Source organism: Ambystoma mexicanum, chromosome 10 (genome assembly GCF_040938575.1).
Source record: "Ambystoma mexicanum isolate Mex_15411 chromosome 10, UKY_AmexF1_1, whole genome shotgun sequence".
In the NCBI taxonomy this organism is placed as follows: Eukaryota; Metazoa; Chordata; class Amphibia; order Caudata; family Ambystomatidae; genus Ambystoma; species Ambystoma mexicanum.
Genome location: NC_090932.1, coordinates 800,891,077 through 801,035,255, shown reverse-complemented (window position 1 = coordinate 801,035,255; position 144,179 = coordinate 800,891,077). Strand labels below are relative to the sequence as shown.

At 45.8% G+C, this 144,179-nt stretch overlaps 1 protein-coding gene across 1 annotated transcript; it reads left to right on the top strand.

Moving 5' to 3' along the window:
* The first annotated feature begins 51,755 nt into the window (after positions 1-51,755).
* On the top strand, positions 51,756-135,676 carry LOC138492933 (uncharacterized). Its single transcript, XM_069620225.1, has 3 exons — positions 51,756-52,061; positions 52,386-53,177; positions 135,537-135,676. The coding sequence occupies exons 1-3, from the start codon at positions 51,914-51,916 to the stop codon at positions 135,674-135,676; spliced, it is 1,080 nt and encodes a 359-aa protein (XP_069476326.1). The 5' UTR covers positions 51,756-51,913.
* Positions 135,677-144,179: the final 8,503 nt, after the last annotated feature.

The following is a 144,179-nucleotide window of genomic DNA, read 5'->3' as shown; positions in this document are numbered from 1 at the left end:
ACGCAGCCAAGTGGTAACGGGGCCGCATTGCTTGCCGCTTCTGTAGAGCTCGGTCTTGGAAGATGCAGATTTTTGCACCACACAAGGTGTAGTCCTGGAACCCTCTTGCCTTCTTCATGATGTCCTTCTTCATGCGGAAAAAATGAACTCTAGTGAGGACATCTGGTAGAAACCCTTTGCTTTTTTGGTATGGGGAGAACACCCGATTTGTTTGGTCAAGGATCATGCCCGCACTATCCAGAAGGCCTAGAATTTCCCGGGAGAGGTCCTGTACATAAGGCGTATGCTGAGAATCATGAATGGATTGAAGGATCCCCCGCAGCCATACGTTGTTTTGACTCAATCTGTTCCCCCCATCTTCGATCCTCGTTAGCATGAGCGCTTGCTGTTCTTCCAAGGAAACCAGGCATTGCTCCATATCCGATTGATCATTAGATAGCTCAATAACGTAGCTCTCCACATCCGTCAGCCTGCCCTCCATTATTTCAACACTCTTTCTGATTTCAGACATGTCCTGAGTGAAGTCTGCTTTACATGCTTAAATGTCCTGCTTGAGCTCTGTCAGCATCTCAGTTTTCCAATTTTGTAGAAGAATAATGTCCACCTTAGCAACTGGTGTTAGTGTACCCTCCTCGTCCAACATGTCCTGGGACACCCCGGAGGTTACTGCCTGGGCCTGCTTATGATGGCGAGGTAGGGTCAAAACTTCCTTGGTGTCAGATGATTTAGACTTCCTCGACTTGCCTGAGGGGTGGGGAGGTACCACTAACCCCGCAAGCAGTATCACTAGTTAACTGCTGATGCCCCCGAAAAACAGTCACCATGGCACGTGTTACCAGCACCCAGGTAGGCTGACTCCGCACTGAGTAACTGCTAGGGACGCTTGACCACCAAGTAAAAAAAAAAAAAACTTTAAAAAAACATCCCAGCAAAAAATGATAAAAGGGCTAGGCCGGGGGGAGTTCAGGGCCTGCCAAAAGCACTAAGTGTCCTGATTACATTAGGTAGGAGGTGTCACCAGCAGTTTGTAGAGAGCGATGAGTAATCGTTTGATGTGGCAGTGACAGCCACCAGCATCTGCAATGGGCTCCAGTGAAGATCTGGTGTATAAGATCACGCAGCAGCTGCAGGGCAGAACATCACAGGCAGCATAGATGGTATCCCAGCCACTGAAGCCGGACTGTAGAGGTGAAAATGGCTGTACTGGGTCCCACAAGTGGGCGGAGCCGAGCACAGCACTCACCAAAGACTCGGCCGTGAGGTCACCCCTCCTCCACGCTGTCGCTCATGTAGTGCTCAAGTCAGCACCCTAGTAGTGCTCCGTCCAAGCCCCCACTAGCTCCACTCGCGGTATGGACACTGCGCATCAGAGCCTCCCCGCAGCTTCGGTCTTCCTGGGGCAGGCAGGTTGTGGCAAGCTCAGCTGCAGTGCGCCTCGGGTGGCGCCATCTTAGGTTCCTGCAGGCCGTGTCTTTCAGCTGTGGGTGTATCTCGCCAACTGGGACATCTCCAAGCCCCAAAATTCCTCGAAACAGGCACAATGTAGTCCCCCACCTGGCGGCACCACCTCTGCTGCTCTAGCTGGAGTAAAGAGAGTAAACAGCTACTGTTTCCTTCCCCATTCACAGAGGCCTAGTTAGAGAGCGACTACATGGTTCTCCAGCTTGGCCACACCCCTGCTCATTCTCATAGTTAACCACCGGCAACGAAAACATGCAAAGAAAATAAGGGTCATAATGTACATGTTAAATAAGTAACATACATGTATTCACAGAAATACAATTTTCACTGCCTCTACAAATTCAAACCTCTGTGGTCTAGGAGGCGCAGGCCTGGAATTGACACACGCGGACATGGGCCCTTTCTCCTGGGTACAGTGCATCATTGTGCCTCCATTGAGACTGCTGGAGGTGGGCTAGGAGGGAGGAGCCCACGCGGATTAGCTACAGTAAGAAGCACCACAGAAGTCAGAGACGTGAGCTGTTCTACAGAGAGGCGATGCATCTGCCAGAATACTGATCGACTGGCCTAACTGAAGCTGTGAGAACCACAGAAAGGGAGATGGTGGACCTGTGTGATGAGGGCTGCAGAGAAAGGGGTGTTATTGCAGGAAGACCTGTGGGGGTTAGAATCTGTTGAAGGATGTTACCTTGCATGAGTACGTTTGGGGCAAAAGGAGGTCGAAGCACTGGAACCAATAAAGGGTGATAGACCAGATCAATCAGGCACATGAAGGTAACAGCACCAAAGGGACAGAAAACAAGGCAAATGCCCAGGAGGAAGGGGGCAGTTTAGAATCTCTGGACCACGCGGGGCTGACTTTTAGGAACATGGTGGGCTGTACTGGGCACAGTGATGGAGCTGAGAGAGATGGTTTGCACTATCGGGGCCACACTGAATGTTATAGAAAAATGGAATGCAGGCTCACTGATCAGCTGACCTTTCATCATGGCGGCTGTCTTGGCACAACACCTGAAAGGTCTACTGTGGGACTGACTCCATTATCCGGGGAGGTAGGGAACAGAGAGTGAGGGTCCATGTGATTGCTGACCATCGGTTCGCAGGAAGCTGCCTCGGAATGAACCAATATGAAGGGAGAAAGAGAACAGTTGTTACTTAGGAGACTTAGAGTTTCATCAATGGGGATGGTGGTGGACTTAAGCTCTGGAAGTAAGCCTAACAGACAGGATGGATGCCAATAGATGCATGGAACTTAATGATTAGAAGCTACTGGACAGCAGGCAGCATAGGACTATATTCACAATCACTACAGATAGGGAGGAGGGAGGCACTGTTTGGGATAGGTTTGGGATAGGTTTGGGATAGGTTAGAGGCTACTCAGCCTTGCCCTGTCATAGAGGATACCAGTGCATGAGGGAATTGAATTATGTGATATCTCGGAAAACCAAAGTCAGTAGCACCCTCTGTGCCCTTAGCCAGACCAGACTGTAGAATGCAAAGATGACAAGGAATAGCCAAATTAGTCTGGAAACATGATGCCGAGAGTCAGTGGTATTAAAGCAGCAGTGAGAGTTGTGCCATGGAATGTGGATGGACCTAATAATCCAATCAAAAGGAAGAAAATATTGAATTGCCTAAAAAGGCTTGGGAGTGACACCACCTTGATACAAGTTTGATGCAAGTTGATTTAAGTTTATTTGTCAAGCACAGAATGTGGTTGAACGTACCGGACAGAGGATACTACAACTGCTGCAGAAGTTAATACAACTGTGAACAAGAATGTGCTTAAGGCAGAAAGAGGGGTAAAGGGGTTATCTGAACAAGACAGTTTTTAATTCTTTCCAGAATATGATGAGGGATTCCGAATTCCTAAATGATCCAAGTAAAATAGCTGATAGAAGAGGAGTCAGTGGAAGCGCACAGAGGGTGGGTGGTATCTGATTCTTATTTACGCACCGCTTAAAATCCACAGTGGTGGCTATTTACAGAAGGAAAAACCTGCCAGTGAATGTGCTTTCACACAAAGAGGAGTGGATAGTACAAATGCAGTAAAGAATTCAGGACATTATGGTGCTGGTGAGGAGTATATATGCATCAACCTCTTGTTCAATCAGTCTGATGCAGGCCCTTTAAGAAAATCTACAGAATGCTATTCTGCACTGGTGTGATTTCAACGAGATGATGGGCTCAATGCTGGACCACAATAAAAGGGTGGACAGGATTGGCATGGAAACACAAATATCATATGTCCCTCAAGAGGTTAACGGAGGAGTTTGCATTATTATATATTTGGAGGCTGGTGCACCACACAACAAGAGAATACAGTTCCATTCGGGGGTGCAGGACATGCAGGACATGCATTCGCAGACAGGCTTTATCTTAACATACGGATTGGACCAACCAGTATTGTCTGAAAAGAGCGGTAGGCAACTTCCACAATCGTATAACACCCCAATCATGACCTCAACTGCTCCTGACCACATGCAAGAAGTCAACCTCTTGGAAACTAATTGTATCCTTGATGGAGAATGAGGAATTAAGGAGCGTGTTGTGAGGGAAGCAGAGCATTTCAGTGTAAACAGAAATGGGGAAACAGAGGATGCAAACCTTTAAATGTTGCATGGAGGGCCAGCTGATTGATCTATCCAGGAAACAGAAGAGTGCTAAGTGCCAGAAAATCAAGAGACTGCAAGTGGAATTAAAATAATTGGAAACTGCATATGCGTGCTACGCTGACAAGGTCAGAAGGAGGGAGCTTATGAAGAAGGAGTACAACCTAAACAGGATTATGTCTGATAGAGTGGACTATGCATTATTCAGGACCCGGAGCATATACTTTCATGTGGGTAGAAGTGCAGCTGCCTGCCAGTACATCAACTAGAAGTATCAGTGACCAGATTTTCAAAATGATGAACTGGGACAGGACACCAAAACAAAAGTAGGACTACATTTTACCTTGGCTGACAGGACTAATTGCACTTTAGTAGTTGGGTAGTGGGGAAAATGAGGGGGCGAGGCATTCGACCTAGACAAAAACTGCAATCATAAGGATTGTACTCTGCAGGAAACGTTAAATACAGCTTTTTAGGCTTAAAAGAAATGCACACGGTATATTCTACCAGCAACATTATAGGAAATACTCAAAGAAGCTTTTATGATAGTCCAGGCTTGTTGGTAAAGCTTTTCACACAGTTTTTTTGGAGCGATCAGTTAATGCCCTGGCTGATAACTGGAAGGTTGGTGGTTTCAGCCCACCAAGGGTTGGCCCTAAAGTTTCACAGTGAAATCACCAGTTAGAACATTTATTTAGTACTCGCAAAAAGTACCTGTTCTCTGAACAGGTTCTGTGGACAGACATGACAACACTCTCATCAATTGTTAAAAATCATTTATCCTGTAGGCCGCTGTTCCAATTCGCATATCACTTGATGTGATTTGCACTCTGAAGTAAACTGCACTGAGAAAGGGCGTGTGTGGCTGTCTGACATACCCCGGAAGCAGAGGATGGGGGGAGCAGGAGTTGGTGTGCTGCTGCATACTGGGACCTACTGTGCTCTCTCCCCACTAGTTTCCTCACCCTGGTGTGGTGGAGTTCGTTGCGATGCATTGCAGTGCAAATGTCCCGGAAACCATGCATTCTAGGGTTGATGACCGGGGCTTCTACGACCACATTGATGTACTGTGAGTGCGTATGTCTATTAAAACTCTGAATGTTCAGTGTGTGGATTTATGTGCAGTGTGAGGGTGCAGTCTATTTGTATTACGATTTTTGGCAAATGCAAACCTAAGCCTGAAAGGACATTGTAATCAAGACAAGAAAATACAACTTCCAACAGGTATTTTAACAAGTGTGCAGAGAGTAGATTGTTTGTGCGGACTTAACTTGGGGCTTTAATAAGGATTGTTGTTGATAATTATGCTTTCGGTCTTCTCAGACCAATTAAAAATGTTACTGGGTTATAGGTTTGTTTGTTTGTTTGTTTGTTTATTTAATTATTTATATACAGGGAGGAACAATGCTCTATTGATCACAACATGCTTTAGAATAGATAAGAAATCAGATTTGACGGCAAGCAGTGAGCTTCTTACAATGCAGTGAGTTTGAGTGACATTGTGAGTAGGTTGTGGAGGGGAGAAGATCTAGTAGCGCAACGCTTTTCCAATAAACGTTAATTCACTTGTGTTCAGAATCATCCAAAAAGATATTTGTTGCTTCTTGTTTTCCATTTTTATTATATTTTGAACAAAGAACAGTGATCAATTTTGCATTCCGTACTTGATTAGTATCCAATTGTATGACTTTCTGGGCTTTCTTGATTGGTGTTCCAGCTCAAAGTCCTCTGATGCAGGGGGGAATATGGCATCAATAATCAAGTCTGTGATTACTTAGTTGGTATGCCTTTGTAGCTTATTCAGGAGGGAGTATAGTTTTCATAGGTTTTCATATCTCTTTGGGATTCCAAATTCATTGTTAATCTTGGGAATCCTCTTCTTTAGTACTGGGTGTTAATTCCATTATAGACAACAGATAGATCTTGGAAAATGAAGATAGAAAAAGAAACAATCACCACTAAACTGTGGGTTGGGAAATAATGTTTTTTAATCCATGTCAATGGGCCAAAGGGGAGTGGCCCAGTCACAAGGTGGGGGAGATAATTACAAACCGGGGATCTGCAACAGAGAAAGCCTTCTGCAGAGTCTATGTTTTAAAGAATGTAGGAACAGACAGAACTAGCCGACTGTAACTGCAACATATGCAAGATTCACAAAATAGCTGCCACCTGGTGTAGACATAGGGGGGATGTAGACCAAAAATCCTACTTTAGCTAAGATCCAGGACATCATAAAAGAGCAGATAAGGCAGGAGAAATATGATTACATGTCAACGCCTCTGTAATCACTCAGTTCAGTAAAAGGCAGACCTGAGGGGCTGTAAGGCTTCATCCGAGATGCCCACCAGCAGTGCATTTCCCTCGTCAATATGGGACAAGATGAACGACTGAGCTGAAATAAATCCCTATGCGAGAAATGGTTTGCCTTCTGTAGAAGATGCAATTAGAAATGAGCCAGCTGAGCATTTGTAGATCATGCACTTGAAAGTAGGTCTAAGTAACGAGCAGATGCAGCGAGGGAAGATGTTATATCCCGGTTCTGAAAGCTAGGACTATGCCAATGGGCACAATTCTCCAGTGCCAACCCCACACAAATCCAGTCTTAACTGAAGTTTGGCTTTTGCTGTACAAGACTCAGTCATACAAATTAATCTTCCACGTTGGGGGGAATCCTCCACAGACCACACACATAGATATAATTGCTGTCATCAGGGAATTGATGGGCAGAGACCCATTAGTCAGTAATCAGAAACCTCAGTTACTCCACATGCTGATTAATCAGTGTGGATGAACAATAGACCTGTGAGGCACCAGTGCCTTGCAGTAAACTGTGAAGACTTGGAAAGGCCAGACTTGACAGTTTGAAATCTTTGAGATATAAAAGATCAGAAACTAATCCAGGACAAACCTCCCAATACCAATCTGTGATGATAAGATTGAGAAGAGAAACTCATGGTTCAGTGTCAAAACTGCCTAGATATCCAGCAACACCAGCAATCGTGAGTCCCCACTGTCAACCTCTCCAAGAGTATTGCTCACCACCCGGAGAGTCACAGTTTCCATGCAATGGCCAGAGAAAAAGCCTTTTGGTAGGAACGGTAGGAATGGAGAAGCAGAAGGCTGTTCACGTCAAAGTGAGACTGTATTTAAGTGACCACAGATTTTTCTAATAGTTTCTTCAGAAAGGATAAACTAGTAGTGGGGAGGAAGTTATATAACTCTGCAGCGTCAAGACAAGCTTCTTCAAAAGGGGTGTAATACATACATGTTTCAATGGGAAGGTGTGTGTATGCTGTTTGTAGTGTGAACATGTATGTTGATAATCTTCTGAATAGTAATTTTATAATATGTGGGCCCAGTTATACCTGCAGTGTGTTGGTGTATAACAATAGGTGAGTGTATGCACAATGTGTGAGCATATGCACAATGTGAGGCTGTGTTGGAATTATATGTGGGTATGCGGAATGTGAGTGTATAGATGATTGACTGAGTTTCTAACCTGACTAATTTCCCTTTGCACTATTTGGAAATTAAAATTATTGTTTTCTTTTGACCTCAGATACACTAGAATGGATATGTAAGCTTTGTAGGGGTGTGAAAACCATGGAGTTGTTTTAAAGTTAATCACATTTTTGGCATACTGACAACTAAAAAACGAGATTCTTAGTTAAATGGTCCTAACTTGCAACTTAAATTGGTAGTCACAAATAAATCAGGTGTGGTTTACTACTGATTAAGACATTCTAATAACCTGAAACCAATACTGATTATGATGTCTTTGCATGCGTAGGCAGATCTGCTAAGAGTAAAGAAGACAGAAAAATCCTTAAAATAAGCTGTCTACACAATTCAGAAGTTTTGTGCAGACTTTGTGTGCTTTTTGATTGTAATATGTTTGTCCTTTTTTGATAACAAATTTTGTTTTTGCTTAACATTTGTGTATTTGTATTTTGATAACACAGCGTCTTTGTTTTGTTTGGAACAAACTCCTTTTATGCTTTATACACTTTTATGTCTTGCAAATAAATTAAAAAAATAAATTCAAATTTATGTACAAAAATTGATGTTTACATTCAGGCTCACAATGGGATAATTTTGAAGTGATATCTCTTTTGTGGATACCTACACCAGAATAAGAAGGATTAGATTCTAAAATCATATCATAGCAGCTTTTGGAATTACTCGTATTTGATCACAAAAGTTTGTAAGACAACTTTGAACATTTCAGAGAACACGTTCCTTTACTCTTTTGTTTAACTCTACCTATTTGCCATTTACACACAAAGAGCATACATATTCCTGTAACTATGCAAGGTTATGCAATTGTGTATAACCTTAAATCAATTGTATGTTTGTTATATTTTTATTTGGTCTTTTTGGAATTTCAAATGAGTGCTATTGTGAATAGTACAAACATCTACTAACACAAATTACTGATTTTCTTGGAGAAAGTCTCCTTGAAGCTTTGTTAGTCAGCCCCTTCTATATTTCCACCTGTTGAGACAAGTTAACAAGTTATATTAGAATAATCCCTATATTTGTATTTAAAAAAATACATCTCTAGGCCAAGACTCAACCCTCTTTTAAGAACTCATTGCTTCCTTGACAAAGGTAAACGTGGAGACTGGTACTCAAACGCTGAGAGACAAAGTTATCCAAGAAACAGTAAGGTAGTCCTGCAAACAAGAGCAGGTAGACTGTCATTACAGACAAGCAACAACGACAGTGAACGGAAAAGGGCATGTAATAGAACCAGTGCTTTAAGTGGGATTCAACAATGATGCTGGGGTCGCTGGTGGGCAGAGCCAAAAGGAAAGCCAGGTGGCGTAGGCAAGGGCTACCTGCCCCAAACCAACAATACTTCATGAGGCCCTGAACTTGGGCCACCCAACATGTTCTCTGGTGGCCTTGTTTGGATAATGTAAATAACAATAAATTTCTTTCTGAATCGGGATATAAGCAATTCAGTCAGAGAGTAAATCACCTTCGTTACCGTAATTTTGTAAATAAATGACTCGGGCTTGGTGTGCTTAATAGCCCTTCTTAAGCATTTCAACTCCCCTGCTGTCGGACTCTCTTGTAATAGTCTGTAGCTATTAACCCCCTGAAAGGAAGGGCTAACAGTATACACATCCCATAGAGAGACACCATTCTTCGCAAACTTTCAATGTACTTTTACTGACCAAAAACAGACCTCAAGGTGTTAACGCATCCCTCATGTTTTCAGCTGGCCCTGTTTGTTTGGGATGCATGCAGGTTTCTCATCCCCTCATGGCCCACACAGGTGACTGATTTACTAGCATGCGTGGGAAAGGTTTATCCCCCTGATGACTGCAAGCTTCCTCTGTTTTACCAAAATGTGGTGCTTTGTGTCTGTGCACCTTCACTACATACAAATGACAACAACTTGTAGTGGTTTCTCTGTGTCACTGATTAGGTGTTATACAGGGGCCAAGTGGTGTACCTTGCACTTGCCACTTGAGAAGCCATTACTTTACTTACAGTTTTCATCTCTTCATGGGATGTGATGATACATACATTTTTTTACTGATGCAGGAGGTATTTTTTGTGGGATGGGCACTGTAAAACAAATACTTGTGGGGAAGCCATCTTCTTTCTAAAATAGGACAGCCTGCAGCTGACTCCTCAATGATAACTCTCCCGAAAGGTGTATTTATTAGTCATAGTTCGCCATCATTTTACTAGTAGGGTATCCCTATAAATGAGACGGGGAGAAAGGCCAGTGTGCATCATGTGCTCAGAAGAGTTGCAGGCTCGATTCACTGTCATAGATGTGTCATATCTAAAAATGTGGGCTCGTTCTTATGTTCCCAAAAAATGCTCTTCGATTTTATGCAAAACACCAAATAGTTTACTCTCTCCCAAGAAAAGTGGAGATGACAAATAGCACCTGTGTAAACTACTTGCAGCAGGAGCAGCAGGATTGGACTTTTGTGTCTAGGCATGAACAAGGAAAGAACGCTAATGAGACAGTGGCATGTACTGGTCCCGCAGGAACAGAACAGCTACTGCCTCCTAAAGCAGGAAGCAGCACACTTTTAAAAATATGGCACAATAGACAATAGACAAAAGACGCAGCAACAGAAAGGGTTAGCGCTTGCCTGCTGGAAAATCCAGCTGCTAAACTCTGGACAAAGGAATTACATAAACATCAATGAGGACAAGATCAATAACGCAAACCTTCATGTAAATATCCCGGGAAATAACAGGAAGTCTAGGTTAGCAAGATTCAAGACAGAAAGCGAGGAACATAGGCAATAGCAAGAGCACTTCAGGCTAAGCACAAGGTTACTGAGGGTGGAACTCTGGGAGGGAATTAGACTGGAATCAAGGAATTTTGGAAGTGAACTACAGACTGGAAACACGAAAACTACAGACCTTGAAATGACGTTATTATGAATATGTTGAGGTTGTTGGATGCTTCTGTCCCCCCCAACTGAAACCTTCACCATACATCAGAAGCACTTTTTGTTTCATATATAAGTAAACTTTGTTTAATAATCTTCCCCCAAATGTAAACCTTTGAGTGCCCCCCTCCCAAAGGACCCACAATCCCCGACCTAAAAATAGAGTTTTATGATGGGCTCCAAAGAGCTTGCGAAGAGGCACAGGACTTATGCCCCAAAATTACAAAAGCATGTATATGTATTCCGTAATGCCAAAACAAGTACATGTGTCTAGTGAAAGTGAGAGGTCCCCAAATTACACTTAACACTCCCAGCGAGAGTCAAATAGGACACACCCCCGAAGGGAATGAGACCAAGACCACGTGCATGTGATAACAAAAATCTTTTATCTAAAATAGGGTAAGCAAAATCTACTTTGCAAACTCCGAGAGCGCTCTGCTGAAAACATGTTACTGTACAGTTTTAAGACAAACCTTCATCAGGGGAGGCCTATGGGGCACATGGAAAGTGGGGATTGGTGGGGATTGGTTGCTAAGGGTTGGCACTTATGGCCTCTATAGGGTCAGTGCTTGGCGATTGGCGGAGGCTCATGCGATGCTGTGATGATGCTTCTTGGGTCAATCGGTCAGCTGGGCCCATTGGGCTGGCATGCTGTTCCGGACAATTTTCAGAATGATACATGGCGAATTATCTAACAATTGCTAACATTTGCCCTTGTGGCCACACATACTCATTCATCTGACAACTACGAATCATTATGTCCTGCAAATCTACAAAGCCATTAATCTAACATCAGAAGAGAATAGAATGCATAGTTCAGGGTTTTTATTCCAGGTTAGAGGTTAAGGGTTCCTTGACGGGTCTGGTGTTAGATCTATTAGTGATCAGGTCGGCAAGAAGTTATTGCACTCTAAGACATATTTGTTCAAAGGCCATAGGTTAGAATTAAAGGTTCACTTGGAATGTTCATCTGGTACTTCAAATGGGGACACAGGAATGGGGTGTGCATCACAGATAAACGTCAGGTCACAAGCAATATATATCATAGTGGTAGCAGGTTGTACTACGAGGTAAGGGTCAGTTTATCCAAACACCATTGTATAACCCTTTTGGTTCATCTTGGCATGGTGGGCTGAGGGGAGGGGAGTTGGGCTTGTTTAAGATGCAACCCTATGTTTGCACGAAGAGACAGGATTCTTTACATAACTTCTTCACTCGTAGGCCTTGACACACATTCATCACAGTGGAATCATACCGTCCATGGCATGTGAATGAGGTAGCTTGAGCTTACACATGCAGTTTAATATTGGCTTGTACATTCTACTACTATAATCTATTTCTATCACACATATAATATATTACATGGCCACGCTAGTGGCCATGTAGTTATGGTTAAGTTGCTGTTTCCACAGTAAGAGCACTTTTTGGGCGGCTTATACCTTCCCTCTCCCTGGACGAATCCTCACCAAACTTTGCAAAAAAAGTATTTGGGTCACTCTGAATTTTTTTGCAAAGTTAGGTGAGGATTCGTCCAGGGGGGGCAAAGTTATAGGGGGGGTCCCAAAACTTTTTTTTTCCCCATAGACATAATGGGAAAAAACTTTGCTCACGCCTACAGCCCAAACCGCTGGACGGATTTACAAAAAATTAGCGGCAGGAGCGGCGGCTTGGTCCCGAAAGCGTGCTTTGCTTTATTTAGTGTAAATCCGTCCAGTAGTTTTTAAAAAAATGACAAAAATGTAAGTGAAAAAAATTAGTGATATCTGTGTTCGCTTCGCGGACACACTTCACTGTTCGCTCCGCGGACAGGACGGTGATTGGGCAAGCAGCTTGCGTGATGTCCGCGGACATCTGACGTGCTCTCTCCTTGGATGCGTGAAAGCGTGCAGTGCGTCTGGCTTCAGAGACGCCCGCCATCTTTGTTCCTCGCATGAGAGGCTTTGTATCCCGCTTGCACAGTAAGTCCCCCACCCCCGCTCATGCCTGTGTCTGTCTCCTGTTCCTCCCACCCCCCGCTCATGTCCGTGTGTCTTTCTCCCTCCCGCCCACCGCCGGCTCATGTCCGTGTGTCTTTCTCCCTCCCGCCCACCCCCCGCTCATGTCCGTATGTCTCTCACCACCTGCCGCCCACCCCCCGCTCATGTCTGTGTGTCTCTCCCCACCCCCGCTCCGCTCATGTCCGTGTGTCTCTCCCCAACCGCCGCCGACCCCAGCTCATGCCCCGTGTGTCTCTCCCCCTCCCGCCCACCACAGCTCATGTCCGTGTGTCTCTCCCCACCAAGCGCCCACCCCCCACTCATGTCCCGTGTGTCTCTCTTCCTCCCCCCACCCCCCCTCATGCCCCGTGTGTCTCTCCCCCTCCCGCCCACCCCCCGCTCATGCCCCATGTGTCTCTCTCTCCTTCCCCCCACCCCCCACTCATGCCCCGTGTGTCTCTCTCCCTCCCCCCCACCCATGCCCCGTGTGTCTCTCTTCCTACCCCCCACCCATGCCCCGTGTGTCTCTCCCCCTCCCGCCCACCCCCCGCTCATGCCCCGTGTGTCTCTCCCCCTCCCGCCCACCCCCCGCTCATGCCCCGCGTGTCTCTCCCCTTCCCCCACCCCCCGTTCATGCCTCGTGTGTCTGTCTCCCTACCCCTCACCCCCGCTCTTGCCCCGTATGTCTGTCGACCTCCCCCCCACCCCCGCTCTTGCCCCGTGTGTCTGTCTCCCTCCCCCCCACCCTCGCTCTTGCCCCGTGTGTCTTTCCTCCTCCCGCCCACCCCCGCTCTTGCCCCGTGTCTCTTCCCCCTCCCGCCCACCCCCGATCTTGGCCCGTGTCTCTTTCCCCCTCCCGCCCACCCCCGCTTTTGCCCTGTGTCTCTTTCCCCCTCCCGCCCACCTCCACTCTTGCCCTGTGTCTCTTTCCCCCTCCCGCCCACCCCCGCTCTTGCCCTGTGTCTTTCCCCCTCCCGCCCACCCCCGCTCTTGCCCCGTGTCTTTCTCCCTCCTGCCCACCCCCGCTCTTGCCCCATGTCTTTCCCCCTCCCGCCCACCCCCGCTCTTGCCCCGTGTCTTTCCCCCTCCCTCCCACCCCCGCTCTTGCTCTGTGTCTTTCCCCCTGCCGCCCACCCACGCTCTTGCCCTGTGTCTTTCTCCCTCGCGCCCACTCCCGCTCTTGCCCTGTGTCTTTCACCCTCCCGCCCACCCCCACTCTTGCCCCGTGTCTATCACCCTCCTGCCACCCCCGCTCATGCCCCTTGTGTCTCTCCCCCTCCCGCCCACCCCCGATCATGCCCCGTGTGCCTCTCCCCCCCCACCCCCGCTCATGCCGCGTGCGTCTCTCTCTCTCCCCCCCACCCCCGCTCATGCCCTGTGTGTCTCTCTCCCCTTACCCCCACCCCCGCTCATGCCCCGTGTGTCTCTCTCCCTTCCCCACCCCCGCTCATGCCCCCTGTGGCTCTCTCCCTCCCGCCCACCCCCCGCTCATGCCCCGTGTGTCTCTCTCCCTCCCGCCCACCCCCCGAACATGCCCCGTGTGTCTCCCTCCCGCCCAACCCCCTCTCATGCCCCGTGTGTCTCTCTCCCTCCCACCCACCCCCGCTCATGCCCCGTGTGTCTCTCTCCCTCCCCCCACCCCCCGCTCATGCCCCGTGTGTCTCTCTCCCCTTCCCCCACACCCCGCTCATGCCCCATGTCTGTCTTCTGTTCCCCCCGCTCATGCCCCGTGTCTGTCTCCTGTTCTCTCCACACCCCGCTCATGCCCCATGTCTGTGTCCTGTTCCCCCCACCCCCCGTTCATGCCCCGTGTCTATCTCCTGTTGCCCCCACCCCTCCCGCTCATGCCCTGTGTCTGTCTCCTGTTCCCCCACCCGCTCATGCCCCGTGTCTGTCTCCTGTTCCCCCCACATGCTCATGCCCCGTGTCTCTCTCTTGTTGCCCCCCCAACCCCCCGCTCATGCCCCGTGTTTGTCTCCTGTTCTCCCAACCCCCTGCTCATGCCCCGTGTCTTTTTCCTGTTCCTCACACCCCCCGCTCATGCCCCGTGTCTGTCTCCTGTTGCCCCCACCGCCCCGCTCATGCCCCGTGTCTGTTCTCCCCACCCCCCGCTCATGCCCATGTCTGTTGTTCCCCCCACCCCCGCTCATGCCCCGTGTCTGTCTCCTGTTCCTCCCACCCCCGCTCATGTCCTGTGTCTCTCCTGTTGCCCCCCACCCCCGCTCATGCCCCGTGTCTCTCCTGTTGCCCCCCACCCCCCGCTCATGCCCCGTGTCTGCCTCCTGTTGCCCCTCACCCCCCGCTCATGCCCCGTGTCTGTCTCCTGTTGCCCCCCACCCCCTGCTCATGCCCCGTGTCTGTCTCCTGTTGCCCTCCACCCCCTGCTCATGCCCCGTGTCTGTCTCTGTTGTTCCCCCCACCCCCCGCTCATGCCCCGTGTCTGTCTCCTGTTCCCCCCACCCCCCGCTCATGCCCTGTGTCTCTCTCCTGTTGCCCCCACCCCCCACTCATGCCCCATGTCTGTCTCCTGTACCTCCCACCGCCCGCTCATGCCCCATGTCTGTCTCCTGTTGCCCCCCCCGCTCATGCCCCATGTCTGTCTCCAGTTCCAGCACCCGCTCATGTCCCGTGTCTCTCTCCTGTTGCCACCCACCCCCTGCTCATGCCCCGTGTCTGTCTCCTGTTGCCCCCCACCCCTCTCTCATGCCCCGTGTCTGTCTCCTGTTCTCCCCACCCCCGCTCATGCTCCGTGTTTGTCTCCTGTTCCCCCCACCCCCTGCTCATGCCCCGTGTCTGTCTCCTGTTGCACTCACCCCCCGCTCATGCCACGTGCCTGTCTCCTGTTGCCCCCCACCCCCGCTCATGCCCTGTGTCTGTCTCCTGTTCCCCCCACCCCCGTTCATGCCCCGTGTCTCTCTCCTGTTGCCCCCCACCCCCTGCTCATGCCCCATGTCTGTCTCCTGTACCCTCTCACCCCCGCTCATGCTCGTGTCTGTCTCCTGTACCCCCCCACCCCCGCTCATGCCCCATGTCTCTCTCCTGTTGCCCCCCACTACCACGCTCATGCCCCGTGTCTGTCTTCTGTACCCCCCACCCCCCACTCATGCCCCGTGTCTGTCTCCTGTTCCCCCCACCCCCCGCTCATGCCCCATGTCTGTCTCCTCTTGCTCCCACCCATGCCCCGTGTCTGTCTCGTGTACCCCCCACTCCGCGCTCATGCCCGTGTCTCTCTCCTGTTGCCCCCCACACCCCTGCTCATGCCCTGTGTCTGTCTCCTGTTGCCCCCCACCCCCCGCTCATGCCCCGTGTCTGTCTCCTGTTCCTCCCACCCCCGCTCATGCCCTGTGTCTGTCTCCTTTTGCCCCCCAGCCCCCTCTCATGCCCCGTGTCTGTCTCCTGTTCTCCCCACCCCCCCCTCATGCTCCGTGTCTGTCTCCTGTTCACCCCCACCCCCCACTCATGCCCCGTGTCTGTCTCCTGTTGCCCCCCACCCCCTGCTCATGCCCCGTGTCTGTCTCCTGTTGCCCCCCACCCCCTGCTCATGCCCCGTGTCTGTCTCCTGTTGCCCCCCACCCCTGCTCATGCCCTGTGTCTGTCTCCTGTTGCCCCCCACCCCCTGCTCATGCCCCGTGTCTGTCTCTGTTGTTCCCCCACCCCCGCTCATGCCCCGTGTCTGTCTCCTGTTCCCCCCACCCCCCGCTCATGCCCAGTGTCTCTCTCCTGTTGCCCCCCACCCCCCGCTCATGACCAGTGTCTGTCTCCTGTACCCCCCCTCCCCCGCTCATGCCCCGTGCCTGTCTCCTGTACCCCCCCACCCCCCGCTCATGCCCCGTGTCTGTCTCCTGTTGCCCCCCCACTCATGCCCCGTGTCTGTCTCCTGTTCCCCCCACCCACTCATGTCCCGTGTCTCTCTCCTGTTGCCCCCCACCCCCCGCTCATGCCCCGTGTCTGTCTCCTGTACCCCCCACCCCACGCTCATGCCGCATGTCTCTTTCCTGTTGCCCCGACTCCCCCGCTCATGCCCCGTGTCTGTCTTCTTTCCCCCCACCCCCCGCTCATGCCCCGTGTCTGTCTCCTGTTGCCCCCACCCATGCCCCGTGTCTGTCTCCTGCATTCCCCCACTCCACGCTCATGCCCGTGTCTCTCTCCTGTTGCCCCCCACGCCCCCCGCTCATGCCCCGTGTCTGTTTCCTGTTGGCCCCCACCCCCGCTCATTCCCCGTGTCTGTCTCCTGTTCTCCCCACCCCAGCTCATGCCCTGTATCTGTCTCCTGTTCCCCCCATCATCCGCTCATGCCCCGTGTCTGTCTCCTGTTCTCCCCACCCCCCGCTAATGCCCCGTGCTGTCTCCTGTTCTCCCCACCCCCCGCTCATGCCCCGTGTCTCTCTCCTGTTGACCCCACCCCCTGCTCATGCCCCGTGTCTGTCTCCTGTTGCCCCCCACACCCCGCTCATGCCCCGTGTCTCCCTCGTGTTCCCCCCACCCCCCGCTCATGCCCCGTGTTTCCCTCGTGTTACCCCCCGCCCCGCTCATGCTCCGTGTCTCCCTCGTGTTCCCCCCACCCCCCGCTCATGCCCCTTGTCTCTCTCCTTTCCTCCCCACCCCCGCTCATGTCCCGTATGTGCCCTGTACCCCCCCGCTCATGCCCTGTGTCTCCCTCGTGTTCCTCCCCACCCCCTGCTCATACCCCGTTTCTCCCTCATGTTCCTCCCCAGCCGCTGCTCATGCCCCGTGTCTCTCTCGTGTTCCCCCCACCTCCGCTCATGCCCTGTGTTTCCTTCCTTTTCCCCCCACCCCCTGCTCATGCCCCGTTTGTACCCTGTTCCCTCTCACCCCCCGCTCATGCCCATGTGTCTCCCCTGTGCCCCCCCAACCCCGCTCATGCGCCGTTGTGTTCTTTATACATCCCGCCTTCCCTTTCCATCGTGGCGTCCCGGCGTAGGAAGGAAAATCTTTTTGTTTTTTTTTACCACCCGGCATTCCCACTTGGAGGACGTAAGATGTTAGTGGTCTTCATCTATTGAAAAGGATGTTATGGTCACGTTGTACTAATAAAAACCTTTAAAATGTAGTAAAAAAAAAATGTTACAGGGACGTTATGGTTAAGTTGCACTAATAAAAACCTATGAAATTCAATGAAAAAACTTTGTTAAAGGGGCGTTTTGGTTAAGTTGCGCTACTAAAAACCTATGAAATTCAGTGAAAAAACTTTGTTAAAGGGACGTTATGGTAAAGTTGCGCTACTAAAAACCTATGAAATTCAGTGAAAAAACTTTGTCAAAGGAACGTTATGGTTCCAAGTAAAACCGAAAAACCCTTGAAATTCGCCAGTTATGGTAAGCTAAGCAACCATAACTCGCGCCACCACCGTGCACTGCTAAGACTAACACCCAGGACATCAAAGATGACATCACAAATGTCATTGATGGCAAAATCCAAACAAAAAAGGCGCAGCTCACACGAGGAAGGTCATAAGAAAGTTTAAAGTAACAAACACAAAAGTGTTTAAAAACATGGCTGGGAAAGCAGCAGAAACAGAGGCAGGACGTCCGTAGGCACGACCTGCAGACAATGCGTTTCACGCTCAACTGAGCGCTTGGTCACTTAAAGAAAAAAAGGACCAAAGCATAGTTATAAAATCATGTAGTCTTTTCACTGTGTCAATGGAACGAAGGGTGCATGGAGGCATGGATTCAATGGCAGCCATATTGTAATGGGGAGGCGGAAATCTACCCACACTGGAGCCAAAAAAGAAATGCAGGATAAGCCGACAAAAAGTGTCAAAGTAAGCCAATAAATAAAGTGCAAAGTGAACACAATATAAAGGCAGCCCTAAAATAATAAGGGAGGCGACCAAGAGAATAGGCTAAGCCACATGAACCAAACCAAATGCACCCCAAGTTCCATTGTGGATTCCTGGTCAAAGGAGGACAATTACACACAAAATAAGTACATAATGCACAATGGGTCAAATCTATGTCAGGATAAAAACAGCTAGTTCATGTATACAAAAGTTAAAATCCAGGCGGTATGTCATACTGGGACTAGAGATGGAAGGCATAAAGTGCAAGTGCAAGCCAAAATTAGCAGCATGAGCTTGTGCAATTAAGCAGAACCAAAATAGCAGCATAAACATGTGCACAAATTGCAAAATGCATCTCTTAACAATACTGTACATGAAAAAAGCAACATGTGCAAATAAGCAAAGCCAAAATACCAATAGCTACATTTGCAAAATAGGCAAAATACAACTCTACCCTATACAGTACATACATGATAACTGTAGATAACAGCAACGGTCAACCTGACAGAGCAACTGAGAACAGAATGGCAGTCTCAAAGGTACAACCCAAAATTTCAAAAAAATGTGCATGGGCAGTGGTACACTGTCAATGGAATTCGACCAAAGAATCACAGCAAAGGAAATTAAGTAATGAATAAACATTTTAAAAACCAAGGACTACAGGTAATGTTTTAAAATAAAGCTGATTTCCTAAAAGGTCGTCACTGCAGCAGCTGAAGAGTGAGACCAATGCCGGTCTCAAACAAATTGAAATAATAAAGCCACCAGTAAAATAAGGTGGAAAAATAGTAATACTTAATGGCCAAGGATAGAACAGTGAACAAACACTTTAAAAATACAAGGGGAAAAGACAACTCAGAACAAGCAGTGGAAACAGATATGATATATCAAAAAAGGAAGGCAGACCCATGTAAGTACAATAGTGGACCTCAAGTACCCAAAAATGTAAATAGCTCCTCATCAAGGTTGTGACCATTGGGGAACTTGGTATCGAAGTCCAAAATAAATCTTGTCTCCAATTGTCTGAGCTTTAAAACACGATCGCCACCCCTTGGATGGATAGGAACATGTGCCACTGCGAAAATTTTAAGCAAATTCAGGTCATTACCATGTTCCTGCATGAAGTGTTTAGCCATAGGGTATGCGGGATCCGAGTTTTTAATCACCCTAAGGTGCTGCAAGATCCTTAATTTAAGCTTACATGTGGTACTCCCGACATACCACTTCATGCAGGGACATGAGAGAACATAGACTACAAAAACAGTATCACAATTCATAGAATGCTCAATGATCTGATTGCATTTGGTGACTGGATGTATGAAAGATTTGCATACAGTGGCATGAGCACAGGCTTTACATTTAGAACATTTGGTAAAGCCTATGGGGGAGACCGCCAACCAATTGGTGAGAGAAGAACCTTTGTCGATGGGTGACAGAAAGCTAGATACTAGTTTGTCTCTAAGTGAGGGTACTCTTTTGTATGTGATGGTGGGACGTTTAGAAAGTAGAGGGCATAGATCTTTATCTAAAATGAGAACACGCCAATGTCGTTCAATAATTCTACGGACATGGTTAGAGGCATTATCAAATGAGACAATAAGTCTAGGTTCATTATCAGTAGTAGTCCGATGGGACTTATTGCCATACAATAGTTGATCCCTACACAGTCCACGGGCCTTGGTGTAGGCCATTTCTATAGTTCTACGCTCATAGCCTTGTTTCATAAAATTCAGAGCCGCCTGGGCACAGTGATAATCACAAGATGCCAGGTCTGTACAGTTCCTTCTATAGCGAATGAATTCACCATAAGGAATACTGCATTTGCATGACATTGGATGGCAACTAGTGGCATACAGAGATCGACCGGTGTTAGAGGGTTTTTTGTGTAGTGCTGTGTGAAAACCAGATCTTTCAAGGGTCACAACCACATCAAGGTAAACAATTTTGGTGGTAGTATGGCATTTGGTAAAGCATAGATTCACCGTGCTAGTATTTATACATTTCACAAACAATTGCCAGTCAGCTTCAGTACCCTTCCATATAACAAAAACATCGTCAATATATAACCACCAGGTGACAATTTGTGTGGAAAAGCGGGATGCGAGCAAATCACTTAAAAAAGTAGCCTCCCACCACCCTATTGTCAGGTTTGCGTATGATGGGGCGAAGGTACTGCCCATAGCAGTCCCCCTTACCTGCCGGAAAAAGGAACCCTCAAACAGAAAAACATTGTTGGTCAAACAAAAAAACAACATTTCCAAAATCATGGAACTGTGGCCATAGTGATTCAATGAGCGGGTATCTAAAAAGTATTTGCAGGCTCCCATTCCCACTTGATGATCAATCAAGGTCTAAAGGGAAACGACATCGAGGGTTGCCAAAACAAGACCATCCTTCCAAAGTGTATTGGTGATGTGTTGCAAAAAATCCTTAGTGTCCAGCAAATAAGAAGGCAAAACAGAAACAAAAGGAAATAAGGTCTCATCAATGAACTGGGCCAAGTGCTCAAGCAAAGAATCACATAAAGAAACAATAGGTCTACCAGGTGGATGAGTGAGAGATTTGTGGGTTATATATATATATATATATATATATATATATATATATATATATATATATATATATATATATATCATAATAAACTCTATTATATTTCACACTTATACAAATGGATCTTGATGGCATTACTACATTTATACATGTCTCGTGCAACAGGACGATATGCTGTTATTTACTACAATTCTCTTAATACTCCACATGTGGTAAAGCAGTTCATGAACAACCCATTCTTTAATGAGTGGTTTTAAAAGGGAATGTACTTTTACATATTGAGGCGTGAGCAAACATTACACACTCGAGGGTCGCTATCAGTTATTCAGGCATGTTCAAAGAGCATGGGGGTGGTGTTCTTCATGGCCTGGGTCTGCATGTTGGGGGCAGGTTTATAGAGACAAACAACTTTCTCTAGCCAGGCCTTGAGCTGGGCCGCGGCTGGGTCAGTGAGGTAAGATGGAAAACAGAAGATACAGTGTGAAATTTGTTTCATTCGTGCGGCCAGTCTCCCATGAGAACCGGACGGCTGCAGAGATGACAAAGGGGAGGAGGTGGAGGGAGTAGCTTGCTCGCTGTGCGTGTCTCAAGGGGAGAGCCACAGGCCTGCATTCTAGTTTCATGGCTGGGCCTGCCATTGTATGAAAACAAAATGGAGATGTTGAACACACAAGATGGAGTCTTAATAGGATTTAGTCTGGGCTGTCCTCTGGGGCCACGGTTCACTGGGGGCATTCCTGCGTGGGTGCCCTGTGGCCGGGGCCCTGTGCCTAGAGCAGCCACGCCAAAATACAACCAGGAAGTATGCATTGACTCGGAATGGATGGGGGTGGGTTCCGGGACCCCCTCCTCCCACACACTAGTGTATGTATGCATATTTCTGCACTGGCTGCTAGGAAGATTCAATTCTGCCCCTGTGCTTGAGCTGTAAGAGGAGGCTGTCCATGCCACAGGGTTGTCCTAACATCCACCTAACTCTTCTAGTGCTAGAAAAACAGATAGTTTAATTTTGTAGTTCATCACTTTAACAGGAGAGTAAAGAGAAAAATGTAACTAAGGTTGACAAAGTAAGGGTTAAGGTAATGTCCAAAGGGAGGTCTATCCTGATGGAAATAAACTTAACCCAAAGCAATAAATGCATCAGTGAAAATAAAATAGTCAAGCACTTGGAGATATAGGAGAGACGACCACAAGTGGCCAAAACATTTAGAAATTGTTTGCAATCTTAAAGGTCATTGGTGGAAGAACCCCCTCAGGGACGGAGCCTTGGAAGGCAACAGGGATGGTTAGTTCCTCTTAGGCAATCAATGTTTATGGGAGACCTGTACTGTAGATGAGCATCATGAAAAATGTCCTAAGTTTGATTCTCCTTGGATCAACCATTGCTCTTGTACTTGATGTTTGCCTTGGAGATGTAGTCAGCCAAAAGTAGTATTTCACATTGGTCAATTTAGGGCCTGATTCATAGAATGTTTAGGCGGTGGAAAGTGACTTTGTGACACTGCCAAGAAACACCTTGCTTCAGAGTGGTGAAAAGTGTATTTTTGCAGTGCAAATTCAGTTTGCACTGCAAAAGTACTCTGCACTGTGAATTGGGCCCATTTAGCATGGCACAAAGAGTACTTTTGCAGTGCATATTGACTTTGCGCTGCAAAAATACACTTTGCACCGCTCTGTGAATCAGGGTGTTTGTTTGCAGTACAAAGTCACTTTGCACCAGTGCAAAGTCACTTTGCTCCACTCTAAAAATTCCACAAATCAGGCCCTTAGTCTTTATACACAAAATACTTTAACAGCCGACACTGACTTTATTTTAAAATTCTCTCAACTTCTGCAATTTTCTGAATAAACACTCCTTAAATAGTATTAATTCTCGAAAGTTTGACAATCTGTCTACAAAAAAACACTATAGCACACCTGAAGAAATATGGAGCATTTTGCAGTGCCTAGGGTGTTACTAGTTGCTACTCATATTGCCCCTAGCCCTACTGTGATACCTGCATTGCATTCAAAGTGGGGCAAGTGTTGAGCAGCAAACACATTAACCTCAGCAAATATCACTGTTTGTCAGCCATGAAGTCCTCCTTTCATATCATGTGGGTTACGGAACTAACATTGTGGGATATTTTGACCCATGCCGATCTACCATACTGCCTCATTTTACAAATGGGGAAAGAAACAGCCAAAAATGGATGCGCTAACCCCTGTGCGCACAAAAATCTGCAAAACTGTGTGTGGGTCACAATCCCAAAAGGCTGCACACCCGTGCCACACACAGTCAAAGTGGGGGGGAAACAGAATTCTCACTGCAGGAGCATGCCAGTGGGTGCTGTTCCATTCAACATGGAGCAAGGCCACAGAATTGGGCTAAACACTGAAAAATGCCTTTTAAAATGCAGCTTTGCAACCTTCAAAGTGCTGTTTTGGCGCTAGAACAATTCATTTTCCAGTGAATCATTGGAATTAAAAGGGTACTGAAATTACAGATCATCCAGGTGGATCAAAGGAGCCGGGCCTCATTGACTGACACCAGCTAAGAAATGTATTTCATGGAAAACCAACACAGCAACATTTTGTTTTCAGTTCCATGGGAAAATTGAGGCTAAAAATTGCAACATATAAAAATTTCAGCTGTGCAGAGAGAACTCCAAGCAAAGACTGAATACATACATCCAGACTGCAAATAATTCCCAGCACTTATGGAAAGAACTGGTGCTGAATAAAATGTGTGTTCTGCAGAGAAAATCTGATTTTAAAGGACTCCGTTATATGTGCTTTTTCAGGGAGGAAGTGCAAAATTCGCCTGTTTAAAAGCATGTTTTTGTGAAAGGCATAATTCTTTAAATGTCAAAATCCACCTACAAACAGTGTTCATTTATATGTTTTAAGAAAGATGTAGGTAACTTAAAGTCAAAACCCAGTCTTGAGTCAATTAAATATTTAATTCTGAGCTGACAGCTTCAGTCTGGGAAAGGTTGACACTTCAGAGTGACACTCCACTGCTGGCAGGAAGGCTTAACTGCTGTGGGAGGTTTTCACATACTCAGAACAATAAGCTCATTAGACATTCATCTGTAGCTCAGCCAGAGACAATGGCAGGTTTGAACACTCATCCCTACAGGGGAGGGGCAGGAAACTTCCTTCTGGACCCCCAAGCTGATCATAGGAATTTGACAGCTGTTGCCAGTTGAAAGAAAGAAAAAAAACTGCAAAAATACATTTGTTGTTTAAATGCCTATTTGTAATCAAGCTTTAAAAACCTTTAACTTGGCCACATGAAGCAGGACAAATCTAAAAAGTGTTAGTTGTAAATCTAATTTTATTCTCTTTCTTTCAAGACGTGATTGAACCCTGTACTACATAAGGGACAAAAGTTACACAAAAAGAATAATTGTGCCAAGACTATTGATGTTGCAAATATAATATTGTATACCCGTGTTCTAGGGGTGATTGCCCAGATGTGTACTGAATTAGGAATTGTTAGGCCAAGCCTTTATGATTAAAATTGACAAAATTCCACAGAACGACAAAGCCAGCTCTCACTGACATGGGAATTGGATGTAAAGTTACCCACATAATATGTAATGTATGTGTCCGATTTTATTAGCAGGCATAATTATAGAAACATATATTTGTGGGAAAGTTAGATTTTGGTTCAAACAACTGTGGGAGTTCCCAAGTCACATCATAAAATATGACAGCTCTTGCTGGCTTCCAACCAGAAAAAGGCAAGTGCCTCTGACCTATCACAGCCTTGTGGGTGTGGATTGTAATTCTGCCCCTACAATAAACTTAGTGATGTCACTTGGCAGGATAAATAAGGGAACTTCACCACACACAAACACACACTGATTCCTGACTCCAACCTGATTTCCGCGCGACGCTCTGTTCCTGACTTCTTCATCCTATTCCAGAATTCTTCATCTTGTCCTGATCCAGACTACTTGCAAAACCAAGGCCTCAGCATTTGCTGAACTCTTCTTCAGCTACGCCCTTCCTGAACCTTCCCAAACTTCAGGGAAATAATTCTAATCCAGTCTGGCTTGATACCATTCAGGCTTGCCTGCTGATGCTCGCCATACTGCTAATCTAAAGTGTCCAGTAACCAGAAGGGCCAATCCATTCCAATCCAATCCAATCCTGTCATGAACCATCGGATGCATCCCTTCTGGACTTCGTGGTCCTTGACACATAGGGGCTTGCACTCAGCAGTACTCCCAACATGGCCATCAAACACAGAACACTGTTTACCAGATTCCGCGTCGGACGCATCACGTTCTGTAAAGCAGACACGCCCCCGCGGCCCTGCGCGTCTCAACACTACCGCTTGCAGTGGCTAGACTTGTGCTGCCGTAATTCGCTCTTGCTAACTTCTTTGATTCCTGGTCCCCTATTATTTCCTTCTCATTCTTCCTTCCCTTTTTGTCCTCACTTGCATACCAGATCTCTGTGTACTCGCTTCCCGAGTACACATTTTGCTGTTTCCAGGACTTCCCGGACATTCTGAACGATCCAGGAGTCGGGACGCTGAACACACGCTGGAACCCAAGGACATACGCACAGGGTTATACAAGACCCGCACTGTGCACAAGAAGTCTCCGTCGAAGAACTTTAATAAACAACACAGACAGGTGAGAAGGGGGGAAACCGGTGACAGATTGAGACGCCAACAAACTGAAACTGATACGGACATGGAGGCGGCAGTCCAAGACCTCATGCGCGGCATGCAGGAGTTAACAACAGAAGTTCAGAATCTCAAAGCCGAGAATGCCACATTAAAACAATTAGTCCTGTCACGTGATTCCGCGAACAAGGAAAGCGTATTGCTGGGCGGAGCAGTGGATAAATATGATGGTTCATCAAAAAACCTTTGCGCATTCCTTGATTCATGTTTAGTCCACTTTACCTTTAAGCCCTACTACTTCTCTACCCCCAGGGCAAAGGTGGGCTTTCTGATCTTGAATCTTTCAGGGAATGCATTAACTTGGGCTACGCCCTTGGTTAATTCTGGGGATGCCCTCCTGGATGACTATGATGGGTTCGTACAGGCTCTAAGACCATGTTTGACCACCCAGAACAGGTCTACAGTGCCCAGGAATGCCTACTGGATTTCCAACAAGGTTCCCAGGATATGCTTACCTATGTGACATGCTTTAAGCAACTGGCCAAGGAAGCAGATTGGTCCTCAGAGGCCTGCTTTACCCTTTTTCGAAGAGGACTGAATGAAGAAATAAAAGATGAGCTAGCTCGGGTAGCTCGCCCAGGTTCCTTCCAGGCTCTTATGGACCTCTCTCTACAAATAGACTTCCGTATTCAGGAAAGGAAGGTGGAAAAGAAGAAGACTAAAGTGCCTTACCAAAAGACCTCCATAGAACCTTCCTCTAAACATGAGCCCACTCCTGCCCCCACTACAGACCCAGAACCCATGCAACTGGGGGCCTTCCGCGGACCCATATACCAGCAAGAAAGAATGCGACGGATTCACACTGGGCTGTGTATGTATTGTGCCTCAGATAAACATCTTGTAAGAGAATGTCCCTTAGCTCCTCCACGTTGTTCGGGAAACACCAGTTCCCGATCCTAGACCGACCACAGCTTCTGGAGAGAGCTGTTTGCTCCACATCTATTCCATCCTTGAACTCTCCTGGACAAAACAATCTTGTGATCTTGCAGGCCTTTCTATCGCCATCCAAGAAAGAAACTTACCCCATTTTGGCATTGGTGGATTGTGGGGCCATGGGGATATTTATAGATCAAGATAGGGTCACTACCCACCACATTCCATATGAAACTCGAGGGATCATGCAACCTGTAGAGGCTATCGATGGAAGACCTCTCTCTTCAGGACCCATAACCCTACAAATCAAAGAGATCCAACTCTCGATAAACCATCATGGAGAGGTGATCAAATTTTACATCATAAAGTCTGCCCATTATTAAATGGTACTGGGTATGCCTTGGTTACAGAAGAACAACTGAGCAGCAGGATCCTTGTTTCTTGGTTCCAAGCACTGTATGTCTCACTGTCTATCCCTGGATTCCTCGTCAACATCCTCTGAAGGTATGCTGACAGCGAAGCAGGGCCCATTCACAGTCTCAAATATTATCCAGGTCCCTAGGGCCTATCAGGAATACACTGATGTATTTTCAACTGCCATAGTTCAGGCCCTACCTCCTCACAGACCTGAAGATTGCGCTATTGATACTGAACCCTCAGCGGTGATTCCTTTTGGAAGGATGTTCATTCTATCCGAACCTGAGAAAAGGGCCCTCCGAGAATACTTGGATACCAACCTTGAAAATAGCACCATACGACCATCCAAATCTCCGGCTGGAGCTTCGTTGTTCTTTGTTCCAAAGAAAGATACTAATGAGCTTAGGCCTTGTCTTGATTATCGTGGTCTAAATCAATGCAACCTCAAGGACAGCTACCCATTGCCCCTAATCTCGGATATCCTGGAAGCAGTGAGAGGAGCTGTAATCTTCACGAAGTTGGATCGCAGAGGTGCCTACCATCTGATCCGTATAAAGGAGGGTGACGAATGGAAAACAGCCTTTAGAACACCCTTTGGTCACTTTGAATACCTGGTCATTCCCTTCGGACTCGCCAATGCCCCAGCGGTCTTCCAACATTTCATGGACTGGGTGTTCTGCGATAAGCTGTTCCTCTTCGTCATAGTTTACCTGGACGATATTCTGATATATTCCAAGGACCATCTTAAGCATGAAGAGCATGTTAAGGCAGTCTTACAGTGGCTACGTGAACATAAGCTCCTGGCTAAACCCAAGAAATGCCTTTTCCATGTCTCTACTGTTCACTATCTAGGATTTGTTCTTAGTCCAGAAGGAATTGGAATGGACCACTCAAAAGTAAAAGCCATACTATCCTGTCCTGTTCCAACTACCGCGAAACAGATTCAATCCTTCCTAGGGCTTGCCAACTTTTACCACAAATTCATACCTTCCTTTTCTGAGATAGTTCAACCGATAATTACATTGTTGAAAAAGGATACTCCCTTTCTCTGGACAGCAGCCCAAGATGAAACGTTCGAACAATTGAAGGCAGAGTTTACACAAGCCCCCATCCTGGCTCAACCTGACATCGATCGACCTTCCCTAGTGGAGAATGATGCCTCCAACTACGCCATCGTAGCAGTTCTAAAGCAGGAATTCGAGGACAACGTAGAACACCCCATCGCTTATCTCTCGCGAACCCTATCTCCCAGCGAGACTCATTATTCTGTCTTGGAAAAGGAACTGTTAGCCATCACAGAGTGGCGTCAACTACTCCTGGGAGCAAAACATCCTGTTGAGGTCCGTATGGACCATCTGATTCTTCAAGTTTGACAATTTCTGGAAAGTAGGAATAGTCGTCAAGCCTGTTGGGCCTTCTTCTTCGCCCAGTACCAGTTCCAGATCCATCATGTCCCTGGAACACACAACATAATTGCTGATGCCTTATCCCAACATCCCAACTACGAAACTCTTGAAGATCGGTCTTTCCCAAAGATGTTTCCCCACACAATTTTTGTAGACCAAGGAATCAGCCTCCTGAAAGACATTCGGATTCAAACCCAGTCCTCTGAGATCTGGGCGGAATTTACAGGGAAGAATCGATGGAATTTTCGAACAAAGGACGGGTATTTGTTCAAGGATAATGGCCTTGTCATCCCCACACAGAGACTGCGACAAAGGATTATAAACCGCTGTCACGATACCCTTCACTCAGGGCATTGTGGCATCACCAACACTCTCCGTTTAATGCAAAGACAATTTTGGTGGCCAAAAATGAATGTTGACGTCCAACTGTATATCCTAGCCTGTGCAGTCTGCAATCAAAACAAGCATGATAACAAGAGACCAGCGGGTCTCCTACTTCAACCAACACTACCAACAAGGCCCTGGGAATACATTGCTACGGCTTTTATTGTGGAATTTCCACCCTCCAGGGGATACACGACTATCATGGTCACCATTGATTTATTCACTCACATGGCTCATTTTACACCATTGTATAAACTGCCATCTTCCTCAAAACTCGCTGGAATCTTCCTGGAACACATATTCTGACTTCATGGACTCCCTTCCAAGATCATATCAGACAGAGGACCTCAATGCATATCTCAATTTTGGAACCACTTATTCCGTATACTAGGAATCCAACGTGCCCTCTCCTCAGGTTATCATCCACAGACTAATGGAGCTACAGAACGTGTGAACCAAACTCTAGAGCAATATCTTTGTTGTTTGACCACCAAGGTCCAGGATGATTGGTCACTCTTAATACCTGTGCCTGAATTCACCTACAACAATTCGGATCACTCGCCGTCAAGACCAGCCCTTTTTTTTGCAGCCAAGGATTCCACCCTTCGGTTCTACCATCCATTCTCCCACATCCTACACCAGTACCTACAGTTGACTCCTGGACAGAAACCCTCATCAACGTACACAAGGAAGCCAAAGCACACCTAGAAAGGGCCCAAACTAACACCAAGCATTAGTCAGACTCCAAAAGAAGACCAGGGCCTTCCTATGCAGTAGGTGATAAGGTCTGGCTATCCTCAAAACTACTGCCTCGACACTTACGACCGAATAAGCTGGCTCCCCGGTAGTATGGCCCCTTTTCCATAAAGGAAATTACTAACCCAGTGGCCTTCCCACTCAAACTACCAGACTCCTGGAAGAGGATCCACCCAGTGTTTCACATGTCTCAAATGAAACCCTACGTCCAGTCCTCCCGGACTGCTCCAAGGTCTACCCCTGTAATTGTCAATGACCAGCTAGAATACGAAGTGTCCAGAATATGTGACTCCAGGTACAGACGTGGTCAGCTACAGTATCTGGTTGAGTGGAAAGGGTACCCTCCCAGTGAACGCACCTGGGAACCAATCTCAAACCTAAATGCCCCCAGATTACTCAAAAGGTATCATCTTATACACCCAGGCAAACCCGGAGGAACAGGCCTTCGGAGGAGGCATGCTGTCATGAACCGTTGGACGCATCCCTTCTGGACTTCCTGGTCCCTGACAGATAGGGGCTTGCACTCAGCAGTACTCCCAACATGGCCGTCAAACACGGAACGCTGTTTACCAGATTCCGCGTCAGACGCATCACGTTCTATAAAGCAGACACGCCCCGCGGCCCTGCGCGTCTCAACGCTACTGCTTGCAGTGGCTAGACGTGTGCTGCCGTAGTTCGCTCTTGCTAACTTCTTTGGTTCCTGGTCCTCTATTATTTCCTCCTCATTCATTCCTTCCCTTTTTGTCCTCACTTGCATCCCGGATCTCCATGTACTCGCTTCCTGAGTACACGCTTTGCTGTTTCCAGGACTTCCCGGACATTCTGAATGATCCAGGAGTCGGGACGCTGAACGCACGCTGGAACCCGAGGACATACGCACATGGTTATACAAGACCCGCACTGTGCGCAAGAAGACTCCGTCGAAGAACTTTAATGAACAACACAGACAGGTGAGAAGGGGGGAAACCTGTGACAAATCCAGTCTGAGGTGCAGTCCAATTAACCAGAACCGCCCAGCTGATCATCCCGCCAGAATTGCCCTGCTGCCTGTAGACCCAATCCGTGATGACCAGAACCTGATGGTCCAATCTTAATTACAGTGGACTGTAAGTATAAATAGGAATCATAATAAAACATAGGGCCTCATTCCGACTTTGGAGGTAACCACGCCGCTATTTGCGTCATGGCTGCCTCCAAAATCGATCCGACTCCGCCCTGGTGAATGGAGTAATTACTGGTCCATTCCAAGGTTGGAGGGACCGCTAATTCCCCATTCACCAGGGCCCTTCCCCATTCCCATTTGAGCCACCATAGGGCTCAATGGGAATGGGGAAGGCGCTAATATAGGTACCGTAAATAACGGTACCGTAAATTACGGTACCGTTATTAGCACTAAAGTCCCTTTGCGGGTCCCGTCCTTAAAGCCTGCTAAAAGCAGGCGTTAAGGAAGGACCCGCAAAGGGAACTCGTAGTAGGGCGGTAAGGGTTTAAGGGCACCGGTCTCGTTACCGGTGACCGTTAACCCTTACCACCCTACTCGGAATGAGGCCCATAGTCTATTTGCTTTACTTGTCCTATCCCAATCTCAACTCATCCTCTCTTTAATTTAGGAACTTGTAATAGTGTCACACCAGTCTTGAAACCTTGCTTTGATTTCTTGTGCTAGTAATAATTTCTTTAAAATCCTTTTGTCTTGTGAAATCCCAAACCCTTAAAATGATCCCATGGGTAATCCGACTGAGTCCTCCAAGGCGGACACGGAGGTGCTAGGGTTGGTTTCCACAGACCACTCTGGGGCTTACTGTGTTTCAAACTGGTAACCAGCCTGAATACCCTAGTTTAGAGCATAATTGTCTTTGTAAAAACTAATTTCTGTTTTCATTTCGCGCCTTTATTTTCAAAAACGCCTGTCCTTCAAACTTGTATAACTTCTTCAATTTTATAGATAGAGACTTAATTTCAACTCTGAGTCAAAATGAAGACCCTTAGCTACATCCACAACCAAAACAATGTATTTGACCCGTTTTCATTAAAAATCGCATAGTGAAATTTAGGCGGAAATTCACAATTTTGCAAAAGTTCTACACGTGTGATTTCCCATTCAAGTGTTTCTTAGCTCTCATTCTGATTCGAATTGTGTATTTTTGCTCATATTGTAGCTTATGTTGGTTAGGAACTGTTTAGTGTTGCTCTCATTCGAATTTATTTCAATTTAAGGATTGTTGCCCACTTTTCATTGTTTCACAAAGCCATTTTCAACTGTCATTTTTAAAAGTGTAAATTTTCCCAAAACGTTTTCTATCTTGTTTGGGGAGGGAATCTTATATTCAAACACTGTACTCTGTCATACATTCCTGACTACTTGCTGCTACTTACATCTGTGTAGAATTGTTCATTTGTGAATTAAGAACTTTGCAAGGGGGAAATCTTGACCTAAGTGCTATCTTTTCACAAGCCAAAACTGTCCTTTTTCCTGTGTTTTTTCTATTCTGTATTGCTATAAGTGAATTCAATTGCCTTACTTACTTTCTGAATTGTTTTGTCACCACGCTGGTGATTGCTGCCCCATCTATTCATTTGTGTTTGATTTGAATTTTAAATAAATAAATAATACCTTTACCAACCAGCCTGATTCCTGGTCCACTGTGACCTGGGGGGTATTTTGAGATGGGTATGATATGAGTGGTATATCACTCAGAATATTGAACCTATAGACACAATAAATAAGTATTTCTTTTCCACACTACATACTAGGCTGAGACCAGGGTGTATTGCCTGACTGAAATCCTTAACACCATGACCCTAACAGGCAGTGCCGGATTAAACTCTGTTGAGGCACCTAGGCAGTCGAAATGTCAGGGACCCCCCTCGCAAATGATATAATATGACAGGTTATTTATAACACGCTTAATACCCAGAAGTTTCTAAGCGCAGATCCGGGGATCGTACCTGTGTTGCTTCGTGTCATCTTGATTCTAAGGCAAGCATGTTGCCACTGAGCTATCCTGCTTGGTCAAATGATCCCCCAATAGGTTTTTAATTGTCTGCCCTGCTTTATTTTGATATATACAAAAAAATGGACACGAAGCAAGAGGATGGAGAGAAACCGTTTGATCCTTTTCACAAAAATATAAATACATAACAAATATTTAGTAGTATTAAACCAACATAGGCATTAAAAGCCAAATTGAACAAATTTGCATAATAACTCATACTCCATTCACTCTACTCCAACAGACATACTCATTCATACATACATATATCATACTTCTCCACTGTACGTTGTATGTATCAGCCTTGCTACATCCATGACCTTCGCACAGTTATTCAAACATTTCCCTACACCGCATGTGTATATTGGTGTGTCTGTCTCCAACAGATGTTGTCAAATGTTGTCAACACATGTTTCAGTCAGAATTAGCGGGCCTTGGGGGGCGCTGTTGAGCAGCCTGCAAGATGGCTGCCTAGTGTGAGAGCTCCATGCCCAGCCGCCTCTTATCCGTTGACATCTGCGGTTCTGCCTTCGATCCTGTGTACCTGCTACGATCCCTGCACTGTGACCATTGAGCTCTATCCGCATGTTTAGTTCTGGGAGAAATCGGACTCTCAGAACTAGAGATGCTTGTCCCGCCGTGCCTCGCCGCCATTGGGCCTACACTGGGCCCTGCTCTCATCGCGATCTGACCGGGTGTCCCCCATTGGACTCGCTGCTGGCTGCTCTGCCTCTGGCACCTGGGGCACACACTACAATTGTGGACCGGCTCGCTCCTGCCCGGGTCCCGCCGGATGGTCCTGTCCGCTAGGGGCCTAGGCTGCTGACGACCGAGGCACGCCAGTGCCCCATTCGCGACCGCGGGGGGCCTGGGCTGGGCTGCCTCGCGTGAGCCGGCGGCGACTGCTATCGTGCCCTCACGGGATCTCTTCCATACCCGACTCACTGGCTTCATAGACCGAGCTTTGTCGTGCCCTCTGGTTCCGGCCATGTCGAGTCGCTCCAAAGGTGCTGTTAAAGGTGGTGCTTTGGACAAATTCACTAAAACGGTCCCTCGACCGGAGGTGGGCCACATGTCACCTCCGCAGGAAGAACTTGACAACGACCCTAATCCGGGGTGGTGGCGCCAGACCTCACTGCCATGATGGAATCGATGGTTAAGAACTTTGCCTCCTTTCATGAGAAGCTTGACGATATCAACGTGAATGTCGCCTCGCTCAAGACCCGGGTAGACCAGGCTGGATCGAGAATCACTGAGGCCGAGAGCCGGATCTCCACTAATGAAGATGCAATACACGTACTTCAGGACACAGTAGCCACCTTATCGTGCGACATGAAGAGTGTTAAAGCAAAATGCGATGACTTGGAGTCCCGCTCCTGCAGAAACAATCTTCGCATCATTGGGGTCCCTGAAACTGCCCTGAAGGGGCGCATGGAAGATGCAGTCGAACAACTACTCAAGGATTTGCTGGGGGATGCAGACCTTTCCCCTTACTTCACGGTGGAGCGGGCTCACCGGGCCCTTACCCCGCGACCCCGACCTGGCGACATTCCCAGACCCATTGTAGCCAAGATTCTTAATTATCGTGACAGGGACCTCATTCTTCGCCTGTCGCGGGAGAAAGGAGAGCTGCGACAGGAGTCTCATGTCATCAGGATCTTCCCAGACTTTTCTGTGGAGGTGCAGCAGGAGAGACGCCAATTTCTTGGCGTCAAGAAAATGCTCAGGGAACGCAATGTACCGTACGCCATCTTATTCCCGGCTCGTCTCAAGCTCACTCATAATGGCAAATTGTACTTTTTACAGTCCCAGACGAGGCGGTGAAATTCATCGAGATGCAAATACCGCTTCAGGGCTCTGAAGAAGGCTGAGTGGATGCTACTTAACTGTGATTGGCATGGACTGTGGACACTTATTGGACTTGTTTACTCAATCTGCACTGTTGTACTGGTAAGGCTGCTCTGTTTTACTGTGACGCTCTGCCCCTGCAGTCCTTGCGGGCTGCAGCGTTTGTGCACACATCCTTACAACGCACTCCACAGAGCTGGTCTCACAGTGTTCTGTTGTCCTACCTCAATTTCTGTTCTCATATCGGTCAGGTCCTTAATCTCTCAGTTATATACCCCGTTTGAGATGCGGGGATGTACGATTTTTGACTGTCAAAACTGTTTTGGTCTATTTCGGAACCGCGGGGGCTCGTGTGCGGTCCCCGAATACCCGCTCAGCGGGCGGGGTCTGCGCAGCAAGTCCGCCACCACTGTTCGTTTTGCAACTGAGCCATTTGGCTCCAAGCGTGCTGGTGCACGACAACGGCGCACCCCATTGCGATTGCACTGTTTTTTCTAATTTTTGTTGGTGTGTGTTGGCCCCAGTTGGGCCTCGGGGGAAATTGGGCCAGGTTGGGGACGGCCCAACTGTGCGTTGTTAGAGGTGGGCGATCTTTATACTGCTGATCCCTGGTTAGTGGTGAGGGTGGGGGGTGGGAAAGGGGTTGTTTTACAAAAAGGCACACAAGGTTTCGCTGTGCGCATGCTGAAGGGCCCCATGCCCACTTACTGTTCCAACTCTGGGAGCTCATACCATCACGGAAGCTGGGATGTTCACTGATTTATGGGTACTGTGGCTGTAGATACCTACCTCTGACATGGCTACAGTCATAATGTCCTGGAACATTCGGGGGCTGAGCAACCACACTAAGGCCCGCAAGATTGTTGCATATGCTAACAGACACAACTGCAAGATATTGCTTTTACAAGAGACACACTCCGATGGCCTCATTCCGAGAGCTGTTGCTCCATCATGGGGTTCTGCCAGGTTCTTTACTTCTTACTCCACACAATCTAGGGGCGTTCTCACAATGATCCACAAATCAATTAAGTTTGTGCTGCATAAAAGCTATGTTGATCCTGAGGGTCGTTATGTTATAATACACTGCACACTGGTCAATAAAGAGTACTTGTTGGTTAACACTTACTGTCCCAATGTAGACTCTACGGAATTCTTTGACACTGTAATTACCATACTGCTGGGCTTCGTGGGGATGCAGATCATATGGGGGGGACCTGAACCTTATACTGGACACTGCCCTGGACAGAACTGCCACTACACCCAGAGCCCTGTCTGGCGCGGCGTGCAGGCTGCATGGCCACATGCAGTCGCTCAATATTGCGACGCCTGGAGAACACTTCACCCCCGGCAGCGGGACTACACTTATTACTCTTCTGTACATGATAGTTCATCCAGGATAGATCTGTTTTTGGTCTCAAGAGAGGCTATGGGTAGGGTGGAGGATACACGCTTTTTGCCCCGCACATTCTCGGATCATTCTCTGATCATACTGTCCTTAGGGCTGGGAATTCCCATCCCAACACTCTGCAACTGGCGCTTTAAGTCCGAAGCTCTAAAAGACATTGTGTTTAAATCTGAGATTTTAGCGGACATTAAGTCCTTCTTTGAGCTTAACTCTCTTCAAGACACGACTGCCGCGGTCAGATGGGAGGCATTTAAGGCTTACATTAGGGGCATGTCTATTTCCCGAGAGGCAGGGGTGTTGAAAACTATTAGGGCCGGCCTTGGACGATCTGAGGCCACACTGAAAAGGTTAGAGCAATGTTGCTCCTCCGGGTCTGACCCCACTACTCTGGCCCAAATCTCTGACGAACTCCAGGTGTTCAACACTTTAGCGACCAGCGAAGTTCATTATTTCAGCCGCCCGCAGGCTGCTAGGAAATATGGAGAGGGGGACAGACCTGGCAAGACACTTGCAACACTTGTGAGGGGGGAACTGGGCCGCACGGAGATCACTTCCATAAAAGATCAAACCGGTGACGCTCAATGGGCGGACAATCGAATACTTGATATATTCACCGAGTTCTATAGATCCCTTTATTCCCAGCCCGTAGAGCACACTGAACAACATATACAAGAACTCCTTGACCAGATCCCCACAACGGAAATTTCCCCACAGACCCGAGACCAGCTGGATACACCGTTCACGCTAGACCAGATAGTATTGGCTATCTCAGACTTGCCCATAGGCAAGGCGCCGGGACCTGATGGCCTCACGGCAGACTTCTATCGAGAGCACGTGGCTATCCTGGCCCCCCGGCTGTTGGAGGTTTGGAATGAGGCACTCCGAGCCACTATCCTTCCCCCTTCCATGCGGGAAGCTGCCATTACGGTACTGCTCAAACCAGGTAAACCTGAGGACGAGTGCGGGTCCTATAGACCTCTCTCCCTCATGAACCTAGATACAAAGATCTTTGCTAAGATCATTGCTAACCGCTTTCTGCCCATCATGACGCACTTGGTACAAGAGGACCAAGCAGGCTTTGTCCCTGGTAGGTCCACCACCCATAACATCAGGAGACTATTTAATGTCATGTCCCGTATAGAGCAAGACGTCCAGGCCGTAGCGGTTACGCTGGGCGCTCAGGAGGCCTTCGACATGGTCTCCTGGAAATATATGTGGCTGGTCCTCGAAACAATGGGCGTCGGCCCTAACATGATAGGGTTCATTAAACTCTTGTACACTTCCCCCGTTGCGCGGGTACGAGTCAACTCACTAACATCCGAGATGTTCACTCTATTCAGAGGCACCAGACAGGGCTGCCCCTTCTCCCCGATCCTTTTCGCATTGGTGATAGAATCGATGGCAGACTTTATCCAAGCACGGCACGTGCGTAAAGGAGTACGATTGGTTGACGATCCTGAAATAATATCCCTATATGCTGACGATGTCCTATTATACGTCAGAGATCCCACAACCCATCTGGATCCCATACTGAGAGACATCACCCGGATTGGCACCCACTCCGGATTTACGATTAATTATTCCAAATCAGAGATTTTCCCTCTCACTAAAGCTAACCTGCAGCCCACCACCGAGTATCCCCTCCACTGGGCCCCTGAGGGTGTGAGATACCTTGGGGTGCAGATGTCCCTCACTAAGCCCACCCTGCTTGCCGATAACTACTCAGCTGTAGCACGAACAGTTGAGACCAAAATTTCACGTTGGCGCACCCTCCCGTTGTCCGTCGCTGGTCGTCTATCCCTCATTAAAATGATCTTGCTCCCCAAGCTCTTATACACCTTTTGCAACATTCCTATATGGCCCGGGAGGGCTTACTTCACTAAATTGCATAAGCTCTGCGCGCAATTTCTATGGCACTCCGGTGCGCAAGAAGTGGACTGACATGGCACTTTCATACAAACGGGGTGGTATTGCTGCTCCGGACCTGGAACTATACTGGATCGCAACCCAGGCCCAGCATGCTACTCATTGGTACCCGGGTTCCCCAGTGCGCCCACATGTCAAACTGGAACGGCTTGCCTCCGCTGGTATCAACTTAATGTCCCTGATATTACATCGAAGCTACACATCTGATTCCCCCGTTGACCCCATTGCTGCGACCCTGTATGCCTGGTCACGTCTGCTACACTCCACAAGTGGGCCCTCCCCATATTACAAATGGCTTCCTGTGTGGGCCTTTCCGGGCCTGGAGCACACGCTTGATACCGCTTTGGCGCGACACTGGGGGGCGCTGGGGTATCGGGCCCTGTCCAACTTCTATCCCGAGGGCAAATTCATAGGCCCCCAGACCTGGAGACCGGGGCACACCAGATCTCCCCTAGAGACTCTCCAATACTACAGGCTTTGCGCCGCGTTCCGCACCATGTGAACCTCCTTTCCGGATGAGCCCCCAGACAACCCGGCGATAGCCTACATCGCCAACTCGGGCGGTGCACGCGGCGTCGTCTCTTCACTGTATCATGTCCTACTAGATATCATCCCCATTCCTACTCTTAGGGCGCGCGACGGATGGTCGGCTGAACTGGGTCTAGAAATTTCTGATGTATTGTGGGAGGATATGTGCTGCCACACACAAAAAGTGTCTCTCAATTTCCGTTTTCATGCCATGCAATACAAGCTCCTCAATAGGCTTTAGTATACACCACGCAGGACATCGGGGTTTGCTCGCTCCGAGGTGCACATCTGCCCGCGCTGTAGGGCGCTGGATGCTGATCACTTGCATATGTTCTGGACCTGTAACAAATTGTCCGGTTTCTGGGACAGTGTTCTCCATACACTGATTGCGGTAACTGAAACTGTAATTGATCCCGATCCTTTGGCGGTTCTGTTTGAGGTCTGGGGGTCTGACGAAACTAAGCGTTTGAAAAAGTTTTTGAATATAAGCTGCATGATTGCCAAAAAATGTATACTTCAGAACTGGAAGCGCTCCTCCCCACCGGCCTCTCAGAAATGGCTGGGTATGCTCACATGGTCGCGGAACTGTGAGGAGGAATATCTGACAATGCTGCCCGCCCAATCTCGCTCCAGGAACATCTGGAGCGAATTTAATACATATCTCAACAATCAAAGTGAGAACACGCCCGGTTCCGGCTTATCTCTGGTCTCTACCCATGCACCGTGATTTTTGCTGTGTACTTCTGTTTTGCTGATGCTCTATATCCACTGTTGGAACTGTATTCTGTAACCATTACGATGTTTTATGCTATGCTTGATTTAATTATTTGTTGCCTTGACGTATGTGCCTTGTGAACCTCTGCCGACAAAAATAAAAATTAAAAAAAAAAAAAAAGAATTAGCAGGCCTTCACACTATGGCACTCAATTTTCTCCAACCTTCTTCAGGACAGAAGTGGAAGAAATGTTGTTCCCCACTTTCATGTATATGGAGTTGGAAACATCATCTAGAAAATAAAAATTTAAAACCTATTACCACCAATATTCCCACCATTCTCGTTTATTCTAACTAGAGCCACAGAACCTTGTGCATGTAACCCGCAGTTGTTAGTCGAATTGCACTTACCTCCAGAAGATTCATGGAGGAATTTGCTTTATTTTGATCCATTGTCGCGGGCCCCTAAAAGGAGTGGGGCCCATAGGCCAGTGCCTACTTGGCCTAATGGGTAATCCAGCACTGCTAACGGGAATGAGTGTTAGATGTCTTGGGCAGAAAGCGCTAAGGTATACATCATTGTAAAAGGGTTCGCAGATCAGAGGTCAGAACCCTTTCCTGTGGAGCAGAGTCTGTGAGTTTATGTTGCCCTCTCTAATGACCTCAGATTGGTATTCCCCGCCCCCCCCCCCCGCAGCACAGTACTTAAGCACATGCAAGGTGTCATCACCAACCTGATTACTTTTATTATTAGCCTCTTCTTAATTTCTAATGAAGTCTGATAATGGATGAGTGGAATCGGATGGGGATGGTGTATGTCCTAACAAATAAGACAAAAGCAAAACCTACAGGCTTTTCACGTGGTTGACAATATGTGGTTAAGATGTAAAATGTTATTTTGTACAACTGAGCCAAAGAAAACCGACCATTTTTTAAGCCTTTTATTTGAACAATTTGAAACATTATTCAGACCTGTGGAGTGTTTGATATTGTTTAAATTGTCTTAGCCAGCCTAACTGACTGACCTGCCTGGCAGGAAGTGTTCTTCATAGGATGTCTGAAGTCAAACTGTCTGTGCCCTGGCTCCCCAGAAGATGGACAGGCGGCAGAGACATTGGCTGGGGAAAAGGCCTGAATATTTAAACTTGTATCCACCTTGACTTATTCTGCCCTCTACTCGTGCAGCAATGTTTGGAATAGTGTTCCATTAGCCAGGTGGTATTAGTACCCTGTTAAAAGTGTCTCCACTTACCCCCTGCACCACATATGCCACAACATATTGTGGTAGTTGTTTCACTATTTCATGCAATTGGTTGCATTATTGAATGCACCTTTTATTTTCCAGCAGTATTTTTTTGCACTGTAATGTAATTGTTTTGACTTGACCCATTAGGAAATATGGTAACATGATGACACGTTTAAGTGGTTTCTATGGGTTTCAAATTCCAAATAATCGAATCTGGCCTTAAACGTCCATTACACTTGGAGCACCTGCACTATTCGCCTCTACATAACTTCATCAAATAACCTCAGCATTCACGTGCTTCTTATGTTGACCCCCTGATTTTCCAATTCACCTGCTGTTGACTCTCTTGTAAGGTCCTCATTCAAAGAATGGCCCTAAAGTACCTACCTGGTAAAATGGTATGCAAATAATACTCTTACCACATTCAGTGGTAAGTGGCACGCAATACATTTCCGCCCTTAATGCCATTCCAACAGTGATAATAAATAGCGCATGCAATAAACAAAACACACTGCATGCATACTGGCTGGGAAAGCATCGCTGAATGTGCAGACAGCGTCCCTGGAGGCGGGAACACTGCCATTGCTCTAAACAGAATCATGGGTGCCGTCCATTACTGGCAAACCGATCCACTGTGAATCTCAGCGGTGAAGAGCACCACACAGAATCAAAGGCACACTGCAGAAACCCAAGATCACCGAGCAGGAGCCCAGAGTGGGAGCCAAGGAGCCATCAGCCCCACGCACGGTTGCAAAAACGGCCACCAGTAAACGTGCCCAACTCTGGGATTGGGCCAGGGGCAGTATCAGCCTACCCCAGGACATCCAAAGTATGCCAGACGAGACAGAACGACCCAAAGCCACACGTGGGCACCATACTTGCAGGACATCACAAAGAGTGCAGAGGAACCGGGGTAGAATCCATACCTGAGCCCTTCATGCCCCCCTGGCAGTGAAAGGCAGCAGCCGCGGAGGGAGGACACAACTTGAGTGGCTGGGTCTGGGGATGCTGCATTGCGAATAAAGAACACCTATGGGAGACACATATGGTTATCGTGACATAATGAAAACATTTATTTTGTGTACATTAAACCAATGAGCACATAAATGTTCTTGCAGGGAGAATATGTTTTGAATGGAATGTGACTGAGCTAGAAAGGTCATGATAGATGTTTGGTTGGAGTCACGATGAACACATGCGTCTCCCACAGGTGTTCCTCCTTCTAGATTTGCATCCCGGTAGAGGGAGACACTAGTCCAGGCCCCACCTTTTTTAGTTTGCTGCATTGGGGTCTGGAACGCACATAGCGGCTGGTAAGTACACATACATTTGGCTAGTATACAAAATGATGCATGACAATCACAGTCATATGAATTGTGGACCAGGCAAAACAAACATGCTACATCAACCTAGCATACTAATGTCTGGAGCACAGTAACGCAATCACACGAATGAAATCAAATACCTGCCACTGGCTCACCCACATGGAACACATGCTTTGCTATTGCCCTCTCAACTCCTGTTGGAAAGGTGCCCCCGTATATATGCATGCATGAGATCACCCCCAAATGGACTTTAGCCTACAGCTTTCAGTGGCACACACGCATACTCCATATGCCACCCCACCTTCCTCCCAGGTGCAAGGGACTCTGCAGCTCTGATGCTTAAGGCAAGAGACATGCTCCTGCCCCCATCAGACATTAAATGGAAGTGTGGGAATGAACTATACCTGCAATCACACTCATTTCCCTGGCCCATTCTCCTCACCTCTTCACCCACAGAGGAGACCTACAGTGGTGATCCCGAGGGCTCTCCAGCTCTCAAACACCCACAACCTCTGATGCGAGTGCCCCCAGCACCACCACTCCCACGGCCAACATGGCGAAAGCGAGAAAGTCTGGGGAGTCTCCCCGTTCGGTTAAAGGTGGTATGGGAAAGCGATTGGGCAGTGCAACTGTGGCACCAGGTGTGACCCCAAACATGGCACATTGTCAAGCTTATGTAGTTGTGCCTGAGACAATCCTGAGAAGCATACCTCCGGAGCAAATCATCTCAGTTACTGTTGTGACAGTGGGGACAAAGGATGACACAACCATCCAGACCTTACCGGGCCAAATGACCTCCTGGATAATGATGGCATGAACACCAATACTGTGCCAAACAAATTGACCAGAGACACTGACACAGGCGATTATCCAACACTCCCAGTGATGTCAGAATGGGCAGCCGATACATTGTCACTCCCCACCACCTCTGAGGTCGGGCATGAAGTCTGGCGTGGCTACTTGCAGATGTCTACAGGACAGAAAAGGCATTGGAGGATCACCAGGAGGCGCTGTTCACAAGGAGGCCCACAGCCCTGCAAGAAATCCACAGAGACATAACAAACATCAAGACAGAAATGTGGCAGTACAAAGCCTGGTGTGCTGCTAATGCAGACCTGTGGTGAGTCAGAGAACGAGGGAGGCCACAGTAACAACATCACAGGGATTCAGTCTCGTGTCTGGAATCCTAGAGAGAGTCGAGGGATCACGTGTACAAATAAGGAGGGCCCCTTCTCAATTACCGACCCTATCAACTTCAACAGCAAAAGAGGAGCCTGTGCAGGACACCCCCCACCACCCCGCCTAGCAGCTCTACTGTCACAGCCCCCTCCGAGTGGTTGTAGCGGGGATAGAAATGAAGCAGAGATTGTAGTAGGTGGTCTTAGCACAGTGCTGTGATAGTGGTTTGGTGGCAGTGGAAGTGGTAGGGTGTGTCTAGAGATAGTGTGGGGTGGGTGACAGGGTGAATGCAGCCATATTCGGGTTGTGGGGGTGGCATTGTGTGTGCATTGATAGAAGAGGTGGTTGACTTTTGTTTTGTCACCATAGGATTTGGAAAGGATATGCGTGTAGGTGAGTATTGTCAACAACCTTTATAGACAAAAAATGGTCGTGTGCTGCAATCACATCTCAGAGACATTTATTTTAACTACCATCATGTGAATCATGACTGTAGTAGCCAATGTATGTGAGCTCTAAATTACTCCATGCACTCAAGAGAGCCTTAGATCTGTTCGCTTACACATGCACAGCAACTGTCTTGCCTATATGCCATCATTTTCATGCTTGCTGCTGCGCCTCTTCATGTGGGAGTGCGAGGGACAGCAATGTTACAAAATCAATGCAGTGACACAGTGGGACCAGAGTCTATGCAGACGATGTGCTTTCATCCTGTGTAGTACGACGCCGCAGACTATGAGATGAACGAGAAGCACAACCCTCCACTCGGGAGTCCCTGCCCATGTGCAGAAACAGACAACGAAACACTGAATTTCAAATAGCGGACAATTAACTATATCCAGGACGGACCACAGCTCATAGAGACGGGGTGTAGAAAGCCACACAGACATGCATACACCCTATACTGACGTTGGTGCCAGAACTTGATTTTCTTGGCACAGGCACCTTCCAAAACTTTTATTTTTTCATTTTATATTGAGGTGTCTGGTTAAAAAGAAAACCTTTAACACCATATAAAACAGCCACGTTATACAAGAACACATATTAAATAACACAAATATCACAGTACATCGAATTACTTCTTTAATCAGTTCAAATAGTCAATCATATATAATCTAGTTAAAATATCTATTTTCCAATTCTGTCCCAATATAAAATCAAAGAAGCATTTGCAGACTATAAAAAGGCTCAAAATCGATCTGTTTGAATATTATTAAGATTACTTACAAACTTTCCATATCCTTAGCTATACATAGTTAATAATGTAGAACAATATTTATTTATATATGTATTGAGCATTTGTTAGGCGCCAGTATAACAGAATGGTGTTTCAAGACGCCACAAAACAAAATGGGAAGGGAACAAGGGGAGTAAATAACAGGGGCAAAGTCAGTAAATATACAATTGTGGTCCTACTAGGCCTTGTGACATTCAGATGTGAAAGTGCAGTGAAGAAAAGTGCAGGAGAAAGGGAAGGAAGGGGGTAGCAAGGTATTGACAAGTGCTGGTGGGAGCTGAGAGGAAAGTGCCAAGGGGAGCTAGGGAGGAGGCCACTGGCTAAGTGCTGGGGCACAGGAATCCCAAGGGTGGGATGCACAGCTGTCAGGCAGGGGGCCCGCAAAGGCAGTGCTGAGGGGGGAGGGTGCTGGTGTCGACTGGATAAAGAGCATGGTAACCTGTGAGATTCATGAAGGACCAGGCCGCCAGTCTCCGCGGCAGTGGGGTTATTAGCAGGGAAGGGAAAGAGGGAAAGAGGTAGAGAAAAGCAGAGTTTTGTGAACAATAAATGAATAAATAAATAAACTTAAGGTGGTCCGTCTCAAATCTGAGACTGGCAGGGAGGCTGTTCCAAAGAGAGGCACCAGCCAAAGAGAGAGACCTGCCCCCCACTCTCTGCTTGGAGTAGCGTTTGATAAGCAGAGTGTTAGGGTTAGAGGAGTGGAGGTCTCTAGTAGGGAAGTATTTAGGGAGGGAAAGTTGGAGGTAGCCTAGTCCCAGGCCCCAGAAGGCCTTGCCGGCGATGCAGAGGGTCTTGAATTTGATCCTCATGGCCACCGAGTGCCAGTGGAGAGATTGTAGGGCTGGAGAGATACGGTCCCTGGGCTTGAGGCCAAGGATATGGCTTACAGCCCTATTCTGGATTAGCTGAAGGGGGCGTGGGAAGGAAAGGGGGAGATTGTGGAAGAGGCTGTTGCAGTAGTTCAGCCTAGAGAGGACCAGAGCTCTGGAGACGTTGAGCCTCTGGGGAAAGGTGAGGAAAGGGAGACTGCCTCTAAGGAGGTGAAGTTTGAAATGGGCTTTCTTGGTAAGATCCAAGATGTGAGGGCTGAAGGAGAGAGTGGAGTCGAAGATGCCCCCAAGGTTTTTGACCTCACAGGATGGTGAGGATAGAGTCACAAGGAGGGCAGCCAGAGGATTGGAAGGAAACATGGCACAGGTGTCCCAATGAGAAGGATCTCTGTCTTATTGACATTAAGACAGAGATCATTAGCCGCATACCATGCCTGAACAGTGGTCCGGCAATCAGGGATGAGAGCAGCAGAAGAGAAGGTAGTAGAGGAAAGTTTGAAGGAAAACTGCATCATCAGTATAACACTGGAAATGAGGAGAGAAGGAGTAGATCAGTTGAGCAAGAGGTGCGAGATAGATATTGAAGAGTCACAGTGATAGGATAGAGCCCTGGGGGACGGTACAGGGAGTGAGTGTGGTGATGGAGGGTAAAGGGCCCAGTTGCTGCTGGGAAGGGCAATATGGGCAGGAGGGAGAAGATTGTTGGTGGAGGAGGGCGGGGAGCGAGGGGAGGCAGGGGAGCAGGAGCGGGAGTATAGATGGGGTGGTGGAGAGTTAGGAAAGGAGGTCCTGAGTTTTAGATGTGAACTGGGAGGCTAAAGGGGTGCAGAGAGCCTGGGAAGGAAGGAGAGAGCTGGAGTCTGCAGTCGGATTGGCAAGTTCCTTGTAGATTTTGAAAGGTTCAGCCATGTTGTTAGTGGCTCCAGAGATGCGGGCTTGGATGTGGGCACTCTTCTTGGAGCAGATAGAAAAATTATATTGCCTTCGAAGCAGGCGACAGGCCAGCATGTCAGAGGATGAACCCTGAGGTCTGCCACTTCCGTTCAGCAACTCAGCAATTACGATTCAGAGAAGCTAGACCAGAGTCATACCATCCATTGCACTTGGAGGCAGGCTTCAGGCAGATCCTCAGGTCAGGGGCTAGGATGTCAAGGGTATTAGAGATGGAGAGGTGAAGGTTAGCGAGGACACAGTCAGAGGTAGAGTCAGAAGTAGGAGTGGGAAGGGGGATGAAAGTGGAGGCAAAAGGAGCAGCTGACACTTGCTTCATCGATCAAATGACGGCAAATGAGGCTGGCAGTAGGAGAAGGCTTGGGCAGAGGGCTGAGGGGCCCCAAGTGGAAGGAGAGGAGAGAGTGGTCAGACTAGGGGATGGGGGGCGTGACAGGGTTAAAGAAAGGGATGTCATCAGAGATGAAGGCAGCCAGAGTGTGCCTGGCGGAGTGGGTCAGACCAGAAAGAAGAATAGTAAGAGAGAGGGAGTCAGAGAGGTCACGGAACCATGAAGTGGCTGATTCAGGAGAGTCAAGGTGGATAATGAAGTCACAGGGGAGGATTAGTTTGGAAGTAGAGGTCAAGAGGGAGGAGGTGAGGGAGGCCCATTCAGAAAGGAAGAGAGGCATAGGGTCAGGGAGCCTGTAGATGGTATGGAGGGTGAGTGAGAGAGTAGGTGAGACCCTGAGCCTACAGATGAGGCATTCAAAAGAGGTGTAGGATTGAGTTGGTATGATAGAAGCTGGGACCCACTCAGGGAAAATCAGGGCCACTGCACCTTTCAGGGCCGGTTGGGCCTGAGTTTGGAAAGAAGTTTGTAGCCCTTCGGAAGGAGAGTGTCAAGAGCAGTGACAGAGCTGGAATTGAACCATGTCTCGCTAAGGGCGAGAACGTCGAGGATAAAAGCCTTCAAGAAAGAGACATATGTCGGAGGAGTGTTTGACAGCAGATGGAGCATTCAAAGTAGCTAAGTGAAGGTGATTACCACCTTTGAAAGTTTTCCGAGGATGGGTACAAGAGCATAGTACTCCCATTGATAGTGGTGGAGAGGTTAGAGAGGAGGAAGGAGAAGCAGCAGGAAAAGGGAGTACGTTAATGAGAGAGGGCAGGCACCGGTCAAGAAGGAGAAGAGTGGGTTGAGAACCTTGGGCCATGATAGTGCCATTGTGATAGACATTAATGATGCACCTAGAGGATGAGTAGTATGCCAAGGGTATTTCCCATCTAGTGCTAACATTAATGGGTGAAGAGAAGAAAGGGGGGAGAGAGTGAAGACCAAGTGGGGAGTCTATATTTCAGGCGAGGGGACATAAAAGAGGATGTCTGTCATAGTCTGCCTGGAAGTAGCATTGACGTGGGCATCAGCAATAGGTAGGCCTGGTTTACAGGTCTGGAGAGCTTTAATTTATTTCTTCCAGACTTTGTGAGAGAGATAGGATAGGTGATAGAATAGCAGTTAGAATACATAGGGGAGATAGAGCGTGCCATGTGAGTGCTGCGGGGAGGGAGAGGGACAGACAGGGGAGATTCACAGTGCACAAATAAACTCACCAAGTGGCCTAGCAGCCAAACAGGCACAGATAAAGTGGGTGCTTTGAAGAGGATATGCACAAGGTAGCAGAATTGTAAGTTCCCAGGCTGGGTAAGTGCTAAAATGAAGCAGAAAACAATCAATGCCCAGGATTAAAGGCACATCTAAATTCAACTTTCCAACAAAGCACTAAAAAGCAGCAGAAAACAATCAATGCACAGGTTTAAAGGCACATCTAAATTCAACTTTCCAACAAAGCACTAAAATGCAGCAGAAAACAATCGATGCCCAGGTTTAAAAACACAACATGATTCAAGTTTCAGGCGGTGCAGAGCTACAGAAGTGAAAAAAGGGCTACATGAATCAAATCAAACAGCGCATACAGGGCATTGAATTTTGGCATTTAAGATAAAGGAGGAAGAGAGGCATAGAGTTAATCTTGGGAGTGGTGTGTCCAAGGTTTGCACAAGGGTAGCCGAGTTGTTACTACCAAGTGATGTGGTCTAGGCTTACATGTGAATTGCTGGCAGTAAATACAGGGCCCCTGTTGCAAGGGGAAGACAGGATCACACAGGAGAGGGCAGCACACTAGAAATGCAGCAGAAAGCAATTAGAAGAGCACAATAGATTATATCTAGATGTGATTTCCCTACAGCATACGAGCAATTCAAGGCCATGAATGTAGTTAGGAGGCAAGGTAAGCTTACATCTAGTTTCATTATTCTCACTGTACACCAGCAAGCCACAGTATGTGGTTAGAAGAGCAGGGTAAATTACATTTAGAATTGTTTTGATCACAAATCACTAGAATGCAAGGCTCAAATTGCGGTTAAATGACAGGGTGAAATTAAATCCAGATTCGATTTTCCACACTAGAGTTACAGGGCTTAGATTGCAGTGAACAGGCAGAATAAAAAAGTATATCAAGGTTTAGGCTGAGGGGGCACAGGACATCAAGGATGGTAGGTAGTGAGAGAGGCCACCAATCCAGGGCTTGTATGTTTGGAGGCAGGGTTCACCAAACAAGGCAGACGCGCTTCGGGTGGTAGGGCTAGTCTAGTAATAGATAATAGGGATTAGAGAGATAATGTGCATGTGTAGTTCACACAATAGTTGAGATGGAATGTGCACTACATGATTATGCGGCGAGAGGACGATACTCAGAAAAGTGCTGTGCCTCAGGTTAGATAGTGGGAGGAGGGTGACAGTGTGTGAGCAGTGGCAGAGGGTGGGTTTGACCTGACCCAGGCCAAAGTTTAGAGCAGGTGTGCAGGCTAGGAAAAGGCCTGTGAGTTAAGCACACAATGACACTATTAGCTTGTGGAGCAGCAGAATGAAATTTGCAAACCATCGGAGCATGTAGGCGACACAGATCGGCCAGTTGGCCATGGCCGGACAGGGCCTTAGTGAGAGGCTTTGCAGGGGGGCGGGCCATGCCTGCCAGCTCCCTGATTGGCTCTAAGTAGAAGCTGTGGGCCAATTATCGCAGCCAATGGGCAGGCTATGCAGGTGCTTCCAATCAAGTCACAGCAGTGGCCATGGTTGGATCTGAAAAGCCCCAGGTATTTGCAGCCCCACTGGGCTATGTAGGTGCTTAAATTAAGATTGTAGCTTTGATTTTAATGGGCAGAGCAGGATTGATGGTGGAGCAGCACCGCTGCAAAGCTCTGGAGTCAAAAGAGCGATCGTGCTCTTGATAAAATAAAAGTAGCAAATATGGCATCAAGCATGTGCAGCCCAAGTGGGTTGTACCTTGTGATTGTTTGAATCGCATTGATCGAAAGCCTTCTGGTCCTGTAGTGAAAGCCTGCGACCACCAGCAGGCAAAGGTACAAAGTGGTTTTAACAAGAGTTTAAAAGATGGCATATGGTTTCCAATTCTAATCCACATATCCAACAAATTTGTAGTTGATGTGGGATATTCGACCATGTAGCCACATGTGAGTTAGTCAGTAGTTGATCAAAGCCAAGTCTCATGATAAATCATCTAATTCTCCAGCTCCCAGTACTTGCGGCATAGTTAAAAGGACTTCCTTTAGGAAATCCTTGAAAGATATATTCCTGGTAAATTGTTTTATTGGATAGGTCATAGATATTATTATTTCTATCGCAGTCAATGGCCTTTTGCTTTATCTCTTGACATAGAAAGGCCCAGGTTTAAAGGGGCACTTACTTCAAATTCAATCTCTGCATGGAAAGAACTAACATCTGATAGCCATTCTTCAAGAATACCAACCGCGGAATCACAACCCTATATTTCTGAAAAATTACAATAGAGGGAATCTTGATTATTCCTTTCTCCTAGCATTTATGAATAAAGTGAGCTACTAGCAATTTTCCAGTGAGTGGATAAGGTAGTCAAGCCCAATTAATTGCAAATTGCTTCAATAGGAATAGATCTTAATAAACCTAATGCTGAGCACCATAGCTTGCCTTCCAGGACATTCAGCCATCAAACTTACTTTCACAGGATGTCCTCTAAACCCTATAACACACTGGGGACTATACTGGATTTGCATATCCTTAACAGACCCTCTACTGACTATCCTCCACTGTTTGAAAAAAAGCTTTGACTGCTCTAAATTGTTTTTGAATTTTTATGCTATCATCATCAGCAAGCAAGGTGGAGCTCAAAGAGCCATGCATCGGGACTACTAAATAAATGTAATTTCTTACAATCTGCAATGGGGTATCATTGATTTTCCAAACAAAACCAGAATTCTTTTTCCTACCAGCCCTGATTACCATAATCTTAGTCATTTTAAAATTGATTAAGTTATTATTTATAGAATATTGTTGCAGAGTATGTGAGTTGCGATGCAACCCAATGGGAGTGTGATTTAAGATTATGATGTCGTCCATATAGGAGAGCCATGTGATTGATTGTTGGGCAATACAGGGTGGAAAATGATGGCATTGTTGTAATGTAGCGTCCAAATCAGACACATGCAAATTGTATAGAACCAGAGCCAAAGGGCACTCCTGTTTTAGTCCATAGTTCGTAGGAATTGGAGAAGTTAGTATTCCCTCTTTGATTTAATCTTAACAAAGAGGAGGTTTCTGAGTAGAGCACTTAATCAAGTGTAAGACAGACAAATCCAGTCCCCATTGCTCAAGTTTGCGCTATAATTTTAGCTGATTCACTGTATTGAATGCTCCCGCATAATCAACAAAAGAAATATATAAAGACCTATTGTTGGAGCACAACTTTGATTGAATTAAATAAAGCAAACACCAAAGATAAGTCATAGTATGGACTCCTTTCTGAAAGCCTGTTTTCTGATTTTTAGTTATTATTTGTTAACTAATCCAAGCATTCACCCTCTTTAATAAGAGATATGAGAAATGTTTTAGAAAGGTGGTCAACCATGGCCAAGAGGCTGATATTTGGAGGGACTCTCCTAAGGTCCCTTCTTAAAGATAAGGATGAGGATAGATTTTTCCAACCCTCTGGAACAATGCCACCAGGCACAATCTGAATAAAAATATGATAAATAATATCCACCCATAAAGTGGGGGCTTCCTTGATAATTACATTAGCAATCCCACTGGGACCTGGTGCCCGAGAGGGTTTCAATTTGTTAATAATAATGAAAATGTCCTCAATCGTAAAAGGAAGGCAATTTTTATTGTATAGCATTTTTAAACTAGGCATCTCTTCAATGGAAGCACACTATCTAAAGGATAAATCATGACATATTTATGCCAATTAGTCTCAGGGATAGGGTTAAACTCACATTTGTCGGTATAGACATGTGACGATTATAAATGTCCCAAAATGTAAAAGAGTCCAGAGAATGAAAAGCACAAAATATGATCTGCCATTGTGCAGTAACAATGGAGGCTTTATGGATCCCAAACCAATTTGTACATCTCATTTTTAATTTGGCAACTGCACAGTGTGTTTCCACGTGAGTCAATGCCTGTTTCTTAATCTACCTTACTTTTGCATCAAGTTCTATTTTTTTGCAGCAATTAACATGTTGTACATTTTGCCTGTTTTTTGTTTTATACAACAGTTTTTGTTTTAACTTTGTGACAGCTTCAAATATCTCACTGATCTTGTCATAGTACTCATTCAGATAAAGAGGGCATTTATTATTCAATGGGCCTCATTACGACCCTGGCGGTAATCCGCCGTCATTACCGCCATGGCGTAATGAACGTTAACGCCGTGGGATGATGGCGTAAAGTGCGCCATATTAGGACCCATCGCGCACGAGCATTACGCCATGGCGGTAATGTAAACAGCGCCATGGCGGTAATGCCCCCAAAACGGCACCTACCGGCATCGTATGCGGCGCAAGGTGCACCACCGCCACCGCCGTACATAGCGGTGACCGTAGTTAGCGGTCACCGCAATTAGCGGTGACCGTAGATAAGCGGAACCGGAAGTAGCGTCACCGCGGCGGAACGGGAAAGAGCACGGCGGCCATCTTTAAAAACACAATCCATTGCCATCCTCCGAAACCACTGGACATCCGAGCCTGAGACCCCGCCAATACCGGCTTCAACCTTCTACCTGCAGGAAGATGCCTAAAGTTTTGAAAAAAGCCTGTGACCGCCAGCGGCAAGACCGCTTCTCCAGAGAGGAGCTTACCATTCTAGCGGAGACCCTCCAGGAGAACGCTGCAGTGGTATTCTCCAACCAACTGACAAGACCGGCCATATCCAAGAAGAAGGCCATATGGGCACTGGTAGCTCAGCGGGTCAGTGCCGTGGGAACAACACCCCGCAATGTCAAACAGTGCCGCAAGCGGTGGGACGATCTCCGGCTCAGAGTCAGGAGCATACTATCAGCCAACATGAACCTGGCAATGGCAACTGGGGGAGGATCGGAGTCCCCTATAAAATTGCAGCCATGGGAGGAAATCTGTGCCTCCACAATCGGAATGCAGAGCATTGAAGGAGTAGGAGGAATGGAGAGAGGAGCCCCGACATCGGGCGATGCAGGTAGGTGGCTCAAATCAAGGCATGCAAATCTCACCTAAGTCCATTCATGTGAAGTACAATGTTGGCCCATAGTGTGAATGCAACACATCAGCAGGAGACTGCCCACAGATACATCCGATCTGCACCCTGTACACATGCAGCACGCACACCCTAACTGCAGGCACCCACATACCTCCATGCTACTTCCACACAAAAGGGAGACAACTTTTTTCCCCTGCATGAAATGTGCCACATGTACTAACTGATGAGATGCCAGTCGCCACAATGCCCGGCCAATGTCCGCAGACCCATCAATAACACTCTCCCTCCTCTGTCCCACCACAGGCTCAAATTCCGACCTTGAGGAAGAGGACACCACAGCCTCCACACCCACCAAGAGGGCCAGGCCAACTGTGCCAACGCCACAACCCTCCACCTCTGTCGTCCCGAGGAAAACACCACAGCAGGCAAAATCCATGCAAGGGAAACAGGACAGGGCACAGACAGCCACCCCAGCAGGCAGTACAGCAGCAGCAGCAGCAGCAGACATCACACCAATCATGCCCACAGAAGCCACAGCCTCTGCTGCAAGCAGCACAATTGGGGAGACTGCTGCCATTGCTGCCTCCTCCGATAGCGAAGCAGGGATCTTTGAGGAGAGTGATGTCAGAAGCCCCACAGGCCACCCTCATTCCCCCTACCTGTCCCTAAGCAGCCCGCATGCGGATGCCACACAGGGTCAGCCAGAGGATGACGATTGGCCAGCCACTCCATCCCCGCTGCAGGGGCAGATCAGCCCAATGGGAATACCACTGCCATTAGCCATGGGCCAGAATTCCAACCATTCTCTGGAGGCGATTGCCACCCGGCAGCAGCAACTTTCCTCGCTGCTCGAAGAACATGTTGCTGAATGTGGGGGGTCAAGTGCAGCAATGGAGAAATGTGCTGAGACTGTGAAGGCAGCTATAGAGTCGTCCACAAAGGACATCTGCGCGGAACTAGCTGCTGTGCGGCACGCCATCACTGACCTTGTGCAGACAATACGGGCCATGCGTCCAAATGAGCAGGCAGGATCCTCCTCGGTTGCCAGCTCGACACCGAGCAGCCCCATCCGCCGATCGGGGAGGAACCTCCGCAGCACAGGCAGGGGTGCCCCGGGGGCCAGTGGAGGGGGCTGCCAATAGTGGCCGGACAGTGTAGGAATCCTACTACTGACACTGCTGCACAGACCAACTCACACCTTTGTTGGGATTCCAGGGGGGGGGGGAGGGTGGAGGGGGGAGTGGGTGTGTTGGGGTGTGCAGGGGGGTGGCGGGGTGGTGTGTTGGGGAGTTAAGGGGGGAGTTTGGGGGGGTGTGTGTGCAGGGGGGAGGTGGGAGGTGGGAGGGGGTGTGTTGGGGTGTGCAGGGGGGAGGTGGGAGGTGGGAGGGGGTGTGACACGACAGTTCATAGTTCAAATACACTTTTTTCGTTTCAAAAAAGGAAATGTGTGGACATTTTCATTGCGTATGTGTGCTTTATTGGTGTCCAGTCCTCAGTGTGCATGCCCCAGAGTCACACAGTGCCCCAAGTGCAGTCTCCATGCGATGAACACCAGCCGTGTGTGCTAGAAGCAGTGGTTGATGATACTTTGGCGCATGGCACGCCCCTCCTGTGCATCGCCTCCTCCATGTGGTGGCGCCCCTTCTGCACCCTCCTCATCCTCATCCTCATCGTCAGGTGGTTGCAGTTCTGCGTCAGGGGGCAGGGGCACATTCCGTCTGACGCACATATTGTGCAGCATGACACATGCCATGACGATCTTTGCCACCTTCTCATGGCCATACAGGAGTGCCCCACCAGACCTGCTGAGGCTTCGGAACCGTGCCTTCAGGAGGCCGAATGTCTGCTCTATGACCACACGAGTACGTGTATGTGCACGGTTGTAGTCCTCCTCGTGCTGGTTCTGCGGGTTCCGGACTGGCGTGAGGAGCCACCTCTTCAGGGGGTAGGCTGCATCACCTGTATGTAGGCGAGAATGTATGTGTCAGTCATGTTGTCTGATCAGGAACATGATGTCCCACCATGGCTGGCATGGAACTGTTACCTTGGCTCACTTCTACATGCACTAATTGATTCACACTATGCAACCAGTATATGCTCATTGCTGCCATGGCCTGTTTTGCATGCCATCACCCTATGTATGCAGAGGGGTTTTGTGCATTGTGAGTGGCCTTCCTCTGTATCCGTTCTCTGTGTTACTCACAGCCAGGTGGAGTATGCATCATCCCCCCCCCCCTTTCAGCCAGGTGGAGTATGCATCATCCCCCCCCCTTTCAGCCAGGTGGAGTATGCACTGGTACGTCATTCCCATGCCCACTTCCATGACATCGCACTCACCGAGTAGCCAGGATCTTGGTCCTGCATGTCGCTCCATGTAGCGTGGTATTGTGGAGTTCCTCAGGACCATGGAATCATGGGTTGATCCGGGGAATCGGGCACAACAATGTGTGATGATCTTGTTGGAGTCACAGACCATTTGCACGTTGACAGAGTGGAACTGTTTCCGGTTGCGGTACGGTACCTCCATGGCACGTGGAACCACCAATTCCACATGGGTGCAGTCGATGGCACCAATGCAACCGGGTATGCTGGCTAGTGCATGGAAACCCACTTTGGTGTTTGCAATCTCCTGGGCAGTCCGTGGTAATGAGATGTGGTCGTCTGTGTGCTTGAGGAGGGCATCGAGCACTTGGATGAGTGTTCGTGAGAATAATGGTTGTGAAATGCCATGCAGGTGCCCCACTGTGTGCTGGTAGGTGCCTGTGGCCAGGAAGTGGAGTACAGCCACTACCTTCAGTAGGGGGGGGATGGCGGTTGGACTTTCTATCATGCTGACGATGTCGTTGTGTGTCATGTCTACGATGGCGGTGATGGTGTCCCTGTCCAAACGGTACAGGGTGTGGATCTGCTCAGCAGTGAGGTTGTTTGGATTGGCTCTGATGCGTGGGATTGGGGGCTGCCTGCGTGGTGGCACTGGCTGTGCTGGTGGGGCTTGCTGGGCCTGCCTTGCCCTCCTTCTCCTCCTGCGTCTCCTCTGTGCTGCCTGTTGTTGTTGTTGTTGCTGTTGCTGTTGTAGTAGCACATGCATTGCTATCAGGTCCTCCAGCCCCAACATTGCTAGTCGTATTGGCATCATTGTGGAGTGTGACTGGGTGTGGGTAGGGGTGGGGTGTGCTCTTTTTATACTCCCCTGAGTCTGTATTGCCTTCACCTGTGCTGTTTCTGTGCACCTGTGGCAGCTGCATTCACTTGAATTGGCCCTTTACGGTTGGTTCGCGATGGCGTTATTTGCACCATGGCGGTAAGGTACTTAGCGGCCTCATTGATGGCGTTAGGTGCATGTCCGCTTGGGTCGGCATTTGCGTGCCTTTCCGCCATGGCGCTAAGTACGGTGTGGGCGGTCGCGTGCCCGCACCCTTAGCGCAGTTTGCGGCAGCGTTAACTACGATGCCGCTATTGGCATCGTAGTTAACGGTCACGGGTCATGATCGGACCTGGCGGAAAACGATGGCGGTAAGCATTTACCGCCATCGTTTTTCGCTTAGCGCCAGGGTCGTAATGAGGCCCAATATGTTTCTCTGTCCAGGTGAGTCTATTATTACACAGGTTAGTATTATATGAACATTTCAATTATTTAGCAGAATCAGAGCGCTGCAGCTGAAACATACATTTCACAACTGCATGATCACTAAGATTATTTGGGATTCATTTAATATCGATCAGATATTTAGATAGCGTATTTGTCACACAAAGAAACCAATCCACAATGAGAATTGACCATTGGACTAAGCATAATGATTACCAGTCAAAAGGATCATCTCCTAAGTATTATTGAAGTAAACCGAAGTTCTCCAAAAGGGAACTCCAACCTCTGGGTGAAGCAAGACTGGGAATTTCAAAGGAATCACCATCTAGAGCAACTACTCTGTTAACATTTTTTGTCATTACAGAGCCATTTTAAAGATTACTTTATGGCTCATAATCCGTAAGAATTCGGTGTTGAAAGTTAAAATCACCAGCTATGATATAATGGGCACGTGGGTGAGTATATGACTTTTCAACTAAAATCTGTTCTACATAATTTAAAATATGAAATCTTTCAGATCTTGAAGGAGGGTCGTAAACATTAATGATTAATATAGACTGAAATGGAAAATCATAAAACGTAGTTAAGACTGCTGGCAAAGCATAATTATGTGTGTTAGGAAGTAGAAACTCCTTTATTCATAAATTACTCTTAGCTCCAAAAATGAGTCCTCCAAAGGGCCTCCAATGAGGCTTTTGCTTGGCCAATTTCTGAACTATTCAGAATCTATCTAACTGGTAAGGTTGAGTAAGCCACGTTTCCTGCAAAAATTAGGTTATATTCTAATAGTAGCAATTGGCCTTGCAGTTTGGAAATAAAGGAGTTGAAGCCTCTAGTATTCCATGCAATTGTCACATAAGACTTGCACAAAGTAGATTTGATTGTCAAAATCTCCCTCTATGTGACATGAAGAGTTGGAATTAGAACAGGCTCCCTGTGGACCTTTCAAAACAGAGATTATTATCTGGACAATCGTTTCTACTTCCTTGGTGATAAAAATCAAATTCACAGATGCGTTCTGTCCCTTTGTAGGTTCAGTGTTCCGTGGCACATAATTGTCCGGGTATCCTATAGGTTCATAACCCATACGCAAAACGTTTTGAGAAAAGGACAGTAGAAGATCAGCAATAATAGGGGATTGGAAGTGAACTAGCGACCAATTAATATTACACAATGACGTTGGAAGCTCCACAAGCAAGAGATCTCTTCTAGTTATAGAGTGCAATTGTGGAAAACAATGTATCAATCGTCTGACATTCTTGTGATTGAGCAAAGGGCTAACTGAAGATGCAAAGAGTTCAACGATCTTCACCCGATTGCCCTGAGGTTAGCTCATCAATTATATTTTTGATGCTTCTGAATAATTACCCTCCAGGTGAACAGTGAGTGCTTTAGCCAAAGAGTGAATAGGTGAAACTCCCACATCTGCCTCAGCTTCCTTATTTTCAGTCACACCTTGTGGGGCTTGGCTTAAATGATTGCGTGCAGGGTCAGGATATAATATAGGCATAAATGGAGCTTTCTCAGGTTGAACAACCCAGGAATCCAGCGCGCTGGCCTGCTTTGTCCTAGAGGTCAATAACTTGACTCGGTTTGAGGTGGCCACATAAGTAAGGTCAGGAGGGGAAGGAACAGCCAAGGTTTGTTTATGCCCCTTTGCAGCCTTTTGATCTTGCAAAGTAGGAACAAGTAATCCATTTTATTTCTTCTTATTTGGTCTTTTTCATGTTCATTTTCGATTACCTTGCTTAAAATTAACAGAAGCTGCTGTTGAGGAGGCACACTCATGAGGCAGGCTGGCCAGGGCATTTATAGAATTGATTGGCGGGCTCTTATTTAAATCAGTCTCACCCATAGTGTTGAAATCAGAATTTTGCGTGATCAGCTGCAATTCATTAACAGAGGCGGGACATCTAATCTCTGTGTTCCTTTGCTCTTCATATAATCAACCAGTTTCCATGCAATTTGCAATGGTCACATCCACCAGTCTGAGAAGGACATGATTTAATGCATCGTTGCTCTTTGTACATATTATTGCAGAGTGAAAACAAGGCTTTCACAATTATTAGAATTTCAGTCTCCTCATCAGAAGAATCAGTGGATATAGAATTGAAAGAAGCCCCTGGAACATGTGAAGAGACACAAGCACCTTCTGCAATTTGCACTAGGTCAGGCGATTTGCAAAGGCTGAATCCAATTATATTGGCTGATGGGTCAATGATTTGCAATGGGGAGTTTGGGATCAGAAAACCCAAAGACTCCCTTTGAAGGCTAAGGCACATATTAAGGAGAGAGTTATTGTGTATGGGGTGAAGAAAGAAAGATTCAGCTTGATCCTCACTTTCAATAATAAGTTCATGACCTTTATGAGGTGAAAGTCAGCGTTCTTGTGGCTTAAGGAATGCTGTAATCGTTGCTTGCTTATTATCAGCTTTATCGGCACAAGTCTTCATTTTGCCACATTTAGCAGGAACAATTATTTGTGACTTACCGCTAGAGCATTTCTTAGAACCGCCGCTGGTAGCTGGTTTCTGCCGCTGGGAGTACTTTGTAGCTGTTATCTCCTGCAATTTGTGGGCATGTCTAGTACCAAGGTAGAGATCACAGAGACAGACCACGCACTGTAGTCAAACAGCCAAATTGCAAAACTGCACTTGCTGTGCACTTGGATGCGCGTGTGCGATGCACATGATTTCTGTTTTTAAAGTTTTCTGGAAGTAGGAGGAGTCCGCCTCAGCTCAATATCAGAACTGCTTCTGTGTCAGGAGCAAAGAGGAATGCTACCAGATACCTAACAGGACCTGCACTTGCTGTGCACTTGGATGCACGTGACTTCTGTATTTGAAGTTAGCTGGAAGTAGGAGGAGTCCGAAAATGCACTTGCTGTGTACTTGTATGTCCCTTTTCAGAACTCAGTGGGCATGTAGCAAGACATGTTACAACCCATACCCCACCTGATCTCTCCCCGGTATTATGTGGCCTCAGTCTTCAGGCATCTGCATGCAGCACACAATCCACCACCACGAAGCCGTTATTACATTCACATGTGCCAAGGATGACCATATTCACAAGACCAACGGTGATCCTGAGGGTACACATGTCACATGATGGAAACAAGTCATCTTTGGATGGGAAAGGGCTTCTGGTAAACACCCATTTTGTTCAGAGGCACAGTGATTAGTCCCATCTCGCAGGTAATGCGGGATTCTGTTACTACTTCAGAAAGAATGGTGCACCAAGTCCTGTCTTGCTCTACCCCTATCTCGCTAATCTTGTTGGGGTCGTGCAACATGCACCGCATCGTCATCATTGCTGACGGGCTCTGGGCCATGTCTATGGCATGTTGCACAGGCTGTGCAACATGCCATAGACAATTACGGTGTTGCCAAACTTTTCTGTTGCTTACATCAAGGCCCTCCCCATTGTGCATCATGTTCAGATGTGGGCTTTATAATGCAGCCTCTTCTGTGGACTTTGTGGCTTGCACAATGGTGTCAACAACCACCCCAGAAGTGGGTATCCCGCATCACAGTAATAGTGGATGTCTTAGGCGTGCCGAGAGACTTTAGAAAAAGACCTGTTCTCCCCAGACCTTTCCTTGCTTTCCTCTCTTCCTTCTTCAATGGATTCGGCTCCACTTGATGCTAAAAAACTCGATTTCTTCTACCTCCTTATTTCATACTCTCCTCAACCTCTGCGTCTTTTCCATCTCCTGGAGCTGGCGCTTGAGGGCATTTATTACTCGGAGGAGCACTCGTGAAAATGCGGGCTGTGACATGCTATGCAACTTGCTCCCTGAGTTGCACAACGTGCCTGTGTCAATGAAATGTAGGAAAACCACCATCTTCAGTCCAGGTGCCATGGCTGCACTTATTTCTATTTTGCCTTCTGCATCCCCATGTATTTGCTACAGTCCTTCCGGGATGGTGTTCCTGTTTGGCATCTGTTAGTGCCCATGCAGCGGGTCTGACTCTGGGGATGTACCGCCTCTATCTTCTCCTTCTTGCCAGTGTTGTCCTCCGTTGCATGACAGCATCTTGGCCCTCCTTGCAAGTTTGCTGGAATCCTGGTGGTAAATACACCAGGATATCGGCAAACTGTATTACTGTTACTGGCACTTGGTCCAGTGGAATGTCCACTGGATTACGAGTGCCGGTGACGGTGGTAACTCCCCATTCCATAACGAGGCCCTTGTTTTAAGCACAGTTCCCTAATGTGGAGTGTCAAGGATCCAGCTCACTGCATGGTGTGGTGTTCGGGTTGAGCTTTTGTATTATGCCTTTGTGGCTGATTGGGACCACCTGTGCATGATGGATGTGCATTTGGCACCTATTTCCACCTGCTCTTAACAGGAGGTCATTTTGTGAAGCTTTGTGGTGTTTCTGGTGCTAGTTGAGGCAGTAATGGGACTCTGAATTGTAGAGTATTCCCTAGATGCGTTGATTCTGAAGATCGCCTGCAGTGTTTCACGCTTACCACACACGTTATATTTGCATAGTATTTTCTGGCAATACCGCACGAGATGTTGTTGGGCTCTGAATCGTGCGGTGCGGTCAAACATGCAATGTTTGTAGATTCTGCACATTGTACCATTACCGCTGACCTTTGAATGTGGCCCCCTTTCTCTGGCCATTGATTTTGATGTATTTGTATTCCTTTGGTGATTTGTACCTCGCTGCTTTGCATACAGAATGTTTTCGGTTCTTTTCGCCATTTATTTCCTCTATTGGGTAACTAGCGTTTCTAGATTCCATCTCATGATTAATAGCTTGTGGTAACTTTGTAGCCTGCTGTTCATTTCAAGCCTTTTGTAATAAGGAAAATTATAAACACCTGGCAGCATCTAGATTGTAATGAAGTGTCTGTTGGCAGCAGGGATTGCGTTTTTGCTGCTGGTTTATCCACAACTACTCCCCTGTTCAACGCTCACCGGGCATGGCTATTCATGCAATGACAAAGGTTCCTGTCCATTCTATTTCATTCTTGCTTGCATGGGCTGTTGCTCTGATCCTTAATATTCTGACCATTCGATCCAGATATGTGACTATGTAGAAGTCTGCGTGTTAGTCTAGCAGCAGCATTCCAGACACTGTGATTACAAGACAGGCTTTCCCGTTGCTCTCGGTTATGTTGCCTGGAGACAAATATCACCACAGCTTTTGACTTTGACGGGATGCACACATTAATTAATAATAGACCTTTTCTTTTGCTCTGCTATCCTTCACAATTTTAAACGAAGCCATGACTCATCTTATCGCATCTCTATTTAATATAGGCTAATATAGGGTACAGAGATTTGCCATTTGTTTTTAGTAGGATTGCGGACTCAATATGCCTCCCTTTCAAAGAACTGTCAGGCTTTTGAATAGCTCTTTCAACTCCTCAAACTCCAGTTCCTTCCTATCCGGGGTGTGAATGGTTTCTTTTTTTCCCCTGGGAGATTTGCGCTGCTTGCGCAGCCAATCTCCCAAGGGAAAACAAAATAAAAAATGACAAAAAGGTGGGCGCCGCCATAAGGAAAAAGGACTAAGGGCCTGATATCCAGAGCATTTTCCTTTATGGCATTATGCCCAGGAATGTCATTTCACCAAAATGCCAGGGGTAGCGGAAGAGACATCACACGACCCTTGACCTCTGATGACATCACAGGAAGTGATGTCATTTGACCCCATCCCAAAGTGATATCATGGGAAGCGATGGAACACAGCCTTTCACACCTTGACAAAACAGGAAGTGGCATCACATAGCAGTGTTCCTATGTACACTACGCTACGATATCACTATAATGTGATATACTTTTGATACAAGAATGTATCACCATGTGTATATCTTTAACACCATTGTGTATAGGCCCATAATACCAAATTACTGTGAATGTAAGCAGACGTCCAAGGCCAAATGATAATGATGTGTTATTATACAGCACTTACGCTTAAGCGCTATATACAGAACAAATATACCTATAATATCACCCAACCTGTGTTGGTACTCATTTATCAACCTCAGAAGGATAAAATACTGAGTTGGGGTGTTTCAGAACAGACTAAATCAGTGACTCACCCCCTAAAGTGTGCCTGAAAGAAACCTTTAATGAGTCTAGCAATTAATGTATAGAATTCCAGAAAGACAAATATTTTTTATTCCTAATCTTTCTTGTTTAGGGTCACTGCTGAAAGTGTTTCACTTGTGCAACCCCTGTTTTTTTAAGTGGCCTGGGCAAGACAGCCAGCCACTCCATAAACAAAGAGCCACATGACACTGACCACAGCCCAGGAGCTAACATATAAAAAGAAAGACAACGTTTTCTTTCATTTTTTTGTATGGGTAGCAAGGGAGACCACAGGGGTAGCAAGGGAGACCTCAGCGGTCGTAACTGTGACCCCTGGCGGCCCCCAAATGACATCCCTGATTATGCCATCATGAAACGCTTTTGTGAATCAGGCCCTTAGTCCCATTTCCATTTCTATAATGGCATCCGGGATCAGAAGGAGTGCAGGAACCAGAGCACAAACTCCCTGGGAAGTTGGGAGCGACGAGGGGGTAGGGAAGGGTTTGGTTGGTTTAGTGGGTGGGGGTGAGGGGAAGACGCAACAGTGAGAATCTCCATGTTACCTCCACACATAAAAAAAATGGCACCAATGGGGAAGGGCCTCGGGTTGTTGCAGCCAACTGATTGGCTAATGGCCCTTCCCCGGTGCCAATACTGCTTCACATGTTGCCATAAGCTTCTTCCAGTCCTTGTCACTTATTGTTTTCAACTGTTTTAACTGTGATGAAATGATTGCTGGCCAGAAGAAGTACACGGGGCACAAAGGCTTCCATGTGGTATGCCCAAACTTGCACAACAACTTTGTTCACGGTGCAAACATTTGAAAAGCATATTATATAAAACTAGAGAACAAATCACGCTTGTTTTTTCCCAGTACATTTCAACGAATATGTCTTTTCTGATTTAAGTTTGGTGTAGAATGTGGTTTGGTACAAACACAACTACTTCTGCTCATAGAAAACTATGCAGGAATCTTAATAATAATAATAATAATAATAATAATAATAATAATAAAAGTAAAGATAGGATGGCATAACATGTTGACTTCTTAGTAAACTGGAGACTGAAATATGGGTACACATCTCAAATCCTGGGTTTTCCACTTAACCAAATTGTGCAATGCAGGGCAACTCACTTTGCCACTCAGGGTTTTAGTTTCTTCAATTGCGCAAATTGTGGGCACCAAAAAGTGATTCAGTTCACTGTGTCAACCAACAAGCGGAATCATTCAACCCAAATATGTATCATCATGCTCAAAATGCCTCCACCCTAACCCTTCGCCTGCCCCATTTAGGGCCTTCCCTCTCAAGAACTTACAATGATGCACTCAAACAATCAAGGATTGTTGTGTGGGTGGTGGTTCTTCTGCTAAGGGCTACACACTGAGTCTTTGCCTCAGCCTCCCAGACCTTCATCTCCCCCCGGGGCAAGATCAAAGAGGTTTCTGCAAGCTGCCTGTTTAGGAAAGCCCCCGTAGTACAAAGTAACCATAGTGTGAAGTGCCCCCCCATCATATGGTGTACTCCATACTCTAAAGCCACCATCAACAAATCCTATCTTTTCAGTTACAGTGGAGAAGATATCTTGTTTCTTATATCTTGATCTTTTCCCCCAAGTCAGCTTAAAACACTACTTGTCTAGTCGGAATGAGCATCTCTCTGCATAACTGTGGGGGCCAAAGCGCCCTTCACTTTCTCATCACCATATGACACCTTCACTTCTACTCCCTTCACTTCTCCTTGGGTGTCAGATTTGACGAAAATCTTGAATGGCAAAAAGTAAAATGTGTGGGGGCCAGCTTCCTGTCATATGGCCTCCTCTCTCCCTTTGTGGGTGGGCTACTCCTTGATAATGGCCACCCACAATGCCCCTAATTCTAGCTTCAAAGTGGAAGATTGTGGGGGTTTATTAATTGTCTGCTCCACCAGGGGAGATAAAAAGCTCGACTAATAAATCAGGGGTGATTTTATAGCAGTTCTCCCCATGAAAAGGACTATAGTCCACTGAACTGCCCCTCATATTCTCAAGCTGCTGCTGGTGATCGGGGGGCTGGTTCCCTTCTAAATCTGTCCTCCCAGGAAAGGTGAACGTGTGCAAGTCCCAGTAGCAGGGCACACTATATGTGGAGGCCAGCTCTTTAACATAGGGCCCATACCCACTTCATTCTTCCCTGGTAGGTCTAGATGAGGATTCATAGCCTGATATGTTCGCCATTGTAAGAGGATACCCCCACTCTTTCACCAGGAATTGTTCTCTGTTGAGGGGGTTCCCGATGCACCAAAGCTGCCACCAGTCCCTGCGTCAGCACCCCATACCCTTGTCTTTCCTGAGTACAGGTAGATGAGTGATTTGGCCCACCTGATCTGCCCCTGTGAGAGCAGTGAAAGATCCAGTCCGTTTTTTTAAAAAGAAATTGTATACAGCCCCTATGGCGGAAAGTGCCCTGCCAGCTATACATCTACAGACCCCACCAAATCACTCCCATGGGTGGTCATTTTCAGGCTCGGGTTGAGCCACGAATTCTTTGCATCAGGAAAGGGGAAAGCCCTACTGGTGCCAAGGTTTATTTTTGTAAAGAAATATGTTGCTCCAGTCTCCAGCTGCATTTGCTGACACCCACATTTCCACCCGCAAAGCCATAATCTTGAACCTCCTCTCAGTTTCCATGGAAAGTGGTAGATTGGGGAGGGTTATAGCCCAAAGTGATTGATGTGTAAGGTGATCTTTAAGTCCCCTGTAACCCAGCAGGGATTGTTTTTTGAAGAGACAGCCTGTATCAAACCCCAAAGCATTGTGGGCCTTCACCTCTCTTGGGGGATGGTGTATCAGGATGATGTGCCTCCCCCAGTCTGCCTTCAAGAAAAAGTGAAAGCCCACTCATGCCAATTCCATGTATTTGTTTTTACAAATTGTGATCCCACCACAAAAATAAAACACATTTGGGGGCTAGCCACTTGCCTTATGGCTTGAACACCCTAGCCCCACAGTCTTACAACATGCATCTTTCTTGGGACCATATCATGGGGTTATAAATAATCTAATTTGCTCTACGAGTGAGCTGAACATCCCCACAGCCTACCATAGTTTGTCTTATGAGGTAACACTTCCCCCCCATACAGGGCTTGCATCCATGTCCTACAGCATGATTTGCCACTGGAGCACCCAGTCTTGCTCCTCCTGTGACGATAAGAAGTGCCTCATCATATAAAGTATGGTAGGAAGAGAAGGACACACCATCAGACACAGACCGAGATTCATGCCAGTGACACTCCAGGCGATGGAGAGCCCTGCGCATCGAGCGAAGATTCTGAGAAAGCCAAGGCTGAGAAGGCTTACAAGAAGGAGTACATTTTGAAAGAAGATAGAAGGTGTCAAGAGAAGTAGAAAGAGAAGCAGAATAAACAGAGACAGTGCCATCCATCGAGAGAGCTGCAAAAGCCGAGTGAGATGGGAGAGTAGAGATACAAGAAGATACAAAGAGAGGGGTATCGAAGGTACGAAGATCTTGACAAAAAAAAGAATGGGTAAGACCAGGGGTGTTAAATAAGTGTCACAAACTGGGGGATAAATAGAAAGTAAGAGCAAGTGATGATCCGATGAGTAAATAGGGCAGATCGAGACCTCCGAGGTAGACATTGACGAGGTAAAAATAAGATCCAAGGCGGATCCCGAAATATAACAAGGGAGAGTAGGAAGTGGAGAGAGACAATTGGAGTCGATAATGGCCAGAAATGGAGAAGAAGCATGGCTAGAAGAAAGATGCAGATTGAAGTCACCCAATAACAAAAAGAGATTTGAACAAGGTAGAACAACACACAGTAAAGCATCAATGTCGTCACAGAAAGTGGAAAGAGGGCCAGGAGGACGATAGAGCAGAAGAAAGGTCACAAGACAGGACTTAGAGAAAATAGAAAGAGAGTATTCAAAAGAAGTGAAAGGTTGTACCAAGTCGGAATTAGGATGAATCATAGAGGAGAGCCAGTGATGAATCCAAGTACCCTCTCCACGACCCAGGGGTTGTTCTAAGACCATGATTTATTATCTTCTTAGGGGACATAATTATTATTCCTCAGAGTAGTTAATGGTTGTCCAGGCATGCTCTGGATAGCACATCATCCTTTGTGTTTTCGGCTCCCAGACATAACCAGACCACAAAATCCAAATTAGTAATAATCTGAACCGGTTGGGTTTGCTGCTAGTTCATGGCCTTATGTTTTTTTTAGAAACCTTAGGTTCTGGTGTAATCTTTTCTGAGGTAGTAAGCTTTTGGGAGAAGTACATGAGGGGATAATGTTTGCGAACCTCTTGATGTGTCACAAGACTCCAATGTCATAATATGAGGCATCAGCTACAACTGTGAGTGGTAGAGAGGGGTTGTTGTGCAGATACAATACTGGAAAAAGTGGTAAACCGTCTTTTTCGTAATTGTTTAAAAACACATTGATAGGGGAGGTCATCTGATTCTTCTAATGATACAAATCTTCATTTAAATTTTAAAAGAGCCTTTCAATGTAATCCATTAACTAGGTGTTACACTAACAAAACAATGCACTAGAAATTGCAATCTATGTTCAGAATAAATCAAATTTAAAGGCCTGACCGACCATGAAACGAACAGGCAATAGAGGGGAAGACTCACTACAAATAGAAAACAGGAGAATCAGACTTCAAAAACCAAGGCAGCATATGTTAAGGTACGTTATGGTTTTTCAGATAACACCCTGACACCTCCGCAGTAGCCTCTTAGCACCAGATAACCAACAACTGTCCTTCATCACAAAACATCAGAGTTGTTTTAGATAGTACAGATATAGGTCTTAAGTGCTGTTCTGAAATGAAGATCATATTTGGTGGCAGCTCATACTGAAAAGGTACAGTCTTCCGTTGAATTGAGTCTAGCATTAGAGATTTCAAAGAGTGTAGAGTTTGCAGATTTCAAGGAGCAAGGGGGAACGTATTGTTTACATTTCTCCAGATAAAAGAGGGGAGCAATGCTGGTGTGACATGGTAAACTCTGTGCCACCTAAGTAGAAAGCAAGAGGCAGCATTCAGAAGCCCAAGAAACTATTTCCTGAGGGACCTTGGAAATTCCAAGTTGGGCCTATTTGTGTAGTCCAAAATAGATAGGATATGGCCTATAGGTATTTGGACGATACTAGTGAAATTAAGAGAGGGAACAATTGTTCTTAAGTGTCTAAAAGTGTGAAAACATCTTTTAACAACTGTGCGCATCTGAAGTCCAGTGGTGAGTACTGCATCCAGAAGGTTTGCCACCATAGGTGCCCAAATAGGAAAAGGTCACAGTTCAGCAGCCCAGAGGTCGAAAGAAAACAACTCCTCATGGTTACCCAAGACCATGACCACAGCCTTGGCTGGGTTCATCTTCAAGCTGTTCTACATATTTAGCTGCACCAAGTTTAAATGCTAGCTGTGTGTCATCAGCATAATTATATGCTGTGCCAGAAGATCTGCTAATTAGTTTCATTAAGGGACTAATATAGATATTAAATAAATGTGGGGATAAAGAAACCCCTGTCAGATCCAACACTTTAATGGCCAAGCTTTAGAGTTCAACGGGAGCAATGTGGCCACCTGTGGCCGGCTAGTGAAGAAGAATTTTAATCTGTGCCTTTAAAGTCCAGTTTGGTGGGTCTTGAGAGTAATGTTTTGCAAAGCACAATGTCAAAATCAGCGGACAAATCCATTAGGACCAGGGCCCCAGTTCTACTCTGCTCTGCCAGGTCATCTAAGAGCTGATGACTGCCTCAGTTTCCATAGAAGAGCTTAAAATGTGACTGAAGTGGTTCCAGGAAGTAGTTTGTCTCAACAAAAGAATTTCGTTGTTGTCCTACCACTTTCTGTGTTTAGCGCTATAGAAGGTTAGAAATTGGGAAAATGTAAGAGAGGTCAGATGGGTTAACTGAAGGAGGGGCCTGACGGAGTCGGTCGAGGGAGGCAGAAATTGGGGGTGTGTTGGAAAAGGAACGCAGGGGAGCATTAACCTGATGCTCGGCGGCAGGGAAGATGGTGGCCTGTCGCTTCTGATGAGGCTCGGAGCACAGGCTTTACCATGATGTAAAGCCCTGTTCCAAGCTTTCTGATTGGTTCGTAGGCGCCTGACCCCCCGGCCGGGGTGCTAATTAATGTTATACATTGTTGTTAACTTAATGGTTTGAACTTGACAGTACCGCCTTAGGGCTGTTTTGCATCGGAAAAGGCAACACAGTCTTAGTGACTGTGTTAGTACGTTACTAGCAATTTCCAGATGGATTTTCAAATTCACTGAAAAAAATAGTAATGTCGCTACAAAGCAACTCTGATGGAATAATCTCATTCTTTTCAGCAGTGGGGCTGTGCAATACAGTTCTCTGTGTGTTTCCTCTCTAAATCAGTCCATGTTGGTATTATTAATATTGCTCGTTGTATAATCAATTTTTAGAGTGTCTCGTAAAAAGCCTGTGTAGCTTTTTTTGAAAGGTCATAAAATGTTAAATTTTCCTTTTCTCTTTTTTGGCATGATTCAGTTCTAAATTTGGGGGTTATCAAGACTCTTATTTAGCCAGTCCAGAGAGTGGTTATATTTGAGAGTGGCATCAAGCTTAAAATAGTTGTATTGATGACTATATGATATGATAAGTCATTTATAACGCCCCTATACACAAGTGTTTCTAGGCGTGACAAGACAAGGGACGGAAGACAAAGTGAGGCCAAAACAAACGATCTTATTAAGCCTTGTGACATTCAGATTGTACAAGTAAAACAGCGCCAGTGAGGGGGGGAGGCAGAGGAGGAAGTGCCAGGGAGAGGGAGGCAAAATGCGATCAGGGCAGCAATGCTCTGAGTAAGTGCATCCAGGGCAGCGCAGCTCTGGGTAAATGCATGCCGGCAGGGGACTATAGAGGTTACAGTTACAGCCCGAGGTGCATGGTGGCCCATAAGCATTGCAGGGGAGACTGATCATGGAAGAGCCAGGTACCATTATGCTTAGAGGGTAGCCAAGCAACCAGCCGGTGCAGTAGACAGGTAGGTCAACAGTGGAGGGAGAATAGGAAGGTCTAGAGCTTCTTTCCGGAGCTTCAGGTGGTCCTGCTCAAGTTTAAGATGGGCAGGGAGGCCATTCCAGAGTGGAGGACCTGCAGAGGAGAGATATCTACCCCCCAATCTCTGCCTAGCGAAGTGTCTGACCCTCAGAGAGTTGGAGGTGGTTGAGCGATGGGCTCAAAATGGAAGGTATTTTGGAAGAGAGATTTGGATGTAGTGTGGGCCCCGGACCCAGGAAGCCTTTCGGACGATGCAGACGGTCTTGAACCTGATACTTGCAGCCACGGAGAGCCAGTGGCGAGATTTCAGTGCTGGAGACATACAGTCCATGGGCTTGAGGCCAAGGATAATTCTTGCAGTCCTATTCTGGATTAGTTGCAGAGGGCCGAGAGTAGAGGAAGGCAGATTGAGAAAGAGTCTGTTGCAGCAGTCTAGCCTGGAGAGAATCAGGACTCTGGAGACAGTGACCTTCTGGGGGAAAGTGAGAAAAGGAAGAATAACTCTGAGGAAGTGCAGCTAGTATTGGGACTTTAAGTAAAAAAGAAAAGGTCAGGCGCACACTCTAATTCCCAGTCTTTTTAATCCTCAAACTAGTAATAACTGTGTTTGATCCCAGCAATGTTAAAAAATAACAGGGTTAAATCCCAACTGCCACAAAATGTTTAAAAAGAAATATACCCGGGTTAAATCTCAACTGCCAGTTCAAATGCACAATAGTTCTGCTCCTCCAAGTACTTTCGAGTGTCCAGCTCTCTCTGTGTTTATATTCAGCTGTTGCCAATTGCTTGTTTAATTACAGTCTCAAGGAATTCTGGTCTTTGTAGTGATGCCATAATGTTTTGTTCAGGAGACCAGGAACTAACTGCCCTCCAAACACACACATCTTACCCAAAATTGGGGGAGGGGGAAAAACCATGATTATGGCTCTTCAAAGTGAGGGCATGATAAACCCCGGTGCTGCTGCCTCCAGGACCCGGGCTTCCTGCAATATTAAGTAAAAAAAAAAAGGTCAAGCGCGCACTCTAGTTCCCAGTCTTTTTAATCCTCAAACTAGTAATAACTGGGTTTGATCCCAGCAATGTTAAAAAATAACAGGGTTAAATCCCAACTGCCACACAATGTTCAAAAAGAAATATACCAGGTTTAAATCCCAACTGCCAGTTCAAATGCACAATAGTTCTGCTCCTCCAAGTACTTTCGAGTCTCCAACTCTCTTCAGGGAGGCTGTGTTTATATTCAGCTGTTGCCAATTGCTTGTTTAATTACAGTCTCAAGGAATTCTGGTCTTTGTAGTGATGCCACAATGTTTTGTTCAGGAGACCAGGAACTAACTCCCCTCCAAACACACACATCTTACCCAAAATTGGGGGAGGGGGAAAAACTATGATTATGGCTCTTCAAAGTGAGGGCATGATAACACCCGGTGCTGCTGCCTCCAAGACCCGGGCTTCCTGCAACATTAAGTAAAAAAGAAAAGGTCAGGCGCGCACTCTAGTTCCCAGTCTTTTTAATCCTCAAACTAGTAATAATAGGGTTTGATCCCAGCCACCTGCAAGAAAAATTAAGTACGAATAATACAAGTACCATAATCCTTAGAGTCAATTAACTTGCCACACCTGAAAAGGAAATGAAGACACGCCTGAAAAAGCGGAGGAGAAGCTAATGCAGGAAAACTTGACTGGTAACAGAGAGCCTGCCTTGTCACCAATTTTTAAACTAGTATTGGGACTTCTTAGCAAGGACCGAGATGTGAGGATAGAAGGAGAGACTGGAGTCGAAGATGACACCAAGTTTTTTTGCCTCACAGGAAGATGAAGGAAGAGGGCTCAAGGAGGACGGCCAGAGTGAGAGGAGGAAAGCTGGAACAGGGGTCCCAGTGAGAAGGATCTCTGTCTTATTGGCATTAAGGCAGAGATAGTTGGAGGCACACCAATCCTGAACCGTGGAAAGACAGCCAGGAATGTGCGTGAGAAAAGAGGAGGCTGAGAGGAGCTTGGTAGAGAGTTGGGTGTCAACGCATAACACTGAAGCTAAAGGATAAAGTAGAGATCAGATGGGCCATAGGGGCCAAGTAGACATTAAAGGGCCAGGGAGAGAGGTTGGAGCCCTGGGGTAGACCACAGGTGGAGAGGGAGGTGGTGGAGAGAAAGGACCCAAGTTGGACCTTGGAGGGCCAGTCCGATAGGAAGGAGCTCAACCACTCCAAGGCCTGGTTCCTGATGCCCAGGTTCTCACGGAGTTGATTGATCAGGATGGAGCGATTGACTGTGTCAAAGTCAGTGGAAAGTACAAGGAGGATGAGGACCGAAGGAAGGCTGGAGTCAAAATTGGAGAGCAGATCTTCATGGGTGTTCAGGAAAGCAGTTTCCATGCTTCTCGCTGCCCTGAAGCCAGACTGATGGTCATGAAGGCAACCAACAGATTCTGTTTGGAGACTAAGCTGGGAAAGATGGCAGATTTTCCTGGAGATTGCCCAGGAAAGGAGTGTTAGGGATCGGGTGATAGTTTGCCAGGCAGTTAGGATCAGCAGAAGGGTTTTTAAGTAGGGGGTGCACAAGGGAGTGCTTGAGGATCAAGAGGAAAGATCCAGTTGCGAAAGAGAAATTGCAGAAATTAGCCAAGGCTGGAGCGAGGCTCTCAATGTGGTCCTTGATGGTTCCAGAGGAGCAGGGCAGCACCTATTTGGATGACACTTTCATAGGTCGGACTTGTCTGCAAACCTTGTCAAGTGTTGTCAGGGAGAAAGAGGAGAAGGAGAGGGACCTAGAAGGGGGCCAGGAGAGGTAGAAGGAGAGGAAGAGGAAAGCAAGGACAGGATGTCCTGAGTTTTAGTGGTGAAGTGAGCAACCAGAGCTGTACAAAAAGCCTGGCAGGGAAGAGGAGAGGTGGAGGCTGCAGCAGGACTGGCCAGCTCCTTGCAGATTTTAAAGCATTTGGCCGTGTTGATAGAGGCAGCAGAGATGCAGGCTTCGATGTGGACTCTCATCTTGGACAGAATCCGTATTGACTTTGGGGCAGGTCAGTAGGCCACATTGTGAGGATGTTCTCTCAGCCCTCACCTTCTTCTCAGCCACTCTGCACTTGTGTTTCAGGGTGGCGAGGTAAGAGTCATACCACAAGTTGCACTTGGAGGTAGGCTTCAGTCGGATTCTCATGACTGGGGCAAGGATGTCCAGAGTGTTGGAGATAGAAAGATGCAGGTTAGAGAGAGCTGTGTCAGAGTGTGTCAGCCACAGAAGCGGGGGGAACAGAGAAAGAAGCAGCAAAGGCATCCACTGATAGTGGCAGTGCTCGGGGGGGGCTTTGTCTGAGAGACAGAGCATTTCAGGTGAGAGGAAAGCAGAAAGCGGTCAGTCCAAGAGAGGGGAGAGGTGAGAGGGTAAGAGAGGGGGATGTCTGAGGAGATGAGAACATCCAAGGTGTGTCTGGCAGAGTGTGTCGGACCAGAGGGTAGAATGGAGAGAGAGTGTCGCAGAGGTTGCAGAAGAGCCAAGAGGAGGGATTAGAAGCATCCAGGTAGATGTTGAGGTCTCAGAGGAGGAGAAGTTGAGAGTTAGAGGCAAGGAGAGAAGAGGAGATGTCAGTCTACTCTGAGAGGAATATGGCAACCTGGCCAGGTGGCCTGTTGATGGTGGCCACAGTTATAGAGAGGCTGGGAGAGATGGAGAGCCTGCAGACCAGGTTTTCAATGGAATAGTAGGTCTGCATAGGAATGACAGAAGCAGGAATCCACTCCATAAAGATCAGAGCTATTCCACCTCCAGGTTGGTTGGTTCTGGTCTTGGAGATGATTGTGTAGCCATCAGGGAGCAGAGTGTAAAAACTCGTGACAGAGCTGGCTGTGAACCATGTCTCAGTGAGAGAGAGGACATCCAGGTCAAGTTCTCCGATGAGGTGGCAGATGTCAGAGGAGTGTTTGACAGCAGAGCAAGAGTTCAGAGTAGCAGCGTAGAGCAGGTTGCCACTTTGAAAGACTTCCGGGGCAGGGTACAGGCATGAGGTACACCCAGCTGAAGTGTTAGAGGGGCCCGTGAGTGGGCAGAGGTGGTAGCAGGAGGAGGCAGAGTAGTCAGAGAGGAGGAAAAAGGTGCCAGAGAGGTGGCGAAGAAGGGGTGGCAGAGCATCCCGACAGGTGCTAGTAGGAGTAGCAGAAGGAAGGAAGTTGATAAGACATGGGAGACGCCTATCGAAAAGGAGGGGATTGGGCTGAGGGCCCTGGACCAAGACGGTGGCATTGAGATAGACATTAATGATGATCTTGGAGTTGGGGAAGGAGGCCAAGAGGACCACCCACCGGTGCCACCATTAATGGGAGAGGAAAAGATAGGAGATAGAGCCGAGACCATGTGAGGGGTCCATAGGTCTGGTGAGGGGACACAAAGATGACGTCAGTGAGAGTCTGTCTGGAGGAAGCACTGGTGTAGGTATCAGCAATAGGGAGGCCTGGGTTGGAGACCAGGATGCCCCTCTTGAACCTCTTCCTCCCAGACTTAGTGAGAGGGGTAGGATAGGAGATAGAGTAGCAGTTAGAGAAGATGGGAGAAAGAGAGAGCACCATAGGGGGTGCGAGGAGGGTAGTGGAGCGAGAGGGAGAAAGGATAGTGCCTCACAGCGCAGGGAGCACAGAGGAGGTGGGGGCTACACAAGGGAGCACACCAGGAGGAGTGGGCAGGTGACACACAGAATACAATGGTACCCCCAGCGGAGTAGGGACCTGGAACATGGGAGAAAACACAATGGACACAGAACACAGTACAGTAACCAAATGGATGGGGACCTAGATTGTGGGAGAAAAACTTGATGGAACACAATACACAGCACAACAGTGACCAAGTGGATGGGGACCTAGAGCATGGGAGAAAAAAACAAATGGAAAACAGAACAATAACGTTTTTTAACAGTTCTCTGTGTCACTCCTTGTTTTTGTTCAGCATCCATGAAACTATGGTGGTGTGGTGGGATGAAATCTCTGTTTATGTCCAACATCCAGTCAGTGGACAGAGTCAGATGTTCGACCAGCTAGTGCTGACTAAGCAGCTAGCCTGCCATGCAAGGAGACACACCACCATCTGTGTTCTTTGCAAGCCCTTGGACAGCTCTGATTCCATGCAACCAGTAGCTATCTCTATTCCTGAATGACATAGAGGTGATGGGAGGTACCGGTTATAGCCTGGGCAGAAAAAGATGATGCTGCTCAAATGGCACTATGGGTGGAAGGTCAGAGGGTATTTGCTGGACTGATAGAAGTACTGCCACCTAACCGAGAAGAACATGTCATGGCATTTACAGAAGACAAGTGGAGGCTGAACCAGCCCTTTGCAGGCAAAGAAAATGTTATACTTAAGCAATATGACCCGAGTGGCAGGGGCATTACCGACTCAGGTAATGCCCTGGGGCCCATAGTTATAGGCCCGATCGAAGCGAGGGCCTTAACGAAGGCCCCGGAGCATTACCTGAGTAAGGTAATATTGCTATTAGTACCCCGGCCCGCATTATGTGCGTGACCGGGGCACTAAAGGCATTTTTTTCTGTCCCAAAAAGCCGTGGCGTTTCGGGACAGAAAAAAATAAAAAATAAAACGACCAAGAAAATGGCCGCCGAGAAAGGAAAAACGGGAGTCTGTTTTCCCTTTCCATGTCGGCCATCGGGAGCGGATGCGCTGGGAACACAACTGTTCCCAGCGCTTCCGCTCCCGAAAAAAAAAAGAAGCAGAAGGTAAGTGGGGTTGGGAGGGCAGAAGGCAGGGGAAGGTTGAAAAAAAAAATGTACCTGCGTCCCTGCTAGGGGACAATGGAAGCCTCCAGCCGTGTCTCTCCACTCTGCTGGAGCCTGCTATCATTCCCTAGCGGGGACGCAGCAGCAAAAAGGTAAGTGGGGCGGGGAGGGCAGGGAGGGAAGAAAATAAAAAAAAAGAAAAAGCTTACCCGAGTCCCCGGCGGGGGTGAAGGCAGCCTCTCAGCCGTGAGGAGGCTCGGAGCGGGGATGGCCCCGCTTCGAGCCTCCTCATTGGCTGAGGGGCTGCCACGCCCCTCGCCGGGGACAAAGGCCGTGGAATCCCAACAGAGGGATTCCCGGCCTGGTAATGATTCGGCGAGGGCCAATCAGAATGGCTCTTGCATTCTGATTGCACCCTCGCCGGGTACTAATAGATAAGATCAATTCTATATCAATACTCAAAGGTGAGCACAAGTCAGTGAACGCTTGTGGTGAATCATACAAGAAACACTGCCAACCATCAAGAAAAGTGCTCATTTGCCAAAGGGTCATCAATAGCAGATTCACTGAACATTGCTTGTGCAATCGAGAATAGAAAAGTGCACAAAAGGAAAACAGCTAGAAAACAAGTACTGTCTCATAAGCTGACTAAATTGATGCCATGATTTGCAACTTAAAGGCGGGCTATGAGGCAAGCGCTGAGAGAAGAAGCAAGACCAAAAAGCCAAGCATGAAGTATGAGGACAGGAGTACCCGCTATTGTTGTGACTGCAAAAACCAGGCTGCCAATGTGTCCTCAGAAAAGCAAAGAGTGTGCCGCCTGTGGCAGAGTTGGCCACTTTGCCTAAGTGTGCTGGCAATGACCAAGTCACAAGCTGCGATCACTAGAGGAAGCTATCACTAGGGCAATGACAGTGAAGACATTGATCAAGAGGTTTTGATCCTGGACGTTGAAGAATGTCGGTGGTCCAAACCCCATTCCATTGTCAGAGTAAACAGGAATGATTCTGAATTTTGACAGATAGCGGCTTGTGCCTGAAAGTAATTCTCTTAAATGTGTTCAAAATCATAGTCATCAGAAAACCCTGCAGATGAAGAATGTCAATTTACCTCCAGGGTATGTGGTGGCTGCAAGCCAACCCGATGGGCTACAGGCTTTACACTCTTGAATGCAGAGGAATCACACAGCGTCAGAGAAAGGCTGCCCTGAACACAGAAGACTCAAGATTCACGTGATTCTCTGGAGTAGAGAACAAGTGATTAGCTTAGAAGGGGAAACCTGGAAAAGACATTATAGAGCAGCACACAGATGTCCTCCAAAATGTGTAGGATGTGTAAAGAGGTTCATACACAATATACAGTTGTTCCCATCAAACACATGGTCAGACTTGTGCCTTTAAATGCCAGGCAAGCTCTCAAGAACTTGATACATGACTTCGAGAGAGAAGGGACCATAGAACCTGATGACGCTACTGATCGGCTGATCTTGCTGGTCCGAATAAAGAAAACCAATCCAGGCAAACTGCAGCTATGTGTGGACCTCTAAATTCATAATGAGGAGGTTAGCATACATAGTTACTCCATGCCCAGCAACTCTGAGTTAGTGCTAATATTAAACACTGCCGCTGTTTTCACCAAGCTGCATGTGTGTAATGTATGTTATTAAATTCAAATGCGGATGAATAAGCAGCCCAAGTTACTCACAGTCTTCATTACCCCCTTGATCACTTTAATCACGTTCTACTTTCCTCCGAGCTCACACTCTCTACCACTCAGGCCAAGCCACCTCCAACACTGCCACCTACCTTCTCGGTTATCCGACCCATGAAGCGTGTGTCAGGAGAGGCTTTTGCCGCCACTTTCTCTCCCCTCTCCCCCTTTGGCTGACACACCCTGACACAGCCCTTTCCATGCTCCACTCTGCTATATATGATATTCTTGATGTTCTTGCCTCTGTCATGAAGATCCGCCTGAAGCCCAAAGCCAAGTATGACTCAGACCTCGTCACCCTTAAACGCAAGTGCAGGGTGGCTGAGAGGAAATAGCTTGCTTCCAGTACATCCTCTGACAAACTGGCTTGCCGCCTGCTCCAGAGGCAATACCGTCTCTCTGTCCGCACCAAGAAAAGAGCCCACATCCAAGACCGTGTCTCTGCGGCATCTACCAACTCGGCCGAACTCTATAAAATCTAAAAGGAGCGGGCCAATCCTGTTGCAGTCTCTACCTCTCATGACCCTCCCAGGCCAATTGCACAGTTTTGGCTTCTCATTTCATCTCTAAAACTCAGGTCATCCTGGCCTCTCTCTCTTGCTCTACCCCTCCTCCCTCTACTCCCTGCTCTTCCTCTGGCCCTTCTTCGGTCACCTCTTCTCTCTCCTTCTCTGCCTTTCCCCTGTTCTCCCCAGATGAGGTTTCTAGACAAGTCCGATCTATGAAAGTCTTGTCAAAACATGGTCACCCCTGTTCCTCCAAAACCATCAAGGACCACATTGACACCCTGGCTCCTGCTCTGGCTAACTTCTGCAACCATTCCTAAACCACTGGAGTCTTCCCTTCCCCCCTGAAACACCCCCTTGTGCACCCTCCTCTTAAGAAACCCTCTGCTGACCCGTCCTGCCTGGCTAACTATTGCCCAATCTCCATCACTCCTTTCCTGGGCAAACTCCTGGAATAGCTGGCCATCTCCCAGCTTAATCTTCACACTGAATCTGTTGGTTGTCTCCATGACCATCAGTCTGGCTTCAGAGCTGCCAGAAGCATGGAAACTTCTCTTCTGAACATCTGTGAAGACCTGCTCTCCAACCTCGATTCCAACACCCACTGAGCCCCCATCTTACTTGATCTCTCGTCTGCCTTTGACATGGTCAACCATACCATCCTGCTCAACCATCTCCGTGATAACCTGGGTATCACACATCAGGCCCTGGCTTGGCTGACTTCTTTCCTCTCCGATTGACCCTCCCAGGTCCAACTTGGGTCCTTCCTCTGCTATATCTCTGTCTCTGTGGTGTTCCCCAGGGGTCTAACCTCTCTTCCTGGTTGTTCAACCAATACCTTGCACTTCTTGCCCACCGCATTTCCACTCTCTGCTCCAACTTTCAGTGCTATGCGGATGACAGCTCATTTTCAGGCTCCCTACAACCACCTTCTCTCAACTCTGACTGTCTGTCTGCTATCCAGGAGTGGTGTACCGCTAATGATCTCTGCCTTAATGCCAGTAAGATTAAGATTCTCCTCATTGCACACTTGCTCCCCCCTTTCCTGTCACTCTCTGGCCAGCCTCTCTTGGCCCTCTTCCTGCTCCTACCTGTGAGGCTAAAAACCTTGGTGTCATCTTCGACTCCACACTCTCCTTATCTCCTCACATCTTTGACGTCTCTAAGAAATCAGATTTCTTTCTACGGCTGGGGGCTCCCTCTGGAACAGCCTCTCTGCCTCTCTTAAACTTGAGGAGAACCATCTCCAGTTCTGGAATCACCTCAAGACCTTTCTCTTTGCTTCTGCTTTCTCTCCTCCTCTCCCATGAAGAACTCGTGGCCGAAACTGTAACTGCACTGGTCACCTGGTTACCCTCTGTTCTTGTCCCAGGCCCCCCTGCCAGCTGCACACTGGCACTGCCCCCCTGACAACCCTTGCACTTGGGGGCCCTGTTTCTGTATCCCTACAGCCCCTTACCAGTACTTGACACCTGACGTCTGCACTTACCTTTGCACTTGCCACCAGCTGGCCGCACTTCTTATTTATTGTTTTTATTTTACTGTTTATCCTATGTACTGCACTGCCCCTCCCCCTTTCCCCTCACACTTTTCCCCTTCCCCCGACCCCACACTTGCACAATCTCAATGTCACCTGGCCTAGTAAGATAGTTGTCTTTTTCTTCCCTCTGTCCCCCCTCCCTTGCCTCGTCGCGCCTTGAAACGCTAGTGTATATGCGGGTTATAAATGTCATATCATATCATATCATATCATATCTTTGGAGTGTACAGATATATCCACATGCCATTTGGCCTCTCCAGTGCTGCTTCTGTTTTATAGAGGATGATGGAACATTTTCTATACAATGTAAGAACATTTTTGAATTTTCAAGATAAGAACAATTAGCGAACTGAGAACGAGAATAAGAGAACACCTAGCGAATATTGGTAAGCAAGATCCTACATTTCCAGTGGCCCAACATTGGCAAGACACACATCAAATGAACAATAAACAATACATTAGATTCATTGGATTAAGGAAAATACAATTAGGTAAAAGAGAGTAAGACAAGATATTCTGCCTAGGGCAAATGGAAGCCAGAATAATTTGTCAAATGCAGGCCACTGAATTTGGCTTGAACTTAGATAAGGAAATGGGGATCTTTCTATAAATAAATAATGTAGAGATGGCCAAGAAGTAAGAGGGGAAAAACTGACATGTTGCATAATTTTACTGAGTTAAGTGAAAGATCACTTTGCAGAATATAAAACATCAGTGTTTAACACAGATTCTAACAATCAACAAAAACTTTATACATGATTCACTACAATTATCAAGTTCTTGCAGCACTTCTGTTAATAATCGTTTGATATATGTGCAGGCACCCTTTAAGAAGCGTTGGAGTAAATGGGGATATATCCCCTATGCATTACATAGAATGTTGATACATGGTTAGGAATATATACAAACTTTCAATTAGGGTGCACAATTCTAATATGAAAACGTCTCATAAATATTAGGATTATAAATATATAATCATTTATCCATTAGCGTCTTTCTATTTTTCTCAAATATGGTCAATGGTGGAATGAATGATTTCACGTAACTGTCCCTCCAAATTGACTTATCATTAGCGAGGCACTAGTATGTTTGCAAAATAGACCTCACCCAGTCATGTCATAACATCACATGATTTCACCTTATAATAGCCCAATTTATACAAACGCAAGTGTATTTTCAACTTTGATTGTGCTTAAAAAATGAACTGAAATGAATTATCTGGTGGGCTAATTCAAAAGAAGTCCATCTTGTTCAGGAATTTGGAGCAGTGTGAAGGACAATGAGGGTCCCCTCATTCAGACCGCAAGTGCAGTATATAAATAGAATACAAAATGGCAACTGCACTGTGAGAGAGCAGACGCTGGTCACTGTTGCCAGAATGTGGACTCTGCAAGGTAAGATGCGATTCAGTGTAATATTTTGTAATCAAAATTCTATTAGTAGAATCATGGACATACTTTGTCTCACATGATTAGAAGACTAGAGGCTGAGCTATCGGGTAAAGGTACACACCACTGTATGTCATTAATAAGCAAGCCTATAAAGGGAAAATAAAGGGGTTCAACCCCATGTGTTATCAGATGTTCCAGGAAGTATATTAGCTGGAGGAGTGGACCCTCTTTTTTGACTAAGTTGGGTTCAAGTAATGTTAAAATACATTTTTAACACCCAATACAAGGTGTGATGAATTAAATAATATATGGGCAGTATGTAAAAACAGCAACAAAATAACTTTTTTTTACAGTGATTTAAACCCGGGGATTTGAGTGCATTAAAAGAACACTTAGTGATCGATTAAATAATATTGCAGGTACTGTTCAGACCCCTACACAAGTGATGTAAGTAATATTTGGAATTAAATTATGCATGATTGTCAGGAATTACATTTATTGCAACACAGTAATTGAAAACTGGTGCAACCAGTAATTTAGTGGTCTATATATTTATATTTCTTAATGCGATGCAACTGCAACATGTTAAAAAACCAACGTTTTTTTATTTAACTCAGTTAAATATGAGTTGTAACTGATATTGTTTCTTATAAGAAATGACTGGAATAAGTATTAATTGATTATTCTCTGTTACCTCTCCTTCTAATCTTGCATATCACCAACCCCAATTCTCTGTCTTGAATATTATGAATTTGGTGTTATTACTATGATGATTAGTGCTGCTATTTTCCTCATTTATGTTGATTAAACTTTTACTTGGATTTTATATTGATTATGACTTTGATTTCAATGTGCAATGTATAATGATTATTCTATAGCAACTGCAATTATAGCCCAGTTTTGAGAAAGGCCTAATGGCCAAAACATGTGTTAACCAATACGGACATAACCGATCATTAATCAATAAGGGTATAACCAGTCATTATGGGCAGAATCCATACAATTTGGAATATGACCAATTCAACTGTGTTATTACTGATTGGAGCAATCTCAGGATACAACCACATACAATTTTCTAGATGAAGGAAGGGGCACTCCTTCAGTGTATTCCTGAGTGTGACAAACACCACGTTTTGAATAACCAATTCTTGGCGCACAAAGTCAGCCCTAAAACCCCCATTTTGGCTATATAATTTTATGGGGCAAGACATTTTGCTCACAAGGCCACTTTGCACAAAATGGTGGAATATTTACTTCCTAGAGTAGAGGATACGTCTAATCTCTTCTCACCAAGAGGAAACACAAACCATACCTTCAAACCAGCGCGCAATATCTGTGAAGATCTGAGATAAAAATGTATCAAATTAGAAAGGATATCGAAGAAAGAAAGAAAGAAAGAAATATTCGGAAATGGTTTCCCTTAAAAACTATTTTCAGACTAACCAGTTTAGAAGAGTACTACATGTCCTAATCTATCCAGATTGTTCTAATGACGAATATGTGGACTTAGCAGACAAATGGGAAGAAGCTTGAAAGAAAGCTCTCAAGTGATGCGAGAACTCTTAGTTGAGCATGCTACAAGAGAACATGCACGAGCATTAGATCAAATAGAATTGATCAAGAAAGAAATTGTAGAAATTAATTCACAGGAAGCTATGAAAGAAAAGAATTATCAAAAGATGTACGACGTACTTAAAGAATATCAAGACGAAGTTAAATTGCGTAAAATGAGGAAATTCTTCTGTGATGAACGAGACTATAGAGAGGATCGCATATATACGTGTCAGAATAAATATTATCAAATGCGTTCCCATCTTCGAATGTTAGTACGCCAAATACATCATCAGGCAGCTCTGACATTGATTCTGACCAAGAAGGCCCAAGTTTGAATACATATGTGAATCGTTCAACTAAGAAAGGTTACATGAATCAAATCAAAAAGTACAAACGGGGCAATAGGACTACGATGACCAAGCAAGTCCATTTTTAGATACCACTAGTATCAAATGTTGCACGACCGTTACCAGTAGGAGCGGCAGGAGGGGGGGCAGGACACCCATCAAATGAACGGGAAGTGTGAAGTTTCACAATTCGTGACATTGAAAATACATATTTACTTGGTGGAACCTGAAGATTTTGAAATCATCAATCAAATCTTTTACAAGAATTACATATTAAGCCACGAAATTTAGAGATGATTGAGTTGAAACCCAAATCAAGATTTTTACCCCAGATGTCGGCTGACAATGTGAAAAACACTTTTCAAAAAGCTGTGATTAAAGATATCAATCAAGCGACACAAAGACATAACAAATCAAAATTCAAAGGGACTAATAATCTTTCAAGCCAAGAAATAACATCTTTCAAACAACTGGCAAACAATCAATTCATTGTGATAAAGGAAGCAGATAAAGGCGTCAATATCGTAATAAAGGTCAGACCTGATTATATAACTATTGCAAGGCAACATCTAAATACCCCTAATTGCTATAAAGTCTTAAAATGAGATCGTACAAAAGAAGTGAAAGATCGTTTGGAAGAATTAATCACGAAATGGTATCGGCAAGGCTTGATTACAGATGGGGAAAGGAATTTTTCGACTGCCTAGAATCCAAACCTACCTACGATGTACTTTTTGCCTAAAATCCATAAACCTTTCATAAAGATTCCGGAAGCAAGACCAATTCTAAGCAGAATTGGCTGGGCCACAGAACCTCAAATCTCAAAATACTTAGATAACATAATACGGCCATTAGTTATTAAACTACCGGTTTATCTAAAAGATACAACACAGATACTGGTAATCTTAAAAGATGTTATCTGGGACTCCAATGACTTCCTTGTTACACTTCACGTGAAAGCTCTTTGCATGTCAATACAACATGACCGAGCTATGAAAACAATGGAGTATACCTTGAGATAAAGTTTGGCCTCATGTTACCAGTATTTGGGCATGTTAATAGAGATGCTGCAAGCTACTGTACAACATAAATACATGTTCAATGATGTCTCGGGAGGATAGCTCAGGGGCAATGTATTTGCCTTGCAAGCAAGACCCCGGGTTCGCGCTTAGAAACCTCTGGGTATTAACCACATTATAAATAACCTTTCATATCATATTTTACCAGCAAACATTGGGTGTGGCTATGGGTACAAAATATGCACCTCTCTGAGCTAACAATATTTATGGGAATCTTTGAAGACACACTAGTTTACACAGACCAAGAATATACCAAAAATGTCTTATTATGGACGAGATATATAGACGACATCTTCCTAATCTGGACAGGAAGTCAAAAAGACTTAGAAATATTTATATTCAGATTAAATGACAACAGCTGTGGAATATATTTTACTTGCAGATACAATACCAAAGAGATACATTTTCTATATTTGACTGTCGATGCAGCAGCCAATCGGATTCTCAGTCATATGTATAGAAAAGAGATGGAAGTCAACTGAACTTTATACGCTACTAGCTGCCATCACCAATTGGTGATTCACAATATAACAGTAGAAAAAATCATATGAGCACGTCAGAACTGTGAAGACCCTAATATTTTTGAAGACTAATGTAATCTTCTAAGGTGCAGATTTTGAACAAGGGCTTACTCAAGAAAGAGTATCCAGAATGCGTGCAAAAAAGCAATTGAATTACCAAGAACAGAAACACTGAAACAGAAATCTAAGCCTGATGATTCGGAAACGTTCAAGATAAACTTTGTAACAACGTACTGTCAGAACCATTACAGGATCAAGGGCATAATCAAGAAACATTGGCAGCTTCTGCTATTGGACAAAGATCTAAATAAATGCCTATAGCAAATGTACAAAATTGTCTTCAAAAGGGCATAGACACTTAAATCCAAATTAAATCTGTCCTTTCTACCGAGCCTGGACACTGAGCCAATACATACATGGCTTACATACATGGCTACAACCGAACAAAAAGGGTTTCTTCAAATGTGGTATGTGTAAACGGTGTAAATTTGCTCACAAGAATACCGAGACATTTGCAGACTATAGAGGCACTAAAATCCAGATTAATCAATCTATAAATTGTAAATCCAAATTTGTTGTTTATGCAATCATCTGTGTGTGCAATAGAGTTTACATTGGGATTACAATTAGAGAACTGAGAACGAGAATAAGAGAATACCTAGAGAATATTGGTAGTCAAGATCCTAAATTTCCACTGGCCCAACATTGGCAAGACACTCATCAAATGAACAATAAACAAGACATTAGATTCATTGGATTAAGGAAAATACAATTAATTAAAAGAGGTGGAGATAAACAACTCTGCCTAAGGCAAATGCAAACCAGAATAATTTGTCAAAGGCAGGCCACTGAATTTGGCCTGAATTTAGATAACGAAATGGGGACCTTTCTATAAATAATAAATGTAGAGATGGCTAAGAAGTAAGATGGGAAAAGACTCACATGTTTCATAATTTCACTGAGTTAAGTGAGAGATCACTTTCAAGAATATAAAACATCAGTGTTTAACACTGATTCAAACAATCAACAAAAAACGCTCACATGATCCACTACGATTATGAAGTTCTTGCAGCACTTCTGTTAACAGTCGTTTGAAATATGTGCAGGCACCTTTAAGAACTAGAAGGTTTGGAGGACATGGGAATCTATTCACTACGCATTAAATAGCATGTTGGTACATGGTTAGGAATATATAAAAACATTCAATTATGGTGCGCAATTCTAATATGAAAATGTCTCATAAATATTAGGATTATAAATATATATCCATTTATCCATTAGTGTCTTTCTGTTTTTTCAAATATGGTCAATGATGGCATGAATGATTTAACGTAAAAGTAATTCCAAATTGACTTATCATTAGCAAGGTACCAGTCTTTTTACAAAATATGCCTCACCCATTCACATGATAACATCACATGATTTCACCCTATATTAGCCCAATTTATACAAACTTAAGTGTATTTTCGGCTTCGATTGTGCTTAAGAAATTAACTGAAATTAATGATCTGGTGGGCTAATTCAAAAGAAGCCCGTCTTTTTCGGGAATTCGGAGCAGTGTGAAGGACAATGTGGGTCCCGTTATTCAGACCGCAAGTGTAATATATAAATAGAATACAAAATGGCAACCATACTGTGAGAGAGCGAACGTTGGTCGCCGTTGTTAGAATGTGGACTCTGCAAGGTCAGATGCGATTCACTATAATATTGTGAAATCAAGATTCTATTAGTAGAATCATGGACATACTTTGTCTCACACGAAGACTAGAGGCTGAGCGATCGGGTAAAGGTAGACAACGCCCTATGTCATTAATAAGCAAGCCTATAAAGGAAAAATAAAGGGGATCATCCCCATGTGTTATCAAACGTTACAGGCGGTATTTAGCTGGACGAGTAGACCCGCTATTTTGACTAGGTTGGATTCCAGTAATGTTACATTATATTTTTAACACCCAATACAAAGTGTGATGAATTAAATATTATATGGGCAGTATGTACAAACAGCAACAAAATAAAATGTTTGCAGGGATTTAAACCCAGTGATTTGAGAGCATCTGAAGAACACTTACTGATCAATTAAAGAATATTGTGGGTACTGTTCAGACCCCTACACATTTAATGTAAGTACAATTTGGAATTAAATAATGGATGATTGTCAGGAATTAAATTCATTACAACACAGTAATTGAAAACTGGTGCAACCAATAATATAGTGGTCTATATAAGTATATGTTTTAATGAGATCCAATTGGAACATGTTTAAAAACCAAAGACTTTGATTTTAACTCCATAAAATATGAGCTGTAACTGATATTGTTTCTTATAATAAATGACTGAATAAGTATTAATTGATTATTCTGTTTTTCCTCTCCTTCTAATCCTGCATATCACCAACCCCAATTCTCTGTCTTTAATATTATGAATTTGGTGCTATTACCATGATGATTATATCTACTATTTTCCTTATTTATGTTGGTTAAACTTTTACTTTGATTTTCTATTGATTATGAATTTGATTTGAATGTGGAATGTATAATGATTATTCTATAGCAACTGCAATTCTAGCCCGGTTTTGAGAAAGGCCTAATGGCCAAAACATGTGTTCACCGATAAGGGCATAACTAATCATTAATCAATAAGGGCATAACTAATCATTAAGGGCAGAATTAATAAAATGTGGGCTATGACCAATTCAACTGTGTTTTTAATGATTGGCGCAATCTCAGGATACAACCACATACAATGTTCATACAAGATGAGTACATAGCAGCTTCCCTGGAGGATGTTGTCAGTGGAGAAATGGACATCTCTCAGGAAATAGAATGGATTGACATGATGAATTGTGATAACGCCCCACAGAGTGTTCAACACTGTGAGCCTGATTTACAAAAATATCTTCACATTTTTGTAAGTCAGGCCCTATGTGATATAAGGAGGCCTGATGAAAGATTTCTGCCTTTCAGTGACGTGACCAGAGTATCTTGGCAGGTGGCCCACACAATGTGCAGGTGTGCAGAAGGCAGATCTCTCAGAAAGCTAGTGGAGATACATTTATTTTATCACAGCTTTTCCTTTAGTAAGCCTATGTGGACTAGGTCAACATTTTACGTTGTATAGTCTATTGTTTTGCTAACTAATAACTTAAGACATATTTCAGCAAAACACCCCCTTCCATTGATGTGAGACCCAGAAAAATCTCCTCTGAGTTTTGAACACACACAGCAATCATAATAAAATAACCTGTGTTAAGGGCTTGTAGACATTGCTTGACATGGAAATGCAACTGGTTATATGTGAAGTTAGTACTACAAAAAAGCAAACAGTTTTTGACTGTCTCAGAAAGAGACGTTATGGAAATAAACTAAGTAGTTAAAAAAAAGCAAAAGTATCTTGTCATTCAGTTTGTTGTCTTGGAAGATTAGATTCATAGTTGGGTCTATGTGGGGCTTTCAGCCCATATGCAATTATTGAAGTTCAAAAACGAAAACATTCACACTTAATAGGACAACTAATCACTTGAAAATGTTATTTCAATGGGCCACGTTCCACTCATTGCTGTACCGCATGAAGCGGAGGTCCCATACCCTCAGCCTGGAACAGGGGGGTACAGTGAATTGCTAGAGGGAGGGGAAACCTAAGTAAAATGTCTTATTTGTAAATGGGAATCTAGATCTACTGCTGTCTAGAACATAGGCCCTCCTGCTCTTTTCTGGCAAAACCACTACAGCCATAAGGCTACCTAGCCAAAACCATAAACCTCACTGCACCGCAGTGAGTACCATTAGTTAAACAGCAGGCTAATGAAAGTTAATTTTACCCATCTTAATGGTATTTATTTTATTGACTTATTGAATTCAAACATATATTAATTCAGGATGCACAAAGATCCATGGAGATCTATTTATGTATAACCCACATAATTTGTAGACGTAAATGTGTTCTTTTCTTCCACACCACAGTAATCTGCAAGGAAAGTATCTGTTAAACATGAAGCCTCCTAGGTTTGCTACAACTAGGAATGTGAATAGCCACTATCTACCCTTTTCACCTAACAAAACTACTCCATGCACACTTAATAGAAATATGCTAAAACCGATTCCTCAACCCAATGTTCAATGAGTCCTGCGGTTAGTAACAAATGGCTTTTTGCATTTCTGGAGACATTATAAATATAGTCCTACATATATGCAATATAATGTGAGCCAACAAGCCAGGACATCTTTATTACTTAATAGCTGACATGGCACAATGTGACTTCCATGAACTACTACCCTGTGAGTTCTATTACTTTGTGACTTAAACACATCCCAGAACCACCTGAGAAATAGTCATCTGTTTGCAGTTATTGCTGGGCATGACATGCACGTTAGTGCAATGTATAATGTACAAACAATGGGCAAATCACAGATAAATATGTGAAAATCCCTTTCAACATTTTTCAGAGCCTCCTGCATGGAAGATTTCATTATCCCTGGACTTTATTTATTTATGTTTGTTGTTTAGAAGCATGATTTCTCTGCAGGTGTGCCAAATGCTTCCCCTTCTAGCAAAGTGCTCCATGTGTAAAATAGCTCTTAATATAGATGTGTAGCCCGTTGTGCACTTCCACATCATAGAATGAACATCTAACATGCTACAGTCAGCGAGGGGAAGTGATGACACAAAAATATGTGTATTTCTTCCTCTGCACATGCTCAGTTTCCATTGGCGGGAGCTGCAGAAAGAGGTGGCATAATGTATTGGGCCTGATCACGACTTTGGCGATAACCGCCGGCGGTATTAGCCCTACCGCCGAACTCCCCGGGCGCTAATAGCCTGGATCACGAGTTCGGCGGTAATGTAATTCCCCATTCCCCATTAAGCCCATTCGGGAATGGCCCATTCCCCACGGTCCCATTTAAAAATGTATCCAGTTAGTATAAATAGGAAGAACTGTGTCATATAGCATAGGTACTTTGCATAGTCTTGTCCCTAGCTTATACCTATCCTATCTTTCATTTAGAACCAGTATTGTTATAACTATCTTTGCACAGAGTCTTCTCTCACATGTGTTCCTAAACTCTAACTTCCTATTGATTGATTAAGAAAGTAATTCCCAAACCAAACAGAAGTACCACACCTGAACTGTTATGATCGGCCGTAAATGACCTTCCTGTGTAGCATTCTACTTTTTGGTAGTCTTTAATATAATGTAAGCAAACCCATTAGTCATTTTTAAAAGTGCATTTCTCTTCCCATTCTCGCGCCTATTTTACCAAAACGAGCTTCACTAAAACCTCTGTAACTCCCTCAGTTTTTGTGATCGAAACAAAAATTTCAACTCCTACTTGTAGCTAACATCTGTACCTATCCATATAACCCAAACGCATTTCAACTCATTACAATTCTCCCGTTATCATGAATATCGCACACAGAAAGGTTTTCCGCAAATTTTCATTTTGAGAACATTTTACACGTGTAAAATAGATTCAAACTGTTTCCGACTTGGATTTTAAGATTGCAAATGTTTTCTGCTGGCTAAATCATTGGTTAGTTTTGTGTGCAACTGTTGAATCGGCTCCCATAGGAATTTACAACAATTTAAGCATTTTTCCACACATTTAGAGTTCTTGCTCAGCCACTTTAAAAGTCATACTAACAATTGAAAAGCCCACTTCGTTTTTCTCTTTCTGTGTAAAGGGGGAAGGGGGAAGTGAGACACTGTTTGACCTGTACATTCCTGAATACCTGCTCTCTCGTCCTATCTCTTTACATTGCCTATTGTGGGGGTTGAGAAGTGTTGCAGGGGAACTGCTAACCACAGCGCTATCTGATCTGAACCAACACAAACGTATTATTTTCTGTGCTGCATTTATTTTTGCTTATTACCTATTCCGAATGTACTAAAGATATTATTCAGTGTTCTGTCACCCCATTGGTGATTGTTGTGTATCTATTAAAATATATATTGTGATTTTGATCTTAACTAAGTAAATAAATAATCCCTTTTTCAAACCAGCCTGATTTCTGGTACAGCGTGACCCAGGGTATTCTTAAATAAGGAGTGTGATACGAGTGGTACATCTTTCAAATAATTGAATTCATATATCGAATACGTTTTTCCATTGCGCTGTAGTCAAGTACTAAAGCCGGTGCAGCGGAATAGGTTTGGATGAAGATGATGATTTAAGATTGCACATAGCCACCAGTACCATTCCATCTGACAATGGCTCAAAACAGGAGAAGGTACCTCTACTAGGGGAGCCAAGGGGGGGTTAATTCAACATCCCCAGTTCTGTCAACCCAATCTGCATCCTAATCTTATCAATCTTTTTCTGTGAAAAACAAGCTAATCACATTTCAGGTAGCCTGGGAATGAGAAGGATTAAATCGGGCTGGACTGGGGCAGAAAGCTCCTTCGTCACCTTAAACAACTCCTTGGACACACAAGACGTGGTTGTTATACGATCTGCGTAATGCAGAGATTTAGCAGATTTAACAGCCACTTCATACCGGAATAGGGTTTGCCTGTATTCTGCTTTAGTTGGTGTCTCATAAGAGATACGTCATTTGTGCTCTGCCTGACGACATTTCTGCTACATGGCTCTCAGTCCGATGAGAACCATGGGTCCAGCGGTTTCAGGCGGCATACGACTTTTTTATGAGGTGCCAGCAGGTCAGCAGTGGAGATCATAGAAGATGTTAATGCTCCACATGCATCATCCTGGTTCTCTCAAGACCTGTTTGAACATTGAGTTTCAAGGCATCGGCAAGTCGTGACTTTGGCCCAGTTATGGTGGCTAGCCTATACTTTAGGTGATCCCTGCCTGCGAACGGGCACGACAACAAGAAGTGGGAGCAGAAAATTGTCAGAGCAGATAACTGGTAATGGGCGCAAAGTCACAGAGAGCAGTGTGTCAGAAAAGATTAAATCAAGGGTGTGGCCTCTGGTATGGGTCGGGAGATAGTTGCGCTGGTTAAGATGGCAATCTGCCAACCTAGAAATTAAACTAGCTACCTAGGTATCAGAACCCTCATTTGCCCGGATGTTAAAATCACCTAAGAAAATCAGGTTTGTGTGCGCAAGGGCCAAGTCAACCACCAGTTGAGTAAAACTATTAATAACGTTATTAGTCTGATGGGAAGGAGGGTGGTACATCAGCAGTAAATGCACAGAGACATTGTTTGAAGGCTGCATCCTAATCAATAGTAGCTCACAGAGGGCCTCATAGTTTAAAGGAATGATGGAACACTTCAGTAATGCAGAATGAATGAAGACAAGGCCTTCACATTTCCTAGGGCTGAGCCAATCCGCGGGAACTATTAGGTAGGAAGGGGGCAAAAGCTGGGCTATGTCAGGGCACGTGGAGTTTGAAAACCATGTTTCCGTTAGCCCCAAAAATTCTGGCTGATAATCCATCAAATCATCATAAATCTCATGACAGTGTGCCCCTGCTGAACAAGCATTAATCAAAAAGACTGCCACCAGGCAGCCCATGGACGCCTCCCTACAACTAGTAATCATCCCATCAGCAGAGGAAGTATCGGCCACAGATGCATACAGGGCCAATTACTGGGAAAGCAAGTGGTAGTAGGGGCAATCTTGACAAGCTCAGCCCGAGCATATTTAATTATGATGCTGAGGGGGTGGAGGGTATTCTGTTTTATTTTGGCAATATTTCAAGGTCCAGGGACCTGCCGGGACCTGGACGGGCACAGACGGGCTTGCCTATTGCGTGGCTTCGGCACGCATCAGGCGCAGCCGCTACGTCGGCGTGTCTCCCGGCACATAAGTGCTAAATGGGATAATCAGCTGACCGACCTCGTGATCGCAATGCTAAACACTGAGGAACTACTGCCATAAGCAGGCAGAGCACAGCGAGTGTAATAGCACCAATAAAATTAAGCAGCCCCCAGACAAATAAAGGGAAGCTTTGGGAAAGGGATGCATTTAAAAACAATACTTGATAAACACAAAAAAAAACAGTCACACAGAGCATGGGTATGAAAGCATCTTAAAGCAGGTCACCTCTCTCCTTGTGCTACTTGAGTGCAACATCAAGTAGCACAAGGAGGCTCTCTATCACGCACATACCAATAGGAACAGAGAGCAAATTGGTTAATAAGTTAGTTAGCTGCTGACTCTCATAACACCGTAAGCAGTTGCATCTCAAACACTGAAGCCCAACTCAGTTACAAGAGTATCGCTGTTACAAATGGAAGAGAGAGAAAGCGAGAGACAGGTGGGGAAGAGAGAGAGAGAAGAGATAAAGATATAGAGAGGAGATGGAGAGAGAAGAGGGGTGGGGAAGATAGATACAGAGAAAGAGAAAGTGAGAGAAAAAGAGAGATGCCCACTTAAGTCTGAGTCTGCAACAGTTTCCTGGTATCAAAAAAGACATGCCAATGAAAGACCTTTTGTGTTGAGCATGAAGACGAATTTAACCAACCCAGGAGCTATGACAGCACGCATGTAGTACATGCTCTTGACACGCACCCAGATACTTCATCAAAGAAAGATCAGAGAATGTATCCAGGTACTCTGGTGCATGGTGGCACCCTCTGTCCTTCGGGCCCAGGCCACCCTCTGTCCTGGCCACCCTCTGTCCTTCGGGCCCAGGTACCTGCTCACCCTGCCACCCTCCTGCACTGCCTCCTGGCCTCCCTTTGCACTGGGGCCTGTATCTGTACCCATTCAGCCACCCCCATTTTCTTCTGCAATTATCAGATACACCCTTGAAGTGAAACGCCATATCATATCATATCATATCACCCTATCTGACTTACCTTGCACTTTGCCGCTGCCAGGCTGCACTACCACTGTTTTTGATCACCTTATTTATTTATTTATGTATCTATTATTTATCCTGTTCTCTGCTTTGTTCTGCACTTTCCATTTTCTCCCCATGCCATGCACTTCCCCCTTGTCCCTTCCCCATGCACTTGCGTGTTCTCAATGTGCCTGGTAAGATCATTGTTTTTGTTTTCTCACTTGTTTCCCCTCCCTTTGCCTGGTAGCGCTCTGAAGCACCTGTCTATGAGCGTGATATAAATGAAATATCATATCATGTATCATATCACCACTCCTGGCTTTTGTTCACCATCCACACTAGACATGGTCCAGTTGTGGGGTCCCAAGAGGGAGAAGTAGCTGAGGCGAGTAGATGGGTGAGGTGGGTGTGGGGGACAGAGGGATTCAGGGCACTGGAGTGGTAGGAACGAGGAGGGGGAAAGTGGCAGATAAAGGTAGTCAGGTATGTTGAGACTAAACATGTAATAGGAATGTGGGCTCGTGTTTCTTGGAGAGCCAGCTGCCAGCATGGGCTAGTTTGGTAGAGGTGGTATGCACCACTTTAGCCAAATTTCTGTCGAATTCATTTTCGCCAAATTTGTTTCCACTTTTTTTTACCACAGACTTGCAGATGGTAAGTATGGGTAAGGGATATAGTAAGGAGGGAAGTGAAGGGTGGACAGGGGGACCGCTGGGTCTCCTCCTGGTTTGAGGTAAAAATTCTGCAAAAATGCATTTGGAAAAACTGCCTGTTGGCAAAAACAAGGCAGCAAAAATTCATAGACCCGGAAGGGGGTGGGGGAAGAGAACTGGGTGGGGGGGGGGTTGAATGTTTTGTTAAAAGCAGGGGTGTTGCTAGGTCTGGCAAAGATCCGGGGCTACACTAATGTCGGGACCGTTGGGACTCGTGGCTAGCTAGCCTTTTGGTTGAAGCCCATGAGATTCTATCTGGGGCTACAAGCAGAAGACCCGAGGCTATAGCCCCCTCTACCGTTAAAAGACCAAAGGAATGGAAGGAAGGCCAATTAGTGGGGCACAGGAGTAGGTTGTTTGCTGCTGAGGATCAGTTACTTGGGGGTGTTTGTTTGTTGGGTGTGGGGTGGGGGTGTTGGGAAGAGGATGAAATAAATAAGGTCCAGGTGAGAATGCGTTTGATGGGGGAGTGAGCGGGCAACAACCAAGAATAGCACAGCACATCCCAGCTGCCCCCCCCCCCAAAAGACACCCAGCCATGCAAACAGGAGGTCTAATAACCCAGTCAGTTTGCTCGGAGTCGGTAACATTTGCAATACTTAAAATCTTTATTAATACATCTGTCGTCCTCGCCTTTAACAACCAGACAGGGCCGGTTCGTAGGTTTCTGCACTTAAGTGATTGGATTGCTTACTGACTGTTATTTAAATAATGCGGGGATTCTCTGCCCATACTTCTGGTTCCAATTCCGATTAAAAATGCATGATGGCCCTTTCGTGATGTTAATGGCCTTAATGCAGCTGCCCGTCCATTAGCAGGCTAGGAGACGGCGATTTACTACTTTTTAAAGACATTTGGCTAAGTTCCTAAAGTCTCATTTCTTGCTTGTTGTGCCCTGCTGCTTGACGCAGGCCCCCAGAATGCGCGAGACATCCACTTGCTTTCGTCTTCCCTGCCAATTGCTATGTCACCTTATCCAAATCTACGCCAGGGATCTTTAAATGTCTTTGGCACCATTTGCTTTATAACAGCGCAGTGCGGCCAAATGAGGGCCATTTCTGTCCAATATCATCGACATCTTTGTGTTATCAATTCTCCCGTTATGCTGAAGGCGGCTGGTGTTCTACTCATACCATGCCACCCATGTAACTTCCTTATCTGCAATTTCAACCTGGCCAGATTTTACTTGGTCTGATTTCCTTCTAGATCTTACACCATGTAATGGCATGAAGAGTTAAACTTGGTTCCATGTTCTTCCAGAAGAGATGCCATTTTTTAAATGTTTTAAAATAGTTTTATGGTTAAAAAAACAAATGTAACCTTTAACAATCTCAAATAAAAGAAACAAAATAAAAAGTTATTTGCAGATAATTATACAAAGATAAAAGGAATAAGTCCCCATATACATTTCTTAAAACAAAAGGATTTTTTCTTCACATCATTAAGGAGAGTAGAACATAGATTTACATCAAACCCACCGCATCCCTGCACAGATTATAAACCAAGGTGGACTATCATAGCAATAATGTAGGGGTGCCAGTAGCCAATTTCATAGTAGATGTCATTTCACTCGGGGATGGCATTAGTGAAGCACCTGCTGTGTGGAATTGTAAAGCAGTTCTAGACAGCGCTGCAGAGGGGGCACCTGACCCTGCTGCTGAAAAGCACGAGCCAATAACTTGGGGGACAAGGAGGACACCCTCCCATTACAGTTTTTTCTTCCCCACCACCCCTCCAACACTATCTGAAATGTCGTCAGGCCTAGTATGCTAGTCGCTTGTTTTGTTCCTCCCCTCCCTTTCTGCACCCCTCTCCCTCACCTTTTGTTTTCTCCGCCTCTACCAGAACTGTCGTCAGGCTTAGTACGGTAGTCACCGATCTGTTTCCATTTCCTTCCCACTCTCCCCCTCCCTTCCTTATCTATGTCTTAGCTCTTGCACTATCTGAAATGTCGTCAGGCCAAGTACGATAGTTAATTTCACATCCTTACTGTTCATGGCCTGTAAGAATGTAATTGTATTTTCCCATGTTCCCTCCCTTACCGTGAAGCGCTTTGAAACACATTGTGTATAGGCGCTATATAAATAAACTATCATATCATATCATATCATGAGGGGAGGCGGGGCAGGAATACTGGCTGCAAGTACAGCAGCCAGGAACACAGGGGAAGCCCAAAACCTCTCCCTCTCTCCCCCACAGACACACAGAGCCAGGCAGGAGGAGGGTCTCAGCAGGGTGCCACAGCACGACATGAGGTGTCAAGCACCAGAGCTAGGGGAGGCAGGAAGCACTTATGTAGGCAACAAAGAGCACTGAAAGGTGCTAACTGCCATTGGTGCCAGCAGGCCGGGGGCACGGCAAAGGCCCCCACATGCAGACATAGCCTAGGGCAATTTTCTGACAATGTAAGGAGCAGCCTGAGCAGCAGAAAAGCACATTTCATGTGGTACTCTGCACGGAGCATCAGCACAAGTAGTCTGCGTACGAAGAATATTTTTTCTTGTTTCCCAAAACCCACGCAGCCAAGAAAAAGGGAAAAGAGAGAAGAAGAGAGATACAGGGCAAGGAACGGAGCCCACGTCGTCGTGGGAAGGGGAAGACAGCACGGGCCAGGGGGCACAACCCTGGACCTCGTGCCCAAAAGTGTGCATTATGTATTATATGAGGATTATGATGAGTGTGTATTATTACATGATGTGCAATAAAAAACGCAGCCTTTCATTGCCAAACACGTATACAATGTTTCGGTGGTCTCTGGGGAAAACGCAAGTATGGTGAGGGTCTCTGGGGAAGTACAAAGTGGGGGACAGTCACTGACCTATTGGGTCCACAGGTTACTAGCAAGCTCAATAGGGCATGTTCCAGAAGTCTGGACAGACAGGCCATTGTGGGGCAGATTTTTGTGCCAATGTGGGCTACTTTAATGATTTCTGCATGGCACATCTCGGGCAAGATTACAGAAACTTTGCTCTAGAGCAAATGTGCACAGTTGTAGCACCATAGAGCAAAAAAACATTACGGCCAAACTAGAAAACCATTGCACAGTGACAAAGACAGTTTTGCATGGTATTAGCACTAGGGCAAAGTTTGCGCAAAAAAAACGATTCTTTGAATGCATTTTCCACCAGAGCAAAGTCTGCCCCGGTGCTAATATGGAATGGTATTAACACCAGGGAAAACTTTGCCGGGCTGCAAAAATCCATTGAAATGATCTGTTTTTTTGTAATAGGGTAATTGTTGCTCTAGTGCTAATACCCAGCGCAAAGTTTCAATAACCTGGCCTGTTCTAACTCCCAGGGACTGCAACTTGTGACTCTCCAAATGTCTTGGACAACAACTCCCATCACCCCTAGACCGCATAATTAATGGCGAGGGATCATGGGAGTCATAGGGCCTCATTACGACCCAGGCGTTAATGGGTTAATGGCGCCGTAAAAGGCTACAGCGCTGTTAACCTATTAGCGCCTAATTACGAGGTCCCTTTGCGGGACCCGACCTTAATGGCTGGTTTTACCAGCAGTTAAAGTAGGGACCCGCAAAGGGACCTTGGTGCTAAGCAAGGTGCTGCAATTTGCAGCACCGTACTTAGCGCCTTCCCCATTCCCATTGAGCCCTATGGGGCAAAAATGGGAATGGGGAAGGGCCATGGCGGCATGGGGAATTACCGCCCTGCCAACCTCGGAATGGGGTGGTAATTCCCCATTCCGCCATGGCGGACACCGGCATAGGTCGTAATGAGGCCCATAGTCTAAAACATTTGGAGAGCTGTAAACTGCTGATCGACCACTGTAAACAATGTTATTTGCTAAATATGCCTAAAAATGCACCTTTTCCGCCCATCTCAAGACAGTGCCCCACAGGTTCTGCTGAAACAGTTTGTTATGGAAAGGCACGTATTAGACTTTGTAAATGGTGTGCATTTTTAGGGTGCCCAGGACTATTGTCATTCCTACCCTGGTCTCTAGTGAATGCAAGCACCCCCTCATACAAAGGCCAACAATGTTTTTACCAACTTTTGCCAAATGGCATGTTCGCCGAATTTTTTGTTGCCACATTTTTTACCTCTTTTCGGTTCAGATATAAAAGGTATACATAAGGGGGCGTGAGGAGTTGACGGGTGGGCATGTGCTCCTCCCCCTGGTTTTGTGGTAAAAAAAATCAGTAAAACAGGCAAAAAATATTTGGCGAAATTGCCACTCTGCAAATTAAATGCAAGGAATGTTCATAGATCCCAAACGAGTCCCTGGAAGCAGCCCCATTGCAGGCAGCGCATTACTGTTTAAATGTCCAGCCGGTGCTACATCCCATATTGCGTCTGGATGCAGGACAGGTCATGTGACACTTGCCGCTTTGCTTCCTCCAGCATTTTCCCAACACAACCCGCTACAATCCTCTGCACAACGAAAAAACTGCGTCCAGGACTTATTTAATAGCTAATGTTCAATAACAACCATTAAAGGCCTGGCTCACTGTAGCTGCGGCACATAAATATTGTCAACATTAGGAATGGAAAGAAAGCCAAGAAGTGAAAAACGACGCAACAATAACACAATTTCGTTCCCCGCGGTAATTGGTTTAAGGTAATTGGATTTCTTCTATGAACAGATGAAAAGAGGCTGCCTGGAAAGCAGTCCTTAGCAGAAAGAAGGTGGGGAAACAAGGGGAATTGTCTGTTGCCAGCATGGGCATTGCACACATCGTACAGAGCAGAGGTGTGTAGGAGAGAAGAAAACCGGGGGTGTAGTCAAAGGAATGTGCCAGTCTCACAAGAAGCAAAGGGAAGACCCTTTTCATTGAGAAGTTGCAGAAAATAAATAGACAACCCTTCAAAGTTTACTTCACACCTGTACAGGGATCTTTGAGTCTAAGAAGAAGGCAGAAAAAGGAAGACCTTTTTCATTGAGAAACCCGAGAACATAAATACATTTCCCTTCAAGGTTCACTACACACCTGTACCTTGATGACAGCAGCAAACTCTAAATTGTGAAAAATGGGCAGAGAGATAAGAAAACCATAATCTGCTTTAGCACCCTGGGCGGTGTAAGTCTGTGTTCCAAGCCGCCTGATGGCCTGCCTCCCCGCTGCCATCTTCCCCCGCACTCAGTGCCCGTTTTTGTTCTTTATTAACCCCTCCAGCCCCCACTTACCTTATGTTGGCTGCAGCGGCCCCTGCTGCCACGGCCGCACCTTCCTCTCAGCTTCCGGCGGCCGCCATGGAAAGGGAAGAGGGGCTCCATACGGAGCCCCACAATTCCCTTTTCATGGTGACCATGTTGGTAAAGGATTTCCTTCCTACAACAGCTTCCCGTTGTAGGAAGGAAAACCTTTTTTCTTTAGTTGCGGCTTTAGTAACCCGAGGTGCTAATGGCCATATGTACCCGTTTCTACGGGCAACTCTGGGGGTAATGGCCATGGGCCCACATTAATGGCCCTCGCGTGGGTCAAGGGCCATTACCCCACGGTGTTGCCCGTGGAACGGGTGCATAAAGCCACTTTATTCGCAGTTCTCCTGACTAGTCACGGTCCTTACTATTTGGAGAAAGGCTTTTTTTCTGTGGGTTGTTTTCTGGAGACAGAAAACAACTCACCCTAAAGCCTGTTTAAAAGCCACAGGTTTTAGGTTTAGCCTGACACGTGCGGTTTTAAAGGGCCTGTGCTTTGAACCCCAATGCTGGGTTCCGCGCTTACCCACTTGTTGTTAGTATACTTTCCATTTTACTAATACTCGTTGTGAGACCCTTCATATGCAAATTCATTTCCTGTGTTTTTCTTCATTTTTACATGCACTATGACCGATCAGTTTTATCACATGTTTAGTTATTCTATCATCTTTTCCGTGTTACCATGTGATGTTTATTAGACACTAATGTTGAGACTCCGTGCTCAGTGTCTGATGCTCTGTGTGTTGAGTTGTGTGGTGTGCATGAGAGATTTGGCTAAAACCAGGTTCAGCGCCTGGGACTAAGTGATGTGTTAAGGATTCTGGGAGGCAAAACAGTGTCTTGGGATATGAAAGCACAGGTACACACCATGCTTTGAATGGGCAGGTACGTGCCGGACCTAAGTACCTGCCCTTCTTTTATCTGGAAGACATAGTACCGTCACTTCTCAGCAGGAAGCCAATACATTTAATGGAGGAGTACCTGCACTTCTCAACAGTAAGCAGGTACTCTGCGAAAGTGAGTACCTGCACTTCTGTATTTCCATTTAAAGCACTAGGTACTCATTAGTATGTTGGTTGGCGTGCTGCGAACCGTCACAAACCTCACTTTAACTGGCTCAGGAACGGTGCCCACGGAGGCCTGCTCGGACTTATGTCTTTCAGGGCAATGTCCATTGGGCAAAGAAAGATGTTTGTCTGGCATGCGATCCAGGCTGGAGTCAGAATTACTGTTTTTATGTCTTGAAATCCACCTCAGAGTCTCCAACAGGCTTGAAGCACAGAGAATGTCCACAAGTCTGACACTGTTCCAGAGGTCGAAGTGGGCGGGATCGGTCGGGAGCGGTTCTCCTATACTTTTTATTTTTAGGTTTCACTGTTCCTATACTTTTATTTTAAAAAGAAACCGTTCTGGAATTATTTAGTTTTCAACTGCAATGAACATTCCCATAAAAAGCAGATGTGTTTGTTTGGGGGTTTGGATTGTGTGTCGGAGGGGGTGTGGTGATGGGGTTTGTGGGGAGCAGCACCAGGCCAGCAGGGAACATAGTTCTACTACTTCTTTTCGTACACTTCGACCACTGCACTGTTCACATAGGCACAGGCTAAAGGACCCCTCTCCATTCCAAGGTGCCCACACTCAGGCTGTGTTGAGGGGACGCCATCTGTTCATTTTCAATGATACCAGCAGGCCTGTATACACAGGACTTTAAATGGGCTGGGGCCCTGACGGGACCAAGCACCGGCAGCCTCCAGAAAGTGCTCCTCACTGGGGCCCTGCCGCGGTCCAGCCCCCACTAGCCCTAGCCACGCCGACTCCTCAGGTAGCCTGTGTAACCGAAGCGCTGCACGGTTACACAGGCTGCCTGCAGGCGTCAGCACTTCGGATTAGAAAAAAAAGAAAAAGACATGGGGCCTCATTACACGGACGGCGTTAAGGGTTTACCGGTACCGGTATTTTACCGGTACCGGTAAAACCTTACCACCTTACTACGAGGTCCCTTTGCGGGTTGGAGAATTTAACGCCTGCTTTTTGCAGACGTTAAAAACCAACCCACAAAGGGACCAGGGAGCTAATTACGGTACCGCAATTTGCGGTACCGTAATTAGCACCTTCCCCATTCCCATTATGCCCTATTGGGCAAAAATGGGAATGGGGAAGGGCAATGGGGGAAGGGGGAATTACCGCCCCACCAACCTTGGAATAGGGCGGTAATTCCCCTTTCCACCAAGGCGGTGCCGGTATTTTACCGGCATGGACCAAGGTGCTAATGGCACCTTGGTCCACCGCCATCCGTGTAATGAGGCCCATAGCCTTTTCTTTTTTCTAACTTGAAGCACTGACACCTCCAGACTACCTGTCTAACTGTGGCTTTGGCTACACCGACTGCCTGAAAACTCTTTACTCAGAAACAGGAGTAGGGCTGGACAGCCCAGCTCTCCTATTGTTTCTGAGTAAAGAGTCATCATGCAGCATGAACGCCCATTAACCCACGCACTCATCATTTTTACAAAGATCCTTAATAAAGATGTGGCAAGCCCTTTAAATGACTGCGTTCCGTGCGACCACTCTCTGCAACGGCCTCACACATTGCCATGACCCGTGTAGGTGGTGTTCAGCATTTGGCACAACAGGCCTTACCTAGGATCCAGCTCCAACGCAATGCTGCGTTACGTGAAAAGGAGATGATAAGGGTAAAAGGAGAAGCCATAGATTGATCAATCATTCCAGTGGCCATAGGTGGTGCCAGGTGGTAATGATGAGGCCCTCAGACGAGCTACGGTCCCAGGTGAGTGCAGCCAGTAGCTGGACCCTCACGCTTCAAAGCTCCATCAGTGCTGATCTTTCGCCTCCTTAGTGGAAGCTGAAGAAGAACACCGGACACAACCCGGAAGTGAATGCCACATTGCTCTGTTCATGGTTTCCCTGGGACTGTATCTAGAACATATCTAGGAAATGAGGGCTCTGGCCTTTTACAGCCTGAGCACACAATGGTTCCCAATCTGGTGGCAATGAAGACAGAAGAAAGGCGGTCTGTTTATTTTGCCAAAGCTCCAAAGCTGGTGTGGGAACTGGGATCTTCACCTGCACTTGCTTCGGGCCACCTGTCATATGTATGGACAAACATACAAAATTAGAAGTATGTAGGACCTTCTCCAACATCTTGATACTCTGAGGCCAAATGCGTTTCTTTTACTAGGCATTCAGTTAATTAAACTTGGCATTATGAGAGCCTGAATTGGCGCTGCTGATATTCAAATCTGTGAATGCAAGCTGCACACTGATGTCGAGCTCTTATCTTACTGTGCTACTCCATGGGTGCCTGCACCCATGGGTCCCAGCACCCATATTCTGATGTGCAGGCAATACTCTTCTATTGTTTTGGAGGGGCTTCTGCCAGTGGCGTGTCCATTGAGTGGCCTGGGGTGGCAAGTGCTACCCCTAGAATCCGATTGGTCACCCCAGGTGCCACCCCATTATCCTAAATCATTATCATTATGGAGGTCATTACGACCCAGGCAGTAAGTACACCAACTTTACCACCATGGTGTAAACTATGTTTACACCATGGTGGATGGCAGATTTACCGCCCCATTCCAAGGTGAGTGGGGCGGTAAATCCCCATTTCCTATTTACCCTTCCCCATTCCCATTTTTGCCCCATAGGGCATAATGGGAGTGGGGAAGGCGCTAATTACGGCACCGTAAATTACGGTGCCGTAATTAGCACCAAGGCGGTTTAGCGCCATGGATTTTAATGCCTGCTAAAAGCGGCCATTAAAATTGGAATCAGGCGTTAAGGGTTAACGACGGCATTAACCCTTACCGCCTGGGTCGTAATGATCTCCTATGTGTGCACATGCTCGTACTTCATGCCACCCCTAAGTAAGTCAGTGTCCCACTTGGGCCACCCCAGTCCAAATAGTCTGGACATGCCACTGGCTCCTGTACCGGATCCTCACCCAGCTGGTTGAACTAGGCATGCGCCTGTCGTGCTCCGATTCCTATGATAATGTTGATTTTGGGGCACTTCTAGGAAACCTGCAGCTCACCAGATGTTTTGGCCTACAGTTCCCATCCGCTCTAACTAGCATAGTTAATGATGCAGTATCCTGGTAGCTGTACCCCAAAACATCCAGAGAGCCATTGGTTGCTTGTCCTTGCCTTTGTGGGGAGAGTGAGAAAGACAGTGATGTGTGTACTACTTTAAGGTGACACTGCATAGCAGGCTAAAAAGCAACATTTCTTTGAAGCCATGCACAGTGCCTTGCACTGGGTCAGCAGCGGGTAGTGTCATGGCTGCCAGAAGATACGCAAACCACTCAATGGGGGTCATTCTGAGTTTGGAGGCAGCCATGGTGCTATTAGCTATTAGCACCATGGCTGCCTCCAAACTCGGGTCCGGATCCATGGTGTCGGAATGGAGACTTACCGGGACATTTCGACCTATGCGGACCCGGTAAGCCCCCATTTCGAAAACCATTCCCCATTCCCATTTGAGCCCCAGTAGGGCTCAATGGGAATGGGGAAGGAGCTAATAACAGGCCCACAAATTGCGGTGGGACCCGCTAAGGGACCTCGTAATATGGCGGTAGGGGGTTAACGGAACCGGCATCCTTACCGGTGCCGTTAACCCCCTACCGCCAGGGTCGGAATGACCCCCAATGTCTGCTTGGTTTTGCTGCCATTGGCTGCCGCTATTAAATCGTGGGGCTGAGGTTTGTACAGTGGGATGAAGGGCAACAGCACTGCCTTTCCTTGAATTCCAAACAAATGAAGTACAGTCCCCCATCTAATTTGCCATATTGGGACTGCAATCGCATGCCCCTCAAAAACAGCGCAGGTCCTCTATCAGCCTGCAACAGCTCACTGAGGAACACATTGCCAGTGAAGTTTGCAGGAGAGCAGTCCCCACAACAGTGTAACATTATGACCACTTGTACCTCACAAAGAAGAAAGCACCAACACAATTCAGAGTCAGGAAAGTGCACAGCAATCATGGTGGAATCATTGGTGTATTGGGGCCTGTCTTAGGGGAAGGACCCTCATAAGGACATTATTTCCGTTATGGTTCAGCCCCCTAATGGAAATCATTTCTTTATGAAATCAGAGTGACTTCAAAAAGAAAACAATTATTTTTTTTAGTCATAGGCCCCCTCCCACCCATCCCATGAAATGGAAGCCTCAGCTCCTCTGCGCATGATGGGAACAAGCGTTCCTGCTGCAGAAGACTAGAGGCCTTGTTCCTAGGACCAATGGATAAAAGAAACAAAAGTTTGGGATTTTGTGTCGGCATGGCAAAAAGGTCCTTGCCAGGTACAGCCATAGCAGTATTAACTGCCCATTGATGGCAGCAGGTGCAAAATGGTGTGACTACCTGGGCATCTAATAGCAGAGCCTGGCAAATGTCTAATACCTGTACATGTGCCCAAACTATTGGCTTTGTCAATGTTTGTTTATTGCAGGACTTCAGTGAAGGACACGCAAAGTGCTTATAAATCAAAGGAGACTGAAAAAAAGCATTTTCAGTGGATTTCCAGCAGGTTTTTGGTTTTGAAAATGTGGTCAACCTATGCGGAATATGCTGCTCGTAATAGCAGCAGAGGAGACATGTTTTCAACGGATTGCAACTATTTTGAACCGTGACATTTTAATACATTAAGAATCTAGTACTGGAACAAATTGCAGAACTCAACCTTGTCCAAGGCAGCTTCTTCAAAAACAGCTTAATTTTAAAGCCCAGCTTCTCTTGCCTTGCGAGCCTGTTTCCCCAGGTGCGATTCTTTATTCTCATCATGAAAGAAAAAAAAAAAACAGAAGCACTCACAAAATCTCGGAAACTTTAATTCGAGCTGATCAAGCAATGCAGCGCTGCAGCTGCACTCTTCCATAAAACCCGACTTCTTCCTTCCCTGAACTTCTTCCTTCCCCAATCTGAACAAAAATAAAAAAAAACAGCCAGCTCGCTGCATGAACCGAAAGCCTTCATGAAAGCGAGCTCGCAAGCTCAAAGAGTTCCCATGAGGAGGAGTTTTGGGCAGGGAGAGGCAGGAATGGATGAGAACTGCCATAGGGATCAGCATGGCTATGGGCAAAGAATGGGTGGGCTCGCAACCAAGCAGCACCTATACACTGTGTGTCCCTCCTCAAACGTCATTCTTCGTCATAGGCCATTTTTCCCTATCTGCACTTGAATCAGTACTGAAATGCAATCGTTTGGGCTTTATAGGTGTCGCAAGTGACGCCTATTAGCCAAAACTAAAAAAAGATAAGAAACTATATTTTATGTAAATGTGTGCGCATGTATATAAGTGTGTATGTATGTATATAATGTAATGTGTGTGAATGAGTGAGTGCATGATGTGTGGGTGGGTGCCTAGGTGTGTGTGTGTGTGTGTGTGTAAGTGCATGGTGAATGGTGTGTGAATATGTGTGTGCTTGTGTTTAATGCCTGGGTTACTTATTGGTAATCTTCATTACTCCTAGCCCTACTCTTCCTCATCCTAGAATGGGTGTATGAGGCACCTTGCCTCATACACAAGTACTAGAACAAGGTAGAGGAATGTGGAGGTAATGCCTGGTTCATTTGCCTGTAATATTCATTGTTCCAAGTCCCACTCTTCCTAGTCCCAGTAATTACCTATGAGGCAAGGCGCTTCACACATATGTACTGGGTCAAGAAAGAGCGACATGGAGGTTATTCTGTGCTGAGAAGCTGATTTTGGGGGTTGAGGTTGGGGTCGGGGGCGTGTGCGCTGATTTGTAATGGTCATCCATGTCCAGGGTAAGCAGGTATGATATGTGTTATTAGTGGCTAGACTGGCCTTTTGGTGCAGTCAGTCTAGTAATTTCTTACTGTGGCTTGACTTTCTTTTATTGGGCATCTCTGTTAAATCAGTCTTGCTAAGTATAATTACCTGGCTAGACTGGCATTTGGGTGCAGCCAGTCTAGCCATTTCTTACTGTGGCATTGTATACTTTCTGGGGCATATGTGATAAAATAACCATGATAAGGGTTATAGCTTCGACTTAGATAATATGTTTAACACATGCCTAGACTGGTCTACATTGTTCAGCCAGTTGGACATGTTTTCAATGTGGCATGGCATTTTAAAGCATTAATGTTCCTGTTGACTATTGTTGACTTGCGTGAAATGGATTTTTGGATTGGTGTTACCCTACAAAACAATTGCAACTGCGTTTAAGACAATTTATTTGATCATTGTGTGTATTGCACAAGCTTAGTCTAGGCAGGCTCAGAGTGTGGCATGACCCGTGATTTGTTGCCGTGTTTGGGGAGGGGGTGCCAGCATGGCTCGCAGTGGGGCTCCCAAATGTTGTGCCATGCCACTGGTCTGCATGGCATCTGGTTTCAGTAGGGCATCAGGTTTCGGTTTGGCATCAGATTTTCTTGTCTTCTGGGTGGAGTACAGGAAGAAACAATTAGCTGGTTTTGGAGATTGTTATGACCCCTTCTTCGGAGATATTGAAAGCAAAGAAGCACTATAGCAGAAATAAACTTGTTATCTAATATTATAGCTGAGATAATCCACCTCTCAGAGAGAGAAGACTTCCCACATAGTGACAGCAAGTGTAAAAAGCAACTTGTTTCCCTCTATCCTTCCGCAGGTTTAAATGTCTCACCCTTAGTGCATCACTTGCTCTGTTTTTAGTTTTTGCTCTTCTAAGGTACCTTGGCACCTTCCATGAAGCTCAACAAATAGTTCTTGATGGAGATAGCATGTCTGGATGAGCCACACAGACTGCCAGTGTTGCTTGGCTTTGCCCCACACCCCCACTCACTGCACACTATATGCATGTAACACATGTAACAGGTTATGCAATTTCCACCAATTTGCAGCCCATCCCTGCTCAGACCAAGTCCATGAGAGTCTGCTTTTACAGCAAGCCCTGTGCTATTAAGGGCGTACCATTGTTTTTTTTTTTTTAGCACAATCTTAACCGCGTGTGCATCAAGCCAGTTGATTTCCAAACACTGTCTTCTACAACTAGTTCAGCTTCAAAGACTTCCAAAGTTGACATGATGGCCCGCACTCCACACCGTGCTACTATTTAATGATACAGTACTGATCTCATGCATGGACAGCTGTAACCATCATTTGATGTTACCTTCCAGCACACAGCAGTTCTTTTCAAAAGCCAATGCCATTTATTCAGCACACCTCACTGTGTACCTTTCTGTTTTGCATCAAAAGCAAACATTGAATGTGTCCAAAGAACATCACTCTTCCTTTTCCCCTCAGAATTCCATTTTAAAGTATATGCAAAATATATCCAGGGTTTAGCCAAGGTGAGAAGCAGCGACTTGAGAACATCCGTGTTAACCGTGCATCAGATCTACATCACCCACCCATTACATTATGCCAGTAGATCCTGGCTAAAATATTATGATTGCTGTACACACATATACATCCTGTTTAAGGTTTACTGTTTGATTGAGCCATTACACACTTATAGCTTTCTCTATTGCCTTTATTAATTTGAACAGATTTCTAAATGCGTAGCTAAGTCGTATTTTGTCACAACACCAAACTATCTTGTAGAGGGAATAGTTAACTAGTGGTGATCAAAGTTGCAAAGTGGCAACCCTGGTGCCAATCCTGGCTTTGCAGAAACCGCCATTTTGAATTGTAGTTTTGTTGCCCTCATACTAGGTACACGTCTTCTCCCAGCATGTAAAACATGTAAAGCATTTCAGGCAAAAAAGCCAAGACAGACAGGTGCTAATAGCATCATGGCTACCTCCTACCTCGTAATGAGGCACAAAATGTTCATTCTACTTTTATTGGTCCGGTCAAAGTCTCAAAAATATTTGTCAGTGCGTGCCCCTGCACGTTTGTGGGCATTTCAATTGGAGGAAGAGTCAATAGACTTATAACAAAATGGGTACTGGGCAAAGTATTGCAAGATACTCTCTGCAATGGTTACTCAGTTTGTAGCATTCTGGAGTTTTACACACATGATCCAGAGCCAGTATATTCAATTCTGAAGGATCATGGGAGTTGTAGTCTAAAACCTCTGAAGGACAACATAGTGAGTAACCATGGGCCTGGATCCATGCCGGCTTTTCAGGATATCCCTCATCAATATTCATGAGATACATTCACATACAATGGGCCTCATTACGAGGTTGGAGGTAGCCATGCCGCGATTAGCGCCATGGCTGCCTTCAAACTCGTTCCGACTCCGCCCTGGTGAATGGAGCAATTACCGGTTCATTCCAAGGTTGGCGGGACCGGTAATTCCCCATTCACCAGGGCCATTCCCCATTCCCATTTGAGTCCCTATAGGGCTCAAATGGGAATGGGGAAGGCACTAATAACGGTACCGCAAATTGCTGTACCGTTATTAGCTCTAGAGTCCCTTTGTGGGTCCCGTCCTTAACGCCTGAAAAAACCAGGCGTTAAGGAAGGACCCGCAAAAAGAACTCGTAGTAGGGCGGTAAGTGATTACCGGCACCGGTGCCCTTACCGGTGCCATTAATCCCTTACCGCCTACCTCGTAATGAGGCCCAATGAGTCTAAATACTTCCTCATGAATATTAAAGAGGGATATCCTGAAAACCTGTCAGGATTCCGGTCCTCGAGGCCCAAAGTTGGACAACCCTATGAGATACACTCTGTGCAGCACAGAGCATCTAATTGACACCAGAGTTCATCTAAGATATTCCTCCAAGAACTCAAGCTGCCTCTAGGCAGACCTAAAGAAGCAAACAATCTCCGGCAACATTTTGTTTCCACTTTGGGAGGCATAATCTTCTGCACATGATGCAGCCAGTTGAATGCCGAGAGTGCGCATAGGATCGGTTCAAATCTAACATTCACAGTCACTGATTCAATGCAATTCGGAGACAATAATACATTTTCTATAACAGTTGCTTTTTACAGAGGGAAAAGAGGCATTTAAACTTATAAGTGTCTACACAAAATACACAAACATATTTTCATAATTAAATACGAAATATAAGGAATCGTTTGAAGATTGTCAACAGAACTAATCATCAACACATTCCATGAAGGCCTCAGAATAGAAATGGGAATCCCAAAATCATTAAAAGGCTTAGAGGTTAGCAGCAATATTTTCAATAACTTCTGAACCTCTCCAGACTAGACAGTGCCACATTAAAAATGAAACTATATGAGGTTTTAAATAAAATATCAATATTTAATTATCTCATTAAAACTATATGGTTTTAAAGCGTAATATGCTTTCATTTAAAATGTATTCCTTTGAAATGAGAATTTATATCACTCTCACACTAATTTACCAGTGAATCAAATCCTAATATTAAACGCGCTACGTTACAGTGAGCGGTTGCATCTAATATCTCTTAATATGCTTGATTGACCTAAAACACATTGCAGGATAAGGGGTCATTCAAGGACAGCAAGCAAAGCATATGTTTTTGGATTAGCAACTGCATGTGTTTTTAAAATGGAACCCCTTCTAAGCAGTGCAAGATTCAGCATTGCTTTCCCAGTAACTATGTAGGTGTAGTTCTTATAAAAGCATTACACAATATTGAGTCGTGGGCGCTCATTTTGAGCCACACAGAATGCCTGTGAGGAATAGGCTGACGAATATCACACCCAGTCCATTCTGCCCTTCGTGGCAGTTCCAATGTATTTCCGGACTTAGCAGAGACAGATCAGCAAACACTAAGGGCCCGATTCATGGAATATTTGCCCGGTTCAAAGTGCATTTACACTGCTGAAAAGTGACTTTGCACTTCCGACACAAACCATGATTCATGGAACTGGGCAAAGGGTATTTTGTACTGCAAAAATGACTTTGCCCGGACTCTGAAGTGCAAAAATACACTTTGCACGGTTGCATGAATCAGGGTTTGTGTCAGCAGTGCAAAGTCACTTTGAACGGGGCAAATATTGCGTAATCGGGCTCTAAATGTGTGTGGGAGGTCTCAGGGCTCAGAGTAGACACATAGGGCCTCATTACAACTCAGGCGGTAAGGGTTTTACGGCAGCGTTAACAGCGCCGACCCTTACCGCCTGATTACGAGGTCCCCTAGCGCCATGGTGCTTTTAACACCTGCTTTTAGCAGGTGTTAAAATCCATGGCGCTAAGGGACCATGGAGTTAATTACGCCACCGTAATTTACGGTGGCGTAATTAACGCCTTCCCCACTCCCATTATGCCCTATGGGGCAAAAATGGGAATGGGGAAGGGTAAATGGGGATTGGGGACTTACCGCCCCGCCTAGGTCGGAATGGGGCGGTAAATCCGCCAACCACCATGGCGTAAACGTAGTTTACGCCATGGTGGTAAAGTCACGGCCCAGGCGGTAACTTACCGCCTGGGTCGTAATGAGGCCCATAGTGGATACTTGAAAACTGCTCCCGGCGGCATCAGGTAATTCAGGTAATAATATCCCTATATATATATATATATATATGGTCGCCGTATATAATGTCGCCCGGAAAAGGTTGTGGCAACATTATATAGGTGACCATATATATAGGGACAAGGGCAGCGGGGGTGACCCCCGCTCATCATGAAAAATAAAAACGGGGGATTGGGGGTTGCGGGGGTGACCCCTGCATGTTCCATGTAATAATGTCCCCACAAAAAAACTGCCATTTTTCGGCAATTTTTTTGCATGGCGATATTTTTGAGGAGACTTTATTACATGGAACCCTCCTGGCACTGTTGCAGGGGAGGCCACCATTGCAGCTCCTTGCCCTGCCACTCCGCTGCCAAGTTCAATGGACAGTTATAAGTACCTGGCTTGATTGGTAGCAGGAAAAACGCCCACAATCGCGCGAACTTCCCTGAGTCCCTGGGATTCGAAATGGGTGTGCTTCCCCACACGCACTGCAGGCGTCTGGTATATCCGCGTGCATGCAAAGGCCACTCCATGCCGTGCAACGCGGTGGCGAATGCCCAGGCAAAGGCTAAATGCATGGCTCCAAAGGAGCAAATTGCTCGGCAGAGGGTCAACAACTGCCCCTTTTATGTAGAAGGTCCGTTTGCCCCATACCTGCTGTTCCCCCATGTCATGTATACACATTGCATTGTGAATCCACTGCTGTGCTATCTCTTCAATGCCAGAATCCTTTATGTACATATGGATGTCATCTTTACAAAATGTATTTTACAAGATATATTAAAACAACACAGCCAAGAACATGCTATCCACCAATAAAACACATATCTCTTGTCTGCACACATGCATTGATGTTGTACTCTGTATGCTACAGTCCTTCATTCTAATCGCTGTCCAATCCCACCTAAACAGGCAAGATGTATGTACAACATCTTACCCCCCGCCTTCCGGCTGGGTTCAAGCCTGCACTCATCTACCCACCAAGGGGCTGGTACTTATTGATGTCTGATAGCTGCAGGCGAGAGCCCAGATAACTGCATAACTGCAAGGTTGGACTCTTCCCCGGATCCTGACCCCTTCCCAGGCACATTGTGTAAAAATCAGGCATCCATAAGCATGCATGCAATCATTCCAGGGTGATCACCTATGTGCCTGGATGCTGAGATGAGCAGTACAGGCTCCTGGTTCAAAGATGGCATCCACCATTTCCTCACTGATTTCCACGGATTGCACTTTGAGGGCACAAGGAAAGAGGCGCGTCCGTGTGAATCAACGGGTTCCACCGGAATGAGAATATGCATCTACCACAACATGGTGATTGGATTCACCTGTGGGGGGGACCCTGTGCTGGTGTCAACTTTCCCCATTTTCTTAGAACAAATGTCTGTAACTTTTGGGACTCCAGATGTGATTGACTACAACTCCTATCAGCCCTAGATCATATAGACAATGGTAAGGTATCATGGGGGTTGTAGTCCAAAATATCTGGAGAGCCAAAGGTTGCGGACTGCTGCCTTGGAATGTGTGGATGCTGGCAAAATGAATGCAATCATAGTTTGCCCAATTTTTCTCTGCATTCGCAACAATCTGAATGAGGCAGTAAATAGTACAATTGTAAGGTTTTCAGAATATCCTCTTATAAATGGTGCTATTGATAATGTATATCCAATACATTTCAGTGGATATCATTTGCATCTTTTTGATCATTTTGTAAACCTAACTGGTGTTTATTATTTGATAGTTGATGAGCCTTACTCTATCCGTGAGCTCACTTATGCACCACTTTAAGATATTTATCTACGTCACTATGCCAATGGTTATGCTTTCCTTCCACACATTAGAGTTGTTGATCTGTGACTTGTAGTATAAAAGTAAGAAAAATAAACAAAACAATAAAAAATGTTTTTGACTACACGCAAACTTCCCAAGTAGTTTTTGTTCAATAGAAGGTATTGTTCTTTGCTCTGTCAATGAGTTTTATAAATGCAAAGAGGGCCTGTACTATTGTACTTGTTGTGAGATTTGTGGCTTGTATGCATGTATCGATGAGATTGCAAAAGTGTAAATAAAGAAGGGACGCAATAAAGCACCGTACATATGGTATGCCCTTAGGGGGGGGTCTGAAGTAGGGTGCAGTGGTAACAGATGGTTATATGTGATTTTAACAAATACAAAAATAAAGAATGATTGTGTTTTTCTTTTTTGGGGGTCCCCGCCCCAAGCCCCCAGTTTCCCCATGTTTAAAGCCACACCCTAAACCCCTACCCCACCAGATTTAACCCCTTAACTCACCCCCACACATATATATTTTTAAGAAATCAGTATCTGTTCGTTGTTTTTGTTTCGCTTAAAATTCATCATTTATTATTTATTAATTAAAATCACTGGATACAAAAACAGACATTTCTGGGATGGATAGGAGAAGCAGGGGAGTTCAGAGTTAGCTTCGAGTGAAGTGATCAGTGGTTGGTGAGAGGTTCTTTAAAGGGTGGATACTTTAGGTCTGTAATGAGGAGTAACACAGAGATGCTCAACCAGATCTGTCTGTTTTCCAGTTTTCTCCCTCTTAAACTCTTTGGGCCTGATTCACAGAGTGTGTCCTATGGGAATGCACCAGCATAAAACACTTCTGTGAATCAGGCCCTTAGTTTCCAGTCTGACAAAGTCGTGCCTTCTTGTGGCATGTTGGCATAATCAGCCAGTTACTTTCTTGGACAGAGAGTGCTGTTTTGCTTGTGACTTCTTTGTCAGTGAAGCAGGCTGTTTTGGACATGATATATGATTGACCATCCTTCACCATCCTTTCCTCTCACTCCCTGCCAGCCTCCCTAGGCCCTCCTCATACCCCCACCTGCGAGGCTAAGAACCTCGAGGTCATCTTTGACTCCACACTTTCCTTCTCCGCCCACATCTCTGATATCTCTGAAAAAATCATACTTCCTACTGCACCTCCTCAGAGGTACTTTGCCTTTCCTCTCCTTCCCTCAGAAGCTCATGGTCTACCAAGCTCTGGTTCTCTCTAGATTGGACTATTGCAACAGCCTCTTTCTAAATCTACCTGTCTCTACTCTCTGCTCTCTGCAACTAATCCAGAACAGGACTGCGAGACTTGTCCTTGGCCTCGAGTCCTGGGATTGTATCTCTCCAGCTCTGAAATCACTTAATTGGCTCGCAGTGGATGCACGGATTAAATTCAAAACCCTCTGCATTGTCCACAAGGCTTTCTGGAGCCTGGGTCCAAAATACCTTCATGTATCCTCAGCAAATACCTCCCCTCTCGAGCTCTTCACTCCTCTATCTCTAACTCCCTCAGGGTCAGTCGTTTTTCAAAGAAACAAGCTGGGGGTAGATCTCTGTCTTCGGCTGGGGCCTCCCTCTGGAACAGCCTCCCTGACACTCTAAAACTTGAGGAGAACCATCTCCGGTTCCGGAAGCACCTCAAGACCTTCCTCTTTGATTCTGCCTTCGCTCCCCCTCTCCCCTGAAGATCTGTTCTCTTTTGGCACTCTGCACCTGGCCACCCTCTGTCCTCCTGGCCCATGTACCTGATAAGCCTGCCAACCTCCCGCACTGCCTCCGGGCCACCCCTTGCACTAGGGTCTGTATCTGTACCCATACAGCCCCCCCTTTTTCTTCCTGCATTTATCAGACCTACTTTGTCTGCTGCCTTAATCCCAGCACGTGCCGCTTGCTGGCTGCACTACCACTGTTTGTTTCCTTTAATATTTATTTATTTATTTATTTATTATTATTTATCTGTTTCTCCTTTGCTCTGCACTTTCCACTTCTCCCCCTTCCATGCACTTTTCCCCTCCCCCTGTCCCATGCACATGCGCGTTCTCAATGTCACTGGGCCTAGTAAGATCACTGTTTTGTTCTCCCCTGTTCCCCTCCCTTGCCTTGTCGCGCTCTGAAACTCTTGTGTACGAGCGCGATAGAAATAAAATATCAATATCAATATCAATGCTTGAATATGTAGCCAGTGAGGATAGGGTGATGAGGGCACATTTTCTCAGACCTGTGATGAGATGCGCTGAATCATACTGGACAGCTTGCTGGCGGCCAATGTTGTATCTTGGGCTCCTGGGAGCAGCTAGCAGCCAACATCAATGTGATAGTTCACCATGACTTGGAGGACTGTTCTTAAAGTCTGTGAGTCCACAGGGTACATGACTTCATACAGGAGCACAAGCTGGTGCCTTGCTGTTTGGGTGATGTGTGTTTTTAATGAGAGATCACAGTTTATGACAAAGCAGAGAGATTTTGCACTGTGTAAGAGTTGAGACATGTATCAGCTGGGCTTCATTTCAAGCAGCTAATTCTGGATTTGGGTACTCTTGGTTGGCTTTACTGGGAGAATGAATTTGGTCTTTGCCAAATTGGTCTTCAGGTAGGTGATTGACATCCAGGTTTGGATGAGATACAGACTGTGCTTGAGTCAATTGATGACAGTGTTGCACTAAATGTTTATATAAACCTTTGCATAATCTGCATATTAGTGTATCTTGATTTTGGCATTGGCAAAGGTGTGCCCCGAGTGGTTCCAGAGTTTGGTTATTGTATGAGACACAACAGAGTCTTGAAGAACTCTACACTCTGAGATCTGTTTGGGCCCATCTGCATGAGCTGAGGTCTATTGGAGAGGCCAGAGGCAAACCACGCAGTACTGCACAATCGAAGCCCACGTGCCTGACAAGAATATCAAGGAGGGCTTAATGGTGAACACTATTGCAGGCAGAAGATAGGTCATGTTGGATGAGTGGGTATGGGTTACTTTGTCCAAGATGTGGAGACAGTCATCGAAAAATCTGATGGCGGTGGTTCCTGTGCTGCATTGTGGCCCGAATCCAGATTAGGTGTCCTTGTAGTCCATGGTAGACCCAAAAGAGGAGCTCAAGGGAAAGGGACCTGCTAACAAGAAAAATTGGATGAAAGGCAGTTCAGACACCAGATCAATCATCTCTTTCGTGCCTTCCCTCCATTTTGGCTTGGGAAAAGGCCAGAATATGGGTGCTTAAGGACATTTTCCAAGAACATTCTTCTTCCCACCAACCTCTACACCATCAACCTAAAGACCCTGAATAACCATAACTAGCGCAGCGATCATAAATGTAAGTAACTCTAGTTAAAACCTTTCTCTGGAACCCTCCCCGCCCCCACCCTGTGTGCCACTACTGAGCAACTGTGTGACCTGCCACCTCTAAGCAGCTTTCCACACTATCATGTTTTCATCTGGTCTGTGCCACTGGAGAAGGTCACCAATCATATGCCAATCAATCCTGGTCCTGCCTACCATTGTAGTAAGTACAAAGTAATGCGGCATGAGGCTAGGGCAACAGGTGAGGGCTTAGTTGATGGCAGGATAGAAGAAAAATAGGGTTCCCAAATGTTCAACTATGTTTATTCTTTTCTGCCTTCTCCGTGGCATGACGCTTCATTTTGAGTCCAATTTATACAGGGCATAGGCAAAGGCAGCACAATGTAGTGTCTGATAGAACTAGAGCCACTCCTGCAGCCCTGGAATATTTTGGATGTAGTTCATGTTTATGATGGCAAGGTGTATGGTGCTAGATTGATTAGGGGGTCATAGGGTGGAACTTTGCTTCTTGCATGCTTGTGGGCCAGTGCACCCATGCCCTTTGTTATCTCTGGTTCTCTATCTCCTAATGTCACCAATGATACCATGTGTTTTTACCCACCAATTCTTCAACGCAGGTTTTTGTGCAGCACATGTGTTACCATAAAATTCGTCTGAGAACACCTGCACACTCGCACACACCTCGCTACTCCTTCTCTCCCTAAAATATTGCCCGTCTCAAATCAACCATCCACATTTTTAGGTACAGATTAAGACAGCTTGGTGTGACGCTGGTCGCGCTCAGCCTATTTATCCAATGCGTGTCCAATTCTGGTAGCTGCTATTGTTAATTATTATGAGTAGTAATCATACAAAGTTAATCTGATTCCTTTAATCTTGATAACAGCTGACACGTGTTTCGACCCAGAGGTCGTTCTCAAGGCTCTGCTGATTGGAAATCTAAATTAGAGAAGTAAGTATGATATGTAAACTTCCTGTTAGGTCTACAGTCACTCTCTGTGTCCCCGTTGGGTTTCTGTTACAATGGTCTGTTCCTGGGATAGATCCCTCAGATAGCCTGTTGTAGAGCCTCTACAACACGCTATGTGAGGGATCTAGACCCAAAATCTATCAACATGACTTCTCCCCTGTCATTGCAGCCATGACATGCCTTTTCAGAAGTAGGTGGTGTTTAACTCTGCTCCCTCTTCATGCTTCCTTTGCTCCGATGCCCTTTTCCATCCCTTTGAAGCATAAGATTGGGATACCGCTGGGGTGGGGGGTGGGGCACACAGTGTGCCACTTCCCACTCTGCTGTTGGACCACTACTGCGGTGACTGGCGTGATACAAACAATGATTCACATAACATGACCTAATACTACATCGTGAAGGTGTGATGGTAGGGTAGTCTAAAATGTCCTTGTATATGGAAACCATTGACCCTAGCTACTGGTGTAATTTTCATTTGTTTTCTCTCCTGCTTTAAGAACTTTCCTTAAGAATTCTGGCATCATAGTCGGTCAAGGCGTGTTTGGAAGGAATGCGTAAATCACAAATGTTGTGGGCTTGAAAGATGGTAGATCAAATGCCTATATTTGCTCTCATGTGTTGCCTTCCCAGCACCATTTGTGGATCCAACTTAAACAAACAGGGGAAAGAACTTGTTTGGGTGGGGCGTATGTTTTGGCAAGGTAGGGGCATATTTTAGGAAAGGTCTGATGTGCTGTATGCCAGTATCCCATTGGCAGTGTTTTTTGTCCCTCATGGCCTGCGAAGCCTTTAATAAGATACATCATTTCAATGTTTTAAGGGATGATGGTAATGGAATGGGGATTACTGAGAGGTGATTGGTGAGCACTAAGAAGCCTGCAGGTCCTGGAGACGGGCCTCCCCCCCAGGGGCCTCTGGTGTTCTGCCCTTATCCCCCCGAGGGGAGCATGCTGCAGGATGCTTGGCTTATGAAGTGGTGTAGGAGTGGCCAGTGTGGTGGAAAATGCATTAGGGCATTACTTCTGTGCCCCTAGTTAGCCTGGGCTCCTTCTCCATCAGCAGGGATTGTCTTCAGTGATGTGTGGGTGATGGGGTAACCAGTGTACCAAGTGATCAGGCTAAGAAGATAGGAGGGCAAGGGAATCAGTTCTGGAGTAATTCTGACTCCCTTGCTCCCCAATACCACCGCCCATGCGGCATCCTGATTTTAAGGCGGAGGATGACTTTCATGAGAACCATGGCAGGGTTTAACGGCAGTCACGGCATATCAAAGCCAGGTGATCCTACTACTCTCTCTCGTTAATGATTCCAATCTTTAACAGCCTATTGTGGCATGGAACGGCGGTAAAGGATCATTGCTCAATCAGCAGTGGGGAGTAACATAGATTTACTTAACATTAATGAATATTGGGGAACAGGGTCCACTTACAACTACTATTCTTTTTGGGGCATAACCCCACCAAGGCCCCATTCCCTGTGGTGTCGCCTTTGACCTCTCCCCAGCTATGTAGTTGCTGATGTTCACAGAGCGACGTCCCCTTGCCCTGCTCACCCACCATCCCCACACATCTTGCTGAGCTCTCACCCCCCACTCCCCTTTTATGGCACCTACTTTGACCCCAGTGATGCTCAGTCAAGCTGTTGCTGCTGCCCCAGGGAACATCCATTTCCCCATGTTATGGGGGAAACCCAATGGATGCCTTTCTGTTTTTCCCCTTCTTTTCCCCCTGCCAAATACATGCGAGGCACCCAGTGACTACTATTTTTATCACCCCAGGCATTACTCTATCTCGGGCAGCCGTTGCAATAGGAATGTTGCTGCAGTAAGCTGACTAGTATGATGACGGGCATGAAACTCTTACTGCCAATTGGGAGAGTGCTCGGCCACCTACTCAGAACTGAAGCCGGTGATAGGCAAGAATAATGCATTCTAAAAGTACCTAGTTCTTATCAAGGTGCAAATAAGCTTTCACATGAGCAGGGCCGGCCTTAGGGCAGGGTCACCCAGGTGATCCACTCCCCACCATTCCAGCTCAGGCGTGGCTGTCAAATCAGCATGGCGCAGCCTTTGAAAGGCTGCCCCCTGCTGATGTCACAGCCGCAGCTCTATTGAAGCGATTAACTCCCCACTCCAGCACGCTGCAAGGAGCTAATCACTTAATTAAATACAGCCCTGCTGCTAGTTTTGCAGTGGCGCTCTATTTACTTTGGTGCACGGTGGAGGCAGTGGAGGCTGGTACAGGTTTGTGGTGCAGTCAAGGGGAGGGGGGTGGCTTGGGCCATATAGTGGGAGGCGAGGTGCTGGGAGGGGGGGCACCAAAATGGACAGGGGGATAAGGTGAACTTAAGACCGGTCTTGCAGAGGGCGGCCTTCACAGGCTGCCTTTCACAATGTTGGTTTTATGCATGCGGTCTCTTGGTCAACTGTGTGGTAATTCAGAAATGGCCAAAGGCTGCTTCATTATTACCAAATGCACAAATGGCTGTTGTTGGGAGCACCCCCTGAAAACACAGTGTTCACTCATTTACTTGATGTGTAACTAAACCATGCACACAGGCAAAGAGGTAACAGCGGTGCTCGCTGATTGATGCCCAGGAGGTGGCAGGTTTCAGTTTGCACAACCAGGGCGCCCTTATGAAGGGGTGTGCTCAAGCATAGGGGCGGCATTGTCAGTTTATACATGTGCTCACACTACACCACAACCTTCAAGGAGGTAGAGGGTGCCCATGAGACTGGATGCAGTCGTGGAATGAAGAGCAAGGTGGCCTTTCATGTGAGTTAGGGCATCCCTGCTACTCCGTGTGTGTGTTACATGTTGTTGCATACAGCGCCCTTCACACCAAAATCATTTTGTTTTCTTCATAGGGGGCATTGCACTTTGATGTGGATTGACAGAGCTGGTGTGTGTGTGAACTGAACACTGGACGATTGACAGGTGGCCCTAATTATAGGTTTGCCAGTATCCTGGGATACTGGCAAACGGTAATAGTGTTACCAGCAACACTATGTAATCCACTCTCTCACTGACCCCCTTGTCTAACTGTCTGGCTCCTAGGCCTTTTTATGTCATATGTGCGCCCTGAGGCCTACGGGGATGTGGCGTGTAATAAAAAATAAATAAAAATAAAATTAACTGCTACCATCCGTAGCCGAAATAGTCATGGGTGACGAATCATGAAAGTTATATTCCAAAACATCTGGAGAGCGGCAGGTTGCAGACCCCTTCCACATATTGCTTGTGTGAGATCTGGAGGGCAGTGGCATGGGCAGATTTGAAGAATAGGGCGTAGATTCCCATTGAGAAAGTGTTAGGGGGTTTGACTAAAGTCCACCTGGGGTAGGACTTCAGAAGACTCACTCTTAGGAGTACCAGGCTCCAATGCTTAGGTTTGGTCTGAACTACCCAAAAGGCTTTGTAGCTATGGTCGAGCATCCCGGCATAGTCGAGGAGGGAGAGGGGCTGTAGGTGAGTACAAAGACCTTTTAGCACATGTATAGTCAAGGAAACATACTTTAGTTATATAAAAATATGGTTATTTATTTTATATACTAAGGCAATGCTAAAATCAATATGCAATTCAGGTAAGTAGAAATAGTTCACCCAGTTAGATAAATACAAAAGGCATTTGCTGTTGCAATACTCAATTCAATAGTAGACCTTACGATGAATAACAGGCAAGTAGTAAGAGTAGCTTCAGGTTAGCAAATCATTTCATCAACCAACATTTACTGAAAAGAGCAGTACTGGTAGATAAATAACTTTGTGAATGCCTTACCTTTAGAAGTCCAACTCTATCTGAGAGATGTGTGTCTCAAAAGTCAGATGGGTGCCCTGGGGGAACAGTGACCCCTGGGCCGCAGAACAAAGGAAGGCAGACACTGTCAACGTTGTATGTTCCCAGAAGATGTTTTTTGTATTGAATAATTAATGGAAATCAATTCAAAGGATTTAGGGGGCTAGGTAGGCCACTTGTTATATTTCAATGTGACTCAAGAAGCCCAGGAGGAGCGTGGAGCAAACTAAACAGCTCAGGTAAGCACCTGAGAGGGTACAGTACCTTCTTTAGTGAAGAGCAAGGATGTCACTGGTAAGTCCCCAAGGTAAGATGGCAGCAGCTCTGGTTGTGGTCCCTGGCCTCTGCGGTTGCAGGAAAATCTTTTGGCAGGAGCACCCAGTCAGACACAGTCACATGGATGCCCCAGCAGATGATCTTCGTGGCACCAGGTTGTGGAGGCTTGCCACAGGCTTTGCAGCAGCGACAGTTGCCACCTGGCAGACTTTCTTCATTCACTCGGTCAATGACTAGGCCGGGGGGACTTCTATGATTGGGATGGAGTGTCCATAGACCCAGACAGATACCTACAAGTTTGCAGCCAGAACCGCACTTGGCAAGATGATGCACTGCAGCAGTGCCCGAGGTCCCAGGGTATTCAGAGATTGCATGCCCAGAAGGTCGAATCTTATCCTGGGATGACTCAAACTGTAGCTGGTCTTGAGACTACTTGTTTCCACCAGTCCAAGGGAGCAAGCCATCCAGTCTCTTCCCTTTCACAAAGAAGAGAGGGCTGGAGCTACAGCGGTCACTCAGTCGGCTCTGGCAGTCACTGGGGGTGGCTGCAGGTGACGTTCTTTCTTCTTCGTTGGAATGGATCTTTAAGTGGTCAACTTTGGCTTCTGCATCAAGACCCTTACCTTATATACAGCAACCCAGCCAATCAGCATCCATGCTGCATTCAAACGTTGGGTGTTGGCTGCCCCAAAGGGACAGCCAGGCTCCCAGGCAGATCTGGTGCTAAGCAGATGTACTGGAGGAAAAAGACTTTAGGAGTTTTGGTTTTCCTACAGCTTCCTGTCCTCCCAGACACACTGGCGTTCTCGCGGACTTTCCCATGGAAACCCGGTGAAGACAAAAGACAGATCACTAGCTCCCCCACCCAGGTCTGCAAAAGAAGGCTCAAGTAAGGACAAGCCATCGTGAGTTTGCGAAAAAAGAAGCTGGGCACCATTTTAGGTCAATGGTGGCTCTATGTGTCCCTTACCGCAGCTGTGAAAACAGCCTGAGATCTAATTTTCGTAACATTGGTAGAAAATCATCCAATGCCAACAGCCACTCAGATAAACTCGTCACTGTGACTAGGAAATTACAGGAGAAGTGAGAAAAGGGGTACCATGTATCCCCTCAGCCCTCCACATAAGGTGGGGAGCGCTGATCTCACAAAAAAAAGCATAGATAGGATAAAAGGTATCCCCCTATCCTGGTAACATCATGTTAGTACAGAAAAAAGAAAAGAAAACCAAAGAGGAGCTTCCAGGAACACTGCACAGAAGGTGCTGCCTGCTGCAATAGTAAAATACAGATGCCACAAAAAGATGGAAGAAAGCAGACTCCGTCAAGGATAACCAAAAAAGGGTTCCCAGAGTCACAGAAAAGGAATGAGTGAGGAAAAAGATTCCTACTCACTCAGGAGAGTAAGACAGAAAATTCAATAGTCCAGCAAAAAGTGCTGGGGGGTTCACTAAGTGGGTAGAATTACACACACGATGGAAATTCTACCTACCGGAGACACACTGACTTGTGCCGGTAGATTTATGAGATGTTCAAAAGTGTGGGTTTGGTGAAGGTTAAGACTTGGAAATGAGCTGACAAGAGTAAAAGGTGACATTAAAGAGTAGAGTATAGCAAAGATTAAGTTTGGTGATGACTAATACATTGGTCAAGCTTTTTGGCCGAGCACAAGGAGAGGGTGGTGTGGATCTTGAGGATGTAGATTGGGTTGAGGCAAACTGCAATGTTGGCCTTGGCTAAAAATGAGGGTAGACACATATTTACAGCACGGTAGAGTCCTCGTTTCTGAGTCGAGGGAGCTGATATGATAATATGCACGGGTAAGATGTTTTTTGTTGTTTTGGACATGTTAAAATAAAAAGTCTTGTTTTTGGTGGGCTGAGCATCCAGCAGGGAGAGCCATTTGCTGCCAGATGGTGGAGATACCGACAGTAATACAGATTTGTAAAGAAGGGAGAAAGGGAGGTTTTCGTGTCATTAATACATTTGAGAGGAATGTGATACGGGTAGTGGTGCATGGTGAGAAGACCAGAGGCTACGGAACCAAACCTTGAGGCCTACCCACAATGAGGTTGGTGGGAGGAGTAGACTGAATTACTCCATCTTTCATCCGCTGCAAAGGCAACATTGTTTGACAAAGGCTATAACCCTTTCACTGTTGACAACTGTTCCATTAAGATCATGTGCAAAGCCAAATCTCTTGGAGTCACCCTTGACACAACCATGTCTTTTGTTGGCCATATAAATGCCACCATGAGCTCATGTAGTTACTATCTTCGGCTTTTGAGACAGTTAAATCCCTTGCTGCCTGATCATTAGAGGGCTGCTATTGCCAGGCCAATCATTAATTCTAAAATTGATTACGGCAGCGCGCTGCTTGCCAGGGCCAATAAGAAAGATCTTGGTGCAGAACACCACTGCTCGGTTGGTAGCTGGCATTCCTTGTCACCAGCACATTTCGTCCACCTTGAGAAAACGACATTGGCTTCCGGCAGCGGTGGACTGGCCTATAGCGAACTCTGGTAATTTCCCGGTAGGCCTCTGCACCCTGGGCCTCTTATGTGTGTAGGAAAAGGATTGGCCTTGTTGAAAAATTGTGATATGAGGCCACTTTGAGAATTATTTCCAGGGCCTCTTTTGGAACCCAGTCCACCCCTGGATTCTGGTTGAAGCCAGAATAAAACACAAAGTGCTGACCACTACCCATAAGTGTGTACATGGCAGTGCTCCTCGGTACCTTAAGGATTCCTCATAGCTCTAGCAGGCAACTGACCTCTTCTGCCAAAGCATTGCTGGAGACTCCGCGTTTTAAGTTGGCGTGCTGCGGCAGTCGTTCTTTCCATTTTATAGAACCAAATCTAAGCAACTCAGGCTCATCTCTGGGCTACCAACTTTCAAGAAGAGACTTACGACATTTCCCTTCTGCTGGTAGCGTTTTCCTTGTCTTTATCTTTGTTATGTCTTGACGCCTGATTGGCTGGTTCTGATTTGAGTTTACTTTTGTGTATTTATCTATTGTTTATCAGCTATTCTGCACTTTGCTGCCTCTTTAGAGGTTTTTAACACATTATAAATAAATTATTTTATGATGATAATAATAGTAATAATAATAATACGAATACTAATAATAATAGTTGACTGGGAGAAAACAAGGCAATATAGTAGGATAAGCTGGAATAATGAGAAGCAGAGCAACTGAAGATGAAAGCCAAATGTGCCAGTCAGACACTGTTGATAATCGGAGGTCATGGCCCAGAAAAGAGGAGACACTGTGCAGCTGAGTGGTGCTAATGGATTTGAGGATGTGCTTGAGGGCTCTTTCGGTGGAGAACACATTTCAGAAGCCGAACTGCAGGGTGCTGCATATGCTGTGGGCGGGGAGGTGGTTGATGAGTTGAATGAAGGTGATTTGTGTGTGTGTGTCATTGAGATTAAAGGAAGCAGGGAGATGGGGCAGTAGGACGAAGTGATAGTGGCATTTGCTGAAGGCTTTATGATAAAGGGATTGGCTACAGATGTGCAGTGTTCGAGGCAGGGTAGCTAGGTCCTGGTGAGGAAGAACCCTTTAACGAGTCAGGAGGACAGCCCATGAAGGATGTGGCTTAACATATGCATCAAACGTTAGAGACTGTGAAAGGAAAAAAGGAGTGTGACCAGGTTGAAATTCCAACCTAATGACCCCTCAGGGCTATGAAATATTTTGATTAGATTAAATGATTAAATGTTCAGACTTGATCTAAAAATTGTTTTCCCTCACATTTTAAGGTGTCCTTTCGTAGAACATTAGGCATTACACTTAATTCACGAATGGTTCTTCAAAGTAATTAAGGATGACTTTTTTGTTTTCAGTTGAAGATTGCCAATGCACACACGACTTGCACTCCAAGGAACACCTCGCTGATCCATGATCCCTCCACCCAACCCTTCTTCTCCCCTTGTACAGCTTGCACCCTCCCCTGCTCCTCTTACCCATCGCAGCACCTCTCCCCCTCCTGTACCATTTCCTGTAAACCTTGGGTGCATGCCTGTGCCCAGTGCTGCGTTGCTTTCCAGTCTGGTTTGCACATTATCACCCCCAACCATACATACATACAGACACAGATTTGAAAACTGCTATGCTAATTTTCAGTAGTTGTATCGAATTTGCATCAGATGATCAGGGCACTTATTTTTCTGCATGTTCATTTAATATCAACACATGTATGTGAGGTTTGGGCGGTTGCTGCTATTAATATTCCCCTTCTCTTCTTTCAATGTGTTAATCGGATTTGCAATAAAAGTTTTATTTTTCTTTGTCATTTTTAATTGCTGCATGGCGTGTTTTGATTGTTTAACTAAGCACCCCTGGCGATGGATTCAGACTAAATGTTTAAATAGCCATTGCGTTTGGTGCCAATTATCCCCCCTAGGAATGAAATGAAACAACGGAAGGGGTTGTTTGTGTTTTTTTTCTCATGAATCCCTGCTGTGTTTCTTTTAGACTGAATTAAAGCAGCTCAGCGTTGGCAAATGAACTTCGCCGTGTGCAGCCTTTCTTTCGAGAGCTGGGCCTTATTCTTCGCCTCGGCTTGCAGTCATGGCTCCAGGGCGAGGGCTGCCTTTCACCTGGAAAGGAGTTTGCTACCCGCCTTTAGAGTTATTGTTCGCTGCATGGTACTTTTCTATTGTATACCGTTGGTGAGAATAGCTGCCAAATAGCCCCAGGTCATAAAGGACATTTCTGGCTTTTAGTCAACATCGCGTTGCATGCTGGGAATGGCAGGGCCCCTACTTGCAATGAAATTGCAAATCCCAGCACTCACCTTGTTGATGACTAAACTGACTGGGCTAAATGTGATGGCCTTGTGACATGGACAAGCTGGAAGATATGAGTTACTAGCCAATATGTAAAATAGGTGTGTACACCTGTGCGAACTATCACAAGCACCAGCACATATAGTAATGATTCAAACAGTGGGGCGAGCAGGGGGCGTGTGAGCGGGATATGCATACATGTGTTAAAAAAAAGAGTAGTCGCAGTATTTAAACAATGATTTAAATGGAGTGGAAAGATGAGTAAACCAGTTTCAAGTAGCTATCAATAAAGACAAACAAAGACACATTTGCAATAGCAACCGTTTGGGCTTTTGTGTAGGCATCAGTGGCGGCTGGTGAGTTTTAGAGCTGGTGGGGTGTAAAGTTCCCAGCCGGAAGTTGGGAGCGAGCGTGTGCAGTGCGCAAGCCTACACCACCCAAGAGGGAGTGCAGGTGGAATCTCCCCCTCGACATTTTTGAAAAATGGCCTCCAAAATGTGCTATTTACTGTCCAAAACCCATTGAAATATGACATAAAAAGCATTAGGTTTTACATACTAATTATTCTTAAGTGTGCAAGTGTGATGGTGTATTTTACAGCAGCTTGTATTGAGAATAGCTGGTACTTGAGAATAACTGGTACTATGATGTATGCATAGCAAATTCATCATTATATAGTTAGTATTGATGGAAAATATCATTTTGTCATGCTGTTACTGGCGTTCATATGCGTTTATCCTCTTACTAAGGTGGGATTTTAGGCATTTTCTGAAAGGGGAGAAAGTAAGCTAAAATATTACTTTTTAACTGCTTAATGAATGTAACATTTGTCCTACCTCTAATGGCTGTGTGCCTCGCTGAGTCACCATTGCTTCAGTTGCTCAAAGTTGAAACACCTGGCATGCACAGGTCACCGAAATAGCACATACATATTGCATGGAGAAAAATGCAACAGAAATAGTTTACTAAGTTTATTATTTTCAGTGTTTTATTATCACAACCAACAACCACGACATTATAATCTGATCAACAATTAAACAAACTTCACATTTCTGACTGTTTGGTCAAATAGATCACTGTAACCTTACACAAAATCCTAACATGCAAGGACATTGAAAACATTAAATAATTCAATTAATCTACAAAATAACTGCGAATAACTTTACAGAACAACAGTCACCTGACAATCATTTTGAAAGTTTATACTCAAATTGTGCACGTCTATTTTTCATAGAGGCACATTTATCAATAGTCTGTGTATTAAAGTCAGGGATCTCTTGAATGAGTTCTTTTTCCATGGACAGCATGGCTTAAACATTCAAACAATCCTCAGTCATTGTATTTCTCAAGAATGTTTTAACTCGCTTCAGGGTGGAGAAACAGCGCTCAGACCCATCTGTTGTCATGGGTGTAGTAATTAGAATTTTTAATAACTGCATTGTCTCACAAAATGCTTCTTCAAGATTGTTTTCAATGAACAATTTTAATAAAGAAATTGTCCCACTTGCATTACAGAATTCGGGCCTCTCATAAACAATTGAAAGTTCAGTGCACAGTCTTTCCTTGTTTAATATGGGATACACTTGGACAGTTGCAGTCAGTGCATCATTGGGAAAAGACTGTCCATGTGTTTGAAATAGGTCACTCTGCAACAATTTGGCCCCCTCCAAGTGTTTAGTAAATGCAAAGCGTGCTTGGGCTTATGTAACTATGATACCACATACTTATTTTGCCAAACGATTTAAAGTGGTCATATTCATATTGCGACTTGCAAAAGATGCCTCTGGTGGAAGTTTAGCTTCCAAAATGTCAGTGCGTTCACGTACTCTGCCAATGCACTTGATAAAAGTTTCAGTAGCTTTCTGCACATACAGAGAATCAATATCTCGCTTCTGAAGCTGGTTATATAAAATGTCAACATGGGGCATTACGTCACTGAGCAAAAAAAGGAAGAAAAGGAACTCCTTCGCTTTCAGAGTTCGGATGAATCCCCAGGCCTCATACACAGTAACTCCCTCAAAATCATCCCATTTTTCAATGATCTCAAAGCATCTACGGAGCGCATCCCTATGCTGATATATGGCTTCTACTAACCGAATATGGTAGCTCTAGCGAGTGCGAGATGGTTTTGGAAGTCTTTTATCTGATACCTCATCTAGAACTTCGGTTCTTTTTGGAGAACGAGAAACAAATGTACAGAAGCTAGCGATATCAGTAAAGAAAATTCGAGCTTCTGATATTTTGGAAACAGCTTGTTCCATGATGAGGTGGTGTGCATAGCAATGTACATAATGGGCATTTGTATACACTTCATCTACTTTCTTTTGGACGCCACCAGACACCCACCTCATTACACTTGCACCATCATATGTTTGTGCAATTACTTTATTTGTGTGGCAATCTTCAGTGAATACTTTGTCCAATTTTTCCATTATGGCAGTAGCAATGGTCTGCACACTAGAGACTTTAAGATGAGTAAATCCATGAAACCTTTCAACAATTCTGTATCGTTCATCAATGTAGTGATAGACTAGCACAGACTGAGTCTTAGTGGAAACATCAGTTGTATTGTCTGCCTGAATAGCCACATAATCTGTGTGTTTTAACAGCTCTACAATGATCTCTCTAGTGACCGTGAGTATGCAGTCCAGCAGCTCATTCTGATTTGTTTTTGAAGTGCCCTTCTATGCTGTTGCATTCTTTAAATGCAGTTCCATTGCACTGTCTATGCTCAATACAAAATCGACCAGGCCTCTAAATACACAGGATTCAAAGAATCTTCAGTTTCATCATGGCCACTTAAAGCCAATTCTAATGCACCACAAAAACGCACACAGTCGATTAATTTTGACAAGATGTATCAGTTCTTATCCTCATTATGCTTCATCACGCTCCGGCAATAGGCATCGTCCAACTGTGTTGCAATGTTTACACTTCCCAACATGCGCAGCTGTAATATATTCTCAATATGAGATTTGCACGATTCATGCTTCTTGCTTTTTTCTGACAAATGCTTTAAGTCAGTGACTCCTGTTTTCATCCAGGCCATTTCACCTCTAAACAGCAGGCAGGGGAAGCAGAACAACGAGCGCTTAGCAACACTACCAGTGAGCCATGTCTTCTTTTCATACCAAACCATGGAAAATGTGCATGTGTAGGCCTTTCCCCTACCTTTAGCAGACAGTTCAATTTTTAGATCTGACCGATCAGGCTCTAGTATTTTCACCTCCAGTTTTTCACTGTGTGCGAGTCCAGAAAATGGTTTTGAGAGCAATTGAGCCACTGAATTCATTTCCAGCAAGATTGACACCTGTTAATAAGCAACATTATGTAAATATGTATATGGGATCATGTAGTAATTGTTCAAAGATATGCTCTTTAATAACACAGAAGTATAATTTGAAGGTACTAGGCACAGATAACATCTGCAATGATACCCAATACAGCTGTACTTGTCTTTGACCAGTACAGCTCAGTTGGATATAATTGCCGATGTTATCTATGCATGAGTTAACATACATGCCCATTAGCAACTGTGACACCAGCCACACAGTACGTATTGCAGCTTGTTTGGCAAATGAGTGCTTATGGAAGAAATGAGGCAAGTTTGTTCTGTTAATACTGCTCTAAAAACATTGTTTACAATGTGGGGAGAAATGCACTTTGATTTTTCTGACTGCATCACAACCCCTACCCCTCCCAAGCACTGTGGGAGCAATGGCAAAGAAAGAAGGCATTCTTATGTTTCAAACGTCGTGGGATTTTTCAGCTGTAAAACTCAAATCACTGTATACGATTCAATTGGAAGATATCAGGAGATCATGAGGTAAGTGGGAACCACCGCCCAATCCTATCCTTCCAAAAACAGTTTCCAAATGGATGATGTTTGCTTCTGTTGACCCATAAGCAGGCTTTTTAGCATTATATGTCTTATGACTTTCCATTTTCACATGCCACCCTCTCGGCTAGCCATAGATACCATTCTTTAGTCTGTACTGTTCATTTGATTTTCCCCACTTTTTTGATCCCCACAAACATGGGCTTCTTTTCTATTTGTTTTTAAGCAAGATAGCCGTGTGCCTTCTTTACTAAAGAACCCAAACAGAGTTGGAGTGCCCTGAGCACAGAACCTTACAAAAGACTCATGCTAGCTCACCAGCCTTGTCGTTCTGGAGAATACTCACTGCAATGATGAACTCCTTCCCAGGCTATGGGAAGACCAAATCCCGGAAGGTGCACTACGGAGGTTGGAGTCCGATGTTTTAACTTTCACAATTAACCTGGACTGGTTGGATTTGTTAATGTAAGGTGTTTTCGATGGTCTGTAAAGAGAAAGAGAGAGACTGATCGGAGAAAGGGCAGCATAGGCTCAGAGCAGTATTAAAATGGTTTCAGACATGAAGGAGGGAGTGAACTGCTTGTAACATTGAAGCTGGACCAGAATAGTCTCATTACAATGTGCAAAGAGGTTGGATGCCCCCACACAAGTGAGTTTGCCCTTTCCCCAAAGTCTCTGAAGTTACCCTCACTACATTTGAAGGATTAGCCCCTCCACCACACCAAAATGTGTTGCCTTATTTATAATAAAAACTTAACAGAACAACTTAAATGTTATGGTTATTTACCCACCTATTGACTTCTCCTGGCCATGGTAATCCCTATGGCCATTCGCACCCAGTTCCTGCCCCTCCCCGCCCAAAACACCTCCTCATGGGAACTCTTGCAGCTCACTTTAATCAAGCCTTACCATAATAGTAATAATGATAATGTATTCCTTATGTAGCGCTACACACCCATAGGTCTCAGAGCGCTGAAATAACAGAAGACATTATTATCCCACAGAGTGGTACTCAATTATCGACCTCAGAAGGATGAAAGGCTGGAGGTTCTGTTTAGGGACCGTGATGAATGTGTCTCAACTGGACAAATATGCCATTTTAACACTACCTGGGCTAAGTGATCTAGCATTACCCTCAGGCACAATTTCATTATAGTTACTCACTTACTAGTCTATATGTGGATCTCTGGGCAAACAGAGCTTTAGACCCCATGAAATCTTGGGTTGTGTTTACTTGACCTGGCTCAGGTACAGGGCTATTGGCAGGCAGGACAGGACACAGGGGATAAGCGGTACTTGGGTCTGCTCTGCACTGTTAACAAAGGCCCAGCAATTACAAATGTAAAGCATTTCATTGTTTGCAACTGCGTTCATATGCGCACATTTTTAGGCAACTAAAATGGTGATGGGCTGTAAGAACTTGCATGTCAGGGAAGTGATTGGAAGAGAAGGAGGGGAAAGTAGACAGCTAATTCTTACAGCAGTTCTTAAGTGTGTGATTTCAGACATTATATAGTGAGGTAACTGCTTTTAACATTGAAGCTTTACCAGAAGAAGACTCTCTTTTAGAACGTGTTGAAAAGTTAGATTCCAACACACAAGTAAGCTTGCACCTCCCCCACAGTCTGTGAAGTTACCCCCTCTCCCGAGTAGCCCCTCCACCCCCCATGAAATGTGTGTCTAGTTGCACCATTGCTGCCAATGGAACAGGCCAGGGAACCTAGCAGGCATTGGCCAGTGTCTACGGCTGCAGGAAAGATGATTCACACAGCAGTCAGTGCCCTGAAATTCCATGTGTTCATTTTGCAGGTTTTAAATGTCCACATTTCAAACCTTTGAATAAAGAATCCTACTCCTCCTGTGTGTATATATAACTCATTCAAACTATGGTGCTGCTACTTTATAGGAAACCTAACCACTAACCAGGGCAGGCCCACGCCATGGCCTGCCAGGGCCTACTAGGCCTCAGCCTGTCGTCCACAGCACGGGGTCGGCCAACGACCAGGACGGTAGCTCTAATGTATGCAAGGGTGCTGCAGGTCCTGGATAGCGCATCTTTTGCATTGTGGTCCTGCTCCACTGAAATACGCATGTGACCTTAACTAATAAGATTACCTGCACATTTCGCAAACAAGTGCAAATGAAAAAGGCACAACGTTTGCACTTATTTTTTTAATTTGCTCTTGTTTTTGAGAATAAGCATGTGTTGTCCTGTGCCAGTATGCCTTGCCGTGTCCAGTGTACCAACCTTACATTCTGTACAGGCCTAGGCAAACAGCGGTTCGGTCCACCGAATAAGGGCTTACTGCCGTCATCCCTTTACAAATGTGTTGCTTGCAGAGAACTTGTGCGGTCATTGGCCAATAAGAGACTTTTCCGACATGATTCTTAAAGCATAAAACATCCACTGCATACGTTTCAGGATATACCCTGTACTGTATTTAATAATTGTCTGTACATTTTATGTTGTTGTAACTAAGCTTTGCATATAAGTGTAACTGCTGCGCCCTGCTACCTGAGGGTATGTCGCGCATTATACATAATAAACAAACATAGAAACAAACAAACTCCCCAGAAGCTCCTACCGCCCTACTTACCTGAGGCCTCCTCTCTGGTTATGCCGGCCCCTCGCCCTGGAAAATTAGCTCCTCTGCGTTTTTATTCACTTACATTTTCCTGTGCCTCTTCTGTTGCAGGTTTAGTGCGGTCATGCAAGCGATCATGCAGACTTAAAGACTAGGCCCAAGGATGCATAATGTAAAAGGGGGCACTGCGTTTTGCCTCTTTGTCCCGAGGATGCCAAAATGCAGGGCAAGATGTTTGTTATAAGGAAGCAGCCCCGCATCACGTGGTTCAGAACTTCCATGACACTTCTCTCAGTTTGTGCCCAGGCATCAACATTTGGTGGGCTTACCACGGCAGTGCTGAATTTGAAGACAGCACAGGCAAGGTTTGCAACTTAAGTCAGTTCTCAAAGTAAAGGGAGCTGCTGGGATTCTAATTTGAATGTCCCCGGTCACTATCTTTTTTCTCTGGAAATTTCCAAAAATGAAACCTGGTATCTCAGTGTGTTAAAAGTGCCGGCTTGTGCAAAAAAAAATAATAATAATAATAATCTTTCTAATGTACATTGCTTAGTGCATTAAAAATGCCGAGTGCCAAGGTTAAAACTGGGCGCATTTAAAGACAGCTCTACAGGAGATCAGCCGTCGGGGGGGGTCTCACTTCTACTATCCTTTTGCACAAGTTTTGATTGAAAAAAATTAAATGTTCTCTGTGTGACCTTCCAAAACGTTCCCCAACCCAAAGCCATTCAGGGGAAAGTACAAGTTGAAGCGATGGTTAATGTGAGCGGAGTGAGCTAACAATTCTATTTTACAGGCAGGGCAATCGTGCATGTTCTGCTATTTAGAAGTAAAGTGTGCAAACTCCGCCCCCCATGACGTCTCATCGCACTCACCAAAACTAAGCACATAGGAAGTGGGGGAGCAGTAAAGTGGGGTCTTTTTAATATCGATGGATGCTAATGTTAAGTCAAGTACTGTTCTAATTTATCGTCACCTAAATCATTTTCAACTGTTGTATGGAAAACATTTGCACACAGTATGATATTAGATTTGCATTGATGTCAATTTGTCAAACAAAAGCTGAGTGCCTTTTATCTTTGGACCAAGAAAAATGCAGAAGCAGTGGTGCTGGAACAATTGAATGGGGGTGCTGGCTCGTGTGCCTTACCAAAATCTTGCCCGTGTCAATTTACAAAATCATAAGGGTTTTGAACAATCCTGATGTTCCTGAATTAGCATTAATGTCAAACGAAGTGACCCATTCAACAGAAACGTTAACATAAGACATTGCTGAAGCAGAGGGCCCAAGGCCCAGTGGTTCATGTTAAAGCAGATTATTCCAAACGTATCAATAAAATGTGATACGGTAGTTAGGGTATGTCATTCTTAGAGCATGTGTTCAGCACCATATGGACAGTTTAGAACTTCTAAACTGTCCGTGCGGTGCTGGAGACAGTACACTGTGGAGCAGACCTGGGCAGTATTAGGGCCCTGGCCTGCCCACGGGCCCCAAGGTGTACTGTCTCTAGCACCACACGGACTGTTTAGAAGTTCTAAACTGTCCGTTTGGTGCTGGAGACAGTACACCTTGAGAAGCAGTCGGGCACCTCTCTTGCCCGACGAGAGAGGTGCTGCCCGACTGGCTTCTAAATCTAATGGAGCCGACTCACTCGAGCACTGCAAGGCCAAGCATGGCAACTTGGCAAGCAACAAGTACAAGTTGCTGTGGCCAGTACAGAACAGTTGTACTTACTGCGGCGGACCGAGTCAGAGGGCAACCTTCTTTAGCCTGCTCTGTCTGCTGACTGTTCTTTCTCTCAGAGGGCAGCACAAGCACGAACAACACGTTCAAATCACGACGATGATGGAAGAGAGAGAGAAGTGTGGGTGGCTCATGCACCCTGAGCCATCACCCCACCCCCACACTCAAGTCATTGGCTGCCTCCTGCATAGATGCAGTAATGTCGTTGGCTGTTTACCGGCCATTGTCAAACAGCCAATGACATTACTGTATGCAGGGAGGGAGGGAGACTCTCTCCCTCCCTGCAGATTATAGCTCTTCGGCGTGTTGTTTGCGCACATAGCGATACTGGTGGGGCCCCAGTTTAAGCGTCCTGCCTACCTCCTACTTAGAAGGGTTAGGTAAAGTGCGTGGAGCTATGAGCTCCAGACACTTTACTATGAGCAAAAGCAATGTAAAACAGGACGAGCCCCGCTGTTGCAGCCAGCCCATTAATAGGAATCCTATTCATGGGCCGGCTGCAACTACAGGAAGGTAATTGTCGCCACAGCGCCCCAGCGCTGCTGGCAAATACAAACAGATTCAGAAGAACTTCTGAACTTCTGAATCTGTTAACACTCACACCTGGTTGGGGGTCCTGGTGGGGGGGCGGCAGCCACTGTTCTGGGGTGAGAAACAGAAGTGAGGTACACTCAGCGGAAGCAGTAGAGGGGCCCGAGTGTGGGCATAGGCAGTGGACGGAGGTGGCATAGGTGCCAGAGATGAAGAGGACGAGGTTGCCAGAGAGGAGCAAGAAGGAGTTGCAGGAGAAGGGAGGAAGATGATAAGATGAGGGAGGCGCTTATCAAGAAGGAGGAGATTGGGCTGAGAGCCCTGGACAACGACTGTACCATTTAGATGGACACTGATGATGGATTTGGAGGAATACAAGAAGGCTAAGATGACCTCCCATCGGGTGCCACTATTAATGGGAGAGGAGGAGAAAGGGGCGAGAACAGAGACTTTATGAGGGGTCCATATGTCTGGAGAGGGAACAACAAAGAAGATGTTGGTGAGAGTCTGTCTGGAGGAAGCGCTGGTGTAGGTATCAGCGATAGGAAGGCCCAGGTTGGAGACCAGCATATCCCGCTTGAACATTTTCTTTCCAGACTTAGTAAGAGGGATAGGATAGGAGATAGAGTAGCAGTTGGAGTAGATGGGAGAAATCGAGAGCACCATAGAGGGTGCAAGGAGAAAGGTTGGAAGGAGAGAGGGGCACAGCCCATTGCTGCGAATACTGGATGTACAGAAGGTGGGTGGGGGATGATATCACAGAAGGCAACACAACAAGAAGAAGCAGGGCAGGTGACACACTACAGGGGAACACAGTAACCACAGTAACCAGCACACTTGAGTTCGAATTTACCACAGATTACAAGTACAGCACAAAATGGAGATTCACAGATGTAAAAGCACACCTAAATTCGAATTTACCAGAGAGCACAAGTACAGCACAAAATGGAGATGCACATATATAAAAGCACAACTAAGTGCCAATTTTTCAGAGAGCACAGGTACAGCACAAAATGAAGATGCACAGATGTAAAAGCACACCTAAATTCTAATTTACCAGAGATCACAGATGCAGCACAAAAAGGAGCGGCACAGATGTAAAAGCACACCTCTTTCACCTTGGCAGCCCACTCAGTGTCCAATGTTTTCCCAATTTCTGTCCAAATGCTCTATATTCTTTTTAAGAGTGGCCAATATTGGAGTGAACTATTGTTTTGAATTCTTTTATAGATATCTTTGGCCTCAATGGTGCAGCTGTAGAACAAATATTGTCCATAATAGCTGCACCATGCTCAATACATTTCTCACAGGCAAGTGAAGGATCAATACCTGCTAGGGCTCTCCTCAACTATAGCCAAACAGAATCTTTAGTGAGCTCCTGGGTGAGGTCCATACAACAGCATGGTCAATCTGTGTGGAGTCATCCCATCCCAAATCTTCAAGGTGGGAGAACCTCACACTAGATCTATAAACTATTGCACTACCTCCTTCTCTCATTCCAAATCTATTCTTTGAGTTTCATACCCCTGAGGGAGTAGACAGTTCAGTGGTATGTGCAACCACTAATCTGGCATTTCTTAGGGCTTCTTTAAGTAATCTGCTCACTGAGCCCTTCATATTATCTTATTCACGGCCTTGTATTGCCTCGATTCCAATTTCCCACATTTTATTGAGTGCACACAGCGGCAGTGATCCGTAATTATTTTTAAGATCCCACAGTACACTTCTATCATATTTGATAACCATTCTCTAACTCAGATGTACTGGTATAATCAGGATGCTATTAACTTCTGTACCTTAAGATGTTACTCTTCCTGAAACCGGCAAGGTTGCTCGCCGCTCAGGCCGCAAACAGGCCTAGAAAGGCTTTGCGTCAGCACTTCACGCTGACGCTGGCCTGTTCTAACCTGTGTCACCATGGCCTCCCATGTGTCCCCAACCTATGCCGTCACCTATGTGCGCGCCGCAGAGTGGACTGGGAGATGAAGTCTGTCCAAGAAGAAGAAGAAAAGCACCTACCCTGCTACACATTTTGTCCGCCTTAAAGTAATTAAAAATCAATTCAGGGGTTAATCCCAGTGCTAATAAAATATAGTTAAAAGCAATAAAAATGCCTGGCTGATTCACATTTCTAAAATAAATATATTCACTAAAAGTGCATTAAGCAATGTCATTCACGTTAAAAAAAAGTGCATTAAACGATGTCCTTCACATTTGGCACATATACAAATTCTAGTGACATGCTGTTATTTTCAAAGTTTAACTGTGACGAATCAATTTCCAGGGCATCATTGGTCCAGGGATGAATATCGGTTTCTAAACCATCTATCAACCCACAACTCTAGTACACCAGAAAGGATCCGAACAGATTGGAAACACAAGTGAATTATAAACCGCCTTGTTCAATTTTGGTAATGTGGTCGGCATGGTAGGCTTATCTCTGCAAGGTCGTGTATCGTTGGTTAGCTGCAACACTGCGAAAATACAATTATTACTCAATGATAAAAGGGACTGTCCAGTGAAGTTTGTATAAAAATATCTACTTTATTATTATTACAACATTCAACCCACCCTGTAAAGGAACACAGAGGACAGACAGTTTCACAAAGGAAAGAGATGCACTCTGGATACTGACAGGGGGGTAGTCAGTAAAGCAATCCGTCTTAACGGTTCAAGTTTATTTGGTTTCAGCACCAAGGGAGCAAGGGGTCATAAATGTCACTAGGGGCTAAGGGGAAGAACCAGGGGGATAGAATCATAATGTACCTGATGCTTGAGATGATCTTGATGCTCAGCAGCTTTGAATCAGTTCCAGGATGCTTTGCAGCTCCTGCGACAGAGTTCGAGACGGGAGACCGCTGCTGGTATCAGGCGGCAGACTGTTCGGCAAGCAAGGCTGGATGGACAGCTGCAGGCTGGCCTTCACGACGGCTTGTGATCAAGAATCGCTGTCTCTGTGCTAGATGGTGGATCTAGAATGTTGGTCGAGGCATCTCAGACGGCTTTAGTGACTGCAGCGTGACAGCAGTCAGTGGTGCAGCTGGTCGCAGTCCGAGGGCTTGACTGCCTCGAAAATGTCTGTAAAAGATGGGCGCTGGTTGGTGCTTGTCATGGCACTCCTCCTATATTCTTTGCTGGGCTTGTGGCGTCCTTTAAGGTGGATGATCCAAACCTGGGGAGAGTGTTTGCAGGCAACGGCCTTGCCCTTTGGTCAGAGACTCTCTGGCACTTCCCACCTAGGAAGCATGCTGGCAGAACCTAGCAGGGAACTCTGCGTGCTGGCTGGGTACTGCTTCTGGAGCTGGACAGATCGTCTGAGGTCAGTATCTCCCTCTGTTCCCTGTGTAATGTTTAGGGTACAGATCTTGCTTCTCTCTTGGAAATCCTGGCCTTCCTTCACTGGCAGAAGCTGTAAGCTGTAAAACAGACTGTATCTTCAGCCAGCATCCAAATAAGTCCTTCTTCTTACTCCTTTCGATGTTGTCGGATGATCTCCCAAAAGAGGGGCTAAACCCTCTTTTGAAGCCAAATGAGCCCCAGCGATTGGTGCAGGCTAAGCCTACCTTAGTAAACCAATCCTGGGTCTCCACCAATAATCTTCTGTTATGCTTGAGGTCATAACCAGTGTGCTTTGCAGCAGGGAAGGTAAGGGGTGACAACATGTAGTACTATGTCCCACCCATCTTCCCGTCTGTTGTGGATCCAAGTGTCTCTCTGGTTAATTAAGCTCTCTGTGGCCCCTGATCAAAGCGCAGGTTTCCCTTGAAGTTTGTGGTGAGAACAGACTTTCTGTCTTCATCAATTCACATATTTCTTCCCTCTGAAAGGGGTTTCCCTGCAGGGTTGCCTACTGTAAAAAGTTGTCCCAGATATGACAATCACTGCCCTTCATACAGAGGGGTGGAAGCTAGCTTCAAGATGACACATTGCATATCCAAGAGGTGTTAGTTTCCTGTCCCTTGTGTTAGTTCTGTAACCATACCTCTTTGCAGGCCTGCTTTCATTTAACTCTCATCGTATGCGCTGCCACCACACAGAACTTTTACAATAGAACAGGGTGAATCCATGGAGCCTTTGATATTTTAATTAGGCTGGCCATGTCTGGAGGAAGGTGTTGCCTTCCCCCTTCCTGAGATGCATTGATGTACCCGTGGCTGCCACATTCCAGCTAAATGTGACAAGGAGGACTGAGCCTGTAGACTGTGTCTGTGTACACACGACTTGTGTTTGTTGTGCGGTGAGCAGAGGAAAATGTGTGCGATTAGCCCCACACATTTTCTGAGGTTGATCTCCCATCATTCATTTTCATTACAAAACTTTTTTTTAAAAGCACCGGCGAGTGCACACTCCCCATGCGGATGGTCGAAGTCCTCACACTAACCGTGCATTGCATGTATTCCTACATATTTTCAACATTTCAATAGACATTTTGGGACTTGTAATGTTCCTTCAATGTTTTTTTTTTTTCTCCAGGAAACTGCATGTCCCAGAATTATTGAACATGTCACACGGTTGGGATAGATAGGGGAATTCATCGCAGGGCTGTTTTGGCACAACTGATACTTGGCTCCCTGGATAACTTTTGGACAAAAGTATATTGGTGTATTGTCAGAGAAAATGTTGGAACAGCATATATACCTGCCATGCCCAGGTCAATGCAGCCCTCTTCTCCCGTCGACGTAGCACAGACAGCGAGCAATGAGAGGGGGCATTGTTCCGCCAAAGACTTTGAGTGATGTTGGGTCACAAGAATCCTTGTAGGCCGCGTGTAGGCATTCCTACACCTCATGTACTCCCTGATGTTACCGGGTGGATAGAGAAGGCCACACATTTGTCCCAGATAGCTTCCTAGAGGCAGGTGTTCTTCTGGGCAGGGCTTTAGGTCGGGACGTGGCCAATTAGCTGGGATGCCTCCTTTGCCACCTCTTCCCAAATGTCATAAAGCTCATGCACAGAGAAATGCACGTTTCCCTACCCGCCATCGCCAGCAGCAGCTCCTGCATCGCTTGTGTACTGCGTTATAACCTTCGGTGGACATTTCTGCTGGATGGCTGTGGCAGTGGACTGATTCTGCGTGGATTGTGTTTTTTAAGGTTTATCCTGTACCACTTTCTGTTTCAGTTACATAAGGCAATATTATTTTACATGCAGTAAGTCCTTTCCCATCAGTGCAGATTTCTGATATGTTCTGCATGCAGCAATTACAATTAAAGGACTTTGAGAAACCAAGGCATACTCCCACGGGCACCACCACACTTCTGCATGCGGTAACGTTAATAACTGCATGCAGTTTTTTTTTTTTTAGGACCAAATTAATAATTGAGGCCTGACCAGCCTGCTGAATTTACATATGTGGGGCACAATATAAACACAGGACTCCAGTCATTAAATCATCAGATGACGCTGCAATGATGATATGATATGATATGATATGGTATTTGTAACGCGCCTATACACATGTGTTTCAAGGCGCGACGAGGCAGGGAGGGGGGGACAAGGGGAGACAGACAACGATCTTACTAGGCCAGGTGTCATTCAGATCGCGCAAGTGCAGGGGTGGGGGAGGGGGAAAAGTGCAAGGGGAAGGGGAGGGGGGAAGTGCAGTACAAGGTAAGTGGCGTAACGTAATAAATAAATAAATAGGGCCAGCTGGTGGCAAGTGTGAGGTAAGTGCAGAACAAGTGCTGGGGGAGGGGGGGGGGCTGTAGGGATACAGAGACAGTCCCGCAGTGCAAAGGGGTTCCAGGGCATCAGTGCAAGTGGAGAGTGGCAGGGCCCAGGGCCGAGGCCGTTTAGAGTGGTCCAGTTGCAGGATCAGTGCAGTTTCAGTGAGGAATTAAATTAGATGTTCAGCAGGGGAGAGGGAGAGAGAAAGCAGAAGCAAAGAGGAAGGTTTTGAGGTGCTTCCGGAACCGGAGATGGTGATAGACCTTGGGAAATGGTCTGTCCATTTAACTCTTTTATAGTATGTGAGTGCTTGTGCGAATTAACCAGTGGGGGGTATATTTTGCTCATGCACAGGACAAGTGGAGCATCACTAGCAGTGCAAGAGCCCTTCAGAAGCACACACTCAGTGAAGGCTTTCCCACCTAAACAAGTGTCTAGCACAGGTAACAGCTTCCCTTCGCACAGAGAATGTGCACAGAATGCCTGTGCTGTGTACAGCGCGGGCAGCAGCAGTGAATGCAGAAGCGAGTGCACCACCATCCCACACACACACACACACACCCGCCCGCCCCCCTACCCCCTCCCAATCCCCACACACCCCCACCAGATATGCATGCGTAGAGGCAGGGTAAGCTTCACTCACACACTTAACTGGTACACCACAGTGAACAGCCGTGCACACGTCTTGAGAAGCAGTTGCACTCGTTTCTGTGTCTTCGTGCTGTGTAAGGGCACAAGTACACAGTGATTAGGTGACAGGTCAACCTTAAAGGGCTACTGTCATCCAGAGCCCCAATACTACACTATGTTAAGAAGTTTGACATAGTGCCTTGTGCAAATAAGCCAAACCTCAACGCTGCCAGCTATGTCACTTCAGATGACAGCATTGCTTTCCCTGCGTGAGTGATACGGGCACTGAGAATGCTATTGTGTACGCTTTATCCAGACGATTCATTGATGGTTTGGTTGCGCCATTATTTTCGAAAAAACGTATGCATACGATTTTGAAAGCCATACAAACGCTGAAAAAATGAAAACGTGTGTATAAGTGGCTTCCAGTGGAGACCGCAAGGTAAATACAATACACATGCAATAAAAGAGATTCGAATTCGATACATCATCGCCTGGTTCACTACAGTGACTTCTTAAATCATATTACAAGGCCATTCCTGCACCATCACTCATCGGACAGCAAGCAGAAATCTGTGCCACAGCTCCCTGGCTCCTGCACGGCCTTCCCTCCTCCCATCCTGCACTCAGAAGCCTGCAAAGAGAGCCCACACTGCATTTTATTTCTTCTAGTATCATCTTACTACGCTAACAATGTTACCTTGTTTATATAGTGCCTCTGTCTTTGTAATACAAAGCCTGGCCTAAACTCACGATGTTTCTAGGTTGTATGTGTAGTATCAGATTTTAAACATTGTTTCGGTTGCCAAAACACCGTCTACACAACAAACACAAATGCATGGCTTCGATGGCAAATTGAAACATACGGAGAACAGTACACAAGGATGCGTCGTAACTTGCTTTTGGGGGCTTTTTTTTACATTTGTGATGGTCACCTTTGGGAATGTTGGGCCAATAGAATACTGTACACATTTGAATATGGTATTATGTGCACATGTCGAAGTATTGTTGCATTTGCCCTTTGAGCCGCTGACAGTACTTGAGAGTAGCAGTACAAAGGCCCTGATTCATGGAATTATCTGCACGGAAAATAGGGGACTTGCGCGCGCAACTGCAGACAAATCTGCCTTTGTCGATTCATGGAATCGAATGCACAGTACTTTTCCTGGACTTGCATGCATTTGACGCTGGCCTGGCACGTCACTGCGAGTGGAGGAACGCCTTGCGCGAGACCCCAAACAGAGTGTGGGCCGGGCCTATGCAGCGAGCAAAATAGGGGGCGGAACATGCAGAATGAGGAATTACATGTGAAAATGTGGGTGTGTTGAGGGACGGTCCACGGTCAAATAATTGCACACCCATACCAGTGCAAATAAACACGTATTCATGGATTCGAACTTTGAATGTGACATTGAGTTTTCTCAGTGCCACTCACAGTCACAACGCGCTAGGCCAGTTAGGCTGTCTATATTGTCTTCCACCCCTGAAGAAGTTCCCATAAATGTTTGTATACCAGAGTAGAGGACCGAAACATGTTTGTTTTTTTAAATACACTGATATGTTTTTTTTTAACCATGCTAATGATTAGCCTAGAGGCTTAATGACATCATGCCTAAATATGTATTCAAGATCAGAACTTGAGCATTGAATATTGGTCTAAAATACATTTGTGGTCCACTAGACTGTTTAAGTGTTTTAAGAAAACGCGGTATGTGATATTTGTATTGTGTGTGAATTCTATTTAAATTTGTATTTAACTGCATCTTAGCCAAAGCCAATGATAAGGTGGGATGCACTGGTCACTTTATCAAGCATGAGTCACTATAATGTTTTTAACTGAAAGTGTGTTTTAACTTTTTGTATTGAATACAAGAGAATTAATTCCCATACACGGAGAACGTCATTCCTTGTTATTTAGGTTGAATATTCCAATAACAATGGCGAGATGGAGCTACGATTTAATTGAACTCTAGTTAAGGTCTAAATAGTATTTACCATAGATTGCAAGGGATTGGGAGCTGTTCTAGTGTACCTGTTTTAGAAAAACAGGTTTGCTCCTTTTTCTCTCATATTTTCCTGGTATCCTAGAATATTAGTAAAACGTGTTGCTATATACACCACCAGTTGCGTGCAGAATCATTGTGGCAGGATGTGTCCTGGACAATGTCGCAACATGTGGACATGCTGGTTGGCCACCGCTCACTCCCAATGACACAACCCTTGCGTATGGCTGGCCAAAGGGCATGTGGCGAGGCTGCACGTACCTAGCTTGCACAATCCTACTTTACCTAAAATCCTGCCCCTGAGGAATGCACACTATCAAGCCACATCCCAGATGCTATTCAATTATGACCTTGGGCAAATCCTCCGGGCAAACAAAAACACCCTGAGAATGTGCCCCTGGGAGTGCAAAAATGTGTGCATCAATTAGACATAAACCAACATGCACAAAGTGTGTCCAATTGAAAGACACATTAGTGGGAATATACCACCACCACGGTAAGCATGGAGCGAAAACACTCCTGAGGTGCAAAACCATCACTAATGTGCAATAAATTATCACCCAGAATATGTGTGGCCACAGATAAATTCATCAACTTGCCAAATATTAATTATGAGCAGCTAGGCATTCATGGACTCCAAAAGTATCATTTACACCAATCCCCATAAGGCCAATGCAATAGGGTTGCACACCTGTGTGAAAATGTGCATGGGAGGCACACATGTATTCTTATTGCTGTGAGCGCAAAAGCAGTGCTGTCAGGATCCACATGTAACATACATGCAGCCAATATGGAGACAATACACCCCATATCAAAAAACGCACTGAAAAGGACACCATTGACGATTGAGAAAAAGTGATTGACATACCCAAATGGAAAGAGACACAGATGCAGCAAGTAACTTAGACATTTCATAGGAAAATCAACAGTGATTCATAACCATAAGCATGACCATAAGCAGAATGGCATTGCACCATTCACCAACACAGTCACAGCAACTGCAAATAACAGTGTACATGTAGTACACCAAAAACAACACATCACAATGGACAAACTACCTGACGACTGTCACATGGACAACAACTGTACTGCATTTAGATACCAAACCTCACACATGAGACCACAATTAGGAAGGCACAGTACTATCTAGAAGTCAATTAACCCATGCAAGGAAAGTCCTGGACCCACAATGCATGTTACACAACAAAAAACACGTACACTGGCCAACCCATTCCCTGACCGCAACAATGCACACAATACTCAGTGACATCAAAGTAGTAATTTTCAATATTAACAACCAAAGAGCAACAAAAGTGCACTGCAAGAGAAATGCACTTCTTAATTCTTCCCTGTGAATGCATACGACTGCAAGTATCCTCTCAATCCCATCAGCCATCACATCACAATGAATGGATCTGCAGAGCAAGACAAATCAATGTGAGCATAGCCAACACATCCATGCACCCAAACACAAAGCAATATGTCCTCCCTGAGTGACATGAAAGAAATGCAAAGAACTCATATGCTGACCATCAACATGTGTCCTAGCACACATGAAGACAGATCTGTACAATACATGCAAATCAAACACACAAAACACACATACTGACAAACACCCACAACCCACACACTGCCTGAACCCCCAAGTACCATGCAGTGAATGTCCATGTCACACCTACCCCATTATCAAGCTGATGGTACATACTCATCTGGCAACAGAAAGCATGACAATGAACAGACCCACAAAAAGTATATCACTGAGATCAATAAAAGGCTGGATCACCCTGCCATTATTTCCCATGCCATGACATGCCATCATTAATGTAGCACAGGGACAGTGCACTGAACACTGGCATGGGAGCCGATGATGCTAGCCCAAGAACGTCTGAACCCAAATACTCACCAATTGCACTGAAGACAGGATCTTGCAGAAGACAGCACTTCACAGAGTCAGATGTCAGACCAGAAGGGTGGGTTGCAAGGTAACTGGCATGAAACACACAAGCAGACATGACAAAGCAATGAGAAACATAGACAAAAGTAAAAAGCACACAACACGCAGCCATCAACTCGTAAGTGCAAGGTAATGCAGACTTCACTGTGACTCAATTGCATTGGGTCAAATGTGCATTGAATCGAAGGTAGCATTGACATGAACCCAGGAGCTGTCAACATGCCGCTGTAATCCCAAGGATGCACCATGCATGGCACATGCATGGCAAATAACTAAGCCTGCTCAATGTAGTGTGCCTGGTGTCTGTTGACAACCTAGCATCCCAAACATGTGCATCAATGGTGTCATGTTGTGGATCATTCTTAGGACTTCACAACAAAAACGGTGAACCCTGACCAAGAAATGCTAAATAGTGTCTTCCGTGTACATGAATCAATATTAGTGAATCATTGTATGGGATGCCATGTGTCAGGCAGTACACATGTGAAATGTGCAAGGAAACACACCACCACCAACAGGTGTCACAGCCCACAACCAGCTGGCCCTACCACCCTCCTGACAACTCAACAAGAAAGGCCCTACAGAGATCCCCACCCCCCCAACTACGATCCTGCAACCTGTTCCACCATGATATGACTGTGAAAACAGCATGCACAAACACATGAACATAGTGAAAACCATAGCAAGGAGTACACTGTCTGAAGTGGAGACGGGATGGACATGCCCAACATCACTGTGGGCAAAGGCACATAGAAATTGACTTAGGGAGGATGATAGTGATATCAATACCACCGGACGTACCTTCATGGCATGGGATCACGACAAGCACATAGAAGGAAAATATTCACATGTTGAGGCCATGAAGGACAAAACTGGTGGGCGGTGAAGAACAGACTGCAAATAATAGGCACATACGTAGGGTCAATCAGTAGCCCTATCTCACACAAACCACATCAAAAACCCACCATGGCATGCATTACAGAACAAGGCACATGTACCCCAGTTCCATGCAAATAAGGCACTTAAAGCATATACTGCTACCCTACATCAGCCAACATTTACCCCTGTTGGACAACACAGCCAATGGACATGCAGCTGTCCATTCACCCCCCAACAAACCACACCCCTGAGTGAGACTGCCACAGTAAAAGTGCATGGATTCAGGCTCACTTAAACCTCACACAGGG

Excerpts from the sequence above, each read along its gene's own strand:
- LOC138492933 (XM_069620225.1), top strand. The coding sequence starts at position 51,914 with ATGAACCTGGCAATGGCAACTGGGGGAGGATCGGAGTCCCCTATAAAA. Across the intron at positions 52,062-52,385 it reads CCCGACATCGGGCGATGCAG|GCTCAAATTCCGACCTTGAG; the intron begins GTAGGTGGCTCA and ends GTCCCACCACAG. Across the intron at positions 53,178-135,536 it reads ATCGGGGAGGAACCTCCGCA|CTTTGAATCAGTTCCAGGAT; the intron begins GCACAGGCAGGG and ends GATGCTCAGCAG.